Source organism: Coffea eugenioides, chromosome 5 (genome assembly GCF_003713205.1).
Source record: "Coffea eugenioides isolate CCC68of chromosome 5, Ceug_1.0, whole genome shotgun sequence".
Taxonomy (NCBI): domain Eukaryota; kingdom Viridiplantae; phylum Streptophyta; class Magnoliopsida; order Gentianales; family Rubiaceae; genus Coffea; species Coffea eugenioides.
In genome coordinates this window covers 28,156,456-28,300,634 of record NC_040039.1, presented here as the reverse complement: position 1 = coordinate 28,300,634, position 144,179 = coordinate 28,156,456, and the positions used below count along the sequence as shown (strand labels likewise).

The 144,179-nt window shown below is 38.0% G+C and overlaps 2 protein-coding genes across 2 annotated transcripts in view; one reads left to right on the top strand and one right to left on the bottom strand.

Moving 5' to 3' along the window:
• The first annotated feature begins 137,073 nt into the window (after positions 1–137,073).
• On the top strand, positions 137,074–138,959 carry LOC113771337. Its single transcript, XM_027315929.1, has 4 exons — positions 137,074–137,367; positions 137,619–137,767; positions 137,864–138,211; positions 138,380–138,959. Exons 1-4 carry the CDS (start codon positions 137,074–137,076, stop codon positions 138,957–138,959), a joined length of 1,371 nt encoding a protein of 456 aa, XP_027171730.1.
• A 3,310-nt stretch (positions 138,960–142,269) lies between these two features.
• LOC113771336 overlaps positions 142,270–144,179 on the bottom strand; it is an 8,004-nt gene continuing 6,094 nt past the window's right edge. The window contains exons 10-11 of the mRNA XM_027315928.1: positions 144,160–144,179; positions 142,270–142,737 (exon numbers count right to left, since the gene is read on the bottom strand). The exon at positions 144,160–144,179 is cut by the window's right edge and continues 20 nt beyond it. Of these exons, the coding sequence (XP_027171729.1) occupies positions 142,589–142,737; positions 144,160–144,179 (169 nt within the window). The 3' untranslated portion in view covers positions 142,270–142,588. The remainder of the gene's footprint in view (positions 142,738–144,159) is intronic.

Here is a 144,179-nt window from a genome sequence, read left to right as displayed (position 1 = left end):
ATCTTTCATTTTCTTCATGGGGCATTCGTTTGCATAGTGTCCAGGCTGTCCACATTCATAGCATTTATCCACTAGCTTCTTGTTGAATTCTTGTTTTCCTTTGTTCCTTGCATTTGATGAATAATTTTGAAATTGATTGCTAGGTCCTCCCTTTCTAAACTTTCTTTTATTCAAGATTCTCTTGAAGCCTCTTGTGATGAGAGCAAGATCATTATCATCACCATCCGAGTCTTCATCATCCAAGTGAGCTGGATCATCTTCACTTTGAGTAGTCTTCAGAGCAATATTTCTCTTTGCTCTAGCATCCTCTTCCTCCTGCACTTTAGATTTCAGTTTCAACTCATAAGAAGTTAGTGAGTTAATGAGAGATTCAATAGGCACAGAATTTAAATCCTTAGCCTCCTCTATTGCAGTCACTTTATTTTCCCATTCTTTGCCCAATGCATTGAGAATTTTCCTGTTCTTCTCTCCCAAGGTGTACTCTTTGCCCAACACCTCGAGATCTTTGATCAAGTCATTGAACCTGCAATACATTTTGTCAATATCCTCAAGAGGTTCAATCTTAAATGATTCATACTTTGTGACCAAGATAGCCTTTTTCTGTTCTCTCACGTTGTCACCACCCTCATGGATTTCTCTTAGCTTATCCCACATTTCTTTGGCCGATTTACAGCCTTTTACTCTAATTGATTCATTTGAATCTAAGGCACTATAAAGAACATTCATGGCTTTGGCATTCAATGTGAGATCAGTCCTATCTTGAGCATTCATTTCAGCTCTTCTTTTTGGCCGAAGCAACCCTGTATCTGCATCAAGAAAGTTAGCTTCATGCGGTCCTTCACTCACAATAAACCATAGCTCAATATCAATAGATTGCAAAAAGATAATCATCATTTCTTTCCAGCTAACATAATTGGAGCCACTGAACATGGGAGGCCTAGTAACAGATTGCCCCTCAACAAACATAGCATGACTGGTTGTCATCTTTACTCCAAGCCGTTTGAGCTTAATCTCTAGGAGACCAAGCTCTGATACCAATTGTAAGGCCCAAAGACAACCTAAGAGGGGGGGTGAATTAGGTTGATTAAAATCTTAATCAAATTTATGCAATTTTTGCTTAATAAAAATTTACCTTCTTTTCTAGTAATAATCAATCAAGTAGATTAGAAGAAGAGAGCAATATTGATTCGAAAAACAAGTATAGATAAGCAATGAGAATTTTATTAAACAAAAAGAATAAGATAGAATATCAAACCGATTGTCTACCAAGCTTTCCTCAAACTTGAAGACCAATCACTAGGTTGAGCAACTTCTCTTTGATGAAAGATGATCAACTAGATGTACAATGGAGGGAGCACTACCTCCTTGCCCTAAGCCTCACTTAGTCAAGCTAAGAAGTTTTACAATCACTCAGATAACCCTCAACAAAGCTACACTAATGAAACTTTCAACCACAAGAGAAAAGCTCACAAGAAATTCACACCACTTGCAGAACAAATCTAGCTTTGGAGACTATTTTCTAGCTAAAATATCTCTTGAGATCTTGTAAACAAAGTGTACAAAAGTCCTCTTCTGAATCAGAATCGTTTGTATTTAAAGGGAGCCAAAAATGGGCTTCATTAATACTTCCAATGGATAGAAGGCAGATGAAGAGTCAGCTACCCGTTGGAGCTGTCGGACGTCCGACGGCTTAGTCATCGTCCGATCCCATCGTCCGAAAATCAGTCAAGTTGTTGTTCGGACGTCCGATGGGATTTTATCGTCCGAGCTTCTGTGTCCGAACGTCGTCCAGAGAGTTATCAAATCTTCGTGAAATTTTTAGGACGTCCGATGAGATTGATGTGCGTCCGAAGCATGCGTCCGATCCTTCAGGACGTCCGATGCTTCCTTACGAGCGTCCGACAGAGTCTTGGCAGAGAGTCATCAACACTTTGTGGAATTTTTAGGACGTCCGACACGTTCGATGTGCGTCCGAGGAGTACGTCCGATCCATCCGGACGTCCGATGCTTCCTCACGAGCGTCCGACAGAATCTTCTTCTTAATGATCTTCATCCTTTCGGACGTCCGACCGATTCCTTAGGACGTCCGACATGATGTCCTGTTTTTGCTTCTTCTTTTGGTTGATTTTCATTTCTTGACATATTCGTACCTGATTCTTTGATAGGCAAAAAACACTTATATTTGAAGAGAGTTAGATAAACATTTCAAAGTCCTTTGTGATCATCAAAACCAAGAATAACAGGGTTGATAAGGTGAACGGGGAAAGTTAAGTGGAGTTTACGGTCTATGAGTACTTTGGTTGACGGAGTGTCAACAGGCGTTCAAGCTCGGGGAATTGAACTGGCTTTGGAGCCACCTGTATCCTATCATTGTGTTGTTACCTTTTTGTTATTGATGTGAAATAACCTGATTACTTGTTATTTGGATGTGAGTTTACATTTATATCCTTGATTATTCACTAAGCATATAGCTTACCCCATTCCATTTATTTTCCTTAGCAGGGGGCCGATGCGGGGATCGCTCGGGAAGGTGTTTAGTCTTTTGATTAGAGAATAGTTGAATATATCCTTGTTATAAGTTGACTAGTAAGATGTATATAGTTATCGTGGTGATTGTAGTTATCAGCTATTCTAGGGTTTACTTTCTGATACTCGTGGTATGTATGACTTGATGTACTAGTTTATGCAACTTTTGAACCTATAATAGAGTACATAGATCTTATTTTTGGCGTGAACTCTATTTTCTAGTTTTAGAGTATCGAGTCCTGGCGCGACCTAGGCAGGCGTCCCGCTGATACCCTCGGGTTCGCCCTTGGGAGAAGTGGGGCGTCACAGGTGGTATCAGAGACTGCTTCGCGTGGTCTCTGCACGGAGTGAGTTTGGGCCAAGTGGTGAATAAGTATAAAGGACTAAGTGCTCGTTCGAGCATAAGTTATGGATCATGAATGTTATAGGCCTCAAATCTTTCTCATGGTATCTGAGGACCATAGATACGTACGTCAGGTAAGAATTTCGAATGTAGATAGTTTACTCTTGGGACTGGCCAGCTCGAGATGTGAATTATCTTATTTTGGATTCTCGTGCTTGAGTACTCTAGAGTGAGGCGCTACTAAGTACTTCAGACTTGCATTTTGGGAACATGAACAGGCTCTGTCTGGCTAGAATGAGTACAAGAGATCAACGGACACCTTGGGAAGTGGAGTAAGAAACCGGACGGGGGTGATTTTCACTGAGTGTGGGACGACAAGTCGCGTTTTCTTTCATTTTGCCCTTGCATTGTCCCTACATGTCATTCACTTGTGGTATGTTAATGCCTACATATATAGTACTTACTGCACTTGACTTTGTCTAACTTGAGATATCCCTTGGTGTATATGGTGCATTATATTGTGTATATTTTCGGCGTGACTTGTATATATATGTACACATTTTGATCTTTTGATTATTTCGCGCATTTTATAACTTTTCAACACTTTGATCTTGTACCATATTTTGTCCCAATTATAGAAACTATAAAACTATCAAATGGAGACTCGTGGTGGGGGTAGAGGACGAGGACAAGGAACCGAAGGGTAACCAATGAAAATACGAGTACACAAGCCGAAACCCCAAGTAGCTACAGCCATACAGCGAATGGCTGATTTATTAGAACGAATGGTCAACCAACAGGGTCAAAGCCAAGTACAGCATCCTGGAAATCATGAAGGAGAGGACCGTGCCTTAGAACGGTTCCAGAAGTTTCTACCACCAAAATTTTTGGGTGGACCCAGCCCTGATGTAGCGGAGAGTTGGTTGGAGCGAATGCTAGACATTTTTGCTGCGTTAGGATACCCGGAGGAACGACAGATAGCTTTTGCCATTTTTCAATTTGAGGGAGCGGCTCGTGCTTGGTGGAATGTAATTATAGAAACTATAATTATAGAAACTATGAGCGGCTCGTGCTTGTACCATATTTTATCCCAATTATAGAAACTATAAAACCATCAAATGGAGACTCGTGGTGGGGGTAGAGGACGAGGACAAGGAACCGAAGGGGTAACCAATGAAAATACGAGTACACAAGCCGAAACCCAAGTAGCTACAGCCATACAGCGAATGGCTGATTTATTAGAACGAATGGTCAACCAACAGGGTCAAGGCCAAGTACAGCATCCTAGAAATCATGAAGGAGAGGACCGTGCCTTAGAACGGTTCCAGAAGTTTCTACCACCAAAATTTTTGGGTGGACCCAACCCTGATGTAGCGGAGAGTTGGTTGGAGCGAATGCTAGACATTTTTGCTGCGTTAGGATACCCGGAGGAACGACAGATAGCTTTTGCCGTTTTTCAATTTGAGGGAGCGGCTCGTGCTTGGTGGAATGTAATTCGAGCCAAGTGGGATAGAGCGCAGACCCCATGGACATGGGTTAATTTCACCCGTGAGTTTAATGAGAAGTACTTACCACCACTTGTTCAAGAAAGATGAGAGGATGAGTTCATACGCCTACATCAAGGGACTATGAGTGTGGCGGAGTACGAGACGCAATTTACCAAACTCTCTCATTTTGCTCCAGAGTTAGTACTGACAGACCAAAGGAGAATTCGTCGGTTTGTCCAGGGTTTGAACGTGGAGATTCAAGAGGCACTGGCAGCTGCTCAATTAGAGACTTATAGTCAAGCGATTGAAAAGGCACAAAGAATTGAAAGTACTAAGAGTCAAGTAAAGGCCTTTCATGATAAGAAAAGAAAGCACCTAGATACAAGTAATTATATTGAGGGACAGAGCTCGAGGAGCGAGCCACCACCTAAGAAGGGTCGAGGAATAGGTGAACCACGATTCACTGGGATGCCAAATCAAGGAAATATTGAGAAAAATCAGGTAGGGATAGAGACCCAAAGGAGTACCTCACGAGGAGATCCGACATCAGGACCTAGAATGGCATGCGGATTTTGTGGGGCTGCTAATCACATAGAAGATAATTGTTGGAAGAAAGGACAAGTACGGAAATGCTACTGATGTGATAGTTCTGAGCATCTGATTGCTCAGTGCCCTCACCTGCCAAAAGAAGAAAATTTGCCAAGGGCAGAAGGGAACACGTTTAAGCCGACCAATGCAACCCGTAATCGACCGAAAGTACCAGCAAGGACCTATGCAATAGGAAGCCAAGAGGTGACAGACCCTTTGCCAATCACCGAAGGTACCTTCCCTATTTTTCCATCGTATTGAGGTTTCCTTCTACTCGTTTTACAAAATATTTAAAGACCATTGAGACCGTGAGATAAGGATTATACGGTTGGATCTTGGATTGCGATACATAGAGTGACTAATTCTTGAGGTAATCTTTACCACTACTGATGAACTCGTTAATGAGGTATTCGAATATTCCAACCCTTAGCTCGTCGATTGCAATTTCGAGGACGAAATTCTTTAAAGAAGGGGAGATTGGGATACCCCAACTTTTAGGATCATCTTTTGTTTAGTTGAATTTCTCATATTTCAACCGAAACCCTAAATTCAATTTATGAAATTGCAAAACCCCTCACGTTTTAATTAAAAATGCCCTTTTATTTGAAAATTATTCATTTATTATGGCCCTACTACCCAATCACCTCACAATAAGTGTAAATGAATATAGAAGTAAGGGTTTTCGTTGTCCGTTTTCAAGTTAGAGCGAGTTAAGATTTTCACGTTTTTTCGTAGTGTGACTATTCGATACGGAGTGAGGATCAAATTTGGTAGGTAAGAGTGACTTTTGGATGAGGAAATATTATATGATTAGAAGTGATAATAATAAGTTAGTGATTAGAAGTTAAAAATCCTAGTATACGAGATTTAAGGAAAATTGGCTCGAACTGACGGGTATCGATCACTACCGATTGAACCCACCACTTCCCTACCACCACATACCCATGATATTTTTGCAAAATATCTCCCTCATCCTCAGCCATATAACCGAATTATGTGGCCCAAAATGCAAGGAAAAGAAAACAAAATTTTAGTTGGTTTTGGTGATGACAAGTGTCAACCACCTATGGTTCCTTGACCAACCTTTTGTCTTGCTTTCTTATCTTCCATTTGAGCTCATTCTTCCTCATTTTTTTTCTGTTTTGCCCGAGAGCAAGGAGAGGCAAAATAGTGAGGAGAGTTTCAATCTTCTACCTTGAATCCAACCTTTTGAGTGCAACCAAGAAAAACTAAACCGATTAATCACTAGTTTGGAAGCTTGGGAAGTTTAAGGAACCAAAAATTTCAAGGAGAGGTGGAGGATCATTCTTGCAAGCTCTTGTCTTGAGGTATAATGGCTGATCAACCTTTCATTCTCCATTAATCATGATTAAGTTGGGTATTAATGGTAGTATTGCGCTTGTGATGCTTGTTTCAAGTGATTTTGATGATTGGATGGATGACTTTGAGTTAGGGTTTCTTGTGGGTTAAGTGTTATATGATGTAAATATATGGTATATAATCTTTTAAAGGAGAAAGTAGTGGTAGTTTTAAGGTAAAAATGAGAAGTATAGCTTGAATATATCAAAATTCCAGATTTCTGGAAATTGTAGCTTCAGTTCTGCCTGGTTCCATTTCAGTATGTTAGAAGCCGAATTAGGCTTAGTACAAAACATAAAAGTTGTAGATAATGACATTTTGTGGTTGCCTACAAAATTTCAGCTCAATCGGAGCAATGTAACCTGTGAAAAGATGAAAATACCCTGACTGCCCTAGGAGTAAAATCAGCAGACAGTTTTGACAGTATACCAAGTTGGTTGCGTTTGTTCACCTTGATACGTACTGAATTAGCTTTTAGCCAAAACATGAAAGTTTTAGTACTATGTTGGAGCTTTCCAACGCCTCCAAGAATATCTTAATCGGACTTTGGTAGCTTGTGATATGGCCATTTGAATGTAGTGCGGTTAACTGGTCTATTAGTTGGAATTTGGTTCTGTGAATTGGGAATTTGACTGGGTTACACTGGAATTTGGACTAAGTGATCTTCATCAAAATTGTAGCCCTTTGTCTTAGCTTCAAAACAGTATAAATTGCGTCCCAATCCGATAAGCGTAGCTTCTGTTGTGTCCGTTACGCAAAACAACGTCAAATCTGTCTTTTGCTAAACTTCATTTCCGCACATGTCGTTAGCTTGATTTTGTACTTGTATAACCTTGAGCCTATTGAACGGCTATTGAAATGAGATTATTTTGTGTGTAACTTTGAGTTTGTTTGAGGAAAATATTGAAACCGTAAATGGCTGGAAAGTGGGTAAACACAAAGGGCATGCCGCCAAATTTTCCCGAGAAAGATAAACTAGCCTTTGGAATTCTAGTTCTGTATTTTGCAAATTTAACTTGGATACACTGAAAAATGGGTTGAGGTATCTTCATAGAAGTTGTAACCTTTTGTTTAAGTTTCGAGACACTACCTAGTACATTTTGATCCGATAACCACAGCTCCAGTTATGGGCAAAATTGTGTAACCCGTTTTGTACCATTTTCATTTTTACGGACGCGCACGTGCATTTCTCAACCGTTTTTGCCGTTTTGGACCGTTTAGGTCTACTTTTGGTATTTTGTTATCATTCCGGCCGTTTCGGCCAATTTCGACATTCTTTTGGCCTTAACGTCATTTTTGACCCTTTTTGATTATTTTTTACCGTTTTCGACCGTATTCGATCGTTTAAGTTATAAATTGCTATTGTGTAGCCGTTTCACTTATGTGTGTATATAATCTGTCAATACAGATTGTGAGGCTTTTGACGGTGACGGTCAATCTCAGTGAATTGTATCGTTTTTCGTGCCAAGCTTTATCCAGTGAGTAATTGGGTTGTTATTGATGTGAAATTGTTAAAGTACTTTGTATATGTTAAATGGGTATTTAGGCGATGGTGTACTTTATCTCACTCTACCTAATCCCATCCTTTGTTTTGATTTCATATTTGAGAATACATGCGTTATGTTGAGTAACACCCTTTTTGCTGTGTGCTGATGGGGGTGATTACATGACTTGAGTATCACTCTTTTGCTATGTGCTGATGGGGGTGATTACATAACTTGAATTAAACTCCTTTTTGCTGTGTGCTGTTGGGATAAGTACTTTGTTGTGTACTTTGCTGAGAGATATCATCTATTGAGAGATTGAATATCTCAGGACTTGGTTCCAACCCGGTTCCAAGGTTAGACGAACTATTCGAGCCAGCTGGGGTTTGGTCGAAAATAGTTCCATGCTAAACTTGGGATTTAGTTCCTTGTTAAAGCTTTGACGAAAGCTAAGTTATTTTGTTTCGCTCGAGCTGCTGTGTGCTGTTGACTAGCCAGTGGGGGTTGATATGGTGAACAGGGAAAAGTTAAGTGGAGTCTACGGTGTATGAGTACTTTGGTGGACGGAGTGTCAACAGGCGTTCAAGCTCGGGGAATTGAACTGGCTTTGGAGCCACTTGTATCCTACCATTGTGTTGTTACCTTTTTGTTATTGATGTGAAATAACCTGATTACTTGTTATTTGGATGTGAGTTTACATTTATACCCCTGATTATTCACTAAGCATATAGTTTACCTCATTCCATTTGTTTTCCTTAGCAGGAGGCCGATGCGGAGATCGCTTGGAAAGGTGTTTAGTCTTTTGATTAGAGAATAGTTGAATTTATCCTTGTTATAAGTTGACTAGTAAGATATATATAGTTATCGTGGTGGTTGTAGTTATCAGCTATTTTAGGGTTTACTTTCTGATACTCGTGGTATGTATGACTTGATGTACCAGTTTATGCAACCTTTGAAGCTATAATAGAGTACATAGATCTTACTTTTGGCGTGAACTCTATTTTCTAGTTTTAGAGTATCGATTCCTGGCGCGAGCTAGGTAGGCGTCCCGCTGATACCCTCGGGTTCGCCCTTGGGAGAAGTGGGGGCGTCACACTTCTAATTATTGCCAATTTTAAATAGCAGGTCTAATTTCAGTCGTTTTCTTTGTTGGATTGTCTCCTTGTTTGCTATGGCTATTGTCCCTCTTTTATGCCTCAACTTAGAAAATATATGCGAAAATATTTGCAATTCACATGGCTTTTATTTACATAGAATTGATTGTCTTCTCACTACAGAAACAAAGGAATTCAAGTATATATTGTGATGCAATTTACACTTATAGTACAATTCAGATGGTGTGGTATGTTTTATTTTGCCTGACCTTTAATCAGGGTTTTTTGCAACTTCTGGCCATTATAAACTGTTGCAAGCCAAAATATTTGTACCCAAAAAACTAGCATGTCTTTACAATCTTATGGGATTTCACCAATATAATAATTCAAAAAATCTCCAACGGCTGATAGAAATGTGGCAGGAAAATGGTTTCAATGTTTTCATTTTTACTTCATACTGGGAAATCTTGAAGAGGTTACCATAAAGTTTAAAGCAATTATAGTTGTCAACAACTGAGTACGTACCAAAAAATGTTAGGATATGCGATTTTCTGCTTAGTATTAATGTGAAAACAGCATAAATGTATTGATTTTGAGTCAGAGGATGCACTAATTCTAGGTATATAAAGGCTCATACTATACACAATATTTGTACAAATGTATCCACTTAAGAGAACTGAATTTCTTTGAAAATATCAAATTAAGTCAAGGCAGAATCAGCTCGTGTATTACCCATCATTGAGTGTTTTTAACTTTCAAAATTACTCTCTTGTTTTGTCAGTCGTTTCATGATATCCTTATCCACAACAACAAAATTATAAAAAATTAATCTTTACTACTCCATTTTTTAAGTCCCTTTTGGTACTGGACAACTGTTTCATCTATAAGGGGGGACAAACCTAACAAAAATTTAAGTCATTGAGATTCCTTGTCCTTAATTATAGTTCTTTTGTTTGCTATTATATTTATTTGTCAGCCAAGAATTTATTTCGCATACTTGGTAAGCTTTAGAATTGATAAATAATAATACACATGTCCAGCTGCTGCCACTACTTAGTTCTACCATTGTTAGCTCTTTGGTTATGATCTCTAACAAGAGGAAGAAGTCTTCTTGCGATTGTATGTCCTTCTTCCATGTGTATATATATTTTGTACTCATTTTCGTTGCGAATTACATGAGTCTTACTAATTATTGTTCCTATTTTGTAGCTTCACCTGTTACCTGTCAACTGCCTCCAACAACTACATCAACTGCCTTTCCACCTACATTGACCAATTAAATTCGTACTTCTGGCTTGACCTTTATTGATTTCTTTTTTCCAAAGCACTTTAAACTATTTTTTAATATCCGGCCTGCGCATACATTTTTTCATTTCCACACATTTCAGTAAATGGCTTCTAGGATTCAATGGACCGATGCAATAGACGAAACTTTTCTCATAGCCTATGTTAGCTTTAGGGAAAATAACTGGTGGGATAACAAGAAGTCACTTGAGATGAACTATGACATGTTGGCAGGCCATTTGGTCAGTAATGGCATCATGACTGTCACTGGGCAGCAATTGCAGACCAGATTCTATCACATCAAGAAAAAATGGGATTTGTTCTGTAATCTGCGTAGGATATCCTCAAAATCAGATACTGGGGTTGGGTGGGTTGCAGACAGCTACTGCTTCATTACTGATGACGAACACTGGAAAAACTTGGTATAGGTATGCACTTATAGCTGCCTTTACTTTTGTGAATTTACTTGCTTAGGATGCTCTTGGCATGAATACTTGTTCATTTGAACAAACTGTTGACAAATGAGTTAGCGAATGAGCTGTTGAGCATTTGGTGCTGACCAAAAATATATATTCAGACCTACTGCAAAATCATTGTCACACTTTGGCCACAACGGTAGTGCATTACTATGGGAGATGTGCTATTATGATTGATTCTTGTAAAGCTTGGTAGATTTTGCAGCTTTTTTACTCTGTCACTTGATTCAACGATTTAAAAATTTGATGCAACTAGACATTTAGTTTAGCTGTTACTATTTGTGTTGTTGAATACAATTCAATAGCAAATTTAGTCAATGGTCTCGAGGCCAGGAGATTGCTGGTTCGTTGGATACAATAGATTTAATATGCAAATAGTATATCGAGATTTCAGAATAGTTCATACCTGCTATTTAGCATATGCTGAGGCTGGCTTTCACAGATTTAATGTGCTGTCTCTTGCTCTATTGTTACTGGTTTGCTTCAGATTTATACTTATCTGATACATTCACTGTCCTATTAGTTTGACAAGTAGTTACATAGTAGTTTAGGTTAAATTCCTTGGTGTGCTGACTGCTATTTTATTTTTCATTAGACCAATTCCTCATATGCTGAATTCAAAAAAGAGAACTCATGCTACTGGTATGATCGGCTGATACCAATACTGCTTGGAAAACATGCCACAGGCAGCCGTGCCCAATCTGAAAGCGAGGTAGTACCACTGGAACCGCCTCGCCGTCAAAGGGCCAACACTTCAGCTAGGAGCCGAAAGGGAAAAGGTAAAGCCTCTAGCTCGAAGGCCCCTAATCCTGCGGACATGGGTGAACAAGGGGATGAAGATGAAGTCTACTATGTTCCTCCAGTCCCAAGGACTGTGGGAAGAAAACGGCCAGTCTCAAATCTAGGGACAAGCGGTGAGTCGGAGGGGACTAGAGGGTCAAAATCAACAAGGTCATCAACTGGTCTTGAGGATGCTGTTAGCAAAATTGGACATTACACCGAACTTACACTGGAGGACAGACGGAGTAGGATGGAGTTCGAGTCTCTATATAGTGTAATCTAATGCCAGGATATGATCAAAACAATGGAGATTTCCGATCATTGGAGAATACAGGCTAACTGTCATTATGCCAATAGTGATAGAGAGGGAGAACGAGTTGTGTTCCTTATGAGTTATGATGCAGACCGATATGGCTATATCCTTAAGTTGATGCAGGAGAAGGGTTTGGCTTGAGTTGTAGTTGCTGAAAATTTTATATTTGAAATTATGTGTGTTGCTGAGACTTCAAATTTTTTTTATTTGTTGCTGGCCTGAAGTTTGTATTTTGGCACAACTTCACCTGTGGACAGCATGCCCAATTTTGATGCATGTAACATAGGGGTCAGCAATTATTTTAATTAGTTTGTTGGTGTGTATTTTCCTACCCCACTTTGGTGGTGTAGGCTTTGTCAGGATTGACTATAAGATGAATTTTTTATTTTTAAGAATTTGTATCTTAGTTAGTTTTGTTGTTCTTACGAATCTTAAAAAGTAGATGCCCATTGTTTTATTATATTTTTTGTCAGAACTTTATCATGTTTCCCCAGGCTTTCTTCAAGGACTTGTCATGTCTGCCTTCAGTCTATCGCCTATACAATTCATACAAGTTTCTTAAAATGCAGAAATGCATGTGCTCATCTGTTATGTAGACCTGCTATTTGATTTTCCAAAATTTTATCCGATAACTGGTTCATCAGCCATACGGGCTATAAATATATGGTAATAGCATATACACTTCACTCCAATTGCTTGCGATACAAAAGAAAGAACGAGTTTTCGAGACAGAAGAGCTCTGACGAACAGGCATACATATCTGCTCATATTTAGTGTGCCCGTTAATTGGGTAAGTAGCAGCTCTCTGACGAAAGGGCGTAGCAATCTGCCAATACTTGGTGTGCCCATGAATTGGGTAAGTAGTAGCTTCCCGTATAATATGCAATCTATGTGCTGTGTCACTTTTATAGATAGAAACACTTATATACAAACACGTATATAAATAAGTTTATGGAATTAGATATATACACATGAACATACTTATATAACAATATATACAGATATATACTCAATTGTCATGGCATGGTGTGACGCCCCCACTTCTCCCAGGGGCGAACTCAAGGGTATCCGCGGGACGCCTGCCCAGCTCTCGCCAGGATTCGGTACAAATTCAATTCAAACTTAAAATCTAATACTAACAATAAAATCGGAATAAAAGTACGAAGTCATTTCCATACGTAAATATTCAATCTTACATCACAATTTCAAACTTACAATTACTTTTCCCAAAATATACAACTTCCAAAAGTTGTCTAAACAATTGCATTCAAAATTCTAATCAAATGAGCCATCAAGTAAGCTTCTTCATAATTCCTTCCATTTCAGCTCCTGTTAAGGAAAACAAATCTAATGGGGTGAGGCCAAGGAAACATGCAAGACACGTAGTTCAATAACAATAACACTTACACAATAATGGAAACTATAACATTCGAGTAGTTCACAATTTATAATAAACACACTTGAGTAGGGTGCAGGAGTAGGATGCAAGAGCTCTCAGGAGTTAATTTTTCAATTGATTTGCCCCAGGTTCAATTCAATACATTCTTGTGACGACACCCCGTCACCCGGGTAAGTAATTATATTTGTAGCACTTCACTTATTCCATTTATATTTCTGAGACGACTCGAGAGGTACCTCCCACCAAATCGGTGTGGTACTTGCTATCGTTCAGGGGTTTAGGGTACTGAGACGATTCGAGAGGTACCGCCCACCCGAATCGGTGTGGTACTTACTATCGTTCAGAGGTCGATGAGACATCGCTCTAATCGACTAAGAATGCTTTGTGGTTCTGAGACGATTCGAGAGGTACCTCCTACCCGAATCGGTGTGGTACTTACTATCGTTCAGAGGTCAATGAGACATCGCTCCAATCGACTTAGAATACTTTAGGGTTCTGAAACGACTCGAGAGGTACCTCCCACCTGCATCGGTGTGGTACTTACTATCGTTCAGAGGTCGATGAGACATCGCTCCAATCGACTTATGCAGCCATAACATATTTTCCCAAGTCAAGTCATGTCAGGTCAAACAATTCAAGTCAGGTCAAGCACGAGTCATTTATTTCAAATAAGAACGAGTATGGTAAAGTACACACTCGACTCCATTTCCAAAATTTCAAGTAATTGGTATCAAGTAAGCACGTATCAAGTTCACAGGATTTCCACTATTCATGCACTAATAATAATCGAGTACGTAATATCCATGTACAATTGTCAATCATATTCATTCATATAATAAGTATCACGTAGTTACACGAGAAAGAGGACGAGGGCGATAAAGTACACTCTCGCCTCGGTAAGTTTACGTATCATGTATAACACTCGTACGACTAATATCTCAATCACATAAACATTTAACATACACTTGACACTCACCAAGTAAACAAGAAGAAAAGTCGCTTGAAGTTCAAGTGTCCACCGTGGGATCCTCTTGAAGGTCCTCGTACGAGCCTGAGTAATTAATAATGATTCATCACTCATAAATCCCAATTATCGAAGAAGATTGCACTAGTGCACTGCCTAAGGAAATCTCATGAAAATGAACCCTAATTATTCGTAAATCGAGGCTCAAAGATGGGATTTTAAAACACAGAGCAATTGAGTTTTCATCTTTGAAATCAAGTATAAAACGTTCAAGTAATTTCGAAGGAATAAGGAGAATTCGAAAAGTTCCATTTCCTTAAGATTCGAAAATTTCAGTTTTGATACGAGATTTTTGAAAAATCGTATCTCGCTCTTTACAAGTCCAAAATTGGAAAAATTGGTACCGTTGGAATCCTCTTCCAAAATGCTAAAAGTTCCTAGAATATACTTTTCTATGATTCGAAACGGAAAGTATTCAAAAATTAGCTCAAAGTTGCTGTTTTGGGCATTGAAGACAGGTTTAGGTTGGTTTTTGGCCAACTTTAAAAATTCGGAAAAATTCACACAGTATAAACCAGCCTCTGAAATTTGTAACTCAATTAGTTTTACAAACAAGGTTTAAAACACAATAAGCGGATCAAGAATCGGAGTTTTGAGCACCAAGATATGGTAGCTCAAAGGTACTAGAATTTCCTTGTTAAACAAGGGTTTTTCAAACTCAAGTCCTGAACTTTGGAAATTTAGTTGAGCAACGAAACGGACTCGGAATGGCACCAAAATCAGTAGTATAAAACTACCATATAAGAACTACTTCTCTGAAAGATTTTGTAGAAAAATACGTACGGGAAGATGATTAACGAAACCACTAAAGTTCCAAGGAAGATTTGCCTTGGACTTCCGTTTTACCGTTTTCAAGCATTTGGCCAAGGAAAATCCCTCAAACATCGTTCATTAGTGCAGAGAAGGTCTAATATTCATCCAAGATGTGTTTGGTAGGTGGTTTACACCAAGAATTTCGAATAACAAGTCCCAAACCAAGATTAGTTAAGGATCAGTCCAAAATGAAGAATTCCATCACTGAGTCAGTTTCACACTTTGGTCACAAATCTCTCAATTTAACTTGAAATTAAGCGTGGTTGTTAGCGTTGGAAAACACATTCATAAAGCTACAATTTCTTAGAAGAAAACATTTTCAAAATCCGTTCATAACTCGCCCGCATTTGAGCATCAAGTTGTAGTTCATGTTCTGCCCTGTAGTGAACCAACAAAACAGGATAGAAATTTTTAAACGAATGGTTTGGCTCACTCAAGTGGAACCAGGACATACATTTTATACCAACAGAAATCTGGGAATGTATAGTTTCCAATTCCACAAACGGCACTCGATTTCGACATCGCAGCAACAAGTTATGGCCGAAACAAGAAGACTGCCTGGGTAATCCGGGAACAAAATTCCAGTTTTCTAACCTTTCGAAATTTCAACATTTGAGTGACCAAATCAAGTTATTTTTCAATGAAACTTTTTACACAACCAATATAACATGTAAAAAACATAAACAAGCCATTAGAACCTCAAAATTTTGCACAAAAGTAGTCGGACAAGGCAGGGGTAAAACGGTCACTTTTGCTCCAAGCACCTCTTTTGATTTGCTACCAACAATACAACATTAATCCACTAATTTAAGCACTAAACCACCATTAAATTCATCATCAATCATCAAATCAGTCCTTCCATCAAAAATGGGAGTTCATAGAGCCCACACAACTAAAATCCACCATAAACAAGACTACCCACATGCATACAAGAGTTTATACGTGAAATTCTACTTCCAAAAACCAAGATTTGAAGGTTGGATCATCACCTACTTGTGTGATGAACAAAGGCAGAATTTCGGCTCCTCCTTGCTCCAAGAAAATCGTGAAAAGCAGCCCCCTTTTGTAGCTTAATGTGGTCTCCAAGTGATTAGCTAAGTGTGGTGTCAATTTGAGTTGATTTGTGTAAGAAATGAAGCAAGATTTGATGAAGAATATGGAAGAGTTTCTTGGTTCCTTTTTGTTCTTGATGGCCGGCTGTTTTTGAGCAGGAAAAGAAGAGCTAATGCTGATAGTAAGCTTCCGTGAGAAGCTTTAGAATTTGGCCAAAAGTTATTTCAAAAGTCAACTAGGAATAGTGCGCGTACGCGCGCGTTTTGTGTTCGATTCCTCTCGGGTTTGTTTCACTTGTGCACTAAACCTTTAATGCACTTATATTCATACTATTATTATTCACTCTTAATGGTCAAAAAATAAAGGCCTTAAGTCCCTTAATTGATCGCGCGCGTAAAAACGCGTACTTCCAATTTTGCGCGATAACGCTTAACTTTCAAGAAATTCTTATAACGATTGTATTACTAACTAATACTTGAGCACTTAAACATAAAAATACCTAATTTGAGACTAATGTACAAGTCTCCAATATTTCAAACTTATTGTATCCTCGAATCAATTATTTACTCCAATTGCGTATTCACTATTTTCACTTAACAGGTTTCGAGAAATTAATTTTTGAAACAAGCCACTCTAAAAATATAAGTAAGTCATAGATCAATGTAATTAGTTCTCAAGAGACTAGAAAATAATATTCAGGGCAAACAGGCAATTAAATATTTTAATAAACTCATAACAAGAGTTTAAAAATAAATAAATTTTTGCGAGTCCTCGTGACTTTTTCTTAATTTACTGTTGATCATTCTTACTTTTCCAAAATTAATACACTCTCAATTCAAATATAGTCTCGAAAAATGTGTACTCGTTGTTCCGAACTAAATGAGCTTTCGAAAAGTAATTTTCTAGCAAAACACTTTAAAAACATAAGAGAGGCGTTTTTCCTTATAAATGAATTTTAAATAGTCGAATTAATTAATTAATTAGGCCAGTAAAATAAAATAAAATAAGGAAATTTTCGGGTCCTCACACATGGAACAACCGCCGTAGTGTCAGGGGACACAATTCAGTCCGCATGAGGCAAGATGAGGAGGATGAGACCTTACTAGTTATGAGTGCCTCGTTAATGCTAATGCATCCGTCTCTTGTACACATAACCAACAATCAATTAATTCCGCCACATGATGGCTCATTAAGCAGTCGACAATGGGTGAAACGATTACTGAACGGTCATCATAGACGATCAATAGATAATATGCATATCACTGTTGATAATTTTATGCGACTGTCTGATCTCCTTGTGGAGCGCCAGTACGTTCCACAAAACTACCAACAGCGTGTGCCCATACAGGAGGCGCTAGCTATGACTTTAATGTTGGTGAGCCACAAGCATACAGACCACGTGTTGGGATCTATGTTTGATCGATCCATCGAGACGATTAACCAAAATATAAGAAAGGTGCTCCGAAGCCTATGTCTATTTGCAGCTGAAATAACACGACCGGGTGACCAAATTGGAGTTCATCCACGAATTGCAAACTCAACAAATTTTTATCCATGGTTCAACGTAATATGTAAGGAAGAGTTTTAGAGAAGGATCGCTATTGTTCTAGCATTACAAACTAACAAATATGTTCTCCATGAATACTAGGATGCCGAAAGAGCGATGAATGGCACCCACATCTCAGCTTGTCCTCCGACAGGAGAGCAAATGACGTTTACAAATTGGCACGAGTTTCAATCACAGAATGTTCTGGCAGTGTGTGACTATGACATGCATTTTATCTATGTGTATGCTGGATGGGAAGGTAGTACACATGATGCACGAGTCTTGGCGTCTGCATTAGCATATCCGTCCGATTTTCTACTGCCGCCACTTGGTAATTAATCATAAGAATTTTTCAAGTCAATAAATGGAATGCTTTAAATGCTAAACTCCCTGATAGTTAGCGCGTTTAGTAACTAAAATAACTTCTTCAATTAGGCCAATACTATCTAGTCGATGTGGCATATAGAAATGTTCCTAACTTCATGCCCCTGTATAAGAACGTGGGCCCCGAATCTCCGGCAAAGACCTTGTTCAATATTCGGCATTCGCAATTTCAAAATGTCATTGAGCGTACGTTCGATGTGCTGAAGAAAAGATTCAAATTTTTAAAGGGCTCGGTAGATAATTTCTACATGAGCACTCAAATGACTATAATCATTGCTTGTTGTGCTCTACACAACTTCTTAAGGATGCACCAACCAGAAGATGCCCATTTTCAAAGATTCGAATCAGAGGATGTATAGTTAAATGAAAAGCCAGAAGCAGGCGGGCTAGTACCACAGCCGTTCGCATTGAACGTATCTCCTACAGAGCTTGCAGAATGGAAGGCTAAACGAGATTACATAACGACTCAAATGTACGCAGCACAGGGACGACGACGCCGTTAGATGTTTATTTGGAATTAAAGGTCGTATTCAAACATGAAATTTATAATTGTCTATACTAGTACAATTAATGGAGTGTACTTAAAATGTCCTTTTGTTTCAACTACTAAATTAATGTGTACTGTATGTGTATTAAGTGTGAATTGGTTTAGATTTTCTATCCGACAATCAAAATTTTTGAAGTCAAAGTCAACTGATTAAATTCAATGATGAGTTGCTGTCCAAACGCTAATTTACACGATTTACTTACTATCCAAACGCCTATTTCATATTTATGCAATCTTAAAAAGTAACCTAAAAATAATCTCAAATAATCTACTATCCAAACAGTACCATTATTGCACAAGCTCGACGACCTGTCAGGCTTAATTCACATGCACCCAACACTTTCACTACTTGGAGTGATTTGTCTAGAGGCTTCTTGAATAAGTACATTCCACTTGAAAAAACTACTAAACTACACATGGAAATAACAAGTTTTACTCAACAGGATGATGTATTATTATGTGAGACTTGGGAGAGGTACCAAGAGCTGCAACAGAGATATCAATACCATGGACTTCCCCGAGTGGCTAATTGATGTAACAATAGGTGAAGCACTTATGGGAAAGTCAGCCGATAAGGCTAAAAAATTAATTGAATAAAATTGGTGATCAATAATTACCAATGGGCTAACAAGAGAGGTAACACTAAAAGGCATACAGGTATGTATGAATTGGATGCTTTAAATATGTTAAGTGCAAAAATGGACAATATGGTAAAAATGCAAAATAGACAAGGTGAGGTTGGTCCAACTTCTAATGTTAATATAGAAGGTTGGACTCTTTGTAGAGGAAATTATAAAAGTACTAATTGTGTTGCTTTTGAACAAGTACAATATGTGAACAACTTCAACTGTCCGAATCAAAATAATTATTATTCCAACACTTACAATCAAGGGTAGAGGAATCATCCAAATTTCGGGTGGAGAGATCAAGGAAATCAACAAAGACTAACCAATCCATTAGACTTTCAATCAAAACAAGCGCGCATTGAATCCAAACCTTCATGGGAGATGGCTATTGAAAAATTAGCTAATACTACAAGTAATATGGATAGATTAGCTAAAACCACCTCGAAGAGATTTGAAAGACTAGAGGGAAGAATGAACCAATTAACCTCAATGTATAGAAATATAGAAGTCCAACTCAATCAAATTGCCAATGCAGTGAACCCTAGAAATCAAGGGGAGTTACCAAGCAAAATCGAAGTCAATCCAAGGGAGTAATACAAGGCAATTACTCTCCAGATTGGTGGACAAATGATGGTCCTTCTAATGTTGAGCTTGAGAAAGAAGAAAAAAAGAAAGAACAAGAGAGTTTGATCAATGATCAAAGAGTAAGTGTAGGGGGAAAGGGCAGGGAGAAAGTTGTAGATGAAATAGAATCAACTTCTAAAACTAAGGTGGCTATACCTCCTGTATCATTCCCTCAAAAATTTAAGCAAAAACAATTGGATAAGGAGTTTGAAAAGTTTGTTAAAATATTTTAAAAATTACATATTAATATTTCTTTTGCAGATGCTATTTCTTAAATTTCATCCTATGCCAAGTTCCTCAAGGAAATCATATCAAAGAAAAGGCGTTTAGAGGATCATGAAATGATAGCATTAATGGAGGAATGTAGTGCGTTGATTCAAAACAAACTCCCTCCAAGTTGAAAGATTCTGGCAGTTTTTCAATTCCTTGCACCATTGGTAATATTAACATTTCAAATGCATTATGTGATTTAGGTACAAGTGTTTCATTAATTTCTCTATGTGTTGCTTGAAAACTTGGTCTAAGTAAACTTAAGAGGACTAGCATTTCTTTGCAATTAGCAGATAGGTCGATTAAATATCCTCTTGGTGTGCTTGAGAATGTACTTATAAAAGTCAAGAATTTCATAATTCCTGTTGACATTGTTGCTCTTGATGTGAAAGAGGATGTCAATATGCCAATTATATTTGATAGACCTTTCTTAATTATGGCAGGTGCTATTATTGATGTTAAACAAGGGAAGCTTAAGTTCAAAATAGAAGAAGATGAAATTTAGTTTAATTTACATGAACTTAAGAAATTTCCTTCATTTACTAATCATGTTTATGCAATTGATGTGATTGAAAATCTAAGTCAAGATGTGAGTCGGATGAAACAAGAAACTGATCCTCTTGATGTTTGTTTGTTTGATGCTATTTTTCAAGAAGATTGTGATTTGGAGATTTTGCAAATGGTTAATTTCTTGAACTCTCAAGTGCCTTATAAAAGAGGAAATTATTATGAAAGTTTAGGAAAGGAAAAGGACTACCATTGCCATCAAGTGAGCAAACTCCGATTCTTGACCTTAAACCATTACTCGATCATCTAAGGTATGTATATCTTGATAAAAATGATACATTACCGACAATTGTAAGTGTTTTCTGGATGATGTGAGTTGGACAAGTTGTTACGAGTTTTAAGGAGACATAAACTAGCAATTGATTGGACCATTTTCAATTTCAAGAGTATAAACCCTACTATTTGCATGCATAGGATTCTTTTGAAAGAAAATGCTAAATCGATGGTGGAAACTCAAAAGCGTTTGAATCCAAACATAAAGGAAGTGGTAAGAATGGAGATTTTAAAATCGCTCGATTCAGGTATTATCTTTCCTATCTCTAATAGTGATTAGATTAGTCTAATCCATGTTGTGCCAAATAAAGGTGGGATGATGATAATTGTAAATAAAAATGATGAAATTATTCCCACTAGAATTATAGTTGGATGGAGAGTGTGCATTGATTATAGGAAATTAAATGTAACTACTTGTAAAGATCACTTTCGATTACATTTTCGTGATCAAATTTTGGAGAGATTCGCCAGTTATGAATTTTATTGTTTCCTTGATGGATTTTCAAGATATAATCAAATTCTCATAACCTCGGAAGATTAAGAAAAAATAACATTTACTTGTCCTTATGGTACTTCTGCATTTAGATGAATGCCATTTGGCTTGTGTAATGTGCTGCAATATTCCAAATATGCATGATAGCTATTTTTTTCGATTATGTAGAAAAGATCATGAAAATTTTTATAGATAATTTTTTGATTTTTGGATTTTCTTATGTTGATTATTTGAATAATTTAGAGAAAATTTTACAAAGATGTAAAGATATTAACCTTGTTTTAAATTGAAAAAAATGTCATTTTATGGTTAAAGAAGAAATTATGTTAGGTCACAAAATTTCTTCTAAAGGAATTGAGGTGAATAGGGTTAAAATTGAATTAGTTGAGAAAATGTCACCACCAACCAATGTTAGGGGTATTAGAAGTTTTCTTGATTATGTGAAATTTTATAAATATTTTATAAAAGATTTTTCTAAGATTGCTAAACTCCTATGTGATTTGTTAAATAAAGATGCCATATTTGACTTTAATAATGAATGCTTAAATACTTTTAATAGGTTGAAAATGGCATTAACATTGACTCAAATTATTGCATCATCGGATTGGTCATTACCATTTGAACTCATATGTGATGCAAGTGATTATGCAGTTGGGACAGTTTTTGAACAAAGAAAAGAAGGGAGATTGCATGTTGTTTATTATGTTAGTAGGATTTTAAATGATACTCAAATCAATTATGCTACAATTAAAAAAGAGTTGTTAGCAGTAATATTTGCATTTGACAAATTTAGATCCTACTTAGTAGGGTCTAAAGTTATTATTTATACCGATCACGCAGCTCTAAAATATTTATTAAAGAAGAAAGATACAAAATCTAGACTTATGCGATGGATTTTTCTCATACAAGAATTTGACATAGAGATTCGAGACAACAGGGGATCCAAGAATGTAGTAGCTGATCATCTTTCTTGTTTGGAGAATATCCCTTAAAATGAAGTCCTTCCCATCAATGAGAATTTTCTAAATGAGCAATTGCTAGCTATCAAAGGTTCATCTTGGTATGCGGATTATGTTTATTACCTAATAAGTAGCATAATTTTGGAAGATTTAACTTATCATCAAATGAAGCGATTTCTTTATAATTTTACTTTTGGGAGGAACCTTTATTCTACAAGCATTGTGCTGATGAAATGATATGCTGATATGTTCCGGAAAATGAAGTATAAAGTATCCTTTTTCATTGCCATAACCATGAAACTGGTGATCATTTTAGTACATCTAAAACAATTGTAAAGATATGACAACACAATTTTTTTTGACTTACTGTGTATAAAGATGTTAGAGATTATGCTAGAAATTATGATGAATACCAAAAAATCTGTAATATCTTTAGGAAGCATGAAATGCCTTTAAATATGTTTCTTAAAATTGAATTATTTGATGTTTGGGGCATGATTTTATGGGCTATGTGATAGCCCCACCTCTCCTCAGGGCGAACCCTAAGGATTAGTGAACTGTCTGCCCAACTGTCGTCGGGACTCAGTCGACTAATGAACTGGCAACCCAAGAAAACTAATGAAATATCTTCGAAATAAAAGGTACAGACCATAATGGAAATTTAATCGCCACGCCACTTTCCAAACTTAGAATATAGAGTTAAATGTCAAACTTACCATTCCACACTTAATTTACATAACATATGTCGAGCTTACATATTCAAGCTTACAAGAGTCAAAAGCAAAGTCTCTTAAACAAAATGTTACAATCCAAAGTACAAGTTCAAGGTAAAAGGTAAAGCTATGAAAGCTCTTGACTATAGGTCCATCCCAGATCTGTTAAGGAAAACAAAAGGAGTGGGGTGAGCTAAAGCTCAGTGAGGTTCCAAAAAAACATGTAAGCACATAGCCAATTAAAGGCGTAATATAAATGAGTAAACACAGTATTGTACTATAACAATTTAATCACAATTCAATTCAAGGATACGGGTGGCTTCCAAAAGCCAAATCCACTTAAGCTTGATCATAACGAGAATCCATTGACTCCCCGTCAACGTTTGCATTTAAAGAATATAATGTCTGTAGAACACCACTTTCTCCAAAACCTGTCCACCAGTCACCCCTTTACCAGGCCCGAACACCCCAAACAGTAGATAGGTAATATTCGAGTATATCGGTTTCCAGATTTCAGTAAACAATCCTCAAGGTTTATCGCCCTTCTCGACCAAGTCCTTGCTAACTCGATACAACCGACTCACCTATGAGGTTGGATACACAAACAGTCATGGTAGTTGATGGGATATCACCCAAACAACACACATATAGTCAAATATAGAGAAATCACATCTTATAATATCAGTATATAGAGTCTCAGTGGAATCGAAGGAGGTCGAGTGTGATAAAGTACACGCTGGCCTCAAATTTATCAAAACAAATGTTTAGCTCAACCAGTCACAGATCAAGTATTCAGATATTTCACATAGACAGTTAACATGCAATGGAACACTCACCTGTTAGAAAATGCAGAGTTCAAATGCCAAGTTCCGTGGTTACGTTCACCTCCGTTTCCCAGTCCTAGGGCAACGAGTGAAAGTTATTAACATTCTTGGTTCATTTTCCAACCCAAATATAAGTGCATTAGGTGACCAAGTGGGTTGTTAAATCTACTCAATTGACCATGCAAGTTAGCCTCAAAATGTAGTAAAAGGTCATAAGAAAATGAGTTTGACAAGTGCAAGAAAGTTGAGCAAAAGAAAAATCTCATTCAAGTTCAAAAGTGTCTTTGCGGGTAAAACAGTCGCTCCCGCGCAATCTCAGGAAAAAGATCATATCTCACTGTAGAAAAGTCGGAATCACGTGCTGTTAGTGGCGTTGGAAACTAGACTCGAAGGGATTTCCAACGGTATAAAATGAAAACTCTAGTTCCTCTCCTATCTATACCAGTAGTTCGGGAAATCTGGCTGATTTTTCTGTTCTGATCAGCTCAAAACCCTAACAAAGTTACTCTATTTCTTCTTGCCAACTTCACTCGTTTTGGCTCAAATTCATCCAATTCAATCTCCTAGAGTTCATATACAGGGGATCAAGTTATCTAGCACTATTGAAGCTTAAAATGCAATACGCAAACTGATTAAATGAACGAAAACAGTCTAGCCAACAAGGAAGAACCAAACAGTCCACTAACTTGCCCAAAACAACCACTTTACTTGCTTCATTTCCATTTCAACTCACACCAAAGCTTAAACCAATGTTTAGCCAAGTTCCTTAGGCTTAATTAAGGTGCAAAGAGTCACAAAAATCAAGGAGAAACCTCCACTCCAAGGCCGGTCAGCGAAGAGAAAACAAAACAGTCCACAAGTTCACATGCAACACCAACCTCCATCCTTTCATTATAGTTAACTTAAACAACATCCCAAGAGTTAACCCTAACTTTAAAAGGATCCACAACATGTTAATACATCAAGAAAAACCATAAACAAAGCTCAAGCAATTAATCAAACACATGGTATGCTAAACATCCAACCCTACTTTCACTTGCTTAGCTTAAGAAATTTCACCACAAACAGCCTCAACTCAACCTCTAGTTGTCATCAAAACCTCAAACACTTGATATAACACAATAAAGCTAAGAGTTAAGGATCATTTACCTTTCTTAAGTGAAGCTTGAATCACCCAAAAGCCACCAAAACCAAAGCTCCAAACTTGAATCACACACTTGACTTGAAGGTAGTTCACTCAAAGCTAAGGATGGCTGGCCAACATGGTGAAAAAATGGAGCCAAGATGGTTTAAATTCTTCTAATTTCCTTAGTCAAATAAGATGAATGATTAGGGTTTTGCCACATGACTCAATTTTGGCCATTCTTCCTTGAAACTTTGCCAGATAAGGTTGCTACCTTCCAAATGTTTCCAATGTCTAAAATAACACCCTTAACTATCACATAAAGTCTCAAACACAATTAAAAGGGTATTTGATCATAGTTTATATAGTGAAATAAAATAATGCCAATTCAAGGAGATGTTTCAATTCTTGTAAAAGGCAATGAAATGCAATGCAAGGAAATGTTATAATTGATTTAATCTTAGGTCAATGCAAGTAGTTTAGGAGAATTTATATTTTTAAGTGAGGGTTCTCACAGGCTAATTCCTTCAAATATTGCCCAAAAAATAAAAAAAAATAGGAACAATGTTGCTCTGCTATATGTATGGTATGAAACTATATCTGCCTGGCTGAAAGAAAAACAAATTTTAAATGCTGCAAAGAAATTTTTTTTTTCAAAAAAATACTGTGTTGCCGGGCTGATTAAGCTCGGTAGCTACGCTGAATTTTTTTTTTTTTAAATATGATGGCCTTTGTGGGCAGCTTTGAAGAAATTCAAATTCTCGGGTTCTGCTGACAATGAAGAAGAACAAGAACTATTGAAACCAAACCAAGTGAGAAGTAAACTGTGGCCATGCAAGCTGAAAGCCCTGTTGGCCGTTCTGTAATCTAGTAAAAGAATTAAAAAAATCAAACAAAAGCTAAAGAATAATTAGCCAAAAGCACCAGGAGAAGTAAGCTCAAGAGTGGGGGGCTTCAAGCACTCGAATTTCTTGAAGAAATCCAAGGGGGATGTTTTGGGGAAGCCTTCAGGTCCCGGTGCTTCCGCTCCTTTACACAATTAGTAGAAAGTAGTACTCGAATTGGAAAAGGGAGGTTGTGGGTTTCTCTTTTTGCAGTGCAGTACTTCTTCTGCTCCAGAACCAGCAAAAAGGTGGGATTTATTGGTGTCTGGAGTTTGGGTAGTGAGTTTTGTTCAGTTCAGGAAAGTGCAAAGTAAATGCAGTCTCTCAAAAAATGAGAGAAAGATGATGGAAACAACACACGACATAAACAACAGTAGCCATAGTATTCTTTCCAAAACTAAAGAAAGAAATAGAAAATTTGGAAAAAAAAGACATGAAGCAGTGTAGAAACAAAAGAAGAGGACTAGGATCGAATTGTGGGCCATTGGTTGTGAGCCGTAGTGGAGACACGTTAATATATGATTCTAAAGTCACAAAACGGTACAGAAGAAAGGTAGTGGGCCTTTGGAGAGAGAATACACTTTGGGAAGATGATGATGATGAGGTGGGGTCCCGGACCTTGACAAGCATTTACACACTTTGCAGTTTTTGCACCGGCAAATTTGTTCTTTTTTTAAAAAAAATTTGTTCAATTTCTTTCTTAGGATCAGTTTCTCATTTACTGGCAAACAAGAAAAAAGAAGGCTAATTACTAACAAAGAAGGAATCAAAGATGCGTATAAAGGCCATCATATTTTTTAAAAAAATTTAGAGGGGTTGTCAGGCTTAGTTAGCCCAGCAGACCCAGCATTTTTCAAAAAGAAACTTTTCTTTGCTACCGGGCTGACTAAGCCTGGCAGGGATAGTTTCGTACAATACCCATATTAGAGCAACATTGTTCTGATTTTTTATTTTTTGAACAATAATTGAAGGAATTAGCCGATTTTATGGGACCATTTTCTAGTTCAAATAATAATGAGTACATACTTGTTGCAATTGATTATGTATCAAAATGGGTAGAAGCAATTGCCACCTCAACTAATGATATGCAAAAGTTGTACTTAAATTCATTAAAATGAACATTTTTATTAGATTTAGTATCCCTAGGGTAATAGTGAGTGATGAAGGTAAACATATTTGTAACAAATTGTTTGACGCACTTTTACTAAAATATGGTTGTAAGTGTAAAACATCTCTTGTGTATCATCCATAAACTAATGGCCAAGCAGAACTAACTAATAGAAAGCTTAAATTTATCTGAGAAAAAATTGTGAATAAATCTAGAAAAGATTGGGTTATGAAATTAGATGACACACTCTGGGCATATAGGACTGCATTTAAAATACTTTTGGGTATGTCTCCTTATCACCTAATATATGAAAAAGTATGCCACTTACTTGTAGAAGTTGAAGATAAAACTTATTGGGCAACTAAAGAATTTAACATGAATTGTATTCTTGCAGGTAATAAAAAATTGCTTCAATTAAGTGAATTGGAAGAATTATGATTAAGTGCTTATGAAAATGCAAAAATATACAAGGAAACAATGAAATATTGGCATCATAAGCACATTGTTCAAAAATAATTTGAAATAGGACAAAAAATTCTTTTATTTAACTCTCGTTTCAAGTTGTTTCCAAGTAAACTGAGATCTAGGTGGTCCAGATAATTTATGGTTACAAAAGTATATTCATATGGTGCCATGGATGTGATTTCTTAACAATGTTTGACCTTTAAAGTCAACGAACATTGTTTGAAGCCCTATCTAACTATTGAAAGAGCCCCTAAAAGGGCAACATACTCCTTGAAGGATTCTAACAATGATTGAGGAAGCAATTCTTTTGAGTCGAGCCAACGAGTCTAAGCAAAGATGCTAATTAGGAGGCAGCCCAATATTTGAGTAATTTCATTTGTTTCAGTATGTTTTTGTGTTTATTAGATCTATTAAATTGTATTTGTAAAGTTTGTTTTGTAGGTTTCGAAAGTTGAGGTAAAAGTCATTTTTTGGAGGTCAATGAGGAACATAAAGCATGAAGGACTCAACCCCTCAATTTGTAATGTAGATATTTTTAATTTGATATCAAGGGATATATTACATGATTAGATCATTTTAAACTTGTTAGGAGTTTTGAATTTGGTGAAAAAAATGATCGGATTATATTTTGGGCAAAAATAGAGATTGAAGTAAAAGTCGAGGAATGCAAAATTTCTGCACTTTTATTGCGTAGAAACTTAGAGATCCGAAAGTCTCAACCTTGCAATTTTCTGATTAACAAAAGCAGTTTGTGGATTTGATCCTAGAATACAAAACTCTAGTATCCGCGAGGTGACACCGGTCTACCTGGCAGATCTCCTTCTTTTGCTTTCAAAAATAAAAAATTCAGCTTTGTTCTTCATTTCTTCTTCCTCATTTCACACGCACACCACACACCCGTACACACACTAAAAATGCACTCCACGAATCACCATTTTCACTTGTTTTTCTTGCCAAAATTCACCATAGAATCATCCAAGACCTTGTTTAGACTTATTTCCATGGATTCATCAACCAAAAACAACCAAAAATTCTTTTCAACTCATTAAAATTAGGATTTGTTAAGCTGTAATTTGCTCAATTGGGAGTTGTTTCGAGTAAAATTTTTGGGGCTTTTGGCATCATTTGCATTACCAAATATCATTCTACATAATTGAAATAAGTTTCTTCATCAAATCTTTGTATTTTAGAAGTTGGTATTTTTCAATTTCCTAAGTTTTTTGATATCTTCTAGTATACAATTTTTTATGAGGTTTATTGATACTTGTTGCTTTCAAAATGCTTATTAGAGTTGTTTAAGCATGCTTTAATGTTTAAATATGGCAATGTGATACTTAGTTATTTATTGAATTTTTTTCAAGTTGCTATATTTGCATTAATTTGAAGAATGAAATTTTGAATGTTGATAAGCTTATTTGGTATCTCTAGATATGTGGAGTCGTTGGAATTGAATAGATTTCTTGGTGGATATGTGGAAATTGAATATTTTTGGGAAAATTAATCAGCTGGTAATATTGATATGTTGAATTGTTGAAATTAGAGTTATTAGCATGGAAATCACATTCAATCACTCACATTCGCTAGTTAAATATTCCTAGGGTTTCTTGTTTTTGGCTTTCTAGTGTGGATATGGCAGCCTCATGGCTGTTGGATCACCTAGTAGCGACTTTTAGGGCTCAGCCGCTAGTGAAGTCTTTTGTTATGGCCCTTACATCTTCAGGCTCAAGTTTGGAATCTTCGCGAATTCCAAATTTGGGTAAAATGTCTTTTGTTCGTGATGAGCCAACTTTCAAGCTGTCATGTCAGGATATTGTACATCTGGCAAAACCCCATTGAAATGTCTTGATTGGTTGATTTGCCTTCAGTCGGCCACCAATGGAGGTTATCCACAAATTCTTCATTTTTTTAGGTGTGAATGTTCAGTGGGACTCTTTGATGCGTATCATATAATTATACGACCTAATCTGGAAGAGGATTATGCGAGATTGTTTGTCCATAGTGCATGGTGTGTTCAAAACTCCCCGATGACAATCTCAAAGTGGACTCTGGAGTTCAAAGCGAATCAAGAATCCTCAATAGCTCATATTTGGGTGATTTTTTCAAATTTACCTTTGTATCTGTGTAACTAGAAATATATCCTTAAACTCGTATCACTTTTGGGGCGATCTTTGAAAATTGATTTGGCAACAGCACAATTCAAACTCCTATCTCTTGCTTGAGTGTTGGTGGAAGTCGATGTTGCTAAACAATTTGTGCGAAGTCTTTGGGTTGTTGATGACTCTATCAGTCAATGGCAACATGTAGAGTATAAAGATTGGCTGGCTTATTACAAATTTTGCGAGAGGATTCGCCATATGGAATAGGACTACTTCATGAAAAACCCTGAACCTCAGCGGAAACTTGAGAGTACTAAACAAGAGAAGACTAATGTTAAACCTTATGTTAACTTGATGTTGTTCCTTAACAAATTTATGTTCCACGCCAGCAATTGGATAAGGGGAAGGCCAAGGTGGCATTGATGCGGATGCCAATAAGCGTGGTCAAGAGTTATTGCAGCTTATTTCAGAGTAGTCAGTGATCGGATGAATTACTCTAGAAGGGACCTCTGCGCTAGGGAAAAGTTCATCTCAATCTGATGAGCTTGTTGCAATTTATCATTCATCTTATGCTATTTTCCTTTGATTGAAAAGCAAGAAAAAAGGGAGATAGATGCAATAGTTCAAGAACATTCTCCTCGTCATATTGATACGCAAGTGCATGAGGTTGATGTTTCAAAACGAAATCAGGTGCAGTTGTAGATAATTGAAAACACAGCCTTATTTCAGAATGACACTATGGTGGTTTTTGGCCACAGAAACAATATGGAGGGGATTGATGGTGCATTCACTGATCCGGATTCGGATTCAAAGCCACTGGCTTTGCAAAATAGATTTTCACAGCTGGACAGGAGGGTGGAAGGTACAGTGTTACCCATTCGAAAGGCCAAGTCATCGTCAGCTCCATATTTTTCTGAAATTTTATCTCTTCGAGAGGATCACGGCAATTTGGGACGGAGGAAATCTGGTGAGGGGTTGGATGAAGCTTTGGTTTCTCTTCAACATCTAAAGGAATTCCAAGCAGGCATTGGTAGTCAGTTGAAGAGGCTGGATTTGTTGGAAGTTGACTGCCCACGAATAGCTGTGTTGGATTTGAAGGATATACAATTGTTGAACAATTTAGGGAAGGGGCGTCCTCCGAATTATAATAAAAAGCTATCCAAATTCAAATCTCAAGTTCAGTCCTATGCATCTTTTAATGATTAATCCATTTAATTTGTTATTTTGGGACATTCGGGGTATCTCTTGAAGGGATTCGCAGCATTACTTGAAAGATTTATGCAATAAGCATCATGCTAGGTTATTAATTTTACTTGAACCCATGTCTGATGTAGCTCTTATTGCCTCTATTCGTTTGTTGCTCAGTTTGACAATGCTCAAACCTTTTTGGAGGGAAAAATTTAGATTTTTTTGCTATAATGATGTGAGTATTTCTTTTATGGAATATGCTGAGCAGTTGGTCCATATGGTTGTTAATTTTTTTGCTGGTTATTCAATTTGTTTATTTAGTGTCTACGCCAAATATACAAGAGTAGCTAGGCGTAGTTTGTGACAGGCACTAGAGGTTGTTAAACAAGAGGGTTCGTGGTTGGTGGGCAGGGATTTTTATGTTATCTCAACGGCCGATGAATGCATAGGAGGTGCTCTGCCTAATGCTCGTAATATGGAGGAGTTCAATGATGCTGTATCTTCCTGTGTTCTTTTTTTAGTTGAATTTGATGCGCTATTGTATACTTGGACAAATGGAATGGTGTGGCAACGGTTGGACAGAGTATTGATCAACGGTTCTTGGGCTGATCTATTTGATTTTACTCGAGTGTTTCACTTGGTTCGAAGTCGCTCGGACCATGCACCGCTTTTTGGTCAAGTGTGGTGCCATGGCCTCTCATAAAAGTTCATTCTGAATTTTTAATGTTTGGCCCCTAGCATAGGGGTTTTAAACAAATAGTTAAAGATGTATGGGGAATCCCAGTTAGGGGGGTTGGCATGGTTAAATTTGCCAAGAAATTGACATATGTCTGCAAAGGTCTTCAGGAATGGAATTATTGCTCCTTTGGAAATATTTTTCAACGAGTGAAAGATGCTGAAAATTTGCTACAGTTTCGAGAAAGAGAATTTTATACGGTCAGAGATGAGGAATCCAAGGTTTGTTTACATGAAACGAGGGCGAAACATGCAAGGGAACTAGCTATTGAATGTGATTATTGGCACCAGAAGGCTGCAATTAAATGGCTCAAAGTTAGGTAAGCTAACATCAAGTATTTTCACTCGATGGTGAAACAGTGTAGGTATATGAATTTCATCTCTAGAATAAAAGAATAATTCAGGGAATTGGTTGGAGGATGTTGAGAGCATAAAACTATCAGCTGTGAATTTTTTTCAGGTATTTTTTCTTCACAACGTGAGGGAAGACAGCCTCCTACTCTTCCTTTTTCATTAGCATTGATCACACTCAGGATAATGATCTAGTGGAACATTTGCCTGATTTCGATGAGCTCAAAGCAGTGGTCTTTTCTCTAAGTACGGATAGTGCTCTAGGGCTTGATGGATTTAGGGCGGGTTTTTACCAGTACTGTTGGTCTATTATCAAAAATGATTTCTTGATGTAGTCCTTGATTTTTTTTTGGGGGTGCGCAGCAGCTGAAGAGTTTCACTAGTACATTAATTGTGCTTATTCCGAAGATTATGGGGGCTATGCAATGGAAGGATTTTCGACTAGTACATCAGTTTGTGTAACATCTGTTCCAAGGTTATTTCTAAATTGCTGGCGAATAGGGTGAGTTCATTGTTGTCAAGAATTATTTCTCCTTGGCAGACGGGTTTTGTGCCAAGCCAAGAAATTGTGGGCAATATTCTATTGACATAGGAGTTACCACTGGATTTGGATCATTGGTTGAGCCACTCGAATTTAATATTACAACTAGATATGAAGAAAGCCTATGATCGAGTGGAGTGGTCCTTTTTAATTTTCATGCTCTGTTAATTTGGATTTAGGGAATGGGGAGTCGATTTATTAGTTTGAACATTGGCAAATTCCTGGTTCTCAGTTTTAATTAATGGAGAACCCTCTAGTTATTTTTTATCCTCTTAGGGGGTAAGGCAAGGTGACCTATTATCCCCAACGTTGTTTTTGTTGGTTGCAGAATATCTAGGAAGGGGAATTCATTAGTTGTTATTGCAGAATGAGTAGAGGTTTTCTGTGTCTGCCGGTACTAAGATCCCTTGGCTTTTGCAAATGACACGATCATTTTTTGCGAGATGCTCTGAAGATTGTTTAGATGCACTTTGTCTTTTTTTTTTTCCTAATTATCAAGCTTTCTCTAGCCAAAAGATTAATGGAGGTAAAAGTTCATTTCTTATTTCTAATAGGGCTTCGGAGGCTAAGGTTGAATTGGTGCAGTATAAGCTTGGGTTTCAGCAGCAAAGTTTCCCGTTTACTTACTTGAGAACTCCAATTATTAGAGGCAGATAACTATGTGTTCCATATGATGGTATTATTGCTAAGTTACTTTCTCGTATTCAACATTGGAGTACTCGACTACTTTCAACTGGGGGGAAATTAATATTGCTTAGGCATGTTCTTTGTACAATTCTTTTATATCTTTTACAAGTGCTCAAGCCTCCAAAGGCAGTTCTGCTAAAACTAGGGAGAATATGTAATGTGTTTTTATGGGACAAGGGTATGGGTACCTCTCGAATACATTGTCTATTTTGGGAGAAATTGTGCTTTTTGGTAGAAGAAGGTGGAATGGGGTTTGGAAATTTTGGGGATTCAATGGCTGCTCTCTCTTGTAAACTTTGGTTGCGCTTGCACCAAAATAACTTTGTTTGGGCTAATTTTATCTCTACCAAATATATTCAGGGTCAACATCCTCTGGTGGCTCGAGTTGATAGTCCTTCTTCATCTTGGCGACGCTAGGAGGAAATTCATCCGTTTGCTGAGGCTAGAATTCAATGGTACTTGGGCCATGGCTTTGTGGATTTTTGGTATGATTATTGGTGCTTTGAAGCTCCACTTGCAGTTACCCTTAATGTGATTAATCCTCCTTATATGCTTCTAGCGGAATTTTTTTCGAAGAATGGTTGGGATGTACTAAAGCTTAGGTGTTGGCTATCAAGTGAGTTGATTAGCCAAATTCAAGAATTGACACATGGTGTGGTTGCCATCCTCAAATGGGTATTTTCGATTAAATCTGCTTGGGAGACTTGGAGATAAAGACGGAATATTTCGGTTGTTGACAAGGTTATTTGGTGCCCTTTGGTCCTCTTAAAGTATCTTTCTTCTTTTGGCGTTTGGTTCATAACTTCATACCTTTGGATAATATTATTCAAAAGCATGGCATTCAGATGTCTTCAAGGTGTGCATGTTGTTTCTCAACAGAGGAGTCCATTAATCATGTTTTTTTTGGTTGGTCCATTGGCGGTACAGGTCTGGGATCAATTCACTAGGAAGTTTGGTTTAGAAGAGATAATGTGGACTTCTGTGGCTGCAATGCTTATGTCTTGGCTCTACTCTTCATCTTCAGATATGACAGGTCACATTCGGACTGGCTTGCCTCTAATTATTTGTTAGAACTTGCGGAAGATGTGCAACCAGTCTCGGTTTCAGGTTGCTTCTTATTTTGCTCAAACCATAATTTTGTTAATGGAGGATTTCCTTGTTCAATTGGGTAGGGCTAGGATCTTCAAATACTCCTATTTCAAGGGTGATCAAAATTTTCAATGGGTTAGGTTTGTTACTCAGCCAAGGGAGATGGTTCGATGTATAACTGTCTCTTGGGTTAAACCTTCGATTAGACGTTTCAAACTTAATACGGATGTGAGCTTACTCCATGGTCGTGGTTTTGGAGGTCTTCTGCAAGACCACGAGGGCAAGCTGGTTTTTGCCTTTTATAAGGAATTTGGGGAAGTACAGGTTTTTTTTGGCAGAAGCATTGGCATTGTGTTATGGGTTGCAACTTTGTCTTGAACTTTCAGTGGATTCTATTGAGGTTGAAGTTGACTCGGAGGTTTTGGTATGCTTGGTTAATTCGGATTCTGTGACACCCGGAGGAAGAAGAAAACAAAAAAATTCTGGTGAACAGTACTCCTTGGCAAATCCGGCCAGTTTTTGGCCGGATTGAGTTGGCTGTTTGAAAAAAAAATTAATTTGCTTCTGCCTTGAATCCGGCCAGAATCTGTCGCGAACAGTTTTCCTTAATGGTTAAGTTTTCACTTTTTGACCATATTTGGGGGTTCAAAACCCACTTTTCTTCATCTCCAAAGCTGACCGAACCTCTTGGGAGCAAAAACTAAGAGAGGAAACTTCATTTTCTACTTCAACTCCTTGTCCAAAACTTGAGATTCCACCATTCGATTTGCAATCTACTCCGATTAACTTCAAGTCTAAGGTGATGGCAAGCTAAGGATGGAAAGTTTTGAGAAGTAAAGGGTTTTGCTTGGCTTATTTTCAAGGTGTTGGATGGTACAACTCTTAGAAACCCTCTTTGCTTTTAATACTTTCAAATTTGTGGCTTAAGGTTGTAGTTACAGTAGCTTTGTGAGAATATATCATGATTTAAAGTAGTATTATGGTAAATTTCCGATTTTTGGGGAATTTTTCTGTTTTCACATGATGATTATGATTGGCCTCTAAATTGTGTTAAATGGAGCTTTTGTGCATTAATTGCGGTTGTTTGCGAAAAATTTCAGATTTGTGCGGAAATTTCAGATTTAGGGTTTTGATTTGGGGCTTTCTTATGATTGCTTCTTGTGCTATTAATTAGTTAAGATTTAAGGGTATTGTGGCCTTAATTAGGTGTATTTTAGAGGCTATGATTTGTATGTGAAAATGTAGTTGAATTGAGATATATTTGGTATTGAATTGTAATATGGAAAATAAGAAAAGTAAGGGGAAATGCTGTCCAATCTTTGAGAGTATTTGATTGTTTGAATTTGAGTTGATCTTGATTAATTTTATGGAAATTCTTGTGATTTGGAAGTTGGGAGGATGAGTTCCATATTAGCGATATTTCTAGACGTGATATAAGTTATTTCCTCTTTGATTTTGACATGTATATGATTAGTGGAATTTATTCTAGTGTTAAGGTGGAATTTCTAGCCTTAATTGCTATTAGTAATGGTTATATGCAAAGGTTGGTTTAGAAGTGTACTTTCAGTCTTACCTTGTTTCTGGACTCAATGTTGACTGACAATTTCTCTGTGTTTTAGACCGATCCAGCTTTTGCTCAAAACATGAAAGATATAGACATTTGAGTTAACTACCTACCTGCAAAAATTTCAGATTGATCGGAGTACTGTAGCTTGTGAATTGATCGAAATACCCTTGACTGTTCATAGACCCTATTTTGCGGACAGTTTTCTGTCCTCTCCGAGATTTCGATATTTGACCCTGAAAATGTATGATTTGGCCTTGGAGGTCTTCATAAGAAATGTTGGTATATGTCTTAGCTTCGTAACGCCGTAAGATTCGTTTCAATCCGATAAGTATAGCTTCAATTGTGATTAAAGTGCCAAAAGGTGATAGAAGCTTGATAATGTTAGAATTCCTTTGCTTGACCTGATATTTGTAATCTAGGGTTTCGACTTGAGCAAGGCAATGATGTATGATGGATAAGGTTCGTGAGCCGTCGTTGGTGAGTGCTTCCAAATACCTGATTGAACTGGACACTTGTTTTCAATACTTGACCAATGTGATTTAATGATATGTCATTTGATTGATCGGGTAAGAGTGTACTTTATCGCACTTGCCCTAATATGAGATATACTTGTTTATTGTTACAATGGATTTGATATATTTGTGTATATGGTGCGCACTTCCTACATATCATGTGTGCTTGCATGTGAGTTCATGACATGATTTGGCTTCAATGAGTTCTTGGGAAGTCTTGTACTTAGAACCAACGTCTCCACCACTGTTTACTGTTTATTTGGAGCACAAATGGCTCCCTATTCCTGTTTCACTGTTACTGAACCTATTTGAGCATTGGATGTTTAAGTACAATGATTTCACTGGCTCACAAGAACAATAAACGTACATTTGATTACTGATTCATGACATCATTAAAATGAACTATTCTGAAACTTATTTTTTTTTTTAAACTTATTTGACTACTGATTTTACTGGTTATTCGCTAAGCTTCTAGATCACCCCAAAAATATTTTATTTTCCCTCCACAGGGCTCGAGGCAAAGGAGGCGCTTGTATTAAGTTCTTCGTGTGACTGGTTGGATTATCTCCAGTACAGTTGGCATTTCAGTTTTATCTTGTGTAATATTTGAGACTGCGATTGTACTTGTAATTATGTGAGAACTGAGGACCTTCGTCTTATTCGAAAAATTTGCATTGCTTTCATCTCTTGAGGTTTTAGTTTGAAGTGTGATTGCGAAGTATTGCTTCACTTATGATATGTAAATTTGAGGAACATTTGATGTATATTTGAGATTTATATTGTAATTGAATTGAGGACTGTAGTGAGTGAGCGAGTCCCGGCGAGAGTTGGGCAGGCGGTCCGCCAAACCCTTTGGTTCGCCTTAGGGTGAGGGGGGGCCGTCACAGATTCTCTCACTCAATGACCTTTGTGTAACGTTCTTAGGAAGATTCGTGGGTTATTGGATCGGTTGCAGGCTTCGATTATTCATGTGTTTCGAGAAATGAATTCTATAGGGGGCAAGTTGGTAGGACTACACCTTCAACATGATCGAGTTTTCACGGTTCTTTACCATCTCCCAAGCAGCGTTAGAGCCTCCCTACAATTAGATTGTTTAAGTTTTCCATCTATTCATTCTAAATCTGTAAGGGAGTAGTACTCCTCATTTATGTTTCGCTTTAATTGCTTTGAGGTTAGGTTTGGTCCCCCTTGATCCTAATGTTTATTTTGTTTTTCTATTAATAAAATAATGGGCTAGCACACCCTGTGTATGGGGTTTGCCTAAAAAAAGGTTATTTGGAAATATTAATTAGCTACAATGTGACTTGTTAATGATGGGTAATTGATTACATTTCTTACAAGTCAACATTTGTGAATAATTATGAATTTTTGGAGAAGAAATTGGCACATTTTGTTACATGGGCAATTGAATTGTTTTGGGATGATTAGTGAGTTTAATTATATTAATTCTCCATGATAAACATTATGGGATGGTAGTTGGTTGATAGATGAGGAATTTGATAGTTTTGGTTAAATTGATGATTGATTAATTGCCTAGGTTTAAAAGAAATAATTCTTGGTGCAATTTAATTAATCAAATCATTCATTGATGACATGGTGATGACGACTATCTAGAGTAGTACATTTACTTCTATTAGGCATTCATTTAGGGTAAATTGTTCCTTAAAGTGTGAAATAAAATCTACTAGTACCTTATATCCTCCTTGTGAAATTATGATAGGTACTATGGTTCCACAAAAACAAGCAATTATTCGTGAATTATCATCATTTGAAGATGAAGTATATGAAGAATATGTTCCTTCTCCATCTCCACCACTAAGAATTCGATCAACAAGAAGTTCGACAAGTCAGCAAATTCCTCTGGATTATGATCCAAATCGGTTCACCTCAAAGAAGAACCAAGAATGGTTTGAGGCACGTGAGCAGAGAGATTTCATTTATGAAATGCATGTAGCCCCAGATGTAGATGCTGAATTTAAAATCCTTGAGGCTTTTGACATTCTTGGTTGGGCTCCAATATTATCTCTTCTGGATCATACATATCCAACTTTGGTTAGCGAGTTCTATAACAATATAGTGAACAAAGGTGGGTACAATGAAGAGGTCATCAAATCTTATGTTCGTGGTAAGCTACTGACAATCACTCGCAATACATTGGTGGCTCATCTTGGATGTAGTAATGAAGGTCCAAGCATTGATTTGAAAAAGGAGTTTCACTCACCAAATGAATATTGGGATCCTGCTGTAGCCATGGCGTGCTTTGATCAAACTTTGGATTACAATAGAACTTCCCAAAGATCTACACTCAAAGCTAGTGCATTCAAACCGCACCATTGATTGATCCTATACTTGTTTTCAAGAAATATGATCCCAAAGAAGAGCAATCTTAATGAAGTCCAAAACAGCGATCTGTATTTCTTGGACTTAATGTTGCATAATCGGACTTCTCCATATGCTCAGATTCCACTCTTAAATATAATTATCAGCTATATGAAGACAGCTGCGAGACATCATATTACCAAGTATCGATTTGAGTTCCCTCATCTCCTATCATTGCTATTTGAACAAGAGAGAGTTAATATGGAAGCAATAGAGAAGGTGCAAGTGAAGGCAATTTATGAGCTTAATGAATACACTCTCCATGAATTGAGTATACGGGCTGCTAATATTCCTTATCCACCAAGGCCTAGAGGAGCTGGCCAAGCTAAAAACGACGATCTTCGTTGTCCACTTCTTGAAATGAAGATGAAGCTGGCCCTTCGACTTCCACACCACCGCCTCCACCTTCCTGATCAAATTGGCAGCGACTTTCAATATGATTAATTGTTTTAAAGCTCGAGTAGAGGACCACTTTAATTAAATCGATGCTCGATTGGAACGCCAAGACATTCAAGTGCATCGCATCGAGGATCACTTAGGCATTTCCCAGTGCCAACCATCCACTTGTGAACCTTCTAGAGATGATTGAGGATTTAAAGGCACCGCAGCCACTTCTGGAGAAATTGCCTCAACTTTGCTTTCTATTTTTGCTATTATTCATGTTTAATTTTTAGTAGTATTTCTTTTGCTTTTGGACTACTTATAGTAGGAACTTATGTCGTGCTACTTCTGAATTATTTGTAGTATTTGTTAAGTACTAGACTGGATGTTCGTGAAATATGGTTGCACTGGACTTCATTCTTTGACATTTGGGGAGTATTTCTTTCTTTTGTAGTTTTATCTTTCCTATACATTGAGGACATGTGTATTCTAAGTGTAGGGGGAAATATTTCTGCTTCTTGGTGCTTATAGTATTTTCATGAATAATTTGGCCTTGATATTGGAAATGCTACTTGTGCTTGAATTTGTCAAAAATTAGGTTTGTTGGCAGGGAGTTTCGTCCAGAGTTAAAGGGAAATTCTGTCAAAATTTTCTAATATTTTGTGCCAAATTGAAAATTATCCCCAAAAATTTTTCAAAAATTTCACTTCGGTTTGTAAATGGAAAAGTTTCAACTATTAGCATTCAATTTTCTCCTCTATTTTGAAATAAATTTATTTGACTAAGGAATTCAATTTCACATTTGATTTGAAAATAATTATAACGTGATTAGGATTTATGCATGTTTAGAAAGTATATTTGGTAAAATAGGAAAAATTATGTCTAAATTTTTGTTTGTTGAACAAGATTTCTCGCTTTACTTGATTTATAAGTAAATGATTGATATAGTTAATAGAATTATTCTCTTCCTATATTTTAATTTCTTGAGGGAATTTATCAACTTTTACCTTTTAAAAAAATGAGGGGTTGTATTATATTACTCCTATGATTTAAATACTGAGTGACCAGGAGTTAGCATATACTAATGTTAATTTTTACATCAAAAGGTATTTAAATTAAGAGTGTATGAAATAACTCGAATAAGTGAGGTGTTGAGTAGGTGGGGATTTTCATCTAAAAATGTCGATCTTCACTTCAGAAGGCATCATAACAATTTGAGAAAGCTATTGATAGTATAAAAAGGATAAATCCCTCTTTGTACTAAGAAAAGTGATATGGAAGAGAAAAAGTTTGAAATAACTATATGATTTGTTTACTTGCACAATTTAGTTAGGTTAAGAGATTAAATTTGATATGAAATTAGGGTATGATTATTTCTCTTTTATTTAATATTGAGTGTTTAAGGCAATTTGAATAATTGCATAATGATGATTTACCAAGTTATGATGAGAAGTTGCAATTTAAAGTTTCACATTATTTATTTCAACTCTTAAATCATTGTTGTATGATTTTTCTTATTGTTTGAGTACAAGTAATGATTTAAATGTGGCGGAATTTGATAAGTGTTCATTTTTCATGCTTTAAAGCATATTATTTGCTTACTTTTAATATGAAATTAGGGTTTTCAAGAATGAAACTTGTTCTTTAAGTTATCAAATTTTATAAGTTTCATTTTATATCAATTACATACATTTGAGCAAACAAATGTGCAAATGATATGATTTTTGTAGGAATTTAGTAATTGACTAAAATCAGTTGCACTTGAAGTTACTCTAGCATTTACGATTCAAAGAAAAACATACAACAAGTTCAATTGTAAGGAAAAGAGAATGCAAGGTCATAAACCAAGCACAAAAGACCATGATATGCAAGTTGAAACAGCAAGAATTAGCTCACTGATCTCTGATATTTGCAGATGAAGCATTGAAAAGTAAGAAGAAGCAAAACCGCGAGGTAGATCCGCAAGTTATGCTTGATAGGTGCCGAACCTGTGCAATAATAATAATAAAACCTAACTACCACCAAAAGCAGTCAATAATCAATTCTAGGTACTGGAGCAGGGACTCTAGGTCTGCAATGGGTTACTTAATTCACCCTGTTCTCGAAGAGTTTGCTTAATCTGATATACCAAAATTAATTAGCTGACTAAATTTACTAACTAGTAGACAGTGACAAGCAGGGTTGTCTCTTCAGGGACTGGGGAGAAATTTGTTTCCTTTCGAATCAAGACAAATGGGGGGTTTCGGGATTAAATGCTAACTAAATAATGCAAAAAATAATTAAATAGAAGAAATAATAGGGCGACCTCTAGCCAAGGATACACTTCAAAAATGGTTCATACGACTGATCATCGATGTAAATATAATTTCAGCAGTCATTAATAGATTGGTTATAGTTGTCATACACGCGATAAACAACCATCCTTTCCTTAATTTCTCAATAGTTAAGGTACGATCATTAACTATTTCTCTAACCCGGAAACAACCCTAGGTACGACCGTATGATTTAATTTCTATATTGCAATAAGATTTAGGAAAGGCCAATCCTAACAAACAAACACGGTTCGAGGGTTTGTTTAAACTAGATCGTATATTTCCCTGACATAAACCCAATTATGCCAGTTGCTACCGGGTCAGAGGTAATCGAACAATTACGGATCCAACTACCCCTAATTAGCAAAATAGCCTACGTGAATAATTAAATATTGTGCACTATTCAATCATACACAAAAGTTATAACAATTAAAAGCAGAAAACATATAAATACCAATAAATGGAAGAAGCAGTTAAAATAATTTAGATCTCACAGTAATTGTCGAACCATATCTTCAGTTGTCCCCTTGACTAGAATTAGAGAGTTAGTTCTCCATTAATAGAGAACAAGCCATGCGTAGAGAATTGGGAAAAGTTGCCAAATTCGCTCTCTCAATTTCGGTCAACAGAGAAAGAAAAGAACAAGAAAAATTGTTGCTTTCTATTGTCTCCAATCAAATCATATGAGAAAGTCTGATGCCTTTTGTCAATTCGGTCAACACCAAAGGAAAAAGCAAATTCAATAAGTTAACAATGGTGGCCAATTCGTTTGTTTCCTCCCAAAGTAAGAAAAGTCAAAGACAAGCCTAAAGAAGTACAAACTCTTCTCTATGTTGGTAGCCACCAAAAAGATGAAGGAATTCCTTTTTCTTTTTCGGCCAGGCCTACTAGAGAAAAAAGCGTATATCTAGTTCTAATTTTTCTCCTCTAAAATTGGTATCTGAATACCAAACTTCCTAAATAATAGAAATCCTATTACAAATTACTTTCTTCAGCTCTGGAGTGACCCCACCGATCTCCAAATTTGTAGCCAATCACTTCACTCCCTTTTTGAAGCTCCCCACGTGCGGAGAATCACGAGAATCTAGCTTTGAAAGTTGGAGTTAGGCATGGGCACGCCTAACTGTCAGGAAGTCTTCTAGAATGTTGATTTTCAACACTTTTTCTTCACCACTTCCTGCAAGTAACACCAACACAAAATCTGAGCAGAATCCACCCAACTAGTGCAATATTTAGTCAAACAATTATACAATATTATCAAAATATCCCATTAAAATGCACTCTATCATTCTCCCCCACACCTGAACTATACTTGCCCTCAAGCATAAGTAACTCAAAAGTGCAATTAAGATACCAAGCAATTCACAGCAGTTCATACCAATAATGGTATTCCAAATTCCCCCAATAGCCTCATCGAAATCAAATTATACCAAATTGACAATTCTCACATTTAATATGCACTCCTTCACTCCAAAATGTATAAGATATAGGATGGCTTTCAAATCAATACAATGAAATGACATTACCATAAGCTTGCTCATACATCATATCTCCACCACTTAACTATGAATTAGATGCACCAATCAAAGGGACTTCACAAGGTGGTAATGAGGCTCGGGTGAAAGGGTTGGATAAAATGGACTTTAAGGGTGTAAAAAGGTCAAAGAAAATGCCCTCAAATTCATTGCACAGGTTCTTGCAAATTTGTACCTCCAAGACGTATCAATAGCCCAACAAGTGAAGTAATAGTCGGCACTTATCAAAAATACTTTGATTTCAAATTCTTCTCTCTTTTTTTCATATATTTTTTTCTTTTTCTCCCCTTTTCTTTTTTTCTTTTGTTGTTTCTCTTTTTTTGCTCTTTTTTTCTTGAATACCGACACCATAGAAGTCAACTTCACTTGTCATACTTGCATTTATAATTCACTGCCTTTCAAATAATATCCCAACTCCCATGCAATGGAATCACAGCATTTCTTCAACTCAAGGTACAAAGAGAAAGTCTAAAAATAAGATTTTTCGGCTAACAATCAGGGTATCAAACGAAGAAAGAGGGATAAATGTTCAACTTGGCTCACTAAAGGTAGATGAGATAAATGTAAGTTTTGAGCAAGTAAAAAATGGTTCAATCCTAGGTGCTCCATCATTTTAATGCATCAAATTCAATTAGATGTGGTCTTGACATGCATAACCGAGCAAGTTCTAGAATGACAAACCACGTGCAATAACCACTCAACAAATGAAAAATTAGGCCCAACAATCGCACAAGTGGTCAAAATTATGTCAAGTTCAGCATATTCATCAATCAATTCATCATCGAGAAAAAGAGAAAACCCCATGGCATGAAATTACTACTTATACTCATATCTCAATTGCATTCATCACTATTTAAATCAAAGAACTACTAAGGCAAAGAAAATGCAAATCAAACAACTGAAAGTATGGCTAACCCTCCACCACACCTAAACCTTACATTGCCCTCAATGTAAGCAAATAGAGAACAAAAATAGAGGTAATGGGGCAACGACACTTCCCTGAACACGGAGGAGGGAGAAAGAGACTAAAGCTCTGGAGGAAAGCGTGGGCGGAAGCCCACGTGATGGAAGTACTGAGCCAAGTTCTGCGCCATTCCGGCCACCTAGCGCTCTATCCGCTCCAATCTAGAATCCATGTGATGTAGCTGAAAGCGAAGGGTGGAAGACTGGCTGTCAGTAGAGGACGTCGGCGGAGGTGCAGAAGAGGAAAGTCCAAGGGCGTCAGTAGAAGGACAGCCAGCCTCCGAGGTGGCATGTTTGGAAACTGTGCGCCTAGGAGGAACATGGATCGGCCCCGAGAAAGTGAATTGGAAGACACCATTTACCTATTGCACCAGACCCATCTTTTCCAAACAAACTAAATCAAGAGATTCCATAGTACATTCCAAATGCAGATTATGATTAGTTAAGTCCAGAACTCTAAGATTTATAACCAATTAAGTGATAACATTAACGGCTTATTTTTCTTACTCAAAACATTTCGGAGGTGAGAGACAAACCAACAATCCAAGTTGAGTTTCATCTCAGCCACCATACACCAAATAAAAAAGAATTCGGGTTTTGTCAAAGTACCCAAACTATCTTTCCTACCAGAGAAGCTATAAGTCATAAAACGGTGGAGATATCGAAAAATGGGGTCCTTAAGGAAAGATGCCTTAGACTGGCTAGGATCATAGGATTGTCGATCAACCGACAACTCTCTCCAATAGCCAGTGTTATGGGAGAAAAAAAGCTCAATGTATTTGCATGCACTCACCATATATTCATCATTTTGGGAATAAGGAATGTCAATAAAATCAAGAGCCAAATTAAATTCAGTGATAGACTGTGTGAACTCCCTACCTATCAACCTAAAATGCACCACCCTAGGAATAGTAACAGAGAATTCATCAGAGACATTAAACTCAAAAGTAACATATAATTCTCATGTTAACTCAGTAAAAGTAGGTAAAATGATGGCAGCATAACGGGTCCAACCTATGACAGCTAACTTTCTAGCGACCTCATCCCTGATATTCAGAAGATCAAGTGTAGGGTCGTGGATGAATTTATAAGGAATAATTTTTCTTGTGCAAGCAGCGGCATACCGTTCCTTATCGGCAGCCCTGGTAAAGGTTAAATGCCTGCCAAAATGGGCCGGAGAGGAGATGTAAACCTTCATATTCTGCCCAAGACGGGTTCGAGGGCCTCCCGAAGCAGTCGCTTGGGAAGGCCCACTCAAAGGTACAGTGTGTTGTGGGGTGGAGGTGGATGGTCCATTCCTACATTTATCTTTTGGTTTAGCCATTTGACACCAATAAACAGGGCAAGTTCAAAGTACAGACACTCAACATAAGTCAACTGGCAGCCAATTTAAACAAAAGGGTCCCCAATCACAGCTCCAAACACCGATAATTGAAGAAATAGACAATAAACCAACCCAAAAACTAATTAAACAGGTAAACAGAGCAAAAACTTTCCCAAATATCATGGGTTTAACACAAAATTGAGCAAATAGTCAACAGTAGTCAAAGACAAAATCACAGCACCCAAATTAAGCACAAACTGTCTGTCATCAACTAAAAATTAAAATATTTGGCCTCAGCTACAAATTTAAGTTCTGTCCTCAGCTAAAGATAACAGAAAATTAAAGAAAGAAGGGACCTGAGGGGAGAGTAGGCAGTGGGTATAACGGTAGAGCGGCAGCAGCAGCGCCGGAGGCAGCGCGTGTAGCCCTCACGTACGGACAGAGGTTCATGGCTTGACGGCGTGGGCTAGACGTGAGCTTGGGCGGAGGAGAGGCGTGTTGCTGGCGCACTTGGCTGCTGCGTAGAGGGAAGGTGCGCGAGCTACGGCTAGGCCGCGGGACGAAACGCCTGGGTGCGCTGGTGCGGTACGCACTTATTGGTTGGGCACACGGTCGGGCTTGCGCGCCTGCGCAAGCTGTTGCTGGAGCTGTTTGCGCGTTGCTACGCGCGATGGCTAAGGCGGGGCTGAGGCTGGCAGGAAAAAACACGAGGGCTCACGCGCTGGGTCGCTGGTGGGCGCTGGGGTGCGACTACATGCTTGTGGGCGCTGGGGCTCGCCCTTTGGTGCGCGCTGCTAGCTAGAGCGCGCAGGTGATGTGCGCGCTGAGTAGTGCGCTTGGCTAGCGGTGAGCAACGACGGGGGGTGACGCGGAGCGTCGATGGGCAACGACAGGCGAAGGTGTGGAGGCGGCTAAGGAGAGAAGAAAGAAGAAGAAGAGAAGTAGGGCTACGGTGGAGTTCTCCCCCTTTTTTATATAATAATAAGTGAGGGCAATTTTGTCTTTTCACCCACTTTTTTTTTGAACAAGGAACCTCTATACTGGGCGTGGGCACGCCTAACTGCTTACTAGTCTTCTGATCATCCGTCAAAATTTTGATCCTTAAACGTGACCACCTAGCGTGGGGACGTGAATTTTCTTTCCTTAAGCGTGACCACCTGGTGTGGGAACGCCTAACTATTAGAGAGTTTCTATCCGTCAATTCAAAACTTCATTCCTTAGGCGTGAGCACGTCTAACTGCCAGTTTCATGTCACAAAACAACAAACCACTAAATGACATTAACACTTAACAAAAGTCCAAAAATATAAGAAACCTAAAAAAAAAAAAAAAACCTTGGGTTGCCTCCCAAGTAGCGCTTTTCTTTAACGTTTTTGGCTAGATTTGACCGGAACTCTCAAACTGGATAAATTAGATCCTCGAGTTGTATCACTTTGACTTCCTCAATGGAGAATCCTTCGTAGTAAGGTTTGAAATGATGACCATTCACTACAAACTTCTTTTCTGTCTTCAAACTTTGGATCTCCACTGCACCATAATGAAAAATATTAGAAGCGACAAATGGACCAATCCAATGAGAACGTAACTTATCGGGAAAAAGTTTAAGTTTCGAGTGATACAAGAGGACTTTTTGCCCCACTACAAATGACTTTTTTGAAACTTGTTGATCATGAAAAATTTTGCCCTTCTCCTTGTAAATCACTGCATTCTCGTATGCCTCATTCCTAATCTCTTCCAACTCTTGTAGTTGCAATTTCCTATGGACCCCCGCTTCCTCAAGATCCATATTACATTGTTTCACTGCTCAGAATGCCCTATGCTCGAACTCCACTGGAAGATGACAAGCCTTACCGAAAACTAGTCTATTTAGGGACATCCCAATCGGCGTCTTATACGCGGTGCGGAACGTCCATAGTGCATCTTCCAATTTCGAACTCCAATCCTTTCTATCGGGGCGCACCATCTTCTCCAAGATTAATTTGATCTCCCTATTTGACACTTCGGCTTGACCATTTGTCTGTGGGTGATATGGCGCGGATATTTTGTGGAGTACGTCATATTTTCGGAATAGGACAGCAATAGTCTTATTACAAAAATGTGTCCCTCTATCACTCACTACAACTCTCGGCATCTCAAAGCGAACAAAGATGTTAGACTTTAAAAATTCTGCAACCACTCTAAAATCGTTAGTCTGGGTGGCTCTTGCTTCCACCCAATTAGAGACATAATCAATGGCAAATAAAATATATAGGAAACCAAAGGACGAGAGAAAAGGACCCATGAAATCTATACCCCACACAGTAAAAATTTCAACAAACAACCTGGGTGTCTGAGGCATTTGGTCCCTACGAAAAATATTTCTCACCCTTTAACACTTATCACAAGATTTACAAAATAAATACGCATCTTTAAAAAGGATGGGCCAATAAAAGTCACTCTCCAACATCTTACGAGCTGTTCGCTTTGACCCAAAATGCCCTCCACATGCAAACGAATGACAGAAAGTTAAAATGGAGTGGAATTCACATGCACTTACACACCTTTTTAGCACTTGATCCGAACATTACCTCCAAAGGTAGGGGTCGTCCCAAATGTAGTGTTTGGCATCACTTTTCAGTTTGTCTCTCCTAACCTTTGGTCAACCTGCAGATAATTGATTAGTTATTAAGAAATTCATTATATCAGCATACCAAGGTGCAGATGAATCAACGGCAAGTAATTGCTCCTCTAGAAATGCCTCTCTTAATGGCTGCCCCTCCTTATGTGCAAGTAAGCGGCTCAAGTGATCAGCAACTAAGTTCTTTGCCCCACTTTTATCTTTAATCTCCAAGTCGAACTTTTGCAGGAGCAGGATCCGTCAGCAAGTACCTTAAGGCTGCATGATCAGAGAAAACTATTACTTTTGCACCCAATAAATAAGATCTAAATTTTTCTAGTGCAAAAATAACAGCTAATAATTCTTTCTCCGTCATAAAGTAGTTAAGTTGAGCTCCATTCAGCGCTTTCGATGCATAGTAAATTACATGCTCCGCCCTGCCAATCCTTTGCCCTAATACTGCTCCCACTGCATAATCACTCGCACCGCACATTATTTCGATTGGGAGGCTCCAGTATGGGGGTTGAATGACGAGTGGTGATGTCAACGATCCTTTCAGTTTATCAAATGTCATCTTGCATTCATCGGTGAAGTCAAATGCTACTTCCTTCTACAACAATTTGAACAAGAGTGCTCCAATCTTTGAAAAGTGCTTGATGAATCTCCTGTAGAGCCCTGCATGATCCAAAAGGGAACGTACTTCTTGTACACTTATGGGGTAAGGTAAAACAGAAATAAGGTCCACTTTTGCTTTATCTACCTCTATTCCCTTATCCGACACTACATGTCCTAAGACAATTCCATACTCCACCATAAAGTGGCATTTTTCCAATTAAAACTAAATTTGTCTCTATGCACCGTTTCAAAATTAAAACTAGATTATCAAGACATTTCTCAAAACTATTCCCATATACGCTAAAATCATCCATGAATATCTGAATAATCTTTTCTACATATTCGGAGAAGATACTTACCATGCACCTTTGGAAGGTTGCTGGAGCATTGCAGAGGCCGAAAGGCATCCTCTGGTAGGCAAACGTACCAAATAAGCAGGTGAATGTGATTTTCTCCTAGTCCTCCGGTACTATCGCGATCTGAAAGTATCCTAAAAAATCATCAAGAAAACAATAATAAACACGACCGGCCAACCTCTCAATCATCTGATCAATAAAAGGGAGAGGGAAGTGGTCATTTTTCGTTACTGCATTCAATTTCCGGTAGTCAATGCACTAGCGCCATCCTGTGAGTTTCCTCACTAGGACCATCTCGCCTTTCTAGTTCTCTTCTACAGTTACTTCCACCTTTTTCGGGATTACTTGAACTGGGCTCACCCATGGGCTGTCCGAGATGGTGAAGATGATTCCCATCTCCAGGAGTTTGAGTATCTCCTTCTTCACTACTTCCATCATCAGTGGGCTCAATCTTCGTTGTGCCTGTCTCACTAGTTTCACATCATTTTTGAGCCGTATTCGGTGCATGCATAAGGATAGGCTGATTCCTTTGATGTCTGCGATGCTCCGCCCAAAAGCCTCCTTATGATCTCGAAGAAGACGAACCAGATTGTCTTCTTGACTTGGTGACAGATGTGCAGAAATTATCACAGGTAGTGTCTCCTTGTCCTCGAGAAATACATACTTCAGATGTTTCGGGAGAGGCTTGAACTCCACCTCGGGTGCCTGCACAACAGAAGGTAACAACTTCCTCTGAGTTTCAGGTACAAAGACAGAAGTGAGTTCATACCTTGAAGAAATTAATGGAAGTGAGTGTAGTGCTTCAACCGCAGGGTACAACTCATCACTTATTCCCACACTGAGAGTCGCTCCCAACTCAAGGTATTTCGCCAAAACCACTCCCAATGCATCCTCCTCATCCAATTCAAGCGTTTCCTGTACAAGGGACTCAATAACACTTAAAGCAAAAACAGAGTTAGACTCCTCCGGATATTTCATCACATCAAAAATATTGAAATTTATCATTTCTCCATCAAACTCCATTAACAAAGTACCCTCATTCATATCTATTTTTATCCTAACAGTACTTAAAAATAGTCTACCTAACAAAATAGGTGACAGATTTAATGACCTTTCATCCCCCATGTCTAGAACATAAAAATCTGTTGAAAAAACTAACTCATTAACTTGCACCAAAATATCTTCAACTAACCCCTCCGGATAAACATTGGTACAGTCCGCTAGTTGGATTATGATGCTTGTGCCTTTTAATGGCCCAACTATTTAGAGACGCATAAATAGTTTTAGGCATTATATTAATCGACGCCCCTAAATCCAATATCACTTTCCTAATTGGGATATCTCCTATTTTACATGGAATTGTGAATATACCTGGGTCTTCACACTTCGAAGGGAGTTTCCTTTGAAGTATAGCCGACACATTTTCTCCCACCGCCACTCTTTCGTCACCCCATAACTTCCTCTTATAGGTGCATAGATCCTTCAGAAATTTGGCATATTTCGATACTTGCTTCAGTGCATCTAACAAAGGAATGTTGATCTCCACTTTCTAGAATATGTCTAGAATCTCTTTTTCCTTCTCTGCCTTCTTTATCTTTTTTAACCTGCAAGAAAAAGGATGTAAGTTAGATTTAGTAGGAATTGAAGGAGTAAGTGTTACCTTAGCGTCTTCATGAATGTGTCCTCCTTCTTCTCTGCAAGGAAAAGGAGATAAGCTAGATTTAATAGGAATTGAAGGAGTAAGTGTTACCTTAGCGTCTTCGTGAATGTGTCCTTCTTCTTCGATCTCCTTTTCTATCTCTTCTTCACTTTTGCTTTTCGGATCTGCCAAAACTTAAGTCCCTCCACTTCCTTGCCATTTCTTAGTATCATGGCACTTATATTTTTGGGATTTGCCTCGGGTTGTGATGACAATTTTCAAAAACGTGAGACTCTAGGCGATTAATGATAGTTGCCATGTGGCTTATTTGGGTTTCCATATCTTTCATGCCCGATCTAGTTTTCTTTTGAAACTAAGCAGTACTTATGGTCAGGCTCTTGACAATGTCTATCAAAGAGTCTCCTGAATCTGCAGATGAAAGTTGAGGCATTGGTTGCCGTAGTTATTGAAATCCTGGAGGGCAATTTTCAAATGAATTTTGCAGCCTGTTCCCGTAGCTGAAGTTGGGATGGTCTCTCCAACCCAGATTATACGTGTTGGAGTACGGGTCATACTGCCTACGAGGCACGGGCACACCTCCTGCCATGTTTACTTGTTTAGCTCCATCTTCTTGCAAGATGGGACATGCATCTGTGGGATGGTCCATACTTGTATAAACTCCACAGATGTAGTCACCAAATTTTTGTCAAAATTTTAATGTTTTTTTGAATTTTTTCTATTTAGTAATTTATTTATTTTCTTACATTTTAATGTGCATTTTTCTTATTTTTTTGCAAGTTTGTTTAGAAAAAAAAAACACACACAAAAAAAACATAAACAAAAAAAAGAAGAGAAAATAAAAAAAATCATCACAATCATTTTCCCTACCAAATACACTTAACCCATTCCTACACTCAATTTTTTTTACCTTTCTTTTCAGTTGGAAGTTTCATCATTTGATCCCATGGTTCTTTCTTGTCATTTTTTGGAAAAAATAATCATTTTGACCAAACATACACACAAACTCCTCTTTTTCTCTCCCAATATTGACTCTCTGGCCTCTCTCAGACGGACAGAACAAGGAAGAAGAAACACTCCATTTTCTGGCTCAAAAAAAAAAGAAAAATACATCTCTCGGCTCCCTCTCCTTCTTTCCTCTCAATTGAGAAAACACAAAAGAAAGGCTCCATTCGGCTCCCTCTCCTTTCCCAATATACACACACAGAATCAAACACAAGAAGGCAAGCAATCGGACGTGAGGAGATTGGAATTTCATCAACAATTTTAACTAAGGTCATAAGAGGTATCAACACTTCCATTGAACTATTTCTCGTTTTTTCTTTATCATGTTGAATTCATGTATTATTGGTTGTTCCTGCTGTTTTCTTGTTGTTGCTGCTGGTGTTGTTGAAATTTTAGGGTAAAGCCATGAATAAACATTAAGAAAAAGATGATTTCTGTGAATGCATGTTAGGTGTTTGTAAAAATGCCAAAATGGAAAACGAATTAAAAGCTGAGAATTGTGCATGTTCTTTCTGTCAAAATAGATGACCATTTGACAGTGTAGGTCCAAAAATGTGTGGTTATTCAAAAAAATTTTGGAGTTTTGAGTGTTAAAAGTTTTAAAGGATTTTTTTTTTTATTTTTCGGACTGTTTTGGTTTAATTTTGTCATATTTGTTGTTGCTTTTATTGATTTTAGTTCATAGTTATGTTGTAAAAATCACAAGGAATGTTGTAGTATAAATTTTATATTTTTTGGTGAAGATTTGAGGGTCTAAAAAAAAAAAACTGGACTGATTTCTTGACTTTTTGGCCACTTTAGGGTCAATTTTTGTTAAAACTAAGCCCAAAAATGAAATCTAAGCGAAAAATTGAGTGGAGAGGTGCATTTTGAGAAATCGCATGGCCGAAGAAGCTTCAGTTGGCTAGGCAAGAAGAAGAAGAAACGGACGGTGAGGAAGAAGAAAGAAAAGAAAAGAAAGAAAAGAAAAAAAATGGTTTGGGCTACTGTTTTTATTTTCGGGTGGGCTTGTGGTTCTTTTTAGTTGGGTTTTGTTTTATTTCTTTTGGGTTTGGTTGGGCTAGAAGGTCAGAGCCCATGCATTTTTTTGGTTGGGCTTGAGTGATAAAATGACGGGCTGGCCTATGTATTTTGGCTTGAACTATCGTTTGGGCCGGATGGCCTTTGGCACGGAAAAATAGAGAATGGCCCAGTAACCTGTTTTCTTAAGAAGACCTGCTAGCGAATTTGCACTTTAGCCCCTGATCTTTGTAGTAGTTTTACTGTGGCCCTAAAAATTTTTAATTTCTCTCAATTAGGTCCTTAATTAATTGCACTTTAGTCTCTAAACTTTATTTTTATATAATTTTGACCCCTAAACTTTAGAAATTTATATTTTTATCCCTAAAAATTTTTCAATTTTTGCAATTCAGTCCCTGGTGAATTTTGACTCTTTTTATTGTGATTATTTCTTTTCTTTAATAGCTAATTATGTTACTTTTGAGTATGTTTAACTTGTAATTTTTAGATGTTCATAAATTTATTTACGTTTGACACGTTAAGGTGAATTTAGTATTTTCATTATTATTATTTTCAATTAAAGTGGTGCCATGATTCTTTTGTTCATTTTGAGTATAAGTAGGACAATTTGACCTCCATTTAGTCGCCACGTCAAAAGGGAGGTACCCCTATTATTATTTAAATGTCAATTACGTGTTTTTATGTGCTCTTACGTGTTCCTATATGTTTATATATTTTTATATGCTTTATTTATTTGATTTAAATGTTCATTCGAATTTTCTTATATTTGTTTATTTAATTTTTTTTATGTTAATTATTTGAGAGGCATTTAAATATCTCAAAATATAATAGATAGGATAACTAGATTTATTTTATTATATTTTCCCCTTTTAGACTGTAATTAGGCTCCCCGATGTAATAGATAGATTGTGTGTTTATGTGATTTATGTGTTATATGCTTTATCCGCTTTACTTAGGATTTTTGCATCTAGATATTATGTTTACGTGTTATGTGCTACGTGCTCTTATGTGTTTATTTGTTTTAATTTATGCTTTATTTGTTTTACTATGTACTATTAATGCATGACGTCACCACACTAGTCCAACGCTAGTTGTTATTTCTCCCTCTTTTTACTTGCTAGTCCAACGCTAGTAAGGTTTTTTTTAGAAATGGGCTAGTCCAATGCTAGACCCTTTAGGCCGACTTGCGCTAGATTTATTTTTGTGTGATATTCATTACATTTTTATGCATATTTTTATTTTTAGGATTTTTCTCATATTGTATAATATTCCCTATTATATTATCCCCTATCCTCTATATGTGTTAATCATGTCATTTAGAATTGCATTTCATTTAAATTAGTTCATTTGCTTGTTCATATTAGGAGAATTATTCTTTGAACATGGATATGGGTGATTATAATTTTTTAGTTTAAATACCCCATTAATCCTTGTATAAGAAAATCTTATCACGAGTTTTTGTATCCCGTACCCATTATGTTGCATTCCTATTCTTTGGTCACTTATACATATATATATAATTTAACTTTCTTTTCTTTTTCATCATTTGCATACTCGTGACACTTTCAAGAAATCATTTTTGCCTTCACAATTAATACGATTGGTTCAATTAAACCCTTGAATGAACATTTTGTTCCTTTCGATATTTTTATAACTTTAGATTTGCATCCATGTAGGAAACATCCAAACGTGATAAAATTAAGGGTTAGATTAGGAAAATTTTGACTAAACCTCGCAACTAGCTTAGACTAAGTTGAAAGGGTGCCTTAGGTTTGAATTAATCGAACCTTTGTCTTCCCTTTCTTCAACTGTGACTCCCGAATTCATTTTCTCTTGTTGTTTAAAGACTTGGAGTTGTCGAAAAGGGTTTTATTTTATTTTACTTTTTGTCAAAAAAAATTTTTTTGGGTGACTTGGTACACTAAAACTCAATACCAAGTGATGACTCCTCTTTTTTTTTAAAAACCCTTTTTAGACTAAATTTTGGACCCAATTTGTCGCATTTTTTAAAGTCCCATTTGAGGTCCTTTTTCACCTGTTTTTTTTTTTAAATAAAATCACATCTTTTATACACCTCTCTCTTTATATTTTTTCCATTGCGAAAAATGGGGCGCGACAACAGACATTCACACGCTGCGCATTCCCCACGGCTAATTGTCGAACAAAAGACATCAACTCTGATAGTTGCTGCTGAATAGATGACGTTTGTACCTTGTTGACCCTACGGGTGGGATTACTCTCATGGAAGCCAAATTGCTGAGAATTTTCTGCCATTGCTTCAATAAACTCCCATGCTTCTCTCGGTGTCTTATTTGCTAGTGCTCCTCCACTCGCAGCGTCGATGATACTTCTGTCAGAAGACTGCAGCCCTTCATAGAAGTACTGGATCAATAGTTGTTCACTAATTTAATGCTGCGGCCATCTAATGCACAACTTATTGAACCTTTCCCAATAATCATACAAGGACTCCCCGGGGTACTGTTTGATGCTGCATATTTCCTTCCTCAAACTTGCAGCCCGGGATGCAGGGAAGAATTTTTCTAGGAATTTCTTTTTCAACTGTGCCCATGTGGTAATACTATTTGCGGATAGGTAGTATAGTCAATCTTTCGCTGCATCCTTGAGAGAGAAAGGGAAGGATCTAAGTTTAATTTCCTCTTCAGTGACCTTAGGAGGCTTCATGCTAGAACAAACCACTTCGAATTCCTGAACGTATTTGTGGGGTTCTTAACTAGAGAGACCATGAAACGAGGGTAAGAGGTAAATTAACCCTGATTTCAGCTTGAAAGAAGTGTTCTCAGCCAGAGTTAGGAATGTAATGCACAAAGGCTAGTAGGTCAACTCCGGGGCAGCCAAATCCCTTAGTGTTCGGTTGTTGGCCATGGTAATTTCGTCTTCTACTGACTCGTTTACAGTAAATAACTGCCCGTCTTTTCGTATTTTGGTCTCTTGCCTACGCTTACGCGCTGCCTTTTCAACCTCAGGGTCGTAAATCAATTCACCTGTGCGAGAAAACGAGGCATAAACTAGCAAAAGTACCAAAAATAGACTGAATTCAAAAAGAAACAAATAATTCAAACGCCAGTCCCCAGCAACGGCGTCAAAAAAAATTAATAGGTGCCAAGCCTGTGCATTAATAATAATCAAACCTAACTACCACCAAAAGCAGTCAATAATCAATTCTAGGTACTAGAGCAGGGACTCTAGGTGTGCAATGGGTTACTTGATTCACCCTGTTCCCGAAGAGTTTGCTTAATCCGATATACCAGAATTAATTAGCTGACTAAATTTACTGACTAATAGACAGTGGCAAATAGGGTCGTCTCCTCAGGGATTGGGGAGAAATTTATTTCTTTTCGAGTCAAGACAAATGGGGGGTTTCCGGATTAAATGCTAACTAAAAAAATTAAACGCGAAAAATAATTAAATGGAAGAAATAACAGGGAGAACTCTAGCCAATGATACACTTCAGAAATGGTTCATGCAACTAATCATCGATGCAAATATAATTCCAACAGTCATTAATAGATTGGTTATAGTTGTCATACATGCGATAAACAACCAGCCTTTCTTAATTTCTCGATAGTTAAGATATGACCGTTAACTATTTCTCTAACCCGGAAACAACCCTAGGTACGATCGTAGGATTTAATATCTAGATTGCATTAAGATTTAGAAAAGTCCAATCCTAACTAATAAACACGCTATGAGGGTTTGTTTAAAATAGATCGTATGTTTCCTTGACATAAACCCAATTATGCCAGTTGCTACTGGGACAGAAGTAATCGAACAATTAGGGAATCCAACTATCCCTAATTAGCAAAATAGCCTACGTGAATAATTAAATATTGCGCACTATTCAATCATACACAAAAGTTATAACAATTAAAAGTAGAAAATATATAAATACCAATAAATAGAGGAAGTAGTTAAAATAATTTAGATCTCACAGTAATTACTGAACTAAATCTTCAGTTGTCCCCTTGACTAGAATTAGAGAGTTAGTTTTCCATTAATGGAGAACAAGCCATGCGTACAGAATTGGGAAAAGTTGCCAAATTCGCCCTCTCAATTTCAGTCAACAGAGAAAGAAAAGAACAAGAAAAATTGTTGCTTTTTATTGTCTCCAACCAAATCATACGAGAGAGTCTGATGCCTTTTGTCAATTCGATCAACACCAAAGGAAAAAACAAATTCAATAAGTCAACAATGGTGGCCAATTCGTTTGTTTCCTCCTGAAGTAAGAAAAGTCAAAGACAAGCCTAAAGAAGTACAAACTCTTCTCTACATTGGTAGCCACCAAAAAGGTGAAGGAATTCCTTTTTCTTTTTTGGGCAGGCCCACCAGAGAAAGAAGCGTATATCTAGACCTAGTTTTTCTCCTCTAAAATTGGTATCCAAATACCAAACTTCCTAAATAATAGAAATCCTATTACAAATTACTTTTTTCAGCTCTGGAGTGGCCCCACCGATCTCCAAATTTGTAGCCAGCCACTTCACTCCCTTTTTGAAGCTTCCCCACGTGCGAAGAATCACGAGAATCCGGTTTTGAAGGTTGGAGTTAGGCGTGGGCACGCCTAACTGTCAGGAAGTCTCCTAGAATGTTGATTTTCAGCACTTTTTCTTCACCACTTCCTGCAAGTAATACCAACGCAAAATCTGAATAGAATCCATCCAACTAGTGCAATATTTAGTCAAACAATTATGCAATATTATCAAAATATTCCACTAAAATGCACCCTATCATTCGCGGATCGTTGAAGCTTCCCTGCAAGTTGCTCTACAACTTGCACTCCTTTCACACTGCTTTTGTGTATAATTTTTCTGCAGAAATCTCGCTGAAACCAACTAAATATGAGTTGAAAAAATCGAGGACAACTTTGTGACCGCATTATGAGCACATTCTCTCTTCCAAAAACATCTATAAATAACTGCTATATTTTATTGATTAGGGAACAAATATAGAAGAACCAGGTAGTGGTAGTTAGAATACAAGGTTGTGTGAACAAAAAGGTGAGGTTTTCTGAGTAAATAAAATAACTTTGTAGTGGTAAACTTAAAAATGAAGGTTGTAAAAGAGAAGCTTGAGGAGCTTGTTTCATTCACTTGAATGAGATTTCATCAACTTTTACTTTTTACTTCCTTGTCTCATTCATGTTTCATTTCAAGAGTTTTATGAACTTCACTATGTTCAACTATATGTGTAGCTAAACTCTTGCATCTTAGGGAAAAGATGAACTTGTAGTTTCATGAATGTGATAATTTGAGTTGATTTTTAGCCACTTTGTAAACTTGTTTGTTCATATATTTACATCTGATATTTGTAGTTGTTTGATCACCAATTATAGATCATCCAAGCATGTGTTTGAGCAATTAATTTGGGTTGCATATGTAGTTCAAAATATATGAACTCTAGATCACATCTTCACGTAAATAGGAGGTGAATTTAGATGGAACAAGTGTGTAACTTCATTGAGATTCATGAACTCCTGCTAAGTTAATTTATCATGCAAATAGATAAAGGCATGGTGTGAGTATCCTTGTTTATTTGTGAAAGCAATATCCAAGAAATTAAGGGGCTTTTATTAAATAAAATTTATTTAACCGCCAAGGAAAAGAAACAAGCTTGAGAAGGGCTTGGCCTGGGCTCAGTAAGTGACAACAATGTTAAATTAGGAGAACTACTCCCTTACATTGTAGACCCTAATAGATGGTACTTGCAAAGCATCCAGAACCACAGTAGCTTTTGCAAAAGGCGGAAGCTCAGAAATGCAATGGAAGACCGTATCTGTAGATAAATCAAGCGCAGCAAGTCTGTCAGCAACGGAGTTTGCCTCATGACAAAATGTGCAAGAGATGCCTTGGCTTAAAAAAGGGATCGCCTCACCCGACTTAGAATGTTACATAAGGGCCACAAGGCCATGGCATTGCAGTTTATCAGCTGAACCAGGACTTGCGAATCTGTTTCCACCTGAAAAGAAGCCACATTCTTCCCAAGACCTAGCTGTAGTCCATGGAGTAGGGATAAACACTTGGCCATAAGCACACCTTCCTCCCCAAGCTCTTTAAAGAAAGCAAGTCACAATTTCATGGTTTAATTAACCAAGTTGATCATTGTCTTGAAGTAACAAGAGATTCTAATCCCTAGGATCTTAATTTTAAGAAAACCTAATCTAACTCTCTACTTCTATTTCTCTTTTTTTCATTTACGACTTACATGGTTGGTTTACCACCTCATGACCGATTTATAATTATTATTTAAGCTCTATGGCTGGTTGAACTGCCTATTTAACTTCTAACATTTATGGATGGTTGTATCGCCTAGATTAACTTTAATTTTGCCATTTGGATTATTTAATCTAGTGTTACTTTTGGATAATATTTTATTTGTTTAGATAATAAAGTAGGTTGAAAAGCCTTGGTAATTGACCAATTCCCTGTGGGATCGACCTTAATTATCATTATACTCGTTTGACCCGTATACTTGCAAAAAATTGAGATAATTGGGCTTAATTGATTTCATAATTAGGAATTCATAACTTAAAAGGCTAAACCACGTCAGTGAGCAAACAAAAAATGGAGCTATTATCGCCTCTTTCTTTAGTTAGACTCTTCCAAACAAAATTGGAGAGTCCATACCATACTAACCACTTACAAAGTCACGGTTATGGTTTGCTCCTAAAGAAAAGGTCCATAAACCCTTTTTATTTCTTAAACCCAAAACTATCATATATGAAGTTCTCTTACTTCTTCATAGATTTTAAGATACATCATGTATATTTGCTTAGCCACAAAAAAGAAATGGTGTGTCCAAGATTCTCAATTGATTAAAGGCAAAAGTTAACTTCTTTACTTTTACCATGTTTATTTCCTTCTTTTTTTCCTAAGTTTTACTTTTCAATCTTTGAAAATTTTTGTCAAGTTAATTCTTTTTTGAACCCTTCAACTATATTTTGATTTCCACTTTCGTCTCTAAACTCCATAATGGGATGCTTTAGTTTCTAAACTATATCTTGATTCCTACTGTGGTTCCTAAACTCCAGTGTGGTATACTTTAGTCTGTTAACTATATCGTGATTCTCAATTTAATCCCTAAACACCTTTCTTCCCCTTGCTTTTAGAATTTTTGGGGAGGGGGAGGGTTTGGTGCTCACTTGACTAGTATTATGTTAGTCTTCAATATTTCACTAACAATTGTCCTTAAGTGGAATTTTTTAAATAATTTAGGAACTAAAATGTCCCAATGTACTTAGGGACCAAAGTGAGAATCGAGGGATAATTGAGAAGTGCAAAATGGAATTAACCCTGTTCCAGTATTATTCTTAAACTTAACGGGTTGTGAGTGAATAGTGTCCAAACGAGGAAATCAACAAAATCTTCTTTACTAACATATCATTCACTTGTGTCATTAGTTACAACATTCAATGAGTGCCAACATGCATCTTTGGATGATGAAACATTTGGTGTGGAAAGTTGTTGGATAAAAACATGTAGGTATCTTTGGATGATAAAAGATTTAGTGGAGAAAGTTCTCGGATGAAGCAATTGTGTAACTGCAACTTTGGTATTTGTCTTGCCAATCCTCGATAATGTAGTTATAAAAGCGAATCGGGTAGAAAACTTGGTACAACCGCAAATAGGTGTAGAAAGATTTAGGGTGAAAGAATTTGAATTAGACGAGATAGTTACATGGTTTTACTTAAAATAGAAAGCCAAAAGGTTCCTCCACAAGATGGCTCAGGGTTTCATTCTAAACCCCTGTCATAATCCTACTCCATTGTTAGTTGATAATTATGCTTAAAAGTATAATACTAATTAAAAGCAACAACACATTTAATTGAAATATCATAAGTGATGATAGGAACTTGGATAGTACCAATATCACTCCTATGACTAATTAGGCATCGGCTTAGATTTTGTAAGGATCGAAAACAACCTAAGAGGGTGTGAATTAGATTGATTAAAAATCTAATTGAGTTATGGGCACTTTTTGCTCAATATGAAATTTACCCTCTTTTCTAAGTGATCACACAATGAATTAATTAATGAGTGAACAAAATCACTTGAGAGAAGTAGAAAAGACAAGCAATGTAAAGATCACAAACATAACAATAAGTAAATAAAAAGGAAAGAATTGCAAACCAATTAACTACCCAACTCCTCTTGAGCTTGTAGATTAATTCAAACAAGCTTCTTCAAGTTGATGAATTACAATCACTCTTGTATACAAAGGAAGGTTCACCTCCTCCTTGCCCCGAATTCCATTCGGTCAAGTTAGGAAGTTTTACTATCCCTCAGGACAACCCTCACAGAGCTACACTCATGAAGTATTCACTCACAAACGAAAAATTTACAAAGAATTTCACACCACCAAGACTACAAATCTTCTTTGAAGAGTGTTTTCTCACTAAAACTACTCTAGATCTTTTGTATCTTCAATGTGCAAAAGTTGTTTGAAGATTCTGACCATGCTCTATTTATAAGAGACCAAGAGAGTGCTTCATTAATGCTTCCAACGGATAGAAAATAGCTGAACAGTCAACTAGCCGTTGGAGTATCGGACGTTCGGTACTACCCAAGCATGCGTCTGACAGCAGGCAGTGAGTTTGCAAAATATTTTTCAATTCTATCGGACGTCCGGTATTGTCTTTGTGAGCGTCCGATAAGTTTCGTCGAGTTTGAACGATCCTATCGGACGTCCGATGCTTGAGTCCGATCGAGGTTAGTGAGTTAGGAGGAATGTCTTATTTTCTTCGGACCTCCGGTGGTGGAGTTCTTCATGCGTCCGAAGTTGTGCAATGATTATCGGACATCCGATCCAAACGTCCGATAGCTTTCAACAGCCTTTGTCCCTTTCAATTGCACTTGATCTTTGAATCTGATTTGTTTCACAACCGAAAATACTTCTTGAAAAGATATTAGTATTATCCATTATTTTGTAAACATCAAAAGTTAGGGACCAAAAGCAACATTCTCCCCTTTTTTGATGATGACAAAACAATGGATGGAAGAATGAAAAAGATTGAGCATATGAGCATAAGCTCCCCCTCACTCATTGCATCCAAACTTATAATCTCAGAATAACTCCCCCTTACATATAGCATCCATTTCTCTCCCTTTTTATCATCATAAGATAAGAGTAAAAATCTCATACCGTAATCCAGCAACAATAACAGAGAATCCAATATTCCAAACACAAAAACAGAGAAATGATACCAGAATTCAGCAATCACCAACATACCAACATATCACAGAGACTTGATACCAAAAGAAGTACCAACATATCACAGAGAGTTTAACAAATCAAATCATCATTAGATCAGGATTGTTATTTTTTCTCCCTTTTTGACATCAAACAAATTCAGTAATATTCAAAAACATCAAGAAAAACTCAGTTCAAAGCATCAGAAACATCAAAAGAGAATTACAAAAAAAAGCATTATGAACAAGAATCTCATCAATGTTACCAATATCTCCTATTTGTTAGAGTTAGTATCATGTCTAATTATCCACATGCATTTCATGTCTCTTCTCATGTTCTTTCTCACATAACAATCATTTTTCATGTGACCTTTTTTACAACAAAAATTACACAAAATCAAAGAGTTATTTACATGAATAAGATTAATAAATCTTATTTGTCTTCTCTTATAAATAGCAAATTTATTTGCACCAGAATTTAACTTCTTCTCATGAGTGCCAAGATGGGTCTTTGATTTATTATCTTGAAACTGTTTTATCTTTTTATGTTGGAGCAAGTCATTTAAATTATCCATTCTTCTTTCAAATCACCTTATTCCTTTTTGAACATTTCACAAAGTCTTATTTTTCTATCAAACTTAAAGTGTAAAACAGTCTCACTTTTTTTTAAGAAATCACTTTCAGTTTTCAGTTTTTCGTTTTCTTGAAAAAGACGTGCATTGTCCTGAAGAAGAAAACTAATTTTATGTTTTAATTTCTTGTTTCTAATATAAGATTCTTTCAAACTATCATGCAATTTTATAATGAAAGATTCAAGATCATCATCAGTTTCAAATTGAGAGTTAGAAGATGTTACCTCATCATCTCCAATGGCCATAAAAACCAATTGAGTAGATTCTTCTTCCTCTTCAATTTCACCATCGGAGTTGCACTCATTCCATGTGAATTGAAAGTTGTTGAATCTTGATTTTCTTCCTTCTTTCTTTTTCATCATTGGACACTCACCCACGTAGTGTCCAGGTTGATCGCATTCAAAATATTTATCAGTTTGTTTTTTATTGTACTCTTGCTTCCTTTTGTTTCTTGTGTTGCTGAACTGATTTGGGAATGAGTTGTTGTTTCCTCCTTTTCTGAACCTTCGTTTGTTGAGGATTCTCTTGAAACTCTGTGCGATGAGAGCTAGATCACTATCATCAGCTTCCGCATCTTCTTCATCTAGGGAGGCAGAATCATCTATATCTTGAGATGCCTTTAGAGTAATGCTCCGTCTTACTTTTGCACCCTCTTCCTATTGCACTTTGGACTAAAGTTTTAACTCATAAGAGGTTAGAGAATTAATAAGAGATTCAATAGGTAAGAAATTTAGATCTCTAGTTTCTTCAATGACAGTCACTTTACTCTCCCAATCCTTAGATAAAACATTCAGAATTTTTTTATTTTTCTCACCTAGAGAGTATTCCTTTTCCAACACCTCTAAGTTCTTAATGAGGTCGTTGAATCTACAGTACATCTCATCAATATTTTCATGAGATTCCATCTTGAACGATTCATACTTGGTAGCCAGAATAGACTTCTTTTGTTCTCTCACATTCTCACTTCCTGCATGGATTTCTCTAAGTTTGTCCCAGATTTCTTTAGCGGACTTACAATCCTTGACTCTAATAGATTCATTTGAGTTTAAAGTACAATATAACACATTCATGATTTTTGCATTTAAGGTGAGATGAGCTCTATCCACAGTAGTCAGTTCACTTCTTATTTTTGGTCTAAATCTATGAATATTTTGATCTATAAGAGAGGCATCATATGGACCTTCACTAATAATAAATCACAATTCAATATCAATTGATTGCTAAAAGATAATCATTCTTTCTTTCCAACTCACATAATTTGACCTATTAAACATAAGTGGTCTAATCACAGAATGTCCTTCAAAAAACATGGCATTATTGGTTGTCATTTTAACTCCTAAGCGGATTGACCTTAATCTCAAGGAGACCAAGTTCTGATACCAATTGTAAGGATCGAAAACAATCTAAGAGGGTGTGAATTAGGTTGATTAAAAATCTAATTGAGTTATGAGCGCTTTTTGCTCAATATGAAATTTACCCTCTTTTCTAAGTGATCACACAATGAATCAATTAATGAGTGAACAAAATCACTTGAGAGAAGTAGAAAAGATAAGCAATATAAAGATCACAAATATAACAATAAGTAAATAAAAAGGAAAGAATTGCAAACCAATTAACTACCCAACTCCTCTTGAGCTTGTAGATTAATTCAAACAAACTTCTTCAAGTTGATGAATTACAATCACTCTTGTGTACAAAGGAAGGTTCACCTCCTCCTTGCCCCGAACTCCACTCGGTCAAGTTAGGAAGTTTTACTATCCTCCAGGACAACCCTCACAGAGATACGCTCATGAAGTATTCACTCACAAATGAAAAGCTTACAAAGAACTTCACACCACCAAAACTACAAATCTTCTTTGGAGAGTGTTTTCTCACTAAAACTACTCTAGATCTTTTGTATCTTCAATGTGCAAAAGTTGTTTGAAGATTCTGACCATGCTCTATTTATAGGAGACCAAGAAAGTGCTTCATTAATACTTCCAACAAATAGAAAGTAACTGAACAGTCAACTAGCCGTTGGAGTATCGGACGTCTGGTACTACCCAAGCATGCGTCTGACAGCAGGCAATGAGTTTGCAATATATTTTTCAATTCTTTCAAACGTCCAGTATTGTCTTTGTGAGCGTTCGACAGGTTTCGTCGAGTTTGAACGATCCTATCGGACGTCCGATGCTTGCGTCCAATCAAGGTCAGTGATTCAGGGGGAATGTCTTATTTCCTTCGGACATCCGGTAGTGGAGTTTTTCATGCTTCCAAAGTTGCGCAATGATTATCGGACGTCCGATCCAAGCGTCCAACAGTTTTCAACAGCTTTTGTCCCTTTCAATTGCACTTGATCTTTGAATCTGATTTGCTTCACAACCGAAAATGTTTCTTGAAAAAATATTAGTATTATCCATTGTTTTGTAAACATCAAAAGTTAGGGACCAAGTCAACAGATTTTATATTGAAATTTAATTCTCCCCTATCTCGTCCATTTGCCAAAGTAATTTTTTTTAAATCACTACATCTTAAGGAAACTCATGATAGCTTTTGATTAGTGTTTTCTTCTCGAATCGCTCAGGAGCAGATGTTAGTATTTTAGGGTTGTTAGACTTTCGTTTTGTTTTTTCCTATCAATCTTGTTTAAGAAAGAATAACACATGTAAGGTTAGTTTTTGAGATAGCCTAAATGCAATTTTGGGCATGCTTATTGACTACCCTGCCTAGCATTTTGCACAAAAATTTATGAGAGTTTGGATTTGTGGGACTTGAAAATTCATTTATATTTTCTTATAATTCTCTTTTATTTTGAATAAGTTAATTTATAATTTTTTCACTACTAATTTACTTCCTTTAATAGTTGTAATAAATAATAGAGTCGAGAGTTTTACGTTTATTCTTATAGTTAGTGCATGCTAGGTTTAATGGTGCATTGGGATAGTGTGATCAATTGGTGAGGTGTGTGTGCTAAATTTGATGGATAAGAGCGGGTGTCAAATAAGAGGAAATATGTGCTTAATAGTGGTAAGAGTAAATTACTGAATCATAAGTTAAAAATACAAAAGAGACAAAGAAATAGGTTTGAACCGACTCGCACCGTTTGTCACCGGTCAAAAACATTACTTGACCAAGAGTTTCTTTCCTTAATCTTCTTATTTTCCTTTTATTTTCTCTTCCCTATTTTTTCTAGCGTGTTGGCTAAAATTTTTGACAAAAAAAAGAGAGGAAAAGAAGAAAAAAAAGAGGAAAAATGGTTAAGTGCCAAGTGTTGGCAATCAAGGCCATCTTTGACCAAAACCTTTCTTCCATTCTTATCTTTGATTTCACCAAAATTTCCTTCATTTTCCTACCATCTTGGCCGACCAAAAGAGAGGGAAAATAGAGGAAGAAAGCTCCAATTTTCATCTTGATCTTGCCTTGATTGCGTGAGGAATCAACAAGAACCACTAATCTAATCCGAAGAAAGTTACAACAAGGTGACAAGGAGGCTTGTAGTGGAGTGATTTGGAGAGGAAAGCTTTGTTTTTTCATTTTCTCCCAGAGGTTTGAAGGTATTAAGTTGGAAAACTCTCCTTCTCTTTATTATCTTGCATTTTATTGGATAGATGACTTGAATATAGAAGATATCATAGATTTGTGAAAATTGGTGAACTTTTCCAGCTTTGATTTACATTTTCTAGCCATGATATGATGATATCTAGCCTTGCTATGGACTTGAGAGTGTTAATATGAAGATTTCTAGCTTTAATATGACTTTTAACTTCCAAATAAGGATTTTCCAGTTTTAGTACCAAATTTTCAGTTTAGGTTTATTATAAATATATGCTAGGTATATGTTTAATATAGCTAGTTTTGTGGCTAAATAAGCACCCTATGTATCTTATAACTTGTACATTCGATTGGGGCTGTTTTGCTATGGAACGTTAGTTTTGCAATTTGAGGAAAAGTTAAGGCAAAATAGGGAAGGTGCTGCCCGTTTTTCTTCTTGTGGGGTAAGTGAGTGAAAGTGGAAGTGGAGGTGTGATTTGTGATCAATTTGGACTTAACTTGCTTAGGGATGTTTGAGTTGATCTTGATTGTGATTCATAAGCTGAAATTTTGCAAAAAGTATACATTTCTCAAAGAGGAAGTAACGGTCACTTTAAACAAGATTTTCTAGTTGCATATGTCAAACTATAAACTTAAAGGTTTCAATCATTTCTTTACCAAAACCAAAAGAGCGGGCATGTATTTTCTAGAGTTTATCAAGCATTATGATTGCTATTTAAATAAGTTCTATTTACTTGGGTTTTCTTTGATATTAATAAGCGAAGGTCGTATATTTTGAAACCCTATTTGATTACATGTTGCTATACGACATTTAATCACAGATTTTGACTCTGGCCAGGGAGCTGAACCTGAACTTGATTTTGATAAGCAGTGAATCATTGGTGAGTGTCTTCAATTGCATGACCGAACTTGATAATTGAATACAATGCTTTCTTAATGTGATTGAATAGTACTTGACTTGTTTGGTTAGGCAAGGGTATACTTTATCGTACTTACCCTAATTTGACTAATTGTTGTACACTGGTTACGAATGATTTGATGTGTATGTGTATGACTTGAATACAACTTGGGATCCCAACCCTCTTGGTTAGTTGGTCGAATCGAGCCAGCAAGGGCTGGGTCGAGGAGATTGGCGAACCATAGGTAGTATTTATTGTTTATTGTGTGATCCACTGGATTCGGTATACTCGAATATTACCACTACTGTTAATGTTGGAGTTCAGGCCCAATAGGGGGTTTGATTGGTGGATGGAGATTGGAATTAAGTGGTGCTCTACCAGACTTAATACAGTACTTTGAGAGTTGACGGAGTATCAACTGCTTCTCGACAATCTGCGGCCGAAGTAGCTCGCAAGAGCGAACTGTATCCTTATACTTGGAAATGTCGAATACCTAATTAACTTGTTGTTTGAAGTGTTATTGCTTACTTTCATGAACTTTTGTGCTCGCTCACTTTGAGATTTCAAGTTTTATACAGTGGCCAACTTCCTTCCAATTTTTCATGATATTTTGGAACCTCATTGAGTTTTAACTCACCCCTTTAATTTTGTTTTCTTTACAGAGGGTGCTAGCATGGGCGTGTGGCTGGGACAGGCTAGTTTTGTCTAGACCTTTTGACTTTTGTATTTGTACTAGCGCTAGTGCTCGATTAGGGTTAGGAGTTCAACTAGAACTTGAATTTTTGCTACATTTGAGTATGTATAGATATTTGAGATAGGCACGCGTATAAATGTACATTTTAAGTTTGGAAACTGCTGCTTCTTTTACTTTTGAAGTTATAATTTATCTTTGAAGCAGATGTGAGTGAGTTCTGACGAGAGCTAGACAGGCGATCCGCTAAACTCTAGGGTACGCCCTAATGAGGGGTGGGGTCGTCACAGGTGGTATCAGATTCTAGTTTTGAATTGGCATGGGCGAATTGAGTGACTTATATTACTAGTTAATATAGTTCATGCACGAATGTCTAAGTGTGAAACCCTAGAGAGCTGGTGGCTAACTTAGCTTTACTTGTCTAAATTGCTTATTCTCTTGATGCTACTTGTAATGTAGGAAATGGAAGGAGACGGTGAGAATAGGAGTTCCGAATGACCTCGTCGGGTACTTAGCTATTAGGAACGTCCAGGAGGGCCGGCATTTCTGTGGGTTTCGGGGCGTAGGGTTAGGCACTGTGATTGTTGGCAGATCGACTCATATCCCGATAGAGTAGTGCTCACCATAGTGGATGAGAGGAGAAAGTTGGCTACTGCCAATCGTCGGTACCAGACGGAGATCGAGCGTTGGAGGTTAGTGCTAAGGATGCAAGGGGATAGAATTCGAGAGCTTGAGACTTTTATTCTTGAGAAATAGGAGCGAACTAATGCTTTTCGAGAACAAGCACAGGAGGCTAATGGTCCTCTCATTCGAGTGGTAAGGAAAATGAGGGACCGAACTGAGAACATCTTAACTGAGTGTGGGGTGCTCGTAAAGGAAGTGGTACATGTAAACTTGGTTGAGGGAGGTCAAGGAAATGCAGCTCCTAGTGAGTCTGAAGAGGACCCTAAGGGAAAACGAGCTGCACCTGAGGAGGAGGTGGAATCAGCTGGGTTGGTGACGAACTAACTGAGAGATCTAGGTTTTGAGGGTTGTGCAATTTAGCTAGGACGTGGTATAGGGTAGTTGGGATGACACGTCACCTTTCTTGTTTTGTTTTTTATATTGACGTGTTATGGCTGATGTACATAGCGCTTGCTTTTGTTTTATGTCCTTTGATTTTGTTATATGTACTTGACTTTATTAGATTGACATGTACAGTGTTTTATGACTTGGTATTTGAGTTTGTTAAGAGAATATAATTATTCTTGTAGATAATAAATTAGTAAGGGTATTCTTGTAAATAGTTTGTTAGGTTTGTACTCCTATAAATACTAGTTGGTCACTCATAATACGGTGACTTGATGTTTTCCTCCCAAGATACCTGTTAACATGGTATCAGAGCAAAAGTTCTAGGGTTAGGATTAAGTATTTAGTCAAAAGTACTATTCAGCCAGCACTGTTCATCGCGGCACTGTTCACGCCGTACTGTTCACGGGAACTGTTCACTCCTGTTCCTGTTCACGCCGTTACTGTTCACGACGCACTTTCACGCAGCACTATTCGTCTCGAGTTTTGACCTTTTCTTTTGTTTGAAGTGCTATTCGCTATGGTTGAAAGTTTTGCTAATGGGGTTACCACTGACCAAGTTGAATCAAGTTCTTCAGCACATGGGTCCCAGAGGACTGTTACTATATCCGAGGAAGATTATGTTAAATTCCTACAGTACCAAGCTACAAATCACGCATCTCTTCCCTCTGCTTCTTTAGCACAAAAAGGTAATGACTCATGGATTATTGACTCCGGGGCTACTGATCATATGTCAGGTACCTCTAAAATTTTTTCTAATTTTCAAGAGTCTACTCCCTTTCCTCATGTTACTTTAGCTGATGGATCTACCACTAAAGTTAAAGGACTAGGCACTGTAGAAATTAATCCATCACTTCCGCTGTCTTCTGTTCTTTACGTACCCAATTTGCCCTTTAATCTAATGTCTGTTAGTAAACTCACTAAATTTCTACAGTGTACAGTTACTTTTTCTCCTGATTCTGTTGTCATTCAGGATTTGAAGACAAAGAGGACGATTGGTGGAGGGCATGAGCATAATGGTCTTTATTTTCTCAACTTCAATGGTCCGATAGCATGTCCTGCTACTGTTTCTCCTCTTGAAATTCACTGTCGTTTAGGTCATCCGTCTTTACAAAATTTGAAAAAGTTGGTTCCTACTTTGAGTCAATTATCTTCGTTAGAATGTGAGTCTTGTCAGTTAGGAAAGCATCATCGTGTTTCTTTTGCTCCTAGAGTCAATAAACGGGTTTCTGAACCTTTTTGTTAGTTCATTCTGATGTTTGGGGTCCTAGTCGAGTCACTTCAAAGTTAGGTTTTAAATATTTTGTAATCTTTGTTGATGATTTTTCCAGAGTTACATGGCTTTATTTAATGAAAGATCGTTCAGAACTATATTCCATTTTTTGTGCATTTGTTACAGAAATAAAGAATCAATTTGGTGTGCCTGTACGTATACTTCGCAGTGATAATGCGAAAGAATATTTTTCCACTCCTTTTAATACCTTTATGACTAAGTCTGGTATTATTCATCAGTCCTCTTGTCCTCACACTCCACAACAGAATGGAGTTGCTGAAAGAAAAATTGGACATTTAATCGAAATTGCTCGAACACTGTTGTTGCACATGAATGTGCCCAAACAATTTTGGAGTGATGCAGTTCTAACTGCATGTTATTTAATTAATCGCATGCCATCTAATATTCTTGGAGGTCAATTACCTCACTCCATTCTTTTTCCTCATGAACCTGTGTTTAAATTACCTCCTCGTATTTTTGGATGTGTGTGCTTTGTTCATCAGCTTGCTCCCGGGGTGGATAAATTAGATTCTCGTGCTATTAAGTGTATTTTCTTAGGATACGCACGAGCGCAAAAAGGGTATAGATGTTACAGTCCAGTTTTAAATCGATTTTTTACTTGTGCTGATGTTACTTTCTTTGAATCCACTCCATATTTTATCAAACACAGTATGCCTTGTGAGTTAGACCAGTGTCCCTCTTTTTCCTCTCCTGTTTTACCAGTCCCTTCCCCTTTATTACCTGAGTTATCTAGTCCACCAGATTCCATAGCTCGATTATCTCGTCCTCATCTTCAAGTTTACTCTCGTCGTTCCATGGTTGAGAAAGTTCCTGATATGCCACGCACTTCACCAATTAACTCTCAATCTTCAAATCCAGGTATGACGCCCTCCTCTGAGTTAGATCTTCCTATTGCTTTACGCAAAGGTAAGAGACATTGTACTTCCCATCCTATTTCTAATTTTGTTTCTTATTCTCGTCTCTCTATGTCATATTCTTCTTTTGTTGCTTCCCTTGATTCTATCTCCATTCCTAAGTCTATTACCTATGCTCTTAATCATCCTGGTTGGAGATTAGCTATGCAAGAAGAGATGTCTGCTTTGGAACAAAATGGTACTTGGGATCTTGTCCCTCGTCCTTCAGGTAAGCCTGTTGTTGGTTGTAAATGGGTGTACACTATAAAAGTGCAGCCTAATGGTTCTATTGATAGATTGAAGGCTCGTCTGGTAGCTAGAGGATTTACTCAGGTGTATGGAGTAGACTACTTAGAAACATTTTCTCCTGTTGCAAAGATTACCTCTGTTCGTCTTCTTATCTCTTTGGCAGCAACTTATAATTGGCCATTGCATCAGTTGGATGTGAAAAATGCATTTCTGCATGGAGATTTGGAAGAAGAGGTATATATGGAACAACCTCCTGGATTTGTTGTTCAGGGGGAGAATCCGCGGTTGGTTTGTCGTTTGAAAAAATCCTTATATGGATTGAAACAGTCTCCGAGGGCTTGGTTTGGCCGGTTTAGTAGTGTTGTCATGGAGTTCGGTCTGACAAGATGTGGAGTAGATCACTCTGTATTTTATCGGCATTCTAATGCTGGTAAAATTTTATTAGTTGTTTATGTGGATGACATTGTGATTACAGGTGATGATGTTGTGGGGATCCAGAAACTTAAATCCAATCTGCAGGCAAACTTTCAGACAAAGGATTTAGGTCATCTACAGTATTTTCTGGGTATTGAGGTAGCTCGGTCTAAATATGGGATTTATTTATGTCAAAGAAAATATGTACTCGATATGTTGAGTGAAGTTGGGATGTTAGGTTGCCGACCTGTGGATACTCCTATGGATCCCAATGTGAAATTAGCAGGAGATCAAGGTGCATTACTTGATGATCCTAAGCAATATCGAAGACTTGTGGGTAAATTAAATTATCTCACTGTAACGAGACCTGACATTTCGTTTGCAGTGAGTGTTGTGAGTCAATTTCTTGATACCCCTCGTACTAGTCATTGGGATGCTGTTATACGGATTCTCAGGTATCTTAAGAGTGCTCCTGGAAAAGGGTTGCTATATCAAAATCATGGACACACTGATATTGAAGGATATAGTGATGCAGATTGGGCTGGTTCTGCCTCAGATCGAAGATCGACTACAGGATATTGTGTGTTTGTTGGTGGTAATTTAGTGTCGTGGAAGAGTAAGAAGCAAACAGTTGTATCCAGATCAAGTGCAGAATCTGAATACCGCGCTATGGCTCACACTGTGTGTGAGTTGGTTTGGTTGAAGAGCATGTTACTGGAACTTGGGTTTGAGCATAAACAGCCTATGAATTTAGTGTGTGATAATCAGGCGGCTGTTCATATTGCGTCTAATCCAGTGTTTCATGAAAGGACAAAACATATTGAAGTTGATTGTCATTTCATTCGAGAGAAATTGCTTGACGGGGTCATCAAGACATCTCATGTACCGTCTGTAGATCAATTGGCTGATGTGTTTACCAAGAGTTTAGGGGGCTCTAGGGTGAAATACATTTGTAACAAGTTGGGTGCTTATGATATATATGCTCCAACTTGAGGGGGAGTGTTAAGAGAATATAAGTATTCTTATAGATAATAAATTAGTAAGGGTATTCTTGTAAATAGTTTGTTAGGTTTGTACTCCTATAAATACTAATATGGGATTTATTTATGTCAAAGAAAATATGTACTCGATATGTTGAGTGAAGTTGGGATGTTAGGTTGCCGACCTGTGGATACTCCTATGGATCCCAATGTGAAATTAGCAGGAGATCAAGGTGCATTACTTGATGATCCTAAGCAATATCGAAGACTTGTGGGTAAATTAAATTATCTCACTGTAACGAGACCTGACATTTCGTTTGCAGTGAGTGTTGTGAGTCAATTTCTTGATACCCCTCGTACTAGTCATTGGGATGCTGTTATACGGATTCTCAGGTATCTTAAGAGTGCTCCTGGAAAAGGGTTGCTGTATCAAAATCATGGACACACTGATATTGAAGGATATAGTGATGCAGATTGGGCTGGTTCTGCCTCAGATCGAAGATCGACTACAGGATATTGTGTGTTTGTTGGTGGTAATTTAGTGTCGTGGAAGAGTAAGAAGCAAACAGTTGTATCCAGATCAAGTGCAGAATCTGAATACCGCGCTATGGCTCACACTGTGTGTGAGTTGGTTTGGTTGAAGAGCATGTTACTGGAACTTGGGTTTGAGCATAAACAGCCTATGAATTTAGTGTGTGATAATCAGGCGGCTGTTCATATTGCGTCTAATCCAGTGTTTCATGAAAGGACAAAACATATTGAAGTTGATTGTCATTTCATTCGAGAGAAATTGCTTGACGGGGTCATCAAGACATCTCATGTACCGTCTGTAGATCAATTGGCTGATGTGTTTACCAAGAGTTTAGGGGGCTCTAGGGTGAAATACATTTGTAACAAGTTGGGTGCTTATGATATATATGCTCCAACTTGAGGGGGAGTGTTAAGAGAATATAAGTATTCTTGTAGATAATAAATTAGTAAGGGTATTCTTGTAAATAGTTTGTTAGGTTTGTACTCCTATAAATACTAGTTGGTCACTCATAATACGGTGACTAGATGTTTTCCTCCCAAGATACCTGTTAACAGAGTTGTTATGGTATGTATATAAATAGAGTATTTTATTTTAAGTGTGTTCCATCATTTTCACTTTATGACTAGGAAATATTTTTATGGAGTTCTATAGCTATTCTATTTTGCTTATGCCTGTAGACACCAAAATTTCATTTATTTAATTCAATTTTAGCTTTATTTGTTATTTAATTTAATTTTAGCTTTGTTTTTATTCTTGTTTGTTTTTATTTTATTTTATTGATTAAATGATAATTAGTGCTTATTTTTATAAATTAGGTTCAGCATTTTTATTTTTAAGATATTTGTTGCATTAAATTTCTGAAAACGAAAATTCTTACAAAAATTCAAAAAATTTGTTTTTAATCCTCTTAGAATCAATTTCTTTAAAATAAATGAAAATTTTGCAATGCAATTTCAATTAGGAATTAATTTTTTTGTTTACCTAAATTGATTTTTGAAAAAAAATAAAAATATATATATATAAAAAGGAAAAATATGTGGATAAGTGGAGGGCATGCATGTTGGACAAGTGTGTGAAAGGAGTATTAGACAAGTGTCTTGAGTTTTAGTACAACACATGTAAAGAGGGGGTAGGTGGCTAGGACACTTGGAAACTTAGGAAAAATGTGAAAAACAAACAAACAAAAAGAAAAGGAAAAAACAAGAAAGAAAAGCGAGGAAACAAAAGCAAAGCAAGAAACTAAGGGAAGGGGCACTGCAAGGAAGAAAAAAAAGGGTTCGACTGAAGCTAGGAAGGGAAAAGAGAGGGTTTCGTGAGAAAAGAGGGAGAAGAAAAGAGGAAACAAGCAAGGGGGAGGAAAAACAAACAAAAAGGAGAGAAAAGGAAGAGGTTCTGGGGAGAGTGAAGGAGAGGGGGAGTTTCAGGCAAGATCAGAAAAGAAGAAACGGAGGGAGGAAAGGAAATAGGGTTTTGTGGGAGGAAAGGAAGAAAAAGAGAGGGAAAAAGAAAGAGAAAAGGGAAGAAATCAGGAAGGGAGAGAAAAGGGAAAGGTTCTAGGGAAAATCAGAGAGATCAAAGGGAGAAACAACGGCAAGAAACGAGAGCAAAAGAAATCAGAGAAGAAAAGAGAAAAATGCAAGCTGCATTTTTCTTTGCAGAAGGCTGATCATCCAGCCTTCTTGAGCGGGGATTTTCTCTTTCAAATTGGCATCATTCACCAAGTTCTTGATTTCTACACACTCTCTGATGCTAGGAGAGCAATTTCTATTCCATCATCTCAGAAAAATAACATCAGGAGAGCCCTCGAATTTGACCCTGTAGTTGCTGATCTCGTCAACCTGGTCCGTGCCGAAAGCTGCAGCAAATCAACTCCAACAACTCTTTCGCGTGTCCTCCCATTTTGATTTCGATTAAAGAAGAAGAAAGATTCCTCAGGTACATTCCTAAAATAACATCCCAACCCTTTCCAATTTCAATTGCTGCTTCATTTCAGTGCCTTGCACTTCCAGTTCTCTTGCTTTTCTTTGTTTGTTACTTGCAATCTATCAACTCATCCTGCGATTTATCTGGTTAGATCTCATTGCATGCTGTTAGGATAAGTTTTGTCTATGATTTGGGTACATAAATCTCATGCATTTGGGTTGGAGATCTTAAGAAAAGCAGGCGTATGCCTGGGACATGAAACCCAGAAGTCTGTAGGAGTTCATGACTGTTCTTTTGGTTTCTTTTGTGCATAATCTGGATTGGAAAATCTTTGGGAATACAGAGGAGGGGGTTGGGTCTTAATGATAGAACGCGTAAAAGTATTGTTTTGGGTTCAAAAGATTGTTGTTTGTTTAGATTTTGTCACCTGCGTCTGATCTGAAAGTCATAGTCGCGAAATTGCAGAAGAAATGGTTGCTGAAGAAGAAAGCTTCGTAGGCTGCATGAAATAATTTCAAAAAATTACACTTCCACCCCTGATTTTTCAACTAATGCTATTAGGGCCCAGAAAATTGGAAAAGCTAATCATTTCTGCCCTTTTAAATGTTAATTTTTCTTTAGCATGCTTTATGTGATTTTTTTGGATAGATTATTGGTGAATTTTAGGATGAATTTGGAAGTTTAACAATTTTTGATAGGTTTATAGTGTTTGATTTGAATTTTTGTAAAAATAGTTAAAATTTGAGTAATATTTTTTTTGTTTGAAGTTTGATGAGTGGGTTTTGTTTTATGTTTGAGAATTTTAGCATTTAGTTTTGATAGGCTTCATCTTAAGCCTTAATTATATTATTTTCATTTAGACCCTTAATATTTGTAATAATAATAATTTGACCCCTCAACTTCTTTAATTCTTTCAATTGGGTCCTTATTTGTTTTAATTTCTTAAATGTAGGTTGTTTACGTTCATCTAAATGATTTAATTGATTCAATTCCATGTTTATTTCCATTTCATGTGATTATTTGTTAATTAAAGTGATGCCTTGACCTTTTTCTTTGTTTTGGAGGGCAAATAAGAAAAATTTCATTTCATTAGATCATCAATTCAAGGGAGGTACACTCTACTCCTTTATTATGATTTTACTTGATTCTATGTGCTTTTATGTGATTTTATGTGTGTAATTGCATGTTTGTTTGAATGTTGTTTTATTATTTCATTTATTTCTTTATCCATTTTATTTATTTTAATTTTGTGTATTCATTTTATTTTAATTTTGGTTATTTGAGAGGCATTTAGATGCCAAGATGTAATAATTAGGTATTTATTTTATTCCTTCCCCCTTTAGATTGTAGTTAGAGCCCCACAATATAATAGTTAGGTCTTTATTCGTTTTATTTGCTTTGTGTGTTTTGCATGCCTATGTGTTTACGTGTTTACTCGCTTTCTTAGGGCATTTGCATCTAGATACCATACTTATATTATGTGCTATGTGTTTTACGTGATATTATGTGTTTATTTGCTTTTATCCTGTTTTATATGATTTATTTGATTATAATAAATGCATGACGTCACCACACTAGTCCAATGCTAATTGTGTCCCTTTTTTCCAATTCCACACTAGTCCAATGCTATTTGTGGCCCTCCTTTCTAATTTCTCACTAGTCCAACGTTAGTGAGAACTTATAGACATGGGCTAGTCCAATGCTACACCCTTAGGGATCGTCCACACGTTAAATCATGTTTGTGTGACAAATCACTACATTTTCATACATATTTTCTACTTTTTAGGGTTCTCTTTCATTTGGCATGACATTTTCCTTATATGTATATCCTTTATCCCATATTCCCCTTATATGTGTATCCCTTATCCCATATTCCCACTATATGTATATCCCTTATCCCATATTTCCCCTATATGTATATTCCTTACCCCTATGTGTGAAACATGACATGTAGACTTGCATTCCATTTAAGAAAATTAAAACTAGGTTAGATCATTTGCTTGATTAGATAGGAGAAATACCCCTCGAATATAGGATATGGACAAATATGGCTCTCCAAACCTTAACACGCTCGTATTCCCTCTATTAAAGGGAAAATTAAAGTCACGAACCTAGTCCCCCGCATCCGTTATGTCGCATTGATCCTTTAGGGCATACATGCATGATTTTCTATTTTCTTCTAAAATACATCTTTTGAACCCTAATTTCCCTTTCCCTTTAAAAATTCATTTTCCAAAACACTAATCTCTTTTGCGTTTAAATTTCAATTGCATCTTTTAATTTTTTTTAATTAATAAAAAATAAAATTACAAAGAGGGGGGGCAAAACATTACCTCCTAGGGTATATGTCCAAAATCACATGGCTAAAGAAATCAGAATACCACCTAACTCAATAAGCGCAAATTAGGGTAGCCTAACCTATCCAACTTGAGGTCCCCGCGAACCAACCGTGGCAGTTGCAAAAACGAATCATAAACAATATGAGAACTTAAATCCGTCCCAATCTTAGATAACCGATATGCAGGAACATTCGCTTGACGGTAACAATGAGTGACGGAATGAAAAAAATATCGAAAAGCTAGCAACTCGTCCAGCTCTCGTTGCAAACCCCATGGGCATCTACTAACCCCCTTCACCATTTGAACTAAAAGCAAAGAATCAGATTCCAAGTGCAAGCAACTGAAACCTCGCAAAACACACATCTTAACTCCAAATAACAAAGCCTTCAATTCTGAATGTAGGCTAGACGTCTCTCCCCAATAACACGCAAAACCTAACAAGAATGTTCCCGCACTATCCCTCAACACCCCCCACCTCCACTCCTTCCCGGGTTACCCTGAGAGCAGCCATCAGTGTTCAATTTCAATAACGTCAAGGCAGGAGGAATCCATCTAACTAAGATGACCTTAGTCGGCTTCTTCCATCCAACCAGTGAAGCGTAAAATCTTGGCCACGAGTACCTCCCAACGTTCATGTCCTTAAAATGCACTTGAAAAATATCACAGAGATCCGACAAAATAAACCTATGCACCTGCATGGCTGTCAGCACATTCCCTTTCCACACCGCCATATTTCTAGCTTTCCAAAGATGCCCGCAAATCAGCGATGGCAACACCTGATAAACAAATCTAAGCAACTTGTTCTTAGCAGGCCGTAGCCACCATTGAATAATTGCATGTTTTATCATTGAAGGAGTGGCAAACTCACCAGCCTCGACTTGAAACGAAACCCAAACTTGCCGAGGGACTTCACCAGCACACAAAACATGATCAATCGAATCCAACCAGGATTTTCACAGCAAAAACATCTCGATGGTCCGCACACACCCAAACGCTGCAACTCCTCCATCACCGGCAGTCGACAAGACAACATCCTCATCATAAAAAATGAGATTTTTGCTGGCAGAGCTTCCAACCAAAGATTAGATGAAAAAAATTGAAATATTGGAAACCTTTCAGACCAAATTATACACAGAAGAAATGGAGAAAGAACCTGAAATATCTAAATCCCACACCATCCTATCAGGCTGATTAAAGTGAACATCAGGAGGGGGTATTTGCATAATCATAGAGACAACATTTTTCGGCAGCCACTGACGAAGCATTGGAGCGCTCCAATGACCATTAGAAACAAAATCCGCCACTGTATGATCGCCAAAAACCTCGACCCGCTGACACAAAGGACCTGTACCCATCCAATTCTCATGCCAGAAGTCCACCAAGCCATTCTGCAACACCCACTGAATATGAGGATCAACCAGAGACTGGCACCTGACCAATCTCTTCCAAGTACTCAATTGCAATGGCTGAAACTCCACTTCACAAGCATGCAAATTATATAAATATTTAGAGTGCTTAAATTCAACCCAAAGGGACTGACGTTGTCTTAAAGACCACCATAATTTCAACAAAAAGAGTCAAACACATCAGACAAAGCCCTCACTCCCACACCCCTTTCGGCATATGGCTTACACAACGATTCCTATCTAATCCAATGATATCGAGAACCCTTCTCAGCCCTCCCCTACAAAAAATTCGCAAATGCTTTCTCAAGGATACTTAGAACACCCTTTGGAGAAGACGATGCAGCAAGGATATGTATAGGCATAGATGACAAAAAAACTTTTGAGTAACACCAACCTCCCTCCAGGGGACAGAAGCTTCTCCTTCCAAGACAAAACTCTCTTTGCAACCGAGGTACAGATATCCGAGAAGTAACTGTGGCGACCCCACTTCCCCCTAAGGCGAACCAAAGGGTTGGCGGGCCGTCTGCCCAGCTCTCGCCAGGACTCACGCAAGCATTCTAAACCAAAATCCTCCGACGGTTAACCTAAGCTATTACAAAAAGGATTCTTCCGAAACAAAACAATTTCTACAACCACATTAACTTCAGAGATAACAGTATATAACTTAGCCAATCGACGGTTCTTAAATACTTCCAGCGACGCTCGCAATAGATAAGGATATACTATACTAATACAAACATACAAATTGAGTATTAGAATTAGAGATTACACTTTTCCAGCTTCGAGTGGCAATCCAAAATTAAAAGTACAATGCTTAGCTTAGAATTCATTACAGACCGAAAATTACATTCAAATTGTTCAAGTACAACCATAGGAAATATAAGCGGCTCAAATACTTTCAAACTTCCCATCCTGTAAGGAAAACAAACAACATGGGGTGAGCTAAAGCTCAGTGGTGCCCCAAAACATGCAGTCACGTAATTCAAACAGCGAGTAATAACTTAAACAAGTTAAACAATTAAGAAAGCGTATAACAGCACAAGGTAGGATACAGGGGCTCTCAGGAGCCATTTTCCTCGCTTGATCACCATTTATCGTAGTTGACCCTCCGTCAACTCTCACTACCTATAATCCATGTAGATCCACTCATTTTAATCCTAACCCGTCACCGTTCATACCTCTGCTTCGAGCCCGAACTTCGTCTACCGACGCAGTATACTCGAGATATACCCGTAATAAAATTAGTCGAGGGATTCACCCACCGACGTTATGGTAGTTGGATTCACGAGTCGAGGGATTCACCCAACGACGCAACTACATTTAGATTCACGAATTCATTAGTTATGGTAGTTGGATTCACGAGTCGAGGGATTCACCCAACGACGCAACTACATTTAGATTCACGAATTCATTAGTTATGGTAGTTGGATTCACGAGAAAAATGATTCACGCAAGTCACCACTCGAACGGCTAGTGCGATAAAGTACACACTGCCCACTTCGATGGATCAAAAACTCGTTTCGCAATTTATCACATATCAAGTCAAGAAAGCACTTAATTCAGGTAGGAAAAGAACAGGCAGGGACACTCACCAAGAGTGGAGTTCAGATATCAGGTTGGGAATCGAATTCCGCGTCCTCGCAAAATCCTAGAAACCAAATTTTGAAACTATAAGTTGTCTATTCAATTTTTAAACTTATTCGATTAGGAATTTATTTAATATAATACTAGTTTACTTTCTCAAGAAATTTCAAAAAAATCTATTTAGATTGAAGCTTGACAAAAGTAGTAGGAATGTTCCTTATTTTTATCCTCAGAGGAAGGTAACTAGTATTATTTACTAGAAACAAGTCGACAAACTTCTCAATATCAAAGTTAGAAGGTTACTTTGAACATTTCTCTAAAGTTACGGCTTTTGCAAAAATTATCCTTAAAAACTATTTTTCCTAGAATAGGGTTTCTTGCCGAGCAAGTCTCCCAAGCTTTTTACTAAAAATTGGTAAAGCTTGTATTTTGGAACTTTTCCTATAGTTAACTATCCAAGTGCAAAGCTTATAGAAAGGAAAAGAATTGAAATAAGACTTGGAGTTTCCAAAAGTTATAGAACTTATTTACTGTAGCTGTCAAGGCTAGTTTGAACTAAAGGAAATTATCGAGTTGGAAAGTTTTAGGCAAAACACTAGATATGGAGTTTTATAGTATAATGCTAGCTGGAAATATTTTTGATTAGTTTTGATCACAGCTACTCGAGTTCGCAAGGTCGATACAACTACCACAGCTTCGATTCCGTTTCGAAAACATATTATGGATCAAAATATGGCAAAATCACATAGAAAATTACTAGGCTTCGTCAATCATTAGCCCTAGCTTTCAACAAGTGCATCTCTGAATAAAATAAAAGGATCAACCAAGGCTTCATCAATCATTAGCACTTGGTTTCAGCAAGCCCATCATAAGCAAATAAAAATAAAAGTAAAGACTCCAAGACATTCTAGCAATTACATTTCATCACCCAGTAATACTTATAAAGTCATTCAAATGGCCAAGGGCTTCATCAATCATTAGCCCTTGACAACATCAATCACTCCCAACCACAATTTAGTCAAGAATTTAAACCACAAGTAAGCTAAAATCTCAATCCAAATCCAACTTTAGTTTCACAAGGAAATCAGACATTCATACCAGGCAGTCTACTTTGAGGAGTCACGAATAGCAGTGTACATGGCGGAAAAATATAAAATTTCTACAGAACAAAGGCCCATGAGTCTATTTTCATATGCCACTGACGGCACCTCAATCGGATTTTCCTACACCAAGATATATGCATTTTGCCTAGACTGGTCAGAAGTTCCGAAAATCTGGAAGCTCTTGATCACATGTGGAAAAGCTCCTTTTTCTCTTTTTAAAACCACAAGGCTTTTAGTCTAACCATCCATACGACTCTAGTAGAATTTTAGCACCACATTTTCTAGACAATTTCAACCATTATAAATTCAAAGAAAGTTTCACAATCAAGCTGGAATTTTTAACTCAAACTTTGGCGATCACAAGGAAAATTTCTAGCAGTTGTATATCCATGTTTTTGGTTAAATCTTTCAAGATATCAAATGACTCATTGCCAAATAGCTTTCACAGATTACATGTACATTTTGTCATGCATTTCGAGTTCCTAACACCCCAAGGAAAAATTCCAGGAACCACTTAAAAAAATTCCAAGTTCAAGTTCACAGCGTTTCACAAAGAAATTCCAGCAATAACAATGGTTCTAAACAGAATTTTCTTTGGTTAAAACAGAATTTTTGGTACTCTATTAGGACATACAAACACGTAGTTAGCTAGTAAAGGTTTCCAAATTCAAACTACAATTACACACATCTAACACAAATCCAGAAATTATATCAACTAAACTCGGATGGTCGTTCATGTACCAATTTTTCTGCTTTCATTTTATTTTCTTGATTAGCCGAGCTACTTGACCCTATGCAAGCTTTAATTAACATGTTGTTAACTAGTTAATCGTATAAATCAACTCATATCATCACCTTAAGACAGATTGAGAATTAAATATCAAATTTAAGGTCTCGGGAATTTTCAGCTCATAAGAATTCCAATTCACAAAACCAGAATTTTTTTCCAAGTTCCTAGTTTCATTGTCCAATCGTGTAACTCAACATGCAGGCCCTTAAGCATTTTGTCTTCACTTGGATAGTTAGGATTATAACCACAGCTTGTCATAATTAAGCAAATTAAGCAAATCATTTCTTAATTAGTCTCGGCAGAAGATTTTCATCAAACCAGAATTTCTTAGGTTCCTTAATTCATCAATCAACTTCATAGAATTAACATGCAGGGTCCTAGACATCATAAACATTAAGTTCCACTCGGCTAATTACACTTGAGTGCTCAGGTTATCACAAGAAAACAGAATTTCAGTTGCATTTCCAAACCATTCTCTCGGCAGAATCATTCTCAGCAAAACAGAATTTTCTAAGCTCCTTAGTTCATCATCCGATATTTTCTTCAGTTAAAGCCTTTTATTTTGCCCTTAATTCTCACATGCACAATTGCTGAGTTAATTAGCTAACATCCAGTCCAGAAAATCAGCTCGGTAGCAGCAAAACACATTCATAATTCCAGAACTTGGTGAGACTACACTCGGATGAGTTTGCATGTGAAAAGTTCTGTTTCATTTTTATTTCCAAAGTAATCCAGGCTAATTAAATTCATGCATGACCCTAATCATAATAATCATCCAAGATTCGATTAGTTAATCACCAAAGCATGCTCAAATCATTTCCGGAAAACACATTAGAGCTGCAATTCCAACTCAGCTACTCGGCAGGGACATTTAACCAAAACAGAAATTTTTCTAATAGCTTGAATTCATCATCCGATTGTACCACAATACATGCATGACTTTATCATCTTGTTTTCAGGTGATTAAATACAAATTCAACCTCTGATCATCCCACAATTTACATGCTCAGCACACGGCAGAACCATTTACTCTTCCAAACCAGATTCTGGTAGCTTAATATCAATTCATCATCTAGCTAATTACATCATCCGAACTTAAAGTCCTCTCATGCAAGTCCAGAGTTTGCTTATAGAACCACTGGTTATCCATTTTATAGTCCAGAAATTTACCTCACTAGGTGCTCACTCGCTCGACAGAACGCTGAAGTCTATCCCTTTCTCTCGGCTCTTCTCCTCAAGCACGGGTAAGTTGGTTCTGGTTGGGTTGTAGTGGGTGCAGCTGGTGATGGTGGAAGCTGGATAACTACCGGCTGAGCTTGGAGAATGCAGAGGAAAGTCTGCTCACGGTTCCTCCTCCTCTCCTCCCTCTTCGATGCTTGCGGACAGAACCAGAAATGGAATGCAACTCTCAGCTTCCTTCCTCACTCTCGGCTTATGGAGCAGCTCGACCTCTCCCTCACTCTCGGTCGATGATAACAATGTATGGTGGAGTGTGGCCTGAGGTGAAAGGTTGTGAAGCTATAGAGTGGAGGGAGTGTTGGTGAGGATTGAGTGCGCAGATGGTGAAGAAGAGCATTGGCCGGATGGAGAGGTGCAAGATCATTGTGTCCGAGGGAGTGTTTGGCTGTGCGTGGAATGGTTATGGCCGTGGGGTAATTTTGTGACATTGTGAGGGGTAGTTTAGTTTTTTCACTTCTCCTCCTATTATCCACTTAAGTCCTTAGTTCTAACTTAGCTCCAAAAATTATCCCCAAATGTGATTTGAACGCCTAATTCTTCGCTAATCTTGCAAGGCTTTGATTATCGAAATTTTTACGTCTTAAGTATGTTTAGAATACTTGTATTGTTTTTATCTAGAATTTATCGGTTGCATAAAAATATTAAGATTTCTAACTACACTTAACCTTATTCGAAATTAGAATTAGCTATATAACAAAAATTAAGGAATTATTTTGAAGGAGTAAACTTAATATAACTCAAGAATTATTAACTTAGTGTAGCAAAGCTAAGTGCTTTAATAGTTAGCACCGTTATATTATTTTGCACACGAAAATTATTTTTATTTACTTATTTAAAACAAATGAAATAATGTTGTAGATTAGAATAAGAACTACGAATGAAATATGCACTAGTATATAAAAGCAAGTGAAAGTAATACTAGAAAAAAATTAAGGAATACGAATGCTAAATAAAAGTGAAATTGAAGTATGCATTGATATTTAACTGCAAAATTCAAGGTTCTCACATCCTCCCCTCCTTACAATGAATTTTGTCCTCAAAATTCACACATTCTGGATAAATAAATCGGGATACTTTTTCTGCATTTCTTCTTCTAACTCCCAAGTTGCTTCCTCGAGTCCATGATTCTTCCATAAAATCTTCACCAGAGGAATTTCCTTATTTCTCAGTTCCTTCATTTCTCTTTCCAAAATCCTGACCGGTCCTTCTTCATACGTTAACGTCTCATCCACCTCAATTCCTTCTAGTGGCAGCACGTGACTTGGATCAGAATAATATTTCCTAAGCATGGAAACATGAAATACATCGTGAATCTTAGCCATGCTTGCAGGCAACTTCAATTGATACGCTACTAACCCAATTCTTTTCAAAATTTCGAAAGGTCCGATATACCTTGGCTTCAGTTTCTTACCTTTCTTAGACACTACTCCGCCCTTCAAGGGTTTAATTCTGAGGAAAACCTTGTCTCCTACTTCGAATTCCAAATCTTTCCTCCCTGTGTCGGCGTAGCTCTTTTGTCTACTCTGAGCAACTTGAAGCCTTTCTCTAATTAGCTTTACTTTCTCCTGGGCTTCTTCTATCCAAGGTATGGCTGTAGGATTTACGATTTTCTTTTCTCCAACTTCATCCCAATGAATCGGAGATCGACACCTTCTTCCATACAGAGCCTCATATGGTGCCATTTGAATCGAAGCCTGATAGCTGTTATTATATGCAAATTCCACTAAGGTCATATATTGGCCCCACTTACCTCCAAAATCCAGTATACACGACCTCAGTAGATCCTCCGGAGTTTGAATTGTCCTTTCCGATTGCCCGTCGGTTTGGGGATGGTACGCAGTACTAAACTTCAACTTGGTCCCCAAAGAGTCCTGAAATTTCTGCCAAAAACGCGAGACGAATCTTGGGTCTCGATCAGACACAATACTCACTGGAATACCATGTAACCTTAGGATCTCTTCTGTGTACAACTTGACCAATTTCTCCAATGAAAAACTCATGCTTACGGGTAAGAAGTGTGCAGACTTAGTGAGTCGATCGACTATTACCCAAATTGCATCAAAACCTTTTTGACTTTTAGGTAGTCCCGTTACAAAATCCATTGTTATGTGTTCCCATTTCCATTCAGGGATTTCTAACGGTTGCAATAAACCAGAGGGTTTTTGATGTTCAGCTTTTACTTGTTGGCAGATCAAGCATTTTTGCACAAACGCGGCCACGTCCTTTTTCAAACCTTCCCACCAGTATAATCCCTTCACATCGTGATACATCTTGGTCACTCCTGGGTGTATAGTATACTTCGATCGATGTGATTCTTCTAAAATCTCTTTCCTTATCTCTTTATCTGCCGGAATCACAATTCGATCTCGAAACCTCAATACCCCTTCAGGCCCTAATTTGAAGTCTAGGGTTTCCCCTTTTTGCACTTTCTCCAAATCCTTCCGAATTATAGGGTCCATTTTCTGGGCCTCCTTAATACGCTCTAGTAATGGTGACTTCAATGATAAGTTCCCAAATAAAACCTTCAATTTCTCCAAGCGAGGGTTCCAACCACTTAATTCTTCTAGCATATCCCACTCTTTTACCATTAACCCTGCTACTTGGGCCTTCCTACTAAGAGCGTCAGCCACCACATTGGCTTTTCCTGGATGGTAATTAATCGAGCAATCATAATCTTCCAGAAATTCTACCTATCGCCTTTGTCTCAAATTTAGTTCCTTTTGGGAGAACAGGTACTTGAGGCTCTTATGGTCCGTATAAACCTCAAAAGTCACGCCGTACAAGTAGTGTCTCCATTTCTTCAAGGCGAAAATTACTGCGGCTAGTTCTAGGTCATGAGTTGGGTAGTTTTGTTCGTGGGGTTTCAATCTCCTAGAAACATAGGCAACTACCTTACCCATTTGCATTAAGACACATCCCAGACCTTCTCTGGAAGCATCAGAATATACAGCATAACCTTCACCTCCATCGGGTAAAACCAAAACGGGAGCGGATGTTAACCGCTTCTTTAGTTCCTGAAAACTTGACTCGCACTTCGGAGTCCAGACAAACTTGGCTCCTTTCTTGGTTAGCTCAGTCATAGGTCCTGCAATCTTCGAGAAATCCTGGATAAATCGCCTATAATAACCTGCTAAACCCAAGAAACTTCTAACTTCAGTTGGAGTTTCTGGTTGTTTCCAATTCATAACAGCCTCAACCTTTGCCGGATCCACGGCAATTCCACCTTCAGAAACTCTGTGCCCTAGAAAAGATATTTCAGTCAACCAAAACTCACACTTACTGAATTTGGCATACAGCTTATGTTCTCTTAGTATCTGTAAAACCACCTCTAAATGCTTAGCATGCTCCTCTCGAGTCTTAGAGTAAATCAGGATATCATCTATGAAAACCACTACAAACTGATCCAGATACTTCTTAAAAATTCTCTGCATCAGGTCCATGAAAGCAGCTGGTGCGTTGGTTAATCCAAAAGGCATGACTGCAAACTCAAAATGTCCATATCTTGTACTGAAAGCAGTCTTGGGTATATCTTCCCTCTTGATCTTCAACTGATAGTACCCTTGCCTTAAATCCAGCTTAGAGAAGACCACTGACCCTTGCAGTTGGTCGAACAAGCTATCAATCAACGGTAGAGGGTATTTATTCTTAATTGTAACCTCATTTAACCCTCGGTAATTGATACATAACCTCAAGCTTCCATCTTTTTTCTTAACGAATAGGACGGGTGCTCCCCATGGTGAATCACTCTCCTTCACAAAGCCCTTCTCCAACAGATCCTGTAATTGAATTTTCAATTCTTTTAGCTCGGCAGGAGCCATTCGATATGGGGTCTTAGAAATTGGAGCCGTTCCAGGCATCAAGTCAATCTTAAATTCCACTTCTCTTTCCGGCGGTAGAGTCCTTAGCTCTTCGGGAAAAACATCCAAAAATTCCCGTACCACTGGTACATCCTCCAGCTTCACTTGATCACTGGGAGCGTTTATCAAGAAGGCTAAGAAACCTTGCGCTCCTTTAAACAACATTTTCCTTGCTCGAATTCCTGAGATCATAGCAGATGATGCTAACCTACCCTTGACATCTAACCTCAGGGTTGCTTCACCAGGTATACAAAATTCCACCACTTTTGCTCGACAGTCAAGTTTAGCATGGTGATGGCCTAGAAAATCCATTCCTATTATAACATCGTAACCTTTTATGTCCAGACTGATCAAATCCACTAGCATTTTATGCTCTCCAATCCAGAATTCACAATTCTTATAAGCCAGACTAGTGATTACATTCTTATTACCCATGGGTGTCCTAACTTCAAGATCGAAGGGTAATCTAACAGGTTGCATATCTATTCCAGACATAAAGGATGGATTTACGAATGAATGGGTTGCACCAGGGTCAATTAACACTTTAGCTAATCGATGAAAAATCGGAAGTGTACCTTCCACCACTTCCGAGGAATCAGGTACAGGTTGGTCACCTATAGCATACACTCTGGCAGGAACTGTCGGCCGGCTCCCTCCAGAAGTGTTTGGTCTAGCGTTCGAAGTAGTCCCTTCCTGCATTTTTTGACATCCAGAAATTTGGTGCTCGCTACTTCCGCATTTCAAGCACTTTCCTTGCTTCTTCCAGCAGCTATCCATAGTATGACCAGGTTTCTTACAATATGCACAAGTCATTTGGGGAATTATGGCTCGGCCTCCTTGCGAGGTATTCCTAGGTTGTGCTCTTCCAATCGGTCCCCCTCTAATTCCATTGTTTCTTTCCCCTGCATTCCTTGCCCCGGTTCCCCTTACTAGTGCATCTCGCGGTGCTCCGGGACTAGTCACTCCGCCTGTTCCTCGGCCCACTTTAGCCGGTGGAGTATTTCCATACGTCGGCTCTCGACTACTGCTGGGGGCAAATCTTTTCTTAGCTTGAAAAGATTTCACTTGAGCTCTAGCTACTTCAATTCTCTGAGCTCTTTCGACAGCATCTGTGAAAGTATCTATCCTTACGGCGGCTAAACTTTCCTGTAGTTCCACATTCAAACCCTGCACAAACCTCCGAACACGCCTTTGCTCGGTGGCTATCAACTCACGTGCAAAGCGGGATAGCTTTGTGAACTGGATTTCATATTCGGCGACACTCATCGCCCCTTGCTTGCATCTAATGAAATCATCCTCTCTCTTCTCTTGAATGAGAGGTGGAAGGAATTTGGCATTGAACTTCCTTGTGAAGTTCACCCAAGTCCTTGGTGTATGATTAGTCTCCCAATGAACCCTCATTAGGTTCCACCAGGAGCGAGCAGCTCCCTCAAACTGGAAGGTGGCAAAAGTCACCTTTCGCTCCTCCGTATAGTTTAAGGTGGCGAAGATCTCAGTGATCCTCTCCCACCAGCCTTCAGCCACTTCCGGCTCAGGTCCTCCGTAGAATTTGGGAGGTCCAAACTTCAGGAACCCTTCCAGTGCCCGATCATCGGGATCAACTGGGCCTCCCTGATGACGCCCTGGTCCAGTGGCTTGGTTTTTAGTCAAGCGCTCTAGAACGTCAGTGATACGGTTAATAGCGGTGGCCACTCCATCTCCGGCCCCGCCCTCTTGCCCTTGGTCTGGGTTGACCTCAGGCTCTCTATCTCTACCCGTTTCCGGGTGTTGTCTAGTGGGTCTCCCGCGGCCCCTTCCTATTACTTGGCGATCCATAGTCTAAATTATGCCTATTATGGAAGGATAAGGCGATTAGGCGAAGTATTATTTATTTATGATTATTATCATTTCCTTAGTAAATAAAATCAATATGGAAATGGAGGAAAAGGTAAGTAAAACACTTAACATATATTTCTAAGTGAAAGTCATACAAATAATAAGTTGGGACATTTCCAAAAGTAAGGCACATGACTAGCAAAAATACATACAAATAGTCCCTTAAACAAAAATTAGGGATATGGTGCCTCCGAAGCAAGTCATCCACCTAGACAAAACTTGATGGCCTAGCTAATGTCCCCCTATTCTAACCCCTACATATCCAATATGGTCGAATCGATCCAAGCCTAACCCTCAGCAGGGCTATCGGGAGCTATGTCCTCCTCCGGATCCTCCTCCGGGTCCTCCTCTGGATCCTCCTCCGGGTCCTCCTCTGGATCCTCCTCCGGATCCTCTTCCGGGTCCTCCTGCTCAACACTCTGAAGGATACTCGTGGCCTCATCTATCATCATCACGGCATCAGCCCTGATACCGACACTCCTATCATGTATCCTCTCGGCCAATCGAGTCACCCTCGCTCTCTGACGCGCTATCTCTACGCGAGCAGCCTCCAGCCTAGCATGCTCCGCTGCTACCCTCTGCTCTAACTCCGCTATGCGGTCGAACTGAGTGTCCACCATGATACTCAGCTCCTCTACGTCCTGAGACAAAGTGAAGTTAGCGTCCCTCAGCTGGCGACGCTCATCATCCAGGGATAGTACTAGCTCATTGGGGTAGGCATAAGTGGCCCTACACTGACATCGAGGATGCCTATCAGCTGGGGTGTAACGTATATGGGCTCCTCCGCCTCGTGGCCTATAAGAGATGGACCTAAGAGGCTCTATATGTCCATTAGACGCCTCACTACCATTAGCATGCCCGTTACCATTCTCCATACTGCAAAAGAATTGAAACTTAGAGGTTAGAACTTAAATAGCTAATTAAATCGGCATTACTTAAGATGTATCTAATGGTCTCAATTCTTACTTCTAGAAGGATCAGGATTTCTAGCTCGTATAGTATATCTCTCAAATAACTTTTCTAACATAGGCTCTGATACCACCTGTGGCGACCCCACTTCCCCCTAAGGCGAACCAAAGGGTTGGCGGGCCGTCTGCCCAGTTCTCGCCAGGACTCACGCAAGCATTCTAACCCAAAACCTTCCGACGATTAACCTAAACTATTACAATAATGATTCTTCCGAAACAAATCAATTTCTATCACCACGATAACTTCAGAGATAACAGCATATAACTTAGCCAATCGACGGTTCTTAAATATCTCACACGCCGCTCGCAAAGGTTTAGGACGTACTATACCAATACAAACATACAAATCGAGTATTAGAATTAGGGATTACACTTTTCCAGCTTCAAGTGGCAATCCAAAATGAAAGATACAAAGCTTAGCTTAGAATTCATTACAAACCGAAAATTACATTCAAATTACTCAAGTACAACCATAGGAAATATAAGCTGCTCAAATACTTTCAAACTTCCCATCCTGTAAGGAAAACAAATAAACGTGGGGTGAGCTAAAGCTCAGTGGTGCCCCAAAACATGCAGTCACGTAAATCAAACAGCGAGTAATAACTCAAACAAATTGAACAATTAGGAAAGCGTATAATAGCACAAGGTAGGATACAGGGGCTCTCCGGAGCCATTCTCCTCGCTTGATCAGATACCCTCGTAGTTGACCCTCCGTCAACTTTCACTACTTATAGTCCATGTAGATCCACTTATTTTAATCCTAACCCGTCACCATTCATACCTCTGCTTCGGGCCCGAACTTCGCCTACCGACGCAGTATACTCGAGATATACCCGTATAAAATTAGTCGAGGGATTCACCCAACGACGTTATGGTAGTTGGATTCACGAGTCGAGGGATTCACCCAACGACGCAACTACATTTAGATTCACGGATTCATACGTTATGGTAGTTGGATTCACGAGTCGAGGGATTCACCCAACGACGCAACTACATTTAGATTCACGGGTTTATTAGAAAATGTTTCACACACGTCACCACTCGAACGGCTAGTGCGATAAAGTACACACTGCTCACTTCGATGGATCAGAAACCATTTATTTCATTTTTGACAATTATCACATAGCGAGTTGATAAAGCGCTTAACCATATAAGCATAAAACAAGCAGGGACACTCACCCAGAGTGAAGTTCAGATGTCAAGTTGGGAATCGAATTCCGCGTCCTCGCAAAATCCTAAAAACCAAATTTTGAAACTATAAGTTTCTATTCAGTTTTTAAGCTTATACATGCTGAGGTATACTTTATATATTACTAGTTTACTACCCTTAGAAAAATTAGGAAAACTACTTAGGTTGAAAATTGACAAACTTAGAAGAAATGTTTCTTATAGTTTTCCGTAAGATACTCTTTCTTATAAAGGGTAACTAGTATCGTTTTCTTGAAATAAGTCGACAAATCTCTTAACAACAATGTTAGAAAGTTACTTTGAACATTTCTCTAAAGTTACGGCTTTTGCAAAAATTATCCTTAAAAACTATTTTTCCTAAAATAGGGTTTCTTGCCGAGCAAGTCTCCCAAGCTTTTCACTAAAATTAGTAAAGCTCGTATTTTGGAACTTTTCCTATAGTTAACTATCCAAGTGCAAAGCTTAAGGAAAGAAAAGGAATTAAAATAAGACTTAGAGTTTTCAAAAGCTATAGAACTTATTTACTATAGCTATCAAGGCTAGATTGAGCTAAAGAAAATTATCGAGTTGGAAAGTTTTAGGCAAAACACTAGATATGGAGTTTTATAATATAATACTAGCTGGAAAAATATTTTTGATTAATTTGATCACAGTTACTCGAGTTCGCAAGGTCGATACAACTTCCACAGCTCCGATTCCGTTTCGAAATCATAATATGGATCAAAATATGGCAAAAATCACATAGCAAATTACTAGAGCTTCGTCAATCATTAGCCCTAGCTTTCAACAATTGCATTACTGAATAAAATAAAATGATCAACCAAGGCTTCATCAATCATTAGCACTTGGTTTCAGCAAACCCATCATAAGCAAGTAAAAATAAAAGTAAAGCCCCAAGACATTCCAGCAATTAACTTCCATCATTCAGTAATACTTTATAAATTCATTCCAATGGCCAAGGGCTTCATCAATCATTAGCCCTGGACAACATCAATCACTACCAACCACAATTTAGCCAAGAATTTAAACCACAAGTAAGCTAAAATCTCAGTCCAAATCCAACTTTAGTTTCACAAGGAAATCAGACATTCATACCAGGCAGTCTACTTTGAGGAGTCACGAATAGCAGTATACATGGCGGAAAAATATAAAATTTCTACAGAACAAAGGCCCATGAGTCTATTTTCATATGCCACTGACGGCACCTCAATCGGATTTTCCTACACCAAGATATATGCATTTTGCCTAGACTGGTCAGAAGTTCCGAAAATCTGGAAGCTCTTGATCACATGTGGAAAAGCTCCTTTTTCTCTTTTTAAAACCACAAGGCTTTTAGTCTAACCATCCATACGACTCTAGTAGAATTTTAGCACCACATTTTCTAGACAATTTCAACCATTATAAATTCAAAGAAAGTTTCACAATCAAGCTGGAATTTTTAACTCAAACTTTGGCGATCACAAGGAAAATTTCTAGCAGTTGTATATCCATGTTTTTGGTTAAATCTTTCAAGATATCAAATGACTCATTGCCAAATAGCTTTCACAGATTACATGTACATTTTGTCATGCATTTCGAGTTCCTAACACCCCAAGGAAAAATTCCAGGAACCACTTAAAAAAATTCCAAGTTCAAGTTCACAGCGTTTCACAAAGAAATTCCAGCAATAACAATGGTTCTAAACAGAATTTTCTTTGGTTAAAACAGAATTTTTGGTACTCTATTAGGACATACAAACACGTAGTTAGCTAGTAAAGGTTTCCAAATTCAAACTACAATTACACACATCTAACACAAATCCAGAAATTATATCAACTAAACTCGGATGGTCGTTCATGTACCAATTTTTCTGCTTTCATTTTATTTTCTTGATTAGCCGAGCTACTTGACCCTATGCAAGCTTTAATTAACATGTTGTTAACTAGTTAATCGTATAAATCAACTCATATCATCACCTTAAGACAGATTGAGAATTAAATATCAAATTTAAGGTCTCGGGAATTTTCAGCTCATAAGAATTCCAATTCACAAAACCAGAATTTTTTTCCAAGTTCCTAGTTTCATTGTCCAATCGTGTAACTCAACATGCAGGCCCTTAAGCATTTTGTCTTCACTTGGATAGTTAGGATTATAACCACAGCTTGTCATAATTAAGCAAATTAAGCAAATCATTTCTTAATTAGTCTCGGCAGAAGATTTTCATCAAACCAGAATTTCTTAGGTTCCTTAATTCATCAATCAACTTCATAGAATTAACATGCAGGGTCCTAGACATCATAAACATTAAGTTCCACTCGGCTAATTACACTTGAGTGCTCAGGTTATCACAAGAAAACAGAATTTCAGTTGCATTTCCAAACCATTCTCTCGGCAGAATCATTCTCAGCAAAACAGAATTTTCTAAGCTCCTTAGTTCATCATCCGATATTTTCTTCAGTTAAAGCCTTTTATTTTGCCCTTAATTCTCACATGCACAATTGCTGAGTTAATTAGCTAACATCCAGTCCAGAAAATCAGCTCGGTAGCAGCAAAACACATTCATAATTCCAGAACTTGGTGAGACTACACTCGGATGAGTTTGCATGTGAAAAGTTCTGTTTCATTTTTATTTCCAAAGTAATCCAGGCTAATTAAATTCATGCATGACCCTAATCATAATAATCATCCAAGATTCGATTAGTTAATCACCAAAGCATGCTCAAATCATTTCCGGAAAACACATTAGAGCTGCAATTCCAACTCAGCTACTCGGCAGGGACATTTAACCAAAACAGAAATTTTTCTAATAGCTTGAATTCATCATCCGATTGTACCACAATACATGCATGACTTTATCATCTTGTTTTCAGGTGATTAAATACAAATTCAACCTCTGATCATCCCACAATTTACATGCTCAGCACACGGCAGAACCATTTACTCTTCCAAACCAGATTCTGGTAGCTTAATATCAATTCATCATCTAGCTAATTACATCATCCGAACTTAAAGTCCTCTCATGCAAGTCCAGAGTTTGCTTATAGAACCACTGGTTATCCATTTTATAGTCCAGAAATTTACCTCACTAGGTGCTCACTCGCTCGACAGAACGCTGAAGTCTATCCCTTTCTCTCGGCTCTTCTCCTCAAGCACGGGTAAGTTGGTTCTGGTTGGGTTGTAGTGGGTGCAGCTGGTGATGGTGGAAGCTGGATAACTACCGGCTGAGCTTGGAGAATGCAGAGGAAAGTCTGCTCACGGTTCCTCCTCCTCTCCTCCCTCTTCGATGCTTGCGGACAGAACCAGAAATGGAATCGCAACTCTCAGCTTCCTTCCTCACTCTCGGCCTTATGGAGCAGCTCGACCTCTCCCTCACTCTCGGTCGATGATAACAATGTAATGGTGGAGTGTAGCCTGAGGTGAAAGGTTGCAGAAGCTATAGAGTGGAGGTAGAGTGTTGGTGAGGATTGAGTGCGCAGATGGTGAAGAAGAGCATTGGCCGGATGAAGAGGTGCATGATCATTGTGTTCCGGGGAAGTGTTTGGCGTTGCGGAAAATGGTTATGGGCGTGGGTGATTTTGTGAAATTGTGAGGGGTATTCTAGTCTTTTCACTTCTCCTCCTATTATTCACTTAAGTCCTTAGTTCTAACTTAGCTCCAAAAATTATCCCCAAGTGTGATTTGAACGCCTAATGATTCGCTAATCTTGCAAGGCTTTGGTTATCGAAATTTTATGTCCTAAATATGGTTAGAGTACTTGTATTGTTTTTATCTAGAATTTATCGGTTGCATAAAAATATTGAGATATCTAGCTACACTTAACCTTATTCGAAATTAGAATTAGCTATATAACAAAAATTAAGGAATTATTTTCAAGGAGTAAACTTAATATAACTCAAGAATTATTAACTTAGTGTAGCAAAGCTAAGTGCTTTAATAGTTAGCACCGTTATATTATTTTGCACACAAAAATTATTTTTTATTTACTTGTTTAAAACAAATGAAATAGTGTGGTAGATTAGAATAAGAACTACGAATGAAATATGCACTAGTATATAAAAGCGAGTGAAAGTAATACTAGAAAAGATTTAAAGAATACAAATGCTAAATAAAAGTGAAATTGAAGTATGCATTGGTATTTCTGCAAAATTCAAGGTTCTCACAGTAACTACTTTTCTTTCTCCCAAAATAAAGAGGACAGACAAATATTTAATCGGGAATGACTTAGCATAAAAACCAGAGATTTGTGAAATAACAAGTTTACGAGATAAACTCAAAGCATCGTGAGCAATAAAGCAACTTTTTTGACAGTTAAGCTGCTGCCCAGACACATTACAATAGTCCTCCAATACCCTCATCACTCTCTACATAGTACACTTAACTCCACTACAAAAAATAATCACGTCATCCGCGTAAGCTAGATGCGTGACTATAGGGCATCTAGGAGGAACCTTAAACAGAAGGAAACCTCTCTGACCACTCAAAAAATTCAGCAACCTAGATAATACTTCAGCCCCTATAACAAAAAGAGTCGGCGTAATGGGATCACCTTGGCGCAAACCTCGAGTTGACTGAAAAAAACTATAGGGGGACCCATTAATAAGAATCGAAAACCAAACATTGGAAATTAACCACCAAATCATATCAATCCACCGCTCACCAAATCCAAAGCGTCGCAGCACTTGCAACAAAAAAAGCCAAGAGACTCTATCATAAGCCTTGGCCATATCCAACTTCAAAACTACATTCCCCCCATGATTAGACTGCCGAATTCTAGAAATCAGCTCTTGAGCCAGCAAAAAATTATCTGAGATTTGCCTTCCTTTCACAAAACCACTCTGATGTGGCAAAATAATTTTAGGAAGAAGCCGAGCCAGTCTATCAGACAAGACCTTCAAGACCACCTTATTTATAAAATTTCACAAACTTATCGGATGAAATTGTGTAAAATCTTGAGGAGAATTAACCTTCGGAAGCAACACTATTGAGGTTGAAGAAGTACTCTTTGACAATACCTCCCCACAAAAGAAACTCACAACTACCGCATATACATCCTCCGCCACAATGTCCCACGCACAAGTAAAAAACTTACCCGAAAAGCCATCTGGGCCAGCCGCACTCTCACCATCCATAACAAAAACCACCAACTTAACTTCTTTCATGGACGGAATCTCTTCCAAATTCGCATTATCCTGTGCAGTAATTAATTTCGGGATAACATCAAGAATGTCGAAGGACTCAAATTAAGACTCAGACGTGAACAAGCGTCTAAAAAAAAGATCTGCCTCCCCTTCAATATCAGATGCTTCCTTGAACCACTCCCCACTTGACGACTTGATGCGATGGATTACTGATGTACTCCGACGTTCGGCCACCACAGAATGAAAATATTTTGAGTTCCTATCCCCATCCTTTAACCACTTAATCCTAGCTTTCTGTTGCCAAAACATATGCTCAACATCATGAGAATGCCTTAGCTGGGCCTGTGTTTCATGTAACTCAACTAAATTGGCCTCAGACAGATCAGCATCATAACTCAACTTTGCTTTAAAGCACGGAGTTCCGCCACCTTCACAGATTCAAAGATATCGCCAAACACCTAGCGGGACCAAGATCGTAACGTTGCCTTTGCACTCCGAAGCTTTGCTGCAAGGACCTTTAACGGTGGGCCCGAAAAACTCCCATTCCATTGGCACCTAACAACGTCTAACATCTCTAGCTTAGATGTCCAGAAATTTAGAAAATGAATTGGCTTAGGCTTATCATCCAATTTTGTTATAGCCGACAATAGCAGTGGAGTGTGATCCGAGAGGTCTCTACACAAATGTTGAATGCCAAAGTTCAAACCCAAACTTGAAGCAACCCGATTCATAAGCAACCTGTCTAATCTCTTCCATATACGCGCCCTGCCATGCCTATTATTGCACCATGTAAAAACAGACCCCGAGTACCCCACATAAAAAATCCCAGCCTGAGACATAAAGTCCAAAAAATCCCAACCCTCCTCTGGTCTAAATGGCCCCTTTTCTTCTCCTCTGAGACAATAATGTTAAAATCCCCCATAATAAACCAAGCAGACTGAATCGGTTTGTCCACAAGAAGGCTATTTCATAATTCTACTCGCTCAAGGGCCGTGCACTTGGCATGAACAAATGAAAAGATAATAGGTAACGTAAATAATACAGAACTAATTTGTAACGACAAATGCTGACTAGACTCTCCAACTAGACTACAAGAAATAGAAGATTTATAAAAAAATCCAAATGCCACCCGCAATATTAAAGGCGGCGTGATCGATATTAAGTCTCATCCTGATCGAATGGATCTCTGCAGCTTGAATTTTCGGTCCGCAAATAGCAACCAATTGAATGGAGTGGTGGTTTACCAAATACTTCAATCTACAAAAATTTGGGGCGCGAGACACACCCCTAATATTCCAAAACAGAAAATTAATCATTGAGACAAAGCAGAAAAAGAGTTCGAGGAAGCCTTAGCTTTCGATCGCAGCAAATGATCAGATGGAAATTTAGCTCGAACTCCTTTCTGCTTGCCATGCGACACCACACGAAAATCTTCCTCATGCTGGAGCTTATCATTGACTTCTTGAATGATTGGATCAATATTAAAAATATCAGCAACCGCAGATGAGCTCGCAACCTGCAGATCATCCACCACACCATGAGGAGATATATTACCAGCCACCATATCAAAATTCTGCAAATCTTCCCCCTCCAAAACTGATGCAAATTGGCCACCGATCAGTCCCTCATCTAATCGACTTGGGACAAAAGCCTGCAGCTCAAAATGCTGCTCCGACTCATCTACAAAACAGGTCTGCTCGACATTATCCCTTCCAGCTAGGAATTCTATTTGCTTGTCTGGAAGATCAGCAGTGTGAATCTTGCCTCCCAACCTATCAAAAGCAGGCTGAGACACCACCGCCTGATTAGCAAAACATGCACCAGCAGCATGTTCTGTAGATGAAACAGTGTAAATTTTAGCACAGTCTCCATCAGTAGCGCATTCTCCATCAAGAGTCGTGACTTTGGGACCTACCGAAAGCCCCTCCTTATCAACAACAACCACCTCATCCTCCCTAGAGTCAGCAATGGTGTTTTGATCCACTCCTTTCCCAGGTTGATCATCCTTCCCACCGACAGAGTCCAAGCCAGGCAAATACCGAGGTTGAAAGCTCATATTACCTTCCTTTTTCTTGGAAATTAACGGCCTCTAAATTCTGAGATCCGGATAAAGCATATGACAATCATCCTGGATATGTCCTTGCCTAAAGCAATGGGAACAATACTTAGGCAAATTTTCCAAAATTAAAGCCTGCCAGAAACCCTCATGATCACCATTACAAATCCACACCCTGGGAGTAAGCGGTTTTAACAAATCTATTTCTACACATACCCTAGCAACACTCGGCCTTGTAGCCACCATGGTTGCAGCATCAACAAACAAAAGGCTCCCCAACACACCCACAATCTGGAATAAGCATTCTTTGTTAAAGTAATGCAGCGGTAACTTTGGTAATTTAAACCAAACTGGAACAACAGAAGGCTTCTTGTCCACATGGAAAGCAGGAGACCATTTAAAGACACGCATTGGAGCACCATATACATACTATATACCTCTAGCCCAAATCTGATGGAAATCCGCCTCATTCCCTAGGGTAATCACCACATGTCTAGAATCTAACAAACCCACCTTAGCAGCCTATTTTAGGTCGAGTAATAGAAAGAATTTCCTGAGATCCTCCATAGAAGAACGACCCTTAGAAAATTTACCCACCAAAGGACACTTGTATGGGGCAGCAAGCATGGCCAGATCAGATTGAGAAAAAAGAATAGCAGGTTCCCCCCGATGAGTCGAAGACACCACCTTGACAGCCAAAGCTGGTTGAGAAGCAGTATTACAAAACAGTTCAGAAAATGATTTCTTTTGGAATGTGGGAGAAGGAAGAGGGTGCCCTCCAACCTGGGGTTAGAAGACAGCCTGATTAGCCATCAATCTCAAGAGAGTCAAAACCCTAGAAACGACTTGTCGTAGAAAAATTGTTTTAAACCCGATGGAAAATTATAATTGCATCTTTTAAAATCCTAATTTTACTCTTTTTGCCTATGAGTCTCATCACTTGCATTTGTTGTGACCTCTTCGAGGAATCAATTTTGGCCGTCACAATTAATGTGCTCGATGCCAATCTGTGACGCCCCCACTTCTCCATAAGGTGAACCAAAGGGTATCCGCGAGACACCTGCCTAGTTTTCTCCAGGACTCAATACAATCCACAATTTAAAAGTGCGGAATACTTCAATAATATTTCAAATAATTTCAATACATAATAAAAGTACTCTAAAATATTTCATACTTACAATTAATCAGCTCTCAAACTTAATACAACCCAAAAGAATATTTACTACAGCCATCTGCTGTAATACAACTTAAAATCTTCAAAAGAAAGCAATCTAGTACTATTCACGAGCACTCTTGGTCTCGAACCCTGTTAAGAAAAATAAAATCGTGGAATGAGCTACACAGCTCAGTGAGGTTCCAAGACACTCTAGCAGTTCTAATAAATCAAGTAATTGAGCATACCGCATGTATGGTTCAGGGTTGCACGTTGACATATGAACATGAGACAATTATCATTCTACGAGTAATTTGAGCATATCACAGGTATAGCACATTTGCATGAAACGGTTATCATTATGCAAAATAAACACAGATTGAAGGATACGGTGTTCCATTGGAACTATGTCAGTCAACTGCACCTTATAACTTCCGGATCCCCTCGGTTTGTCTGGTCATCACCTTATCCCTCCAGTGGTAATACTCGAGTATACCGAAATGGTAGTCCAGGGTTCCAACCTACCCGACCGAGTCCAGTCCTGGCTCGAGTAGGTCAGTAACCAAGGTGTCGCGCCCCACTTTTTGATGTGTGTGTGTGAAAGTAGTGTGTGGAATATGTATGTGAACGTGTGTGAAAATGAAAATAAAAGGCCGTGGGACTTGAAAATGCGACGATTTGGCCAAACAAAGTTCAAAAGGGTTTTTTGAATGGAAAAAGGAGTCGCCACTTGGTATAGAGTTAGGGTGTACCAAGTCACCCAAAAAAGTGATTTTTTGGAAAGAAAAGTAAACAAACCCTTTTTGAAGAATTTTAGGTCTACGTAACCAAAGCAAGGGATCGGGGGTCACATTTGATAAGGGAGAAGGCAAAGGCAAAGCCTAAGGCACTCCCTTACCCTAGCCAAAGCTAGTTGCGTGACTTAGCCCTTCTTTTCCCAATTTTTCTACCCAAAATATGCGTTGCATGTTGGATATGACTAATGGATATGAAAAAGAAATGCAATCCTAAATCTAAAATGTCTCTTACGAGGCTTTTTGGTCCCAACCACATGAGTTGTGGTGGCCAATAAGGAAAGTCCTCATAGAGGTCGCGAATGATGCAAATGAAGACTCAAATATGAGTGCAAGTGTGAAAATGTAAGAAAATGTGCATGTGTGCGAATGTAAGACAAGTGCATGTGTGCAAATTGAGAAAATAAAGGTGCTTGTGTGCAAGTGGATGGAAGTATGATAGTAGATACATATAAGTGCAATTGGGTGCAATTTGTGAGATAGAAAAACAAGTGACAAGAAGAAAATGTGTGAACATGGCATTTGGATTGAGAAAAATATAAGTAGTGAGAAAATGTCGATGAAAGAGTGAGAAAGTGATATGATAAGAATGAGAATGCATGAACCTAGAGGAATGCATCACGTCGGGTACGGGAATGACTCCTAATTTCACGACTTTAATTTTCCCTTTGATTAGAAGGAAGAACTAGCGTGCTAAGGCTATTTTGTAGCCACACTCGCTCGTTTCCCTTACCAAAAGGGGACCCTCAAGCAAATGTACCCTATAACTAGCATGAAGATGCAAAAATCTAAAATGAAGGGGAAAGGATTGGAGGGGCATGCCGAATGCTAGAAAACTAAGAAAAATGCATGAAATGTAGTGAAACATGCAAGTATGAACTAGCGAGGGAAATCCCTAAGGGTCTAGCGTTGGACTAGCCCCTATGAATTCCTACTAGCATTGGACTAGTCCACAACTAGCGTTGGACTAGTGCGGTGACGGGAAAAGCCACTACTAGCGTTGGACTAGTGTGGTGACGTGCATTCATCCATCATATTCATCACGCTATAGAAAGCAAGTAGACATGCCAATCACCATATAAACACATAGCACATAACACTTAGCATGCTCGACTAGATGCAAGAGGCTAACAAAGCGAATTAACACGTAGCAACAAAACAAGCAATCAATCTAATGAACCTATTACATTTGCTAACTAAAACAAAAGGGGAAGGGGAAAAATGGACAAAATGCTCGCCAGGCCCTATCTATTATAAGCCAAGAGGTGTACACATACTCCATAAAAGAATAACTTAACAAAAGCAAAAGGAAATGAAATAAATGAAAGGAATTAAGGAAAGCAAAGTAGACATGCAATTCTCACTTAGCACGTTGGGTCACATAGGGGAGAGACAAAAAAGATAAAAGAAGTTATACCTCCCTCGCGATGGTAATCAAATGAAGTAAAAATGGCTTCAAAATAAAAAAAGGTTAAGGTACCACTTTATTTAAAGAAAATTAAAGGAAATGCGCAAATACAAAGCTCACTTGATCGTAAAGACCCTAAAGTCATGACTTAAGTGCAATTGAAACAAAGCATAGTAATTAATTAAAACAAACAAACAATGAAGTTGTAGAATTAAAACTGCCAAGGACCAAATTGAGGAAATTATTCAATTGGTCGGGTCATAGCGGCATTAGTTGGAAACCAAGGGGTCAAAGTGCAACTTTTAGAAGATTTTTCATGCAATCCATGCAAAGGCTACGAAGCTTATATTCTGCGATTTCAAACCAACATCTCTTCTGCAATTTTCCTAAAAAGAAAAGCCGAAGCATGCTCGTGGAACAACTCAAACAAGTTTATGGATTTGTCCACCAAAACCCCCCTCCTCCAGATTTTGCAAAGACAGGAAACACATCTTTTATTGCCTCTACCAGGTTCTTGAATGTTGGGTTTAATTTTATGATGAGTTTATCTACGGAAGTTTACTTAAGCAACTAATACTCGCATGTGTTTTGCATTATGAAAAGGAAGACAGCAACAAAAAATTTTCTTTCGCTTCATGATAAAACAAACCAGAAACTCTAAAACAAAACTCTTGAGTAACATCAATATAGCTTCACAGAGACAAGAAATCTGCTACTTGAGCCAAATGAAAAACACGGAGAAACAAGGAGGGAGACAACAAAAGGCAGAAGACATGCATAACCACGAGGTCCTAAACCCTGTCAAGTTTTCCACACAAGCATCAAGGAACTATTTCTGCAATTTCACAATCTTCTGCTGCAAATTCATTCAACATAATTCTGCTCATGCGAATAATTTCTAACAAAACCCACTGATTGGTTAAACAAGCCTCTGTAATGGTTTCAGCCCATTCTAATCACATCACCCAAACAATATCGTCCAATTCCAGAAGATTTAACCATAATACTGGCAAAGGAAACGCAGAAACAAAACACTTGCGATAAACTGCAATTGGATCCATCGAAAGTCACTATTTTCCTAGCCAACCCATCTAAACATTGAACATAAAATGACCCTAAAGCCTTTTAAATGCATTTAAGTTAACGGAGATGAATTTCTTCAAAGCATCAGGAACCTCAAAGGGGAATAATAGATGCACGCACAAGGAATACACCAGAAAACTGATGTCATGGATCCAGATCTTCACAAAATTATGTTAGAATGGCAAGAAGATAAACTGGAGTTACCTGATAACTCTCGCATGACCAGTTGATCGTGAAATACGCCTGGAAGTGTGTCTTGACTCCGAGAGCAACGCAACGAACTTGCGTTTGCAGAAAATTGCAGCAATGGTGAAACCGCTACTTTGTGACCGGATTTGATGGTCTTCCAAATGTTATTTGCGAACAATTCTTGAACAAGATTTCCTCCCTTTACTTCCCACTTGATGCAGAAACAAAAATCTGCTCAAATTAAACAACCAGGAAGGAGATAATAGGGTCCAAATCTGACGCGAAAGTCAGCCTTTGTAACAGATTTTCTGGAAAAAAGACTCTCTCATTTTTTTTGGTTTTTGCTTGGTTCTATCTCCTGATCCTTACTCCGCCGTCCCTCTCGCTTTCCACCCTAGCTTTCTAACTCCAGCTGCCATCCAGATTCTTCCCTCAGCCCGTTCTCTCGGTTCCCTCTTCCACCAGATTTTCTTTTGCCGTCACTCAGTTTTCCTTTCATCAGCCGTCAAAAACTCTCCTTTTCTATCTCAGAACCTCGCCGTCATCCCTCCCAGCCGTCATGGCTTTCTGTTTTTTCCTTTTGCTCTTGATCCCCAAAGCCCGCAGCTTTTCTTTTTCATCAAGCCTAGCCGCCGACTACCTCTCACGGCTCTCCACCTCTGGCTGTCACCCGCAGATTCTCCCCTTGCTCGCTCAAGCCTCTTCTCAACCTCTCTTCCTCTCGGTTTTCTTTTTCCTCCAGCCGTCCCCCCGCCATCAACCTCTTACTGGTTTTCTTTTTGGCCGTCACTTTGTGCTCTCAACCCTCAACTCTCGTTTGGTTTCTTGCTCTCCCAGAAAACCTTCCCCAGCCGTCACTCACTTCTCCTCCTGGTCTCTCCCTTTCTTACTCTCCCTCTGCCCTCTGTTTCACCGTCACCCCCAGCTCTCTCTTGTTTTTTTTTTTTTCAAACCCCAGCCATCCCTCCCTCTGCTTTCCTTCTCCGCCGTCAACTTGGATCCTCTTTCAATCTCCCCAACTTCATGGCTTTATATAGGCATCAACCATCCCTCAACCTAGCATCTACGGTCCCCTTTTTCTACATTTTCTGTGACCCTCCGTGAGCCATTAGATGGCTTTTGCATTCCAGGATTTTGAGTTGCCGGATGAAGGGTCAGATCCTTGTACTATGCTAATCCGATGGAGCAAAATATTGAGCAAAAATGTCCGGAAAACCCACTGGAAGAAAACTGCATTTTTGTTTCTTGCGTTCTGGCATGCCGCATATTTTTGTTTTTGTTTTGTTGTTTGTTTTTTTTTTTTTAGAATAATAATTTAACAAAATCAATAATAAAGCTAAGTAATAAAAAACAACAATTTAAGTAACATCACATCAAAATATACAAACTAAAAACAACAAAGTTGCCATTTTTCAATCTTTTTTCTTCATTTTTCACTTTCATCTTTTTTCTTTTCTTTTTTTTCTTTTTTTTAATCAAATTAGTAAATAAAATAAATGCTCGTAAACTAATTAAAATACGATAAGAGGCACGAAACAGGAAACAACCAAAATAAACCTAAAATTGAAACAAATAAATCTAAAATTAAACTAAAAAATTCGAAACCAAAAATTTGGTGTCTACACAAGGGTAGGGCCCAAGTTCAGCTTAGAACTTACAGCATGCACAAGTAATCAAATAACTTGGCGAACGGTAAAAAATTATTCTTTTGATAGGTCGAGTGAGATAAAGTACACACTCGCCTAAAAATGGTGGACAATTTCATATGAGCAATTACTAGCAACAATTAACACATAAACACATAAGCAATATTTGATAATTTCATGTGAACATGTAATTTACGGTAATCAAGTAATCAAGTATCTGGTAATCAAGTAGATAGAAAAATAGTAAGTAATTACGGTAAACGGTTAACGGTTAACGGTTAACGATTGACGGTTAATGGTAGTAATCATGGTTAATTGGTAGACATTATTCATTTTAATAGGCCGCCATTGGCCGTTTCTCGCTTTACCACTTAAGAGTCGAGGAGGTTCACTCCAACCGACTTATGCAGCCATAGTATAATTAATTATTTAAACACTTCACGCAAATATGCATTTCAAGTATTTCATGTCGAGTAATTCAAGTCTACCTTACTTAAATATGCACGAGTGTGGTAAATACTTCACATGTAGCATTTAATACTTAATGATCATGGAATAAGCATGTCATAGACTTATTGAAATTACGTACTCCTACATGGAACACTCACCTATTACAACAAAAGAGTAAGTGCGTATACAATCCTTCAGGTGTTCTCCTCGAGATCCTCTTGAAGGTCTCCTTAAGAACCTGAGTAAACAATAGTTGTCTATTACACACCATCGATTAAAATTCCCTACTTATCGAGAAGGTTGTACTAGTGTTCATTCTAAGGAGAATTCATGAACTGAGCCTTCATTATTCATAATCGAGGTTCGGAAGTGGGTTTCAAAAACACAAGAGAAATCTGATTTTCGCCTTTGAAATCAAGTGTAAAACGGTCTAGCAATATCGCAGGAAAATGGAGAGTTTGAAACCCTCAATTTCCTTTAAGTTCGGAAATTTCAGATTTGGCAAGCAAATTTTGAAAAATCAGATCTCACTCTCTATGAGTCCAAAATTGGAAAACTTAATACCGTTGGAAACTACTTCCAAAGTACTAAAAGTTTCTAGAAGACACTTTTCCATGATTCCAAACGGAAGGTATTCAAAATTTATTTCAAAGTTGTTGTTTTGGCTTGCGAGACAGTTTCGGGGTTGGTTTTCGGCAAAGTTTGGAAATTCAGAAAAATTCACACAATGTGAACCAGCCTCTGAAATTTGGAACTCAATTAGAGTCATAAACAAAGTTTAAAACATAACAAGTAGAACCAGAATCGGAGTTTTGAGCACCAAAATATAGTAGCTCAAAATTGCTGAAAAATCAAAACTTTTAGGCAATTTCCAGGTTCAAATCACAAAGTTTGGGACCTTGGTTAAGCAATGAAATGGGCTCGGAATGGCACCGAATTTCACATTATTACACTACCATATAAGGGCTATTCCTCTGTCGAATTTTATGAAAAAATACGTACAGGAAGTTGGCTAACAAAGTCACGAAAGTTTCTAAATTTTCAAGGTAAAGCTGCCTTGTGCTACCATTTCCCTTTTCTAAATCATTTGGCTAATGAAATATTTTCAAACATGATTTATTTGTGTAGACAATGTCTAAGTAACATTCAAGATACATTTTCTTAGGTGATTAACACCAAGAATTTCGAAACAACAAGTCCCAATCAAGATTTAGTCATTTACTAGTCAAAAGAGGGTTTTTACTCACTGCATTAGTTTCGAAATATGGCCACAACTCACTCAATTCAACTTTGAATTGAGCATGGTTGGTGGCGTTGAAAACTAGATTCATAAATCTACAATTTTTCAGAGAAATTATTTTCAAAATCTGTCCACAACTAGCTTATATTTCAGCATCAATATGCTGCTCGAAACAGACCTTCTAGTGAACTAGCGAAACAGGACAGTCATGTTCAAATGAGTGGTACGGTTCACTTGGGTGGAATCAGGATATGCATTTTATACTGTTGGAAATCTGGGAATGTCTAGTTTCCAGTGCCACAAACGGCACTTGATTTTGATATCGGAACAAAAAGTTATGGCCGAAACAAAAACACTGCCCGGGTAATCCGGGATCAATTTCCAGTTTTGAAGAGCTTTCGAAAATTCAACCTTTGGCCAACCAAATCACGTAATTTTTGGTGGAAACTTTCTACACAACCTATACAGCATATATACATCATAAACAAGCCAATTGAACCACTGAAAGGTGCTCAAAAGCACATGAAAATGACAGGGGCAGTTTCGGAATATTTTTGCTCATCACCTCCTTTGAGTTTCCTTTCACCAATACAACTTATTTCCACTAATTTAAACACTAAACTAAATTAATTATATCAAAACTCATGAAATCAGTCCTCAAGTCATTGTGGGAGTTCATAGAACCCACACACCAAAATCCAACATAAATAAAGCTACCCACATGGAAATACAAACTTATAAGTGCAATACTACTTCCATAAACCAAGAATTTCAAGGTTGATCGTTTGTTACCTTCTTAGATGTTGAAGACCAGAATTTTGGCCACTAAAAAGCTCCAAAGAACCGTGGAAATGGTGCTCCTTTCCTAGTCCAAGTGAATCTCCAAGTAGTTTTGAGCTTGTGGTAGAAATTTCAAGTGATTTGCTGCAAGTTTGAGAGGTAAAATGAAGAAGGAACTTTGGTCTCTTTCTCTTGGTGTTGCACGGCTGGTTTGAGAAGGAAACGAAGAGATGGTGGCAGATGATAAGCTTCCGTGAGAAGCTTTAAAATTTGTGGCTAAAAATTGTTCCAAAAGTCAACCTTTCAATAGCGCGCGAAAGCGCGCATTTTGTGCTTGTTTCCTCTCGGGTTTGTTTCACTTGTGCACGAAACCTCCAATGCACTTGTATTCATACTATTATTATTCACTCTTAATGGTTTAAAAGTAATGGTCTTAAGTCCCTCAATTAAATCGCGCGTGTGAAAACGCGAATTTTCGATTTGTGCGCGATAAAGTAAAATCTCCAAGAAATTCTTATAACGATAGTATCACTAACTAATACTTGAATATTTAAAGATAAAAATACCTATTTTTAAGACTAATGTATAAGTCTCCAATTTTCCAAACTCACTATATCCTTAAATCGATCACTGTTTCCAAATGCGTATTCACTTTTTTTTTTCACTAAACGAGCTTCCAAAAATTAATTTTTGTAACAAGTCATTTTAAAAATACATGTAAGTCATAATTCCATATAATTGGGTCTAAAAAGGTTAGAAAATAATATTCGGGACAAACAGGCAATTAAATGTTTAAATAACCTCATAACAGGAGTTTAAAATAAATAAATTTTGTGAGTCCTCATGACTTTTCTTAATCTACTATTAATCATTCTTATTTTTTTAAAATTAATACACTCTCAATTCAAATATAGTCTTGAAAAATGTGTACTCGTTGTTCTGAACTAAACGAGTTTTCGAAAAGTAACTTTTCTAACAAAACGCTTTAAAAACATAAGAGAGGCGTTTTTCCATATAAATGGATTTTAAATAGTCGAATTAAATAATTAATTAAACCAGTAAAATAAAATAAAATAAGAAAATTTTTCGGGTCTTCACACGATCAAACCTCAAAGAGGTATTTTACCCCATTCGATCCACCACTAGGTTTAGGTTTTGCATCCATATAGTGACATCCAAATATAATAAATTTTTAGGTTAAAATAAGAAAATTTTTTGACTAAATCACGCAACTAGCTCTAGGCTAGGTTGAAAGGGTGTCTAGAATTTTATCCTTGCCTTCCCTTTTTTCAAACGTGACTTCCGAACACTTTTCTCTGATTTTCGAAGATTTGGAGTCGTATAAAAAGGGCTTTTTCTACCTTTTCTTTAAAAATTCATTTTAGGTAACTTGGTACATCTTAACTCAATACCAAGTGGCGATTTCTATTTTTATTAAAAACCTTTTTTAAACTATTATTTTGGCTCAAAATCGTCGCAGTTTTGAAGTCCCATTTAGATCCATTTTCTTTATTTATTTTCTAAAAAATAAAAAATCTTTTTCACTTAAAATTAATAAAAATTCATTTTTACAAACCCGTAATTTTATTATTTCTTTTAAAAAAATAGGGTGCGACAATGCCTATATAGTCTATTTTCAAAAAGAGGTATGGAAGATAAACGAAGTCAAGGACGTAATACTGGACGTGGTACTAGCTGTGTACATAGGGGTAGACAAGTACAAGAACCCAAGGAAGAAAGAAACGCGACGGCCGAGCAATAACCTGAACCAAGGGCCAAAATAGGAGATCAAGTAGCAACGCCAATCCAGTAAATGACTAATATTTTATCCCGATTAGTAGAGGAGCAGGGTCAAGCCCCTGTTAACCAGTCTAGGGACCCTGAAATAGGGGAAGATAGGGCCCTAAAACGGTTTTAAAAGTTTTCTCCTTTCAAGTTTCTTGGAGGACCAGACCCGGAAGTAGCGGAGAGATGGTTGGAGACAATGATCAATATCTTCGCAGCCTTAAATTACACGGAGGAAAGGCAAGTGAATTTTGCTGTATTCCAATTTGAAATACCAGTCTGAGCTTGGTGGAATGTGATTAGGGCTAAGTGGAAGAGAGAGCGGACAGCGTGGACTTGGTTGAACTTCATACAGGAGTTTAACGAGAAATATCTTCCACCCATAGTCCAGGAGAAAAGAGAGGACAATTTCATCAGGTTACGTTAGGGAGCCTTAAGTGTGTCTGAGCATGAGACCCAGTTCACCAAGTTATCCAAATTTGCTCCTAAATTAGTAGCTATGAAGCAAAGGAGGGTGAGGCGGTTTGTACAAGGGTTAAATGTAAAAATACAAGAGACTTTAGCGGCGGTAGAAATTAATACATTTACGGAGGTTCTTGAGAAAACCTAGAGAATTGAGATTGCGAGAGCGCAAATGAAGGCTTTTTATACAAGAAAAAGAGGTGCACTTAGTGGAGGTCAAGGGCAGGGACAAGGTGATCGGTGTGAGAACTCGAGAAAATTACGTATGTGTTTTGCATTTATTTTATTTTATTTACCTTGATATTGAAAATATATCATATAACGAATAAGTGGTTAAATTAAATACCTAATTGAATCCCTATAAAATTGAGAATTTAGAAAATAAATTCAATAAGTACATGTCTAATAAGTTTTCTTAAAGATAAATATGTCAAAATCGACTAGATCAATGTAAGAAAATTTTTCCCAAAAATACGAATGAAGTTAGGAGTTCATACATGAAATCATTAAAAAAAAATTTAGGCCTTAGAGAATAATTAAACTACAACTAAAAGATCAAACTAACTTTAAGATTTTAGACTAACTACTATGCAACCATCTGTTGAGTCAAGCGGTGAAGTGTTGAAGTTAGCTGAGTTTGGGGCGGTGATCGAAGGAATGAAATCCAATGGAAACAGCTCCTAAAGCTGCTAAGCAGAAATGGTGCAATGAGAATGTGAACAAGAGTCGGTTTGGACGAAGGAACCGAGAGACGTTAACTTATATGTTCTTGTCTGCCACTTCCCACCGAAAGGAAACAACCTGATCACCTTTAAACAAGAGGGCCGATAGAAAACGAGAAGGAAACAACTACCTCTTCCTCTACTTGTTAACACCAAGAGATAAACAAGAGAGAGAGCCGAGGGAGTTGAGAAGAAAATCTGTCATCCTGAGAGAAAGACTTGAGAGAGCAAAAACAGAAGCTGCCTTCCTATCTTGCTTTCCTTCTAAAACAGACCCGAGTGAGTGAGAAAAGAGTGCAAGGTTGAGAGAGTGAGAACAAGAGCCTGGTGAGATTCGTCAGTAACTAACCCAAAGACTGGAAAGAACAAGCTGGAAAGGAAACTGAGTTCGTCTGCATTTCCAAACACTTAAGACTAGAGGTAAGTGTGAATAACCACTTTTTGTTCAGTTGATTTAATCCGTTAAACATAAGCTATATATGTTGAGTTAGCTAAGAATTATTTCTGGTGCACTTGAGTGTATGTAGTATGCTAGATTCTAGTTAAGAAAGTTAAGTTGGGTAGCAGGAAAACTCGTTTAAGAACTGATGAGTTACTAAGGAAATTTCTGTCCTCTAGCCAAGAGATATGTATAAATTAAACTGATAGCTATCAGAGAAGGACAAAACAAATAACTGGAAATGTAGGAAACCTACTCACCTTGAATAACAAAAACAGGTTACCCGTAGGAACTTGTAGGAATTGGAAATTTTGCATGGAAGAAATCTGATGCAGGCTGCATCAGTTTAGCAGTCTTGCGCAGACCTGAGTTTTCATTCAATTTTCTTCTAAATTCTGGCCATAATCTGCCATATTTTGCTTAGGATAATTTGTGGTGGAATCAATATACTCTGTACGTTTGATTAGCATATGAAGCTGAGGAGGAACTAAGAGGAAAAAATTGCTACTAACTTACTACTGAAACCTGTTGGCTTCGACTGAGCAGAACAGTTAGGAAGTTCTAGATATCCCCTACAACGCTTAGCTCTTAAACCTATGTAGTAAGCTGTAATATATCATAAAGTCCATAAACTTCAACAAGAAAGACAAACAAGTAGAAACTCAACAAAACATTAAGGGAGGAATGAGTGCAGGTGAAAGCAAAATGTTGGCCGAGGGAGTGAAGCAGAATGTGCTTCTGCCTGGCCATTGTTGACCCTGAAAATGTGAGAACTGGGTGTTGATGTCTTCATAAGAAATGTAGGTCTATATCTTAGCTTCGAAACGCTATAAAATTTTCCTCAATCCGATAAGCATAGCTCCAGTTATGATCAAAACACCAGAGGGTGGCAAAGCTGCCTTTCTCGTTGCCTTTCTTTTGTTTCCCGAATGCATTTTTGCGATAATGCTAGCCGTGAGAATCAACTTTTAACCAGCATTTCATCTAATTTCCAACTTTGTAAGCTTTCATAGATGATAGCTAAGGCTACTTTGTAGCTTAATGAACATGAGTTGCCTATCTAGTAAGAGCATGAGATTGAGAGGAAGGAGTGGAGGGAATAATGAGTGCTGGACCATGTACATTGCTAGAAAAATTAGTGGTGAATTTTTATGAAACATCTCATAGCATTTTGACACTAACTATATGAACAATTTTGAGAACTTAAAACTAGAAAACTAATAAATTTAACAAGACGTAAACCACAGGCAATCTAGTATTTGATTTAACTTAAAAAGGAATGAATGAAAGGTCTATTTATTCTAACCTTAAAATATTGAGTAGAAAAATAGTTTAATCCTAGTCCAAACATTTTACAAAGCTATAAAGCTGAAAATATATATCTTTCTTGATTTGAAATGAAAAGTTAATAAGTTCAAGAGAAAATGTGGGATAGGTTGTTGGATTTGTTATATCATATGTTATAAGCCAAACTTGATTTTAATAACGTCAATAATAGGACAATAAAGTACCTTAAAGGTAGTTATTTCTAAAATTCACCTTATTAAAGGTTAATGTTAGGTTCAGTTAATTTAAGAAGCTGTAATTAATGAATATTGAATTGAGAAAGATATATTCCTAATGTAAATATTATACAATGATACAAACTTGGAAAAAATGAAAAATTCTTAGTTCAAAATAATAAAGTTAATAAAAGTTGAAATAAAATGTAAAATAAATATTAAATACCATATTTTGTATTTTAAAGTCAAACTTGACTTTGATCGATCAAATAATAGGATAATAAATAATAAGTGAACATCTATAAATTATATATTCACTTTAGAATTATGAATTTGTCTTAGGAAGTAGCTGTGAGCCAGGAAATGAACCCGTGGCTCGAGAATAATTTATTTGGGTATTTGGTGAGTGTTTTCTGAATTTATGTGTTTAACTGTTTATGTGTATCTAAGTGAAATTATGTGACAAACGTGCTTATTATGAATTACTACTAAATGATTCCTTGTAAAGTGTATCTCAATTGTCCCTTGCCTTCTAAGTTGAGGGTGTACTTTATCGCACTCGGTTTAGTTGAGTTTGAAGGTCGATAATTGATTGAATGTTACTGTAAGTGTGCATGACATGAATATAAGCCGTATGTGTACCTCACCGCATTGGCTGTACTGGGCCTCAAAAGCCTCTGTTCAACGGACTATTCAAGCCAGCAAAGAGCTTGATCGGGTAGAACGGTAGCTTTGGGTAAGTGTTTCAGTATACTTGAGTATTACCATGAGATGAGGAGATTATTGAACTGATTATTGAATGTAGGGGATTGTTTATTGTTTAAGAGGACATAAGGAAGTGAATTGGCGGAATGTGTAATGATATTGAAATGAATGTACAATGACAGTGAAATGAGTGTCCCTTGACACTGAAATGAATGCTCAATGACATTGAAATGACTCTAATGCGAGCACCGTATCCTTTTAAAAGTGATTGTTTAGTGAAGTGTTTTCCTCAATTGCTTAATGAAAGTGATTGTACAGTGAAATGTGCATTACTTGCTTAATTGTACTGATTTAAGTCTTTATTAAATGTTACTCGCTTGGCAAACCTTACTGAGCATTAGTTCAGCCCTTTTAGCATTGTTTTCCTTACAGGAGTTGGAGGTTGGGGATCGAACGAGGGAACTTAGGGATTTATCGTGAAGACTTTAGCATTGTGATTAGTATCATAATAAGGTAGGAATTTTGTATCGATCGAGGTATCGTAAAAGAATGTGAACGGTTGGTCTTGGTTTATCAAACAGTTATCTCTGAAGTTAATGTAAGTGAATGAGCCCTGACGAGAACCAGGCGGGCGGTCCGCTAACTTCTAGGGTATGCTCTAGGAGAAGGTGGGGCTGTCATAATCAGGGTATACCAGCCGCTAAGGTGGGTCGAGGAGTTGGTAGTGGGAGAATTTCGGGAACATCTATGGGAGTTACTCGAAAAGGAACCCCAGGTGGAAGAGGACAACTGAGAGGTGCCTCCCAAGGAGGTTAAACATCAACCCCTCGCTTATTTTGTGGGTATTGTGGAAAGTCTAATCATATTGAGGATAATTGTTGGCAAAAGGCACGAAAGTGTTTACGATGCGGAAGTGCCGAGCACCAACTCGCAACCTGCCCACTCACCAATGATACCTAGCAAGTCGATAAGTCGAACCCTAGACCTACCAATGTAGAAGAGATCAGACCGAGGGTGCTAGCCAGAGTATATGCTTTGGACCAGCAACATGTGCCTAAGTCGTCAGAAGTGGTGGTAGGTACGTACGATCTCTATTTTCCATCATTTTGCCAAGATTCTGATAGACTCTGGTGAAACTCATTCTTTTGTGAACCCTAATTGTATGTGTGCCATTGATGTGAAAGACAAGAGGCTACCGTATGATTTGGAAGTAAGAACACCTGCAAGTGACCAATCTTTACTTGCTAACGAAATATATAGAAACTGTGAAATTTGGATCGGTGAGCGAAAATTGGTAGTAGACTTTATAAGTCTGACTATTAAGGGGTATGATATTATCATAAGAATGGATTGGTTAGCTCGTTATCATGCTCGGTTAAATTGTTGAATGAAAGTGGTTGAGTTTTGCATATCGGGTGAAGCAACCCTAAAACTAGATGTAAGGGGTACTTTAGCTTCATCTGCCCTTATTTCGGGAATTCGAATTAGAAAATTTTTGAGTAATGAGGCACAGGGGTATCTAGCCTTTCTAGTCAATGCCCTAGGAGAAAAGTTTAAACTGGAGAATATGCTGGTGATAAACAAATATCCGGATGTGTTTCCTGATGAATTGATGTCATTGTCTCCTGAGAGAGAGATAGAGTTTAAGATTGATTTGGCACCTGGAACCACTCCTATCTCAAAAATCCCTTATCGGATGGCGGCCACTGAACTTAAGAAATTGAAATTACAGTTGCAAGACTTGTTAAAACAGAGATTTATACATGAGAGTGAGTCACCTTGGGATGCTTCAATATTTTTTGTTAAGAAGAAGGACGGGAGTTTCCGATTGTGTATCGATTATCGAGATTTAAATGTGGTGACTGTTAAGAACAAATATCCTTTGTCCCATATTGGCCAGTTATTTAACCAATTACAAGGTGTTGTGGTATTCTCTAAGTTCGATCTTAGACAAGGATATTATCAATTAAGAATTAAGAAGGAGAATGTGCCAAAAACTACTTTTAACACTCAATATGAGCATTATGAGTTTGTGGTGATGCTTTTTGGATTAACTAATGTCCCAGCAGCATTTATGGATTTAATACATAGGGTGTTTAAATCTTACTTGGACCAATTCGTAGTGGTATTTATTGATGATATTTTGGTGTAATCTAAGACTAAGAAGGAACATGAGTGACATTTGAGGATAGTACTGCAAAACTTAAGAGAGCATCTAACCTTTGAGAAAGTGCGAGTTCTGGTTGGAGAAAGTATCATTCTTAGGCCATATAATCTCAAAAGACGGACTCACTGTAGATCTGGCTAAAGTTAAAGTTGTGACCAAGTGGAAACAACTGGAGAATCCTACTGAGATTCGTAGTTTCTTGGGTCTAACGGGGTATTACCGTCGGTTTATAAAAAACTTTTTATGAATTGCAGGGCCTCTAATAGATTTGACCAAGAAGCAGGGTAAATTCATTTGGGGCACTAAGTGTGAAACCAGTTTCCAAGAGTTTAAGAATCGATTGACTATGGCACCAGTGTTAGCTTTGCCAAATGAGAATGATAATTATACGGTATATACAGATGTTTTGAGACAAGGATTAGGTGTGTCTTAATGCAAAATAGGAATATAATTGCTGCGTTTGTGTTTGCTTTAAAGAAATGGCGACATTACTTGTATGGTGACTTTTGAGGTGTATACGGACCATAAAAGTCTTAAGTATTTATTCTCCCAAAAGGAATTAAACCTAAGGCAGCGTCAGTGGATGGAGTTCTTAGAAGATTATGATTGCACCATTAATTACTATTCAGGAAAAACTAATGTAGTGACGGATGTCTTAAATCGAAAGACGCAACTAGTAGGTTTGATGATAAGAAAGTGGAACCTGTTAGAGGATGTTAGTGAATGAAATTCTCGTCTTGAACCACAGAAAGTTATCTTTAGAAATATTGTGGTGAAATCAATATTGTTGGATCGAATTAAGGAGGATCAAAAGAAGGAACCAACGGTACAAAAGTGAATGGAGAAAGTACAGAAAGGGAAATTACCTGACCTCAATTTAGGTTCAAATGGAATTTTACGGTTTTGAAAATGAATTGTGGTACCAAAGGATGACGAATTAAAGAACGAAATTTTAGAAAGAAACTCAGCATTCTAGGTATACTGTGTATCCCGAAAGTGGCAAGATGTATCAAGATTTCAAGAGTCTATATTGGTGGAATAACATAAAATCATAAATTGCTCAATTTGTCCAAAAATGCCTTAATTGTCAGCAAGTAAAGACTGAGCATCAAAAACTGTCGGGTTTGCTACAACCTCTAGAAATACCTGAATGGAAGTGGAAACACAACGATGGATTTTATGTCAGCGTTGCCACGAACTCAAAAGGGTCATGATGCGGTTTGGGTGATAGTGGAGCGATTAACTAAGTCTGCACATTTTTTACCAGTTAATATGAAATATTCTTTGGAGAAATCTGCCAAACTTTATATGGATAAGATTGTAAGATTGCACGGGGTACCAGTGAGTATAGTATTCGATAGAGATCCTAAATTTGTATCTCGATTCTGGCAAAAGTTACAAGAGGCTTTAGGGACTAAGCTAAACTATAGTACAACCTATTATTCTCAAACAGATGGACAGTCGGAGAGAACCATTCAAACCCTTGATAATATGTTAAGAACATGTATTGTGGATTTTGGGAGAAGTTGGGGCCAATACATGATATTAGTCGAGTTTGCTTATAATAACAATTATCACCCTTCTATCCAAATGGCACCATATGAAGCACTTTACGGACGAAAATGTCGATCACCGATCTACTGGGATGAGGTAAGAGACTGAAAAGTTATAGGCCCTGCAACAATACCATGGGTTGAGGAAGCCTACGAAAAGGTTAAAATGATACGTCAGAGGCTTCAAAGGGTCCAAAGCTGACAAAAGAGCTATGCCAACTATCGGAGAAAAGATTTAAAATTTAAAATAGGAGATCAGGTATTTCTTAAGATTACTCCATTAAAAGAGAAGATTAAGGCAGGAAAAGGAAAGAAATTACAATCTACATACATAGGCCCTTTCAAAATACTCCAATGAATAGGAAATGTGGCATATCGATTAAAGTTGCCAGCAAGTTTATCCCAAATCCATGATGTTTTTCACGTCTTTTTGCTTAAGAAATATCACTTGGACCAGACCTATAAACTGCCGCTAGAGGATATTGAGTTTAACGAGTCTCTAACCTATGAGAAACGACCTATTCGACTACTAGACCGAAAGGTGAAAGACTTGAGGAATAAGCAAATTTCACTGGTTAAGGTTCTGTGGAAACACCATGAGGTATAAGAAGCAACCTGGGAGTTAGATACGGACATGCAAGAAAAATACCCTGAACTATTTACAAGTAAAGGTATGAATTTCAAGATCGAAATTCTTTTAAGGGAGAGAGAGTGTGAGGACTTGAAAATTCGTTTACAGTTTCTTATAATTCTCTTTTATTTTGAATAAATTAATTTATAATTTCTTCACTACTAATTTACTTCTCTTAATAGTTGCAATACATAATAGAGTCGAGAGTTTTACATTTACTCTTATAGTTAGTGCATGCTAGGTTTTATGGTGCATTAGGGTATGTGATCAATTGGTGAGGTGTGTGCATTAAATTTGGCAGATAAGAGCAGATGTTAAGCAAGAAGAAGTATGTGCTTAATAGTGCTTAGAGTAAATTAGTGAATCATAAATTAAAAATACAAGAGAGACAAAGAAATAGGCTTGAACCGACTCGCACCGCTTGTTACCGGTCAAAGACATTACTTGACCAAGAGTTTCTTTCCTTAATCTTCTTATTTTTCCTTTTATTTTCTTTTCCCTATTTTTCCTAGGGTGTTGGCCGAAATTTTTGACAAAACAAGAGGGGAAAAGAAGAAAAAATGGTTGAGTGCCAAGTGTTGGCAATCAAGGCCATCTTTAACCAAAACCTTTCTTCCATTCTTATCTTTCATTTCACCAAAATTTCCTTCATTTTCCTACCATCTTGGCCGACCAAAAGAGAGGGAAAAAGAGAAAGAAAACTACAATTTTCATCTTGATTTCGCCTTGATTGAGTTAGGAATTAACAAGAACCACTAATCTAATTTGAAGAAAGTTGCAACAAGGTGACAAACAGGCTTGTAATGGAGTGATTTGGAGAGGAAAGCTTTGGTTTTTTATTTTCTCCTAGAGGTTTGAAGGTATTAGTTGGAAAACTCTCTTTCTCTTTTTTATCTTGCATTTTATTAGATAGATGACTTGAATATAAAAGTTCGATGGAAGATATCATGAATTTGTGAAGATTGGTGAACTTTTTCAGCTTTGAGTTATATTTTCCAGCCATGATATGATGATATCTAGCATTGCTATGGACTTGAGAGTGTTAATATGAAGATTTCTAGCTTTAATATGACTTTTAGCTTCCAAATAAGGATTTTCCAGTTTTCGTACCAAATTTCCAACTTAAGTTTATGATGAATATATGCTAGGTATATGTTTAATATAGTTAGTTTTGTGGCTAAATAAGCACCCTATGTATCTTATAAATTGTAGATTCGATTGGGGCTGTTTTGCTATGGAATGTTAGCTTTACAATTTGAGAAAAAGTTAAGGCAAAATAGGGAACGTGCTGCCCGTTTTTCTTCTTATGGGGTAAGTGAGTGAAAGTGGAAGTGGAGGTGCGATTTGTGATCAATTTGGACATAGCTTGCTTGGGGATGTTTGAGTTGACCTTGATGGTGATTCATAAGTTCAAATTTTGCCAAAAATATACATTTCTCAAAAAGCAAGTAACGGTCACTTTAAACAAGATTTTCTAGTTGCATATGTCAAGCTATAAACTTAAAGGTTTCAATCATTTCTTTACCAAAACTAAAAGAGCGGGCATATTTTTTCTAGCGTTTATCGAGTATTATGATTACTATTTAAATGAGTTCTATTTACTTGATTTTTCTTTGATTTTAATAACCAAAGGTCGTATATTTTGAAACCCTATTTGATTACATGTTGCTATACAACATTTTATAGCAGATTTTGACTCTGACTAGGGAACTGAACCTGAGCTTGATTTTGATAAGCAGTGAATCATTGGTGAGTGTCTCCAATTGCATGACCGAACTTGATACTTGAATGCAATGCTTTCTTAATGTGATTGGATAGTACTTGACTTGTTTGGTTGGGTAAGGGTGTACTTTATCGCAGTGGCCCTAATTTGACTAATTGATGTACACTGGTTACGAATGGTTTGATGTATATATGTATGACTTGAATACTACTTTGGATTCCAACCCTATTGGTTAGTTGGTCGAATCGAGCCAGCAAGGGCTTAGTCGAGGAGACTGGCGAACCATAGGTATTGTTTATTATTTCTTCTGTAATCCACTGGATGTGGTCCACTGGATTCTGTATACTCGAATATTATCACCACTGTTAATGTTGGAGTTCAGGTCCAATAGGGGGTTTGATTGGTGGATGGAGATTGGAGTTAAGTGGTGCTCTACCGGACTTACTACAGTACTTTGAGAGTTGACGGAGTGTCAACTGCTTCTCGACAATCTGCGGCCGAAGTAGCTCGCAAGAGCGAACTGTATCCTTATACCTGGAAATGTCGAATACCTAATTAACTTGTTATTTGAAGTGTTATTGTTTACTTTCATGAACTTTTGTGCTCGCCCACTTTGAGATTTCAAGTTTTATACAGTGGCCAACTTGCATTCGATTTTGCATGATATTTTGGAATCTCAATGAGTTTTAGCTCACCCCTTTAGTTTTATTTTTCTTACAAAGGGTACGAGCATGGGCGTGAGGCTGGGACAGGCTGGTTTTATCTAGACCTTTTAACTTTTGTATTTGTACTAGCGTTAGTGCTCGATTAGGGTTACGAGTTCTGCTAGAACTATATTTGGGTATGTATAGATATTTGAAATAGCCACGTGTATAAATGTACATTTTAAGTTTGGGAACTGCTGCTTCTTTTACTTTTGAAGTTATAATTTATCTTTGAAACAGATGTAAGTGAGTCCTAGCGAGAGCTAGGCAGGCGGTCCACTAAACTCTGGGGTACGCCCTAGAATGAGGTGAGGTCGTCACAGGATCTTCTAACTTAAACTATTTGACATGATTCTTTTTAAATATTTGTGTTGGCGTATTTTACTCAATTTTTATTATTTTGATATTTAAATTGATTTCAGGTTGATAAATAGTTTTTCTAATCATTGGTCCATGTAACTTGTAATAAATAAATGAAGAATAACTAAAAGGGCTAATTTCACAAACTTCCCCTGAGGTTTCTGACACTTGCACTGACACCCCTCAAGATTTTTAAAATTCTACTAAGCTCCCCTGACAGAGATTTGGGGCCTGTTATTAACAGCATGAGTGCCAAATTACCAGTTTGTCCTTTGAAGTTGGGAACAATGATTGACGTTAATCTAGGGAAGAAACGCATCTTCACATTGCTAATTACAATTAACTAGAATAACGGAAATTTAACTTCTAATTACGGTGATTAAGAGTCCATTACACTACGGTGCTAATAGAAGAAGGAAGTTGGCGCCATTTGTGTGACTGGACCGATTTGACAGGGATGATTGAACAAATGCATCTTACTTTGTAGCCATATAACTAGAATGGAAGAAATAGAGAAGGAAAAAACAAAGGAAAAAGAAGAAAACAGTGGACTTTAAGAGAAGTTGTTCTTCATTAGCTTGGAAGTGAGGTTATTGAAAGCAGAAATAAAGGTACAAATTTCCATTTTCAATGCAACACTACTGTGATGAAGTGTTCTGGTGAATCAATTCCAAGAAAGGTAGCATGTTATGTAGTAGATTTTTGCTTGATCAGTAGATTTTTCAGTTGGTCATAAAGCTTAAAAGTTGTATTTAATGTATACTGATGTTATCCGTAAATTTCATGTGCTTCTGTAAAAAAAAAATAAAGGCTCAAACATGGACTTTTTTATCACCACTTTGCATCAAATTTTGAAAATGTAGGATGGGGACTCTTGCTGCTGCCTATGACATTGATGTTTAGTAATGGAAACAAAATCAAGATTCCAAATGTTGATCCAAATGGCTACTCATACATTAACTTGTTGTGGCAGCCCCACTTTCCCCTAAGGCGTACCAAAGGGGTTAGCGGACTGCCTGCCCAACTCTCGCCAGGACTAACGAGGCAGTTACATACAATCTAAAACGTTCCGGAAAGTAGTAGTGCGCTCAATCTATTCAAAATTTCAAAATGGCAAAATGAAAATTGAAACCACCAATGAAAAGTGGTTGCCACGTCATTTAACTCGGGAAAACATTTCCAAACCCAATAGGATACATGAATAGCGTTAAACAGTGTTGTACACTTACGTTTGTAATTTACAAAACAAAAGGAAGATAATTAGATCAAAGTACATTTAGGGTTTTTCCAACTATCGAGGAGCTTTACAAAATTATATTAAAACTAGCTCAACTCGTGCTTCAAAAAATCATAGTCCCCAAAAGTGGATCCCTGTAAGGAAAACAAAATTTAATGGAGTGAGCTTTCGCCCAATGAGGTACCATCATCCAAGTAATGAAGTTCACATAAGCACAAATCTATTCAATCCAAACATATCCAATAAGTGAGTCAATTAGCATCACATTTCAATAAAAATAGTTAAAAGGATACGGTCGGCTCTCAAGAGCCCTTATCCCTGCTTGCCGTACTTGATCTCGTCTCGTTGACCCTCTGTCAACGCTTAAGGAGTAACCAATACCGTAGACTCCACTTTCACTGATTCCTTCCACCTCACATACCCCTACTGGGCCCGAACTCCAATCAGTTCAGAAATGGTAATACTCGAGTATACCGGAATCAAGAGTCTCATACTCAAGGAATCCACATAAACAGTTCCCATGGCTTATCAATTTTCTCGACCAAACCCTTGCCGGCTCGATTCAATTGACCACCAATGGGGTTGAGCTCAGTGATAACAGTAATGGTCGTTGGATACTCGTCCAAACGACCCCAATTCAAGTATATTCAAGTAGAATTCAATTAATGCAGTAAACAGTCACATAAGCCATAGAGCGCGAGAGTGATAAAGTACATCCTCATCTCAAACAATTTCATTCATATACATAAGCATTCAAGTCATAAATTTCAAGTATAACCAAGCCATGAAGCAATAATCACGTGAGTAGTACACTCACCAAGTAAACACAGAGTGAAATCACAAATTTCTGCCCAACGAGCGCTCCGCGTCACCGACACGTCCTAGAATATTCAATAAAATACAATGAGACTCGAATACGAGTCATAAACCGAATCCACATACTACTAGAGTAAGACCAAATAGAACGTATAAGTGTAAAATCAAGCTAGGACATGTGCGGAAATGAAGTTTAGGTTGGAAAACAAAAGACAGATTTGGCGTTGCTTAGCGGAACGAACACAACTGAAGCTACACTTATCAGATTGAGGTGCAATTTACACCGTTTCGAAGCTAAGATAAAGGGCTACAACTTTGATGAAGACCACTCAGTCCAGTTCATAGTGTAGCTAGGTCAAAATTTCAATGTACCAAACCAGAATAGCGCAAACAGGTTAGCTAACTGCATTACAGTTAAACGACCATAACTCAGGCTACCGAAGTCTAATTGGGACGTTTCCAAAGCCGTTAGAACACTAAGACACAGCACTACAACTTTCATGTTTTGGCCAAAATCAAACTCAGTACACATCAGGGGGAACGGTCACGGTCAGTTTGAGTGAACTGTCAACCCTGTCCACCGGACTCTTACCTAGGGCAGTCTGGGTATTTCCGTCTTTTCATAGGCTACAAAGCTCGGATTGGGCTGAAATTTTAAAGGCAACTATAAAACATTATTGCCTACAACTTTCATGTTTTAACCTAAGGCTAATTCAGCCTTCTTCCTATCCAAACAGCACCGGGCATAACAGGGTTAATTGAAACCCTAACCTGGAATTTTCCGTATAAAGTGAAAATTTTCCGTATAAAGTGGAAATTTTCCGCAAATAACTACAATTTATGCACTATAGCTTCATTCTAGACCATTCTAAGCCATCATCCATGGCCAAACAATATTAAACATATAAATCAGAAAAATCAAGAATAAATATAAAAATTCATCAATCTCCACCAAAAGGCACAAAATCTTACACAAAATCACATCTATGACTACCACAAGCCACTAATTAAACATTATTGAGAACAAAAGAGAGGTTCCTTAGCTACTCACCTTATCAACTCAAGAAAGGAGCCAACTTGGTACCACTCTCTTCCAAACCACTTCACAACCAACCTCACTACCACTAAACTAAAGATTTTTATGGAGGAATTTCAAGTTTAATCGGTTGGATTGCTAGGTTGAGCAAGATTGAAAGCAAGAAAGTTGAGAGTTTTCTTTTCTTTTCTCTTAGAGAGAGTCGGCCACAAGAAGCTTGAAATGAGGATGATTTTGGGTCAATTTTAATTAATTGGTAAAGTTGGTGCAAAGGTCAAAGTCCAACTTAAATCACAAAGTGACACTTGTCACTCTCATTAATGGAAAGTTATCCTTTTGTCTCTCACACACCCATCCATTTGGGTAACCTCTAATTATCTCTTAACACTTGATAAATTAAACCCGGTATACACAACTTAACCTAACTGGTCGAATTTTTACCGAACTTTCCGCACTGGCTGGTCCCACACCCGGTATACACTCCTAAAAGCTCATAAACTAACTTATACTAGAAAAATAATTTAAAAATCATATTTACCCATAAAAATCATCTAGAAATTTTTCCTAGTCAAGAAAATGTATAAAAGGCGTATAATTAAATAAAATAAAGCCTGAAAAATAAGAAAATTACGGGTTCTCACACTCTTTCCCCCTTAAAAGAATTTCGCCCTCAAAATTTTCTCACCTTGATTCACGAATAGTTCAGGGTATTTCTTTTGCATCTCTTCTTCCACCTCCCAGGTAGCTTCCTCTACCCCATGGTTTCTCCACAAGATCTTCACCAACGGAATCTGTTTGTTTCTTAGCTCCTTAACTTTTCGGTCAAGCAATTGTATCGGGTTTTCTTCATAGGTGAGCGATTCATCTATTTCGATTTCCTCCGCCTGTAAGATATGAGACGGGTCGGGATAGTACTTCTTAAGTATCGAGACATGGAAAACGTCGTAATTTCTGGATAGACTGGAGGGTAGTTCAAGACGATACGCTACTTTACCAACCCTTTGGAGAATCTTGAAAGGTCCGACAAACCTCGGTTGGAGCTTCTTTCCTCTACCCGCCGTGATGATCCGTAACGGTGTGACCTTGAGGAAAACATGATCCTCAACTTCGAACTCCAAGTCTTTTCTTAGATTGTCTGCATAGCTCTTTTACCGGTTTTGAGCTGTTTGGAGCCTTTGTCGTATCAACTTGACTTTTTCTCGGGTCTCCTCCATCCACGGAATAGCTATTGGATCCAGGACTTTCCTCTCACTGATTTCATCCCAGTAGATTGGTGACCGGCACTTCCTCCCGTACAACGCTTCGTATGGTGCCATTTGAATGGACGAATGGTAGCTATTATTGTACGCAAACTCCACTAAGGCCATGTGTTGACTCCAATTACCGCCAAAATCCAGAATACAGGTCCTTAGCATATCCTCGAGAGTTTGAATTGTTCGTTCCGATTGTCCATCCGTCTAAGGGTGATAGGTGGTGCTTAGGTTGAGTTTAGTCCCTAGAGCCTCTTGGAATTTCTGCTAAAACCTAGATACGAAGCGGGGATCTCTGTCCGAAACGATGCTCACAGGAACTCCATGCAGTCTTACGATCTCGTCCATGTATACCTGAGTCAATTTCTCCATGGAGTATTTCGTGTTTACCGGCAAGAAATGGGCCGATTTGGTTAATCGATCGATGATCACCCAAATGGCATCGTGTTCTCGTTGCATTCGCGGCAAACCTGAAACGAAATCCATTGTGATGTTTTTCCACTTCCACTCAGGTATCTCAAGAGGTTGTAATAAACCCGATGATTTTTTGATGTTCAGCCGTAACTTGTTGGCAAACGAGATATTTTTGCACGTACAGAGCGATCTCCTTTTTCATGTTATACCACCAATATGCTCCTTTTAGGTCCTGATACATCTTGCTACTACCCGGATGGATCGTGTATTTGGATCGATGAGTCTCCTCTAAGATCTCCGTCTTTAACGTTTCATCTTTAGACACCACTACGCGGTTTCGATATTTTAGAATACCCTCGGGACTAAAGTTGAAGTCGGTCGATTCCCCTTTTACCACCTTCTCCCCCCATTTTTGCACCATCGAATCCTCCTTTTGAGCTTCTTTAATTCGCTCCAGTAGGATGGATGTTACCTTAATATTACCAAAAACCACCTTATGACTCCCAAGGCAGAGTTTCCACTCGCAAACGGATTCTAACAAATTTCACTTTTTGATCATTAACCCTGCTACTTGAATCTTGCGACTCAAGGCATCGGCCACCACGTTCACCTTCCCTGAATGGTAGTTGATAGTGCAGTCGTAATCCTCCAGAAATTCCATCCACCGTCGCTGCCTCATATTCAATTCCTTTTGTGAAAAGAGTTACCTAAGGCTCTTGTGATCTGAGTAAACCTCGAAGGTCACCCCGTACAGGTAGTGTCTCCACTTTTTTGGAGCAAAAACAACCGCGGCTAACTAAAGATCATGAGTTGGATAGTTCTGCTCGTGGGGTTTCAGCTTCCTAGAGGCAAAAGATATCATATTCCGGTTCTACATCAGGACACACCCTAGACCTTCCCGCGATGCGTCGGTATAAACGGTAAACCCGTCTACTCCGTTAAGCAAGACTAGAACTGGCGCCATAGTTAATCTTTTCTTTAACTCTTGAAAACTCACTTCGCATTTGGCATCCCACACAAACCGACCATGCTTCTTCGTCAGGTCGGTTAAAGGACCGGCCAGTTTGAAAAAATCTTTAATAAAATGCCAATAATACCCAGCCAACCCTAGAAAACTACAAATTTCCGTGGAATTTTCTGGCCGTTTCCAATTCGTCACAGCCTCTACTTTCTCTAGGTCAACCAAGACGTCCTCTTGGGAAATTACGTGCCTTAAAAAAGAAATTTTTTCCAACCAAAACTCGCACTTACTGAACTTGGCGTATAACCGATGCTCTCTTAGGGTTTGCAAAACGATTCTTAGGTACTGTTCATGTTCCTCGCGAGTCTTGGAGCAGACCAAGATGTCATCAATGAAAACAATGACAAATCGGTCCAAGTAGGGCTTAAAAACCCTATGCATTAGATCTATGAAAGCAGTAGGGGCATTGGTCAGTCCAAAAGGCATAACTGCGAATTCATAGTGCCCATATCTCGAATTGAAAGCAGTTTTCGAGATATCCTCTTTCCTAATCAACAACTGGTAATACCCCTGGCAGAAATCCAATTTCGAAAAGACCACTGCTCCTTGCAACTTGTCGAACAACTCATCAATATAGGGCAGTGAATACTTATTTTTAATCGTTACATTGTTTAGCCCCCGATAGTTTATACACATCCGCAGACTCCAGTCCTTCTTCTTCATAAACAGTACAGGGGCTCCCCAAGGAGATCCACTTTCTTGGATGAACCCCCGCTCCAAAAGGTCTTGTAACTGCAATTTCAACTCCTTAAGTTCCGCAGGGGCCATCCGATACGGGGTTTTCGAGATGGATGACGTTCCCGGTAACAGGTCGATTTTGAATTCGATCTCTCTTTCCGGAGGTAGAGCTACTAACTCATCAGGAAACACATCCGGATATTCCTTTACTATGTGCACGTCCTCTACCTTCACTTTGTCGGTGGGGGTATTGATCAGAAAGGCTAAGAATCCTTGCGCTTCTCTACTTAGCAGTTTCCTAGCCCGGATGCCTGAGATCAAGGCGGATGAGACTAACTTGCCCCTTATATCTAACCTTAATGTTGTCTCACCAGGAATGCAAAATTCTACAACTTTTTTCTTACAATCTAGTTGGGCATTATACCTGACTAATCAGTCCATGCCCAAGATCACGTCATACCCCTTAATGGACAAGTTTATCAAATTTCCCAATAATCTCCTCTCTCCTACCCAAACCTCACAGTCCTTATAAATCAGGCTAATAATCAAACGATGATCCCCCGTAGGCGTACTAACTTCTAGGTCGTAAGGTAAACTAGCAGGTTTTATATCAATGTCACACATGAAATTGGGGTTAACGAAGGAATGGGTGGCACCGGGATCTACTAAAACCTTTGCAAAGCAGTAGAATACAGGGATCGTACCTTCTACGACCTCGGAGGAATCTAGGACCTACTGTGGCTCTAGCGAGTACACTCGAGCCGCGACCTTGGGTTTCATCCCGTCTCCCTTAGCTAATCCAGCGTTGGTCCTCGGTGGTTGTTGACTTCCCTTTCCATCTTGTTTTAAAATTGGGCATATGGCAAACTGATGGTCTGCGCTTCCGCAATGCAGACACTTTCCCTCCTTCTTCCAGCAGTTGTCCTTTGAGTGGTTTGGATTTCTGCAATACCAACAGGGTCCACGGGAGGCCGAACTCGAACCTCTCTGGAAACCTCCTCCCTGGCCTCTCCTGGTTGGGCCACTCCTAGACTGAGCTCCTCTGCTTATGCCCGACTGCCTTCCTCCTCCGGCTCCCAATCCAAACTTGGGAGAGGCACTTTTATCTCCCTGCCCTGAACTTCTCCCAGGAAAGTCTTGCTTCTTTGCCTGGAAGTTTCTTACCTGTAGCCTAGCGCTTTCTACCCGCTGAGCTTTCTTTACGGCCTTACTAAAAGCGTTAATCGGGGCCACCGCGAGGTCCTTTTGTATTTCCACGTTCAGGCCCTGGATAAAGTGCCTTATCCGCCATTTCTCGGCTATGATTAGCTCGGGAGCAAATTTGGATAGGCAGGTGAACTGGCTCTCGTACTCTGCTACGGACTGGGCCCCCTGACGAAGCCGAATAAATTTATCTTCCTTCCGTTCCTGAACTAGAGGAGGGAAGAATTTTGCGTTGAATTCTCGCATAAAGTTCACCCAGATCCTAGGCGTTTGCTCCCGTTCCCACTTTTGCATAATAACATTCCACCAGGAATGGGCTGCCCCTTCTAGCTGAAAAACGGTGAAGGTCACCTGCCTCTCCTCGGTATAGTGCAGGGCAACAAAAATATCCACTATTTTCTCTAACCACCTTTCGGCTACATCTGGATTGGGCCCCCCAATGAACTTTGGTGGGGCAAACTTCTAAAATCTCTCGAGAGCCCTGTCCTCGCTCTCCACGTGGTTGCCAGGGTTCCCAGGGTTGGGGTTAGGGTTTTGACCCTGTTGATGCACCACTTGGACTAGTAAATTAGTCATTTGCTGCATAGCGGCAGCTATTGGACATTAGGGTCAACCCTAGGTTCAGGGTTCGGTCCAGATGAGGTTTCCCCAGCATCCCTTTCCGACGTGGGTTGTCTACTCCCGCGTCCACGTCCCCGACCACTACGTGTCCCTTCCATGAAGTCTAATTGATCTAGGTAAACGTAGCTATATATAAAAAAAAAATAACAATACATGTAAGTAAGGAACCAAAGGCTTTTCACAATAAAGCATATATACATACAAAACAAAGTCAAACAAGTCACATATTAACAGTCAGTCAAGTACAAACAAAGACAGTCCATAAAAAAATGGCATCATCAAAAGTAATATATACATAGCTAGTCCAAATGTACAAAAATGACTAACTGAAGTTCTTTCCCCGGTCTACCATTCCCTATCCTTCCTATATACGGTAGTCAAAACCATCCAAAATAACATAAGGTAACGGCTTAGTCCGTCGTCGGACTAGTGGACCCCCCCGACTGGGCGGGTTCACCTCCAACCCCGCCTCCCGTACATGAAGCCTCGTTGCTCTCCTTCTCGAGCAAATCATCGCAAATGTGCAAGATCGACTCGGCTCTAACCCTCGCTTTCCTAGCCCTCTTGACCATGCGCTCACGCGCCTCCCCAAGTTGGGCACAAAGGTCGTCTACTCTATCCTGGCCCTCAACCACGTCATACTCAAGCTCCTTGATTCGCTCAACTTGCCTCTTGTTGGCTTCCCTCAGTTGGTTTACTTCAGCCTTAAACCTAGCGTTATCCTTCGCCAACTCCTTTCTTTCCTCTACCACGGCTAACACGACTGCGTTAGGGTAGGCATAGGTGTGGTGGCACTCACAACGTCGAAAGCGGTTAGCAGGACTCCAACATACGACGGCCCTTCTCGGCCGGATCTGGTACTTAATCATCGGAAGTACTCCGCGGGGGCGCTCACCAGTAGCGCTACCACTAGGCCCACTATGTCGGTCCATCCTACACCAAAAGCGCAGTTAAACTTAAGTTAAGTACCCTTAAAGAAATAATCAAATATAATCCTCAAGTCGAGCATTTCTAACACGCCCAAGTTGATTCAAACCTAGGTTCTGATACCACATGTGGCAGCTCCACTTTCCTTCAAGGCGTACCAAAGGGGTTAGCGAACTGCCTGCCCAACTCTCGCCAGGACTAACGAGGCAGTTACATACAATCTAAAACGTTCCGGAAAGTAGTAGTGCTCTCAATCTATTCAAAATTTCAAAATGGCAAAACGAAAATTGAAACCGTCAACGAATAGTCGTTGCCACGTCATATAACTCGAAAAAATATTTCTAAACCCAATAGGATACATGAACAGGGTTAAACAGTGTTATACACATACGTTTGTAATTTACAAAACAAAAAGAAGATAATTAGATCAAAGTACATTTACGGTTTTTCCAACTATCGAGAAGCTTTACAAAATTATATTAAAACTAGCTCAACTCGTGCTTCAAAACATCATAGTCCCCAAAAGTGAATCCCTGTAAAGAAAACAAAATTTAATGGAGTGAGCTTTCGCCCAATGAGGTATCATCACCCAAGTAACGAATTTCACATAAGCACAAAGCTAGTCAATCCAAACACATCAATAAGTGAGTCAATTAGCATCACGTTTCAATAAAAATATTTAAAAGGATACGATCGGCTCTCAAGAGCCCTTATCCCTGCTTGCCGTACTTGATCTCGTCCCGTTGACCCTCCGTCAATACTTAAGGAGTAACCAATACCATAGACTCCACTTTCACCGATTCCTTCCACCTCACATACCCCTACCGGACCCGAACTCCAATCAGTTCAGAAATGATAATACTCGAGTATACCGGAATCAAGAGTCTCATAGTCAAGGATTCCACATAAACAGTCCCCATGGCTTGTCAATTTTCTCGACCAAACCCTTGCCAACTCGATTCAATTGACCACCAATGGGGTTAAACTCAGTGATAACAGTAATGGTCGTTGGATACTCGTCCAAACGACCCTAGTTCAAGTATATTCAAGTAGAATTCAATTAATGCAGTAAACAGTCACATAAGCCATAGAGCACGAGAGTGATAAAGTACACCCTCGTCTCAAACAATTCCATCCATATACATAAGCATTCAAGTCATAAATTTCAAGTATAACCAAGCCATAAAGCAACAATCACGTGAGTAGTACACTCACCAAGCAAACATAGAGTGAAATCACAAATTTCAGCCCAACGAGCGCTCCGCGTCACTAGCACATCTTAAAACATTCAATAAAATACAATGAAACTCGAATACGAGTTATAAACCGAATCCATATACTACTAGAGTAAGACCAAATAGAACGTATAAGTGTAAAATCAAGCTCGGACATGTGCGGAAATGAAGTTTAGGTTGGAAAACAAAAGACAGATTTGACGTTGCTTAGCGGAACGAACACAACTGAAGCTACACTTATCGGATTGAGGTGCAATTTACATAGTTTCGAAGCTAAGATAAAGGGCTACAACTTTGATGAAGACCACTCAGTCCAGTTCGTAGTGCAGCTAGGTCAAAATTTTAATGTACCAAACCAGAATTGCACAAACAGGTTAGCTAACCGCATTACGGTTAAACAACCATAACTCAGGCTACCGAAGTCCAATTGGGGCGTTTCCAGGGCCGTTAGAAAGCTAAGACACAGCACTACAACTTTCATGTTTCGGCCAAATCAAACTCAGTATGCATCAGGGGGAATGGTCGCGGTCAGTTTGGGTGAACTGCCAACCCTGTCCACGGGACTCTTACCTAAGGCAGTCTGGGTATTTCCATCTTTTCATAGGCTACCAAGCTCGGATTGGGCTGAAATTTTACAGGCAACTTTAAAATATTATTTCCTACAACTTTCATGTTTTAATCTAAGGCTAATTTGGCCCTCTTCCTATCCAAACAGTACCGGGCAGAACAGGGTTAATTGAAACCCTAATCTGGAATTTTCCGTATAAAGTGAAAATTTTTCACAAATAGCTACAATTTACGCATTATAGTTTCATTCTAGACCATTCTAAGCCATAATCCATGGCCAAACAATATTAAACATATAAATCAGAAAAATCAAGAATAAATATAAAAATTCACCAATCTCCACCAAAAGGCACAAAATCTTACACAAAATCACCTATATGACTACTACAAGCCACTAATTAAACATTATTGAGAACAAAAGAGAGGTTCCTTAGCTACTCACTTTACCAACTCAAGAAAGGAGCCCACTTGGTACCACTCTCTTCCAAACCACTTCACAACCAATCTCACTACCACTAAACTAAAGGTTTTTATGGAGGAATTTCAAGTTTAATCGATTGGATTGCTAGGTTGAGCAAGATTGAAAGCAAGAAAGTTGAGAGTTTTCTTTTCTTTTCTCTTGGAGAGAGTCGGCCACAAGAAGCTTGAAATGAGGATGATTTTGGGTCAATTTTAATTAATTGGTAAAGTTGCTACAAAGATCAAAGTCCAACTTAAATCACAAAGTGACACTTGTCACTCTCATTAATGCAAAGCTATCCTTTTGTCTCTCACACACCCATCCATTTGGGTAACATCTAATTATCTCTTAACACCTGATAAATTAAACCCGGTATATACAACTTAACCTAACTGTCCGAATTTTTACCGAACTTTCCGCACTAGCGGGTCCCACGGCGGTATACACTCCTAAAACCTCATAAACTAACTTATACTAGAAAAATAATTTAAAAACCATATTTATCCATAAAAATCATCTAGAAATTTTTCCTAGTCAAGAAAATGTATAAAGGGCGTATAATTAAATAAAATAAAGCCTGGAAAATAAGAAAATTACGGGTTCTCACACTTGTTCCTTGATGTAACTGAAAAAGCATTGAGCAAAATTTCTGGGAATGTTAACATGATTATGCATATGAGATGTGAAATTCCGAGAAAAAATTGCATGATAGATGTTAATGATGACTATGGAAATTTGCACAGCAATCTAAACTAGTGATAAATTTGCGTCTCTGATATGGAAATTATCCCTGCTGATGAGAAGAATAGCTTAATGAATTCAACTGGTGTGAACATGTGATACGAGACGTGGAAGCTACTTGGGATCTTAGAGGGCACGTTGACGATTTGACGGAGTCGAATCCAAACTTGGACCACTCAAGAACGGATTCAACAATAGAGGACGCCACAATCAAGTGTGTGTGCTTGATTGATAAGTCAAGGAAACCACTTAGGATCAACTCTAGGAAGTTCAAACTAGCTTTCACAAGCTAAAGGAATTTGCTTCAATGGAAGACGAAATTCTGGAATTTTATTAATAATATCGCAAAACGGAATGTAAATAATGACTTGGGGCTATTTATAGCCTTGTCTAACCCTAATAGAACTTGGAAAATATTAAGGAAATTCGGCCAGCTCATTGGGTCTCTCTTGGCCGAAAGCTAACCTACTAATTAATTAATTTAATGACTAACTAAAGTACTATTGGACCTAAGGTCCACATGGCCGAAGCCAAACACAACAAGAGCTACTTAATCGAGGCCCAATCCTCCCTTTAAGCCTTGATCACTTGCACCTTCAATTGTAAGCAATATCTTGGTAGTCTTGCAAGGATCTTCCATGTTGATTCCTTCAATGGGCGGTTTCTCTTGGGCTTGGATGGCATGAACTAAGGCTTGAAGTGACTCCTTGAATCTCTTAACTCATGCTCGTGTCACTGGGTCTTGAGGGACCTTCACGGGGTCTACTTGAACACCATAGGCCTCTTGCTCATTCGCATCATTCCCCTCCTCTTGAAAAGGATTTGTCCTCAAATCTTGGGAAAAAATGGAACTCTATATTGGTGCGCTTATAGGATAGCAATGTGGGGACTAGATGAATGAGCACCGCCATGTCACATGTCGCTTGGACAGCCTTATGATACTTTCGAACAACGACATTCTCCAGGACAAGAAACATCTTGTATAAAGCTTGTGATAATTCCAGGTTCCACTCCAAAGCTCTCTAATCAGCCTTTTGTCATGAATGGTCGAATTTGGACCTACATAATAAATCACACAATTAGCATTTGTAGGTATAAAATCACTTGACAGCTTACCATTCACATTCACAAGATAAGGATCTTCATAGTGATGCTCAATCAGGTTAGAAAAGTCTCGAATATGATTGTGCAAAGTTACGAAACACATTGCAAGTTGTTGTTGGTATGGCCTATCCTGTACAAATGGAGCAAGATCGAGATAGGTAGCTTTAGTATCTTCAAATTGAAAAATAAATTTTGGTTGTAAGGAATCAGAATTTGGAACAATGAGGAAAGAATTATCACCAACGGAATAAGAAGGAAGTTTATAACAAGTTTCAAGTATAGAAACTCCCTTTGAAACTTCATTCAGATCACCAACAAACAAATAAACTCTAAGTGAGAGATTGGTCACTTGTTGATAACAAAGAGATACCACACTTAAAGCACAAACTCCATGAAAGCTCTTCAATTCTCTAAAGGATGTAGGAATGGAGCATTTTAAGACCAAGGCGATTGCACTTTGCTTCACCTGCACAAAACAAGAAACACTAGATAATGCAAAGTTAAGATGGTTAGTACAATAAGAAGTCCTCTTCACATCCTTAGATTGTACAATAGATGTCAGCTTTCTCTCTTGTTTTTCCACTATGGCAGAATCGTGCATGAAATTTTTCACACTCAACTCTTTTAAATGTTCATTCTCTCTCTCTTTGACACTTTCCTCAACTTTTACTTTAAGTCCATGCTCACCACCATACTCAACTCGCTCTTTTTCAAGTTTTTATTGGAGGAGTTGTTGATATGTCTCCCACACTCTACTAACTCCTTCATCTATGGATAATGTATTGGCATGCTTTGTTGTTGAATGAACCTCCTCCCTTCTCCTTGAATATACTAACTTTGAAGAGGTAGGTTGAATGTTGGGGTGAAATTGTGGAGAACCTCTCCTCTTGACATCCTTATTCACCATTCGGTCAAGACGTCTATGAAGAGGCTCGAAAGCTTCATCCAGACTCTGCTTGAATTCTTCCATCATGGCCTCCATGTGTAGTTTTAGGCTTAGTTTGGTCTCCAATTCCACTTGACATGCTTAGGTATACCTGCCAAAACAAACAAAACAACTACCTCTCTCCTTTTTTTGTATACAATATATAGGTCACTCACGCTCGTGTTTCACTCAAGTGTATCACTCTCTAATAATCTCACTAGCAATTCCTTAGACTCGCTAGTTGCTTGGGTTGAACAAACTAGGAATCACCGTCAGGTTCGTTCTTGACTAGTCAACAAGTGACACAAGATAGTAGCAATGAATGGACAATAATGGATGACCTAAGATGGGACCTAAAACTCAGATTAGGACTGACTACGACTCAAAAGAAAGCAAGAAAGATGACTTCAAGGCTCAAATTTTGAAAATCCTAGTAGTACCCTACCCAACAGCCAAAATTTCTAGAATTTGTCGAGCTGTTGATCTTCGGTCTTTTGGTCAGATTTTTTGGGTATTTTGGGTGCTGTTTTGGTGTATGGGTCAGCCCTTAAATTGCAGTCCAATTGGATCACAAAGTGATGCTCAACCGATTTAACATTGCGGGCTGGTTTGGCGTGGCACAGTGTAGCGGTTGGCTTTTGGATTTTGGAAACGGAATTGGGTGTAAGGTGGGCTGTTTTAGGTCGGTTGGAGGGGAACTTGGGCCTTTGGCTGATAGGTTCTTGGCTGCTATTAATCCGAACAGAATTAGGATTAGTCGGAGTCAAGGTGGGACTTGGTGCACAATTAGGAAACTAGATCCAATATCTTTCTTCCCTTTTTTTTTCTTTCCTTTTTTCGTTTCTTTTGTTTCTTTTGTGGCTCAACAGATTATTTTAAGCACGTAATTCCAGTCCCAAAAATTTCCTTGACTTCGGTTCTAGTTTCAAGATTCACCAAGACAAGATTGAAAATTGTTTCAAGTATCAAGAACCCCACAATTTGGTTTCAAGAATCTCCCCAAATCAGCCTTTGGTGGTTCAAGAACTTCAAGAAATTCATTCAAGAAGCTCAAGAACTTCCCCAAATATGTTTTGGTATTCAAGTTTTGCAAGAAACAACACAAAAGTTCAAGAAATAAGGGCAAAACAGGTTCGACAGCCTCCCAAGAAAAATTTCCAGCAACGACTCAAGAACAGTGAGGTATGTGAAACTTTTTTTTTGTGACCTTTTGCTGAGTTGTTTTCACGCTCCAAGCAACACAATAACCAACTAGAATTAGACCACAATCTAGACAAACTAACAGCAAATATTGGATGAAAACAATCTGGGCAGATTACAACACAAGGAACAAACCTACTTGATATGCGGCAATAAGAGCAAAAACCCTTGCCGTCGCAAAAAAATTTTTTTTTTTTTACTCTAAACCAACACAAGACTTCAAGAACAATATAACAAGACACCAAAATAAGAAAGAAACACAAGTTATGCAAAGAAAAAAAAATTTTCGGATGAACAGTGTCGCTACAGTACTTCGGATGAACAGTACCCCCGCAATGAATAGTATCGCTACAGTAGCGATGAACAGTATGATGCTACAGTACTTTTTTTTTTTTGGGTGACTCTCAGCGATTTCAAGACTCAAAAATAAGAAAAAGGGATATACGTGATACCTCAACCCAGCTCTGATTACCAGATGATACGAGATGCGGAAGTTACTTGGGATCTTAGAGGGCACGTTGACGATTTGACGGAGTCGAACCCAAACTTGGACCACTCAACAACGGATTTAACAGTAGAGGACGCCACAATCAAGTGTATGTGCTTGATTGATAAGTCAAGGAAACCACCTAGGATCAACTCTAGGAAGTTCAAACTAGCTTTCACAAGCTAAAGGAATTTGCTTCAATGGAAGACGAAATTCTGGAATTTTATTAATAATATCGCAAAACTGAATGTAAACAATGAGTTGGGGCTATTTATAGCCTTGTCTAACCCTAATAGAACTTGGGAAATATTAAGGAAATTCGGCCAGCCCATTGCTGACCTTTTGCTGAGTTGTTTTCACGCCCCAAGCAACACAATAACCAACTAGAATTAGACCACAATCTAGACAAACTAACAGCAAATATTGGATGAAAACAATCTGGGCAGATTATAACACAAGGAACAAACCTACTTGATATGCGGCAATAAGAGCAAAAATCCTAGCCGTCGCAAATTTTTTTTTTTTTTTTACTCTAAACCAACACAAAACTTCAAGAACAATATAACAAGACACCAAAATAAGAAAGAAACACAAGTTATGCAAAGAAAAAAAAAAAAATTTCGGATGAACAGTGTCGCTATAGTACTTCGGATGAACAGTACGCCCGCAGTGAATAGTATCGCTACAGTAGCGATGAATAGTAATGATGCTACAGTACTTTTCTTTTTTGGGGTGACTCTCAGCGATTTCAAGACTCAAAAACAAGAAAAAGGGATATACGTGATACCTCAACCTAGTTCTGATTACCAGATGATACGAGATGCGGAAGTTACTTGAGATCTTAGAGGGCACGTTGACGATTTGACGGAGTCGAACCCAAACTTGAACCACTCAAGAACGGATTCAACGATAGAGGACGCCACAATCAAGTGTGTGTGCTTGATTGATAAGTCAATGAAACCACCTAGGATCAACTCTAGGAAGTTCAAACTAGCTTTCACAAGTTAAAGGAATTTGCTTCAATGGAAGACGAAATTCTGGAATTTTATTAATAATATCGCAAAACTGAATGTAAACAATGACTTGGGGCTATTTATAGCCTTGTCTAGCCCTAATGGAACTTGGAAAATATTAAGGAAATTCGGCCAACCCATTGTGTCTCTCTTGGCTGAAAGCTAACCTACTAATTAATTAACTTAATGACTAACTAAAGTACTATTGGACCTAAGGCCCACATGGCCGAAGCCAAGCTCAACAAGAGCTACTTAATCGAGGCTCAATCCTCCCTTTGAGGCTTGATCACTTGTACCTTCAATTGTAAGCAATATCTTGGTAGTCTTGCAAGGATCTTCCATGTTGATTCCTTCAATGGGCGATTTTTCTTGGATTTGGACGGCATGAACTAAGGTTTGAAGCGACTCCTTGAATCTCTTAACTCGTGTTCGTGTCACTAGGTCTTGAGGGACCTTCATGGGGTCTACTTGAACACCATGGGTCTCTTGCTCATTCGCATCAACATGCAAGATAATTTAGGCATTGAACAGAATACTAGGATAGCATGTGTAGACCTTGGAGTCTCAGATGAAGAGTATGGGGACTCTAGCTCTGATTCTTCATGGAAACACAATCTACATAGTGACTCTGAGGATAAAGTAGTTCCAGAAAGGGTCTCAAATTATGACTGTGAGGATAGTGATACCAATTTTTCTGAATTTGAGGATAATGAGACAGATATTGTGGTTCCTGATTCTGAAAGTGAGGAAAAGGATGACCTTATGAGACAAGTAATGAGATAAAAATGTGACTTTATTACCCTAAAGATGACATAAGAGTTTGAGAAAGGTCAATTATTCACCAAAATGGATGCATTTAGAGCTACTTGAAAGATTAATTCAAAAAGACTTTCCAATCTAAGGTTGAAAATGGGAAGGGTAGAGTGACTGCTATCTGTGGTGCTGAGGGATGCCATTAGAGAATACATGCATCACCAGTGGCTAATAATGTCACTTTTCAGATTAAAACTTAACAACCACAGCACACTTGTGGGATGGACAAACACTATGCTGAAGCTATTTTTGACTGGATGGCCAAGAAACTGGTTTGTGTAATAAGAGATCATCCTAATATGACCAGCAAAGGTGTAAAGGTAGAGTTGAGGAAGTATGGTGTGAAGCCAAGTAAAATGTAGGTTTTTAGAGCTAAGAACAAAGCACTTGCTGAGATAGAAGGCACACATGCTGAATCTTATTCTAAACTTCCATGATATGCTGAACTGTTAAGGAACAACAATCCCAATAGCATTTGCAAAATACATTATGATAGGCCAAATCTTTTAGTTGAGCCTAAGTTTTTGAGAATATTCATCAGCTTCAAAGTTCAAAAGCAGGGATTCATGGAAGGTGGCAGGCCTTTTTTGGGGTTTGATGGATGTTTCTTGAAGGGTCCATTTGGAAGTGTACTTCTCACAGCAGTTGCTTTCGATGCAAACAACAACATATTTCCAATAGCCTTTGCTGTAACTGAATGTGAGAACAAGGAAACCTGGAGGTGGTTCTTCTACTACTTTCAAAAGTTCTTTGGACCATTTGACAACAACATCCCTTTAATTTTCATGAGTATAGGCAGAAGGTACACAAAATTTTGATTTAAGCCTTCAACTTAGTAATTAGAATTTGTTATTAAATTATACTTTGCTAATGTAGGGATTAAATCTAGCTTATGAGGAGATATTTACTAATGCAACTGGAAGCCATTGTTGTAGGCATATATGCAGCAATTTCAAGGTTCAATTTCCAGATATCATAGCAGTTTCTTTTGGAAGGCAGCTAAAAGTTATGATGTAGTTGGCCATAATAAAGAAATGGCAAGTATTAAAGATATTAACATAGATGCTTGGAAATATCTGGATAAAATTCCAAGAAGTGCTTGGTGTAGGCATGTCTTCTCACCTGAACTTAAGTGTAATCATGTGACAAATAATTTCACTGAGACCTTTAATAATTGGGTTGGTGATCTAAGAGGAAAGCCTATACTCACTTTGGTGGATGGATTGAGAAGAAAGTTCATGAAAAAACTGCACAAGAGATACCAAAAAGGTTGCACATTGACTAGTAATGTCACTCCTAGAATTGCTGAGAAACTCAAAGAAATTAGCCAAGCATCAAGAAAATATGAGATGCATTTGACTAGTGAAGACACATTCGAGATTGGTGATCTGGACAGAAACACATTCGAGATTGGTGATCTGGACAGAAGCTACATAGTCAATCTCACCCAAAGAATCTACGACTGTGGTGCTTTTCAGATATCTGGAATTCCATGCAAACATACAACACCAGGAATTATGTACAGGACAGAAGTTGGAGTCTTATTGTGAAACTTGGTTCACAAAGGACATGTACTTGAAGGCATACTCTGCAGTGATTCATCCTATTCTTCATGTAAAGAGGTGGCCTCCTATGCTTGAAGTGCTCCCAAAAACAGCGTTGCCACCTCCTTTGAGAAGAGCTCCTGGTAGACCAGGAGGGAAGCTAATGAAGGAGCTTCTTCTTCACAAGCAAAAAGGTCAAGTACTCTCAAGTGTGAAAATTGTGGAGCTTTTGGTCATAATAAAAGGACTTGCAAATGAGCACCTGTACAAAAAAGGACTGCAAAGAGAACTCCTGCTGAACTGGTAGAATTATTGCATAGTCCTAACTATTATTAACTTAACATTGAATTCTAACTATTACTTACAGTTCATTTGAATTTGTTATCATAGATGACAAATAGAAAAGGCAGACCAAGCAGAGGACTAGCTAGCACAGGCTTATCAGGAGCTATTATTTGGATAAACTATTAGCATTGTCTATCATTCCTTGCCTATTCGAATTATTTATAAGAAGTTTCCAGTGCATTACTAACTCATTTTTCAGGATCATGCACAAGGAAATGTACCTATAGTACACTCTAGTCAAGGAAGCAATCCCAGTCCTACAAATCATAATGGAATACTTCATGTTTAGGACAATTGTCAAACTATTGCAGCCGCTTCTAATAGAAAGGTGTTAACATGTACAGCATAACTTATCTAACATAACAAGTTTTGGATGTAGTATTTTTAATTGAACTTCATTTTTGTTGCTTAATGTTTACATAGAGGAAGGCCTATTTCAAACATTCCTTCTATTTCAACAGCAAGAGGTGTTGGTAGGACCAAAAGAACTAGAAATGGTCACTGCAATCCTCAGGTCCCAGTTCAACCTACTTCTGAATCTACAAATGCTACATCTGTTAGCATGAATGCATCAAAAATTTTTACTCCAACAACATTATTAGTACCTGTACTTTCAGCATATGGTTTTGAGTAACTAGTCAAACTAGTTAGTTAATGGTGTTGTAGATGCAATCCTTACCATCTGCATTACTCTTTGTTGTAGATGGTGTATTGTACTTGTGGATTGCATTGATGAAAATGTGGATTAGCTACTGATATATAACTGGCATTTTAGCAAGAGTAATGTCCCTGATAGTGTCTTGAATGTGCCTTATCATTTCATGGATCATAAATGACTGGTTTGTATGTTGACATTCTGCACTTAGATCTAGGAGCAGTTGTAAATCATGCTGTAACTATTCATTACTTCATACTTGAGTCTATACTGCTGCATACATGATTTTACATTAGGAGCAGTTGTAAATCATGCTGTAACTATTCATTACTTCATACTTGAGTCTATACCGCTGCATACATGATTTTACATTGGTTTATGAAGAATTCACATTGACATAACCTGCATACATGAATTGCCTTTCACCAGAAAGGCATACTACAATTGCTAGAATGTTGCAGCAGAGTTACATGAGTGCATCCAATTGATTTGACTATTTGAATGAAAATAAATATAGCTAACAGTATGAGGTTAATGATGAGTAGCATGTTTCCTAAGCCACTTGGTAGTGGAAATTGTCTTTGCTGTTCCACTGCAACATCAGTTTGCCTTTCTGAAATGCCAAGTACTCTTCTACTAATGACTCCTTCCCTCTCTGTGTCTCGGTTGCTTCTTCTGCTATTAACTTCTTCTTCTTCTCCTCCATCATACCACTTAAAGAACCTGCATTTTGAATAATAGAAATACAACTTGTCCAGATTCTTTTCACTCTCCGATATCTTCATTGTGCAATTACAATAGCAATATCTATTTTTAATAGTGAAAGATGTTGGTGAATTACACGATTCTCCCCTTTGGTTTGAAGGGGCCATAATAGCTACAAAATTTTTTCACTATATCCTATAAATGCACCACAAAATAGTCAGGATTAATGAACCAAAACTCTTGCTCCTCCCAATCATAAACTTGATGGTGTACTTGCACTTCAGATGTTTATATAGTTGGAGCTCATCAAAAAGCTGGTCGTTGGAAGGTTGCAAGTACCCATTGCTGTTCCTGTTAAAACAATGCTTATGTACCCATGTAGTGCTTCAAAATTTTTGAATTGCTTTTACACCTCCTCAATTTTGATAATCATTTCAACCTTTTTAATAACTTGCAATCTTGTACTAATATAGGGAGGAAAAGGACATTGATGGAATACAAATGTCATCTCTGTCATGACAATAATATTTTAATCATAGTTGAGCTGAATTGTTACCAAAATCTCAAAAGCAAGGGAGCTCAGTGAAATTTTTAAAACCTTGAGAGCTGTCAGTGCAAGTGTCAGAAACCTCATGGGAGGTTTGTGAAATTTTCCTTAACTAAAATAAATGTGTAAAAATTTTATTCAAGATTTCCCTCAAAAAAATGCCAAAAGTTCACGAATTTTATGCTTCTATGGGCTGAAAATTGTGTGCTTTAATTTAAGTTTATAACGTTTAGATTTTAGTTCTCAGTAATTCCCTTTTTATATTTCCTTGGACCAAGCTTACATTAGACTTGTTTAAACAAATCTTTTCTACAAAATAAACATAACGACATGACCAGAAGCACAGAAAAAATGATGTAGGCCCAATCTGATAAGATGCACGTTTTTGAGTTTTCATGTTTTAGCAGAACAAATTGAAACACCTACAACCCCTATATTGAAACACTTGCAAACCCTATTTTTTTTTTACCCCTATCTTATCCCCACCTTTCCCACTCCCTACAACCGGATCTAGGATTCAAACCTTGAACTTGTAAATTTTCTATAATTCACAATAAACTAAAAAGTCTAGTTCCCTGGACAATATCATTTCAATTTTTTTTTTGGAAGAATTTGATTTTTTTGTCAAAGTCACTTTTTCTTTACCAATTTGCGGCTCGTAAGAAATTTCTCTTTTCATGCATTTTCTATCAACATTGTGATTTCAAACTGTTTAAAGCTAGAAAGCCACGATAACGTGGAACGTCCATGCATTAGTCGTTCCCTGACCCTATTATAATGATGCAGCCAAAAAGTAACGATGATACAAATGATTCAGAGAATTAAATTACAACGTCTACCACTATTCTGGACCATATTGTATAATGTTTAAAAAGCAAAAAAATCATGCTATAAACTGATCATAAAGCTCAATTCCTAAAAAAAAAAAAAAGACATAAAGCTCAAAAAGCAACTTTTTCCCCTCTCTGAGGGAGAGGATTGATTAATGTAAAAATCTCGACTCCCAGCAACACCGGAAAGCACCCAGCCACTGGGACACCCTGTGCCAGCCCAAGAGGTAGACAGCAAAATGAATTACTCTCCAGCAGACAAACGTTTCAGACAGCAAAATGAATTACTTGTACACTGAAGAACAGTACAAATATTGAACCCTTGTCACCTGCTTACACAATTTACGTTTAAACTGCACAGCCAACCATCAGCAGCTGGAAATTGTCATTTACAGCTCACACTTATAACATAAATACAAACTTATGTGTGTGTGTACAATTTACATTCAAACAGATTTTGCTCGACATAACCCTTGATAAAGCCAACATTGAATTCCATGCTGAGGTCCTGTCTAACAACTTAACCTCACCTCAGATATAACAAATATTGCTTTCAAGTAGTGGAGCTCTCAAGAGAGCTTTTAACCAACCACAGTAAGCCAGGGTCATTACGCTTTAAAGCCAAATAAGTTTCTGCCTTCCCTGTTACGTCAAAGATTACATCGTCACTGAACCCAACCAATTGTAAGATTTCTGTAGCAGCTGTAAAAGCAAAAAACAAGAAAATAAGATTAGAGCACAAGCAACTAATAAGAGCTACAAATAAACAAAATTGTTTCATGAAAGCTTACATTAAGTTTCTAACAGACACATTAAAACCCAGTCATCTAACAAATAGTCTATGATTCTTAATTTTCTATCAGAACTTCTCAATTTCTGATCTGCAATGTGTTAAAATTTCTTGATGAAAAGTCAGGCAATTGGGAATTGTCAAATTTTAGTCTGTAAAGAATAATCATCCGCAGAACCCAAGGAAGTCATAAGGACGTGATGGAAGGAGTAGTGACTACTTAGAAAATGAAACCAAAACAGAAGGATATCCTTGTCGAACTCCACATGATGACTATTTATTAGACCCCTGCAGCCACCCTCCCCTGCCACCACTTCACCACCTCCTCCTACAGCCGTGGGGGAGGGGAGGGAGGAAGACCTCTCCTTACCCTGCAGCCCCCTCCCCCGTAATGACCAGATCTGGTCAACAGGGGAGGATGGTCAAACTTATATATGAACATATATAATATATTTCTTCTCAGCATCTAATTTCTGCTCTTGTACTTCCAAGAGTCAAACTTTGTGCACACTGCTTATGCAATATAACATTAAAAAAAAACCACACTTAATAGACAAATTTACTGACCCAAGCTTAAAACGCCACCAGTAAATCAGGGTTTCTATAAAACCAGACCTTGCAACAAGGAATACCTATTGTGTGGCCTAGTTTTGTTAATGAAATTGCAGACTATGCCCATCTAGCATCATTAAAGAATCTAACTCGGAGGTTTCCCTCAACTTCCAGACTGTGTCTATTCAATGCTTCATGCAACAAGACTTGTGGTTTCACGGTAATGAAGACATGGAGCCCCAAACTAACAAAAATACAACTATTGTACCTTGGGATGTGTGTGTGTCTATACATATGCATATGTGTGGGTGTGTGCGGGCAGTGTGTATAGAGAGAGAGAGAGAGAGAGAGAGACTTAACATAAACTAAAAACCAGCAAAATTTGCAGAAAACAGATCTGGTAATGTATAATAAATTTGAGGCCCTTGAAAGGAAAGACTTCTTCACACACACTGTATTTCAGTTCAACTACTAATTGTATTAATTAAACAAAACCTGTAAGCAGCCCCATGCTCCCATAAAACCAAATAATGTCTGTGATTAAGAAAACCTCAACATCTGAATTTTTTAAATGTCAAAGATTACATGCACTTGATTCTCCAGAAAACCAAACAAAACCAAAAAACCACCACCACAAATAAGTATGAAATAACCAAAAACAGGGAGAAAAAACAACAAATGTCAAAATAGAGACAGCTAGTGAGAATTCTAGCAATTAGGGCAACTTACCCTTGTTACCATCTTAAACATAGATAAAAATAAATGAAAAGCAATGTTCATACCTCCATATTGAAGAATATTC

Coding starts and splice junctions, on each gene's coding strand:
- LOC113771337 (XM_027315929.1), top strand. CDS start 137,074: ATGGGTCTCTTGCTCATTCGCATCAACATGCAAGATAATTTAGGCATT. Junction 137,368..137,618: donor AGGATGACCTTATGAGACAA/GTAATGAGATAA, acceptor TAACAACCACAG/CACACTTGTGGGATGGACAA. Junction 137,768..137,863: donor GGTGTGAAGCCAAGTAAAAT/GTAGGTTTTTAG, acceptor TGAACTGTTAAG/GAACAACAATCCCAATAGCA.